Raw genomic sequence first — 107,938 nt, 5'->3', positions numbered from 1 at the left:
CTGTCCTGTTAAACTGCATGGTTTTGGCCACTGTGCTGCAGCTCAGTTTCAGAGGTTTGGCAATATTCTCATAGCCTAGGTCATCTTTATGTAGAGTAACAATCCTTTTTTCAGATCCTCAGAGAATTATTTGCCACTATGTGCCGTGTTAGACTTCACATGACACCAGAAGTGAAAATGGCTAATTGGGCACAATTAGCCATTTTCACTTAGGGGTGTACTCAGTTTTGTACAGTGTTATACAAGCTGTACACTGACTACTTTACATTGTATCAAAGTGTCATATTTTCAATGTTTTGTTATGAAAAGATATAACAAAAATGTGAGGGGTATACTTGTACTCACTTTTGTGAGATACTGTATGTACTTCACTCAGACCCATCACCACCAGGTGTCGCCCTTGTTCTCTTAACAAATGGTGTTTGTTTTTTTAAAGCTGACTATTGTTTGTACTTAGCCTTGTAGTTTATATAAAAGGGTAAGTTATGCATTCATTATTAAGTAATAGTAAAGTTATGATTATGTTTGTTTAAGAAATAATTCATTACCTAAAATTACTTTTAGACAAATTATATTTATACCTAATATCCAGGTGTTCCCACAAAATTAAGTCTGTGGCCTATTGAAGCTTCCTCATTATCAGTAAACTGTTTCTGAGATGCACTTTCATCAGTAACTCAGAGCCACTGCCTATTGTTGTTATTTCAGTATTAGCAGGAAGCAGTATCTGCTCTCTATGACTTGGCGCGGCCATTGAGCAACACTATCTTTACCACATATGTTTCTGAAATTGTCAAACTAACCTACTGTGTTGAAAGAAATGTTGAAAGAAATAGCAAACACCTAAGAAATTGTACAGTGAACATTCCAGTTGGCTGAGACTAATCCAGACAGATGGTTTACTAACTTAGAAGCATATTCTATTTTCTTGCTATGCATAATAACAGGATTGATTTGGTTTCATCAGCTGTTTATGCAACATTTTTTATTAGGTAAAAAAACATAATTTCAACCATTGCTTTCTGACAAATATAACAAAGACTTTAAAGTGTTGGCTAATAATGGTCTATTATTTTATAGCTAGCTGATGATGTGATGTTTGATTAACTTTTGCAAACATTCTTTTTTCTAGTTCAGGCACTCCTTCTGACAGTTTTAGCAAAATATTCATACACAGTTACATGTCCATTGCAAAATAAAGCAGTACGGTTAACAGTACCTTTTCACTGATGGTAGTAGTAATCATAAATGAATGTGTTCATGAGCAAGAGTACAGGTAGCAGTGGCAGTTTATTGCACAGAAACAAGAAAAAAAAAGAACAGTGAGAAAATTAATGCCAAATGATAATGTATATATTGATGACTTTTTTTCTACAATATTACATTCATTGCACATTCAGAGGAGAAACTGAATGTATGTTTAAATTGACAAACACCTGCAAATTACAAACGGCCACGTGTCACCTTTGTCCTCTGAATAATAACTTTTATTTGTGTTTAGCCTATTTATTCTGTATGCTATTGGTACATTTATTGTTTTGTAAAACAAGCTATCATTAGAATACCAGATGCCCATGCATTTTTAGAAGGCGGCTTTGGCCTGAAAGATCCATTTAGGGACTAGAGAGGAATTCACTGAGCTAGAGAAAAAGCACTGAGGTAGATGTGATATTGGGGTGATCGTGGCTCAAGAGTTGGGAGTTCGCCTTGTAATTGGAAGGTTGCCGGTTCGAGCCCCAGCTTGGACAGTCTCGGTCGTTGTGTCCTTGGGCAAGACACTTCACCCGTTGCCTACTGGTTGGTTGTCAGTGGGCTCGGTGGCGCCAGTGTCCGGCAGCCTCGCCTCTGTCAGTGCGCCCCAGGGTGGCTGTGGCTACAATGTAGCTTGCCATCACCAGTGTGTGAATGTGTGTGTGGATGACTGGATATGTAAAGTGCTTTGGGGTCCTTAGGGACTAGAAAAGCGCTATATAAATACACGCCATATGGAAGGGATAACAGTCAGATCTAATGAAATTTGAATTATCAGGCTCCAAACATAAAAAGCTGCAACTTTTCATATGATGATACAGTGGAAAGTAGAAGTTTGAAGCTTCTATTTTTTCAGTTTGTTTTCACTTCCCCAATGCGCATTTCAGCAAAAACTCGAGAACACACTAATGAGCCAGTAATGGAATAAGTAGAATATATTATAGCTTTAACATGTGTTAAGGCTATGTGAGTGTGTTGTATAATTTATTTTTCACTGCATTTCCTGTTTGAAGTCTTTTGTGTTGTCCAAACATCAGTCACAGAAAAAAATAGGTAAATAAAATCAAAAATGTATTCAATTTATTCATAAACATTTAATCTGTATGTTGCTTAGGAACCACTTTAATTTCACAGCAAGCTCTCCTCAGCATGTTTCTAAGTCTTTTAAAGTTAGTCTTTATAACTGACTGCACTATTTCATATGCATACATAAGAGCTAGAGGTTGTATCACCAACTTTGGCAGTCTGATGAAAAATTATAAATTGTTTACTAATGTCCTTTCAGTTTGGCTAAATATTCAAGATGAAACAAAATGGCAAATCATGATATCTAGGTTTAATGTAAAATTAGTTCACATGCCAGCAGAAAATTGCACTTCACACCCCTGAATCAGCAGTAGCTAGAATAAAGGGCACTGTGAATGTGGTTTTGAGTTTAAAAAGCTTTCTTCACGAAATTTATCAAAGAGCTCCCTGACTTGTTTAGTATCCTTGGAGTTGTTATTGAATACATGGTAACGATTGTTACAAGATTTCACAATGTGCTTGAGACAACTCCTGTTGCCGATAAACTGATCCACTGTGCCTTTCAAATCATCTCCATGTGTAAATAGGACAATTGTGTTTTTCCTGATTTTCCAGCCAAGCTTGTCTTCCAGTTTCTCTAATATTCCTATTTCACCATCTGTGAACCTGCCCAACTGTATCACAAGTAACACTACACACTGCCCTTCCTGACAGTACCTCTTACACTCTTCTACTTGTGCCTCCTCTATAGGTTTATCTTCATAAAAGAAGTCTGGGGTGTCGACCAGTCTAACTTTTGTTCCACATATCTCGATTATTTTGTCCTTACACTTGGTGGTGATTGGTATGGAGCTTGGCTTGGCTTCAAAACCCTGGCCTTTGTCCTTGTGGTGCTTCCCAGCAGCCAGGATGGTGTTTGCAGTCGCACTCTTCCCAGTCCCAGTTTGTCCCAGCAGAATGATGTTAAATATGATGTCTTCCTTTGCATCACTGCCCCTCTCAACTGAAAGTAAATGCTAGATTATTTCATCAATAGTTTCCAATAGTGTTGGTTTTCAACCTCTGGGTGCCAATATGTCAGCTTTAAATAAAATGCAGAAAATTTAGATCTCCAAGCTTTGTTATGTTTAAGTTGTCTTACTTATGACCACTTTAAAATTTGATTTTTTTAACTGTATTTTCTAAAACAATATACATCAAATATCAGTTTATATGATCTCACTTTCAGAATTAGATGTAGTTTTCTGAAGCACACCCTTGTTTCTTCCAGGTCCTTTTCCTCTTGGCCGGTCAGTCTGCTCTGAGATGGATGTACTGTGATTCCTGGCTCCTGATTGATTGGTATTTTATCATGAAAGCAAGTTTATCTTGTCTAAACATATCACATATGATGAAAAAATTGCACTTATTTACACAGGGTGATCACAAGTTCTCAAAAAGACATAAAATGTCTTATAAAAGTATTAAATTACTCAATTTATTATTATTCAATTTAAATGTAATTAAAATGTTTTTAGTCATGTTGTGCAAATATTATTTAAATGGTCTCTTGTTTCTTTCATTTTGAGATGATATGTTTCGTGGATTTCTGAGGCATACCCTTTTCTTGTACAGCTGCTTCTTCTGCAGGTAGGACAGTCTGTTCTGAGCTGGATGTACTTTGATTACTGACTCCTGAAGAAAAGAAGATACTTTTATCTTATTGCAACATTATGTTCAGAAACCTCAACATACTCGTTATTCACAAACAGACATGTTTGGTAATGTAAGTTATTTAAAAAGTATGAGAACATCATGAACTATAGATAATAAAATAAAGACGACTAGCTGGACTTAAATGGCTTAACATAGGTTGGCTGTAGGATCTTCAAAACTTAAAACATCTCAACTACACATTTACTAACAAACATCAATATGAGATTTTTTTGTCACTGAGAATGATAGATAACACAACAGATACAGTTTATGGTGAAAAAATAGTAGTGTTATACAAAATAAAGAGCAAACTACTTCCTATTATTTTGAGATTAAATATATTGTTTTTGTTTTAAGCATACCCTTTTCTTGCACAAGTGCCTTTTCTGCTGGTTTGGTAGTCTGCTCTGAGCTGGGTGTATTTTCATTATTTGCTCCTGAGGAAAAAGTGGATAATACATACTTCTATCACAGTACAATATGTTCAGAATCTCAGCACATTTGTTATTTCTAAGCAGGTTTGGTAACATTAGCTACACATGCACATAAGGTTTTCACACAGTCATTTTATAAATAAAATAAAGAGATATTTTATACATATAATTAAAAACATTTAAATGGCTTACACAGTAAGTGTTAAAAATGTAACAAAAGCATTAAATTGTCTGGAATTTGTTTACATTGGTCATAAACGTGTTAGTCATGTACAGATATTTAAATTGACTCATTTTCTGTCATTTTGAGATAAAATGTTTTGTGGATTTCTGAAGCATACCCTTCTCTTGTACAGTTGCTTCTTCTGCAGTTGGGACAGTCTGTTCTGAACTGGATGTACTTTGAGTACTGACTCCTGAAGAACAGTGGATAATGCATACTTTTGTCTTATTACAACAATATGTTCAGAAACCTCCGCGTACCTGTTATTCATAAACAGATATGTTTGTTCATGTAAGTTAATTATAAATATCAGAAGGTTTCTACATCATAAAAAATAGAGATGAGTAGCTGTCCTTAAGTGGCTTATATAGGATAATTGTACGTTCCTCAATACTTACAAATCTGGACTACACATTTACTAAAAAACACAAGTATGAAAAGGTTTTGTCATTGGGAATTGTATATAACACAACAGATATGCAACCCAAATTCCAGAACCTCTTTAAATTTGAACAAAATGAAAACTAAGATTCTTTCAAATTACACGAACCAGTATGATGAAAAAAGTCTCTTTTTCAAACTTGTTTTATTAGTTTTAATCTTTTAACTTTATGCATCAAGAAAAATTGAAATTATAGGCAACAGTCTTTGACTTGAAGAATTTGTTTAACATTTAAACCTATATTTGCTGCATATTCCAGCATATAAAATAAAAACAGTGTTTTGTGTTTATACTCACTCTTTCAAATAGATGCAAGTAAAACACAGCAGTAAATAAATAAAATCAAAGATTCGTTAAATCTATTTTCACCTGTTTAGCAGGAGTGGGGCGGGTGGAGGTTTGCCTGGGGTTGCAGTGGTTATGTCAGTGGGGGATCCGGAGTTTCTCTGTGAATTTCACATTCCCGTGGCAGCGTGCCCGGTACTTGCTCAGATTTGAAGTTTCATTTTTTGCTGCAGAAAGAAGTTTTCTTCCCACGCAGAGTGTACAGCGGATGTTAATGTCCCTTTTTACGAAATTAAACTCAAAGTAATGTCAGTACTTCCAAGCTTAAACGCTGCATGGTCGTACTCCGTATCATCCATTGTTGATCTACACATGTCTATTGCTGCCACGGACGTTGCACGTTCGTACATCATTGTCATGAAACACTCTCACAAACAAAATCACGGTTTAGTAACGCAGCATGCTTACGGAAAAGTAAGAGTATTTTAACCTCCTAGGACCTGACGTTCACGTACAGTGGGGCAAAAAAGTATTTAGTCAGCCACCGATTGTGCAAGTTCCCCCACTTAAAATGATGACAGAGGTCAGTAATTTGCACCAGAGGTACACTTCAACTGTGAGAGACAGAATGTGAAAAAAAAATCCATGAATTCACATGCTAGGATTTGTAAAGAATTTATTCGTAAATTAGGGTGGAAAATAAGTATTTGGTCACCTCAAACAAGGAAAATCTCTGGCTCTCACAGACCTGTAACGTCTTCTGTAAGAAGCTTTTCTGTCCCCCACTCGTTACCTGTATGAATGGCACCTGTTTGAACTCATCATCTGTATAAAAGACACCTGTCCACAGCCTCAAACAGTCAGACTCCAAACTCCGCCATGGCCAAGACCAAAGAGCTTTCGAAGGACACCAGGAAAAGTATTGTAGACCTGCACCAGACTGGGAAGAGTGAATCTACAATAGGCAAGCAGCTTGGTGTGAAAAAATCAACTGTGGGAGCAATCATCAGAAAATGGAAGACATACAAGACCACTGATAATCTCCCTCGATCTGGGGCTCCACGCAAGATCTCATCCCGTGGGGTCAAAATGATCATGAGAACGGTGAGCAAAGATCCCAGAACCACACGGGGGGACCTGGTGAATGACCTGCAGAGAGCCGGGACCAAAGTAACAAAGGTCACCATCAGTAACACACTACAACGGCAGGGAATCAAATCCCGCAGTGCCAGACGTGTTCCGCTGCTGAAGCCAGTGCATGTCCAGGCCCGTCTGAAGTTTGCCAGAGAGCACATGGATGATACAGCAGAGGATTGGGAGAATGTCATGTGGTCAGATGAAACCAAAGTAGAACTTTTTGGTGTAGACTCAACTCGTCGTGTTTGGAGGAAGAAGAATACTGAGTTGCATCCCAAGAACACCATACCTACTGTGAAGCATGGGGGTGGAAACATCATGCTATGGGGCTGTTTTTCTGCCAAGGGGACAGGACGACTGATCCGTGTTAAGGACAGAATGAATGGGGCCATGTATCGTGAGATTTTGAGCCAAAACCTCCTTCCATCAGTGAGAACTTTGAAGATGAAACGAGGCTGGGTCTTCCAACATGACAATGATCCAAAACACACCGCCCGGGCAACAAAGGAGTGGCTCCGTAAGAAGCATTTGAAAGTCCTGGAGTGGCCTAGCCAGTCTCCAGACCTCAACCCCATAGAAAATCTGTGGCGGGAGTTGAAAGTCCGTGTTGCTCGGCGACAGCCCCAAAACATCACTGCTCTCGAGAAGATCTGCATGGAGGAATGGGCCAAAATACCAGCTACTGTGTGTGCAAACCTGGTAAAGACCTATAGTAAACGTTTGACCTCTGTTATTGCCAACAAAGGTTATGTTACAAAGTATTGAGTTGTATTTTTGTTATTGACCAAATACTTATTTTCCACCCTGATTTACGAATAAATTCTTTACAAATCCTACCATGTGGATTCATGGATTTTTTTTTCACATTCTGTCTCTCACAGTTGAAGTGTACCTCTGGTGCAAATTACTGACCTCTGTCATCATTTTAGGTGGGGGAACTTGCACAATCGGTGGCTGACTAAATACTTTTTTGCCCCACTGTATGTGGACATCACATTTTGGGTTATTTAGACCAAAATACTCAATTTTGCTCTACAAGGACCTGATATCCACTTACGAGGACATTATACAGCTACTGTTATATCGACATTTTAAATGAATATCCTGATATGTGGATCTCATTTTTCTTAGAAACAAAAATCAGGTAAAAAAAAATTCTGGTAATTCTTTGTTTTTACATTCATCGGGCCCCAATATGGCCAAATATCAAAAAGAAATTAAAAATGCATGCTGTGGAAGAGTTCAGGTCTTAATTTCTTTTTTGAAATAGTAATCCTTTAGTATACTCATTAAAAAAGTAATCGTATTACAGTAATGTGTTACTTTTAATGCATTACGGCCCATCTCTGTTCACAACAGAACATAAATAACATAAAGGTTTAAACTGAGAAATTGTACAACTTTATCCAACAAATGAGGTCATTTCAGAAGCCTGCTACATCTCCCAAAAATGTTGGCATGGGGCAAAAAATGGCTGACAAGTCAAGGAAGTTCAAAAAGGTCTAAGGAGCTTGGACAGAAAAGCGTCTGGATTTCAAGTTTCTTGAGGACGTTTCACCTCTCATCCTTCTTCAGTTCTGAAGTTCAAATAGATTAAACTGGGAGAATACCTAGCAAGTAATTAACTTAACTGATATCAGGTAACATGTAATATGATTAGTTATAAGGGATGTCTTAGGGCAGAGGCTCCAGTCTGTCAAATAGTGCTTGTAAAGATTGTGGATACTTCAAAAACAATGCTCCTCAACATCAAATTGGAAAGGCTTTGCAAGTCTCACTCTCATGCAGTACATAATATAATCAAAAGATTTAGAGAAACTGGATTTCTCTAAGGGACAAGGCCAGAGACTATTGAATGCCTGTGGTCTTCGGGCCCTAAAACAACACTACATCACATCATTTCTTTGCAAGCTCCTTTGACTACATCACTCATCGGCATGTGTGTCACTGACATTACTAAATGGGCCCAGGAATGCTTCCAGAAACCACTGTCAGTTAACAAAATCCGCCGTGCCATCTACACATGCCAACTTAAGCTCTATCACGCAAAAAGGAAGCCATATTCAAACATAGTCCGGAAGCATTGCATGTCCTGTGGGTCCAGAGTCATTTGAAATGGACTGTTTCAAAGTTTGCTTTGGTTAGACGAGTCCATTTGACATGCTTGTTGGTAATCACCAGCATGTCCTCTGGGCTAAAGAGGAGGGAGACCTTCCAGTATGTTATTAGCACTGAGTTCAAAAGTCAGCAACTCTGATGTTGTGGGGGTGCATAAGTTCATATGATATGAGCAGGTTGGATGTATTGGAAGGAACTAGGAATGCAAAAAGATACATAGGTTTTAGAGCAACATATGCTCCCCTCGAGATGACATCTATTTCAGAGAAAGCCTTGTGTATTTTAGCAGGACAAATGCAATGCAATGCAAAAGTGCATTTGTTGTCCTGTGAGCTGCCTATCTCACAAGCTGTTAACTCTCAGAAACTTGTCTTCTAATTGAGTTGTGGCTTTGGGTCTGCCAGACCTCTTCCTGTCAGAGTTTGCCCTACTTTCTGAGAGCCTTTTGATGGTGAAGAGGAAACTGTACTCACTGACACCTTGACTGTATTTGCAATTTTTCTGTAGGAAAGACCTACATTTTCAAATGTTATGATGGTCTGTCTCTCTTCCACTGTTATTGCCATTTTGTGCTCACTGAAAAAGGCCTTTTTGTATAATTCTGAAATGTACATTATTTTTCAGTTTTGGGTAACCTTGAACGACTTGAATTGCAATAAATTAATAACTGCAATAACTGGAAAAATTGGGGTGTTCTAAAACGTTTGACCAGTAGTGTATATCAGACAAAAATGGGACCCAACACCAAAACTCATAACCTCGATGCCCAGACGTCTTCAAACTTTTGAAAAGAAGAGAAGATGCTACACCATGGTAATAATGCCCCTGTCCCAACTGTGGCAAGTATCAAATTTGAAATTAGCAAATTTTGTGCATAAAATTGTAAAACTAAACAGTTTGAACATTTATTATGTTACTTATGTTCTGTTACACAACTTCCCAGCTTTTCTGGAATTTAGGTTATAGTTTATGGTGAAAAACTAAAACTGTTACCCAAAGTAAAGAACAAACTGTCAGTCTCACTTCCTATTACTTTGAGGTTAAATATATTGTGGTTTTCTGAAGCATACCTTTGTCTTGTACATGTGCTTTTTCTGCCGGTGTGGTAGGCTGCTCTGAGCTGGGTGTATTCTGATTAGTTGCTCCTGAGGAAAAATGAATAATGCTTACTTTTGTCATAGTACAACAATATGTTCAGAAACCTCAGTGTACCCTCAGTGTATTCTTTTGCAGAATGTTTGATAGTTAATTATAAATATGAGAAGGTTTTGTCGTCATGAACAGTAGATAATAAACTAGAGATCACTAGCTGGACTTAAATGGTTCACATAGGACAATTTGTAGGATCTTCAATGCTTTAAAAATCTAAACTACACAGCCATCCATCATCCATGCACCCATTCTCTTCCGCTTATCCTTGTCAGGGTTGTGGAGGAGCTGGGGCCTATCCTGGATACCATAGGGTGAGAGGCGGGGACACCCTGGACAGGTCGCCAGCCTGACTCTGGGCTAACATAGAGAGACAACCATTTGCACTCACATTCACTAAAAATATAAATATGAAAAGGTTTTGTCATTGGGAGTTGTAGATGACGCAACAGATATAGCTTATGCTGAAAAAATGCGGCAGGTGAGGCAGTCTGCTCTGAGCTGGTGTATTTTGATGAGTTGCTCCAGAGGAAAAGTGGGTAATATGTGGAAAAGTGGATAAAATTATATCACAGTACAACAATATGTTGAGGGCCTCAGCTGACTTGGTATTAATAAGCAGACATATTTGGCAATGTTAGCTAAACATACACATAATGTTTGTAATAAAAATAAATATGAAAAAAATGAAACTTTGATATTGTGGTCTACAATACAATAGAAGTGTCGTACAAGAACGCATATAATTAAAACGGCTCTGAAAATGTCTTATGCAGAGTGAGCACTGGTTCTTAAAAAGCCACAAAAATAGCACTAAACTGTCTTTAACTCAGTTCCCGATCTCACATCTTGCCTTTCATACCTTTGTCCTGTCCAGGTGCCTCTGCTGGTGGGGCAGTCTGCTCTGAGATGGATGTGCTTTGATTCCTGGCTTCTGAGGAAAAATTCATAATGCATAATTTTTAAAGCATCACATTATGAAACATATTTAAATAATGTTTTGAAATCTAACCAAATACTTTTTTTTCTAATTCACTCTGAAAAAAATCTATTTTATTTAACTTTCATTATACCGGTATACCTGTTGCAAAAATAAGAAAATTAGTACTATGACTGTTTTCAATAGTCAGTAATAGAATGGATTGATTACTTTGTGAGTGTACTTTCACTTTATAATTTAATAAAAACAAGTCAGTTTTATAACATATATTGAATTTACAAACTCACCTTTGCTCCCAGGATTATAAGGTAGAACCTTTGTGTTTCTGGAAGAGTAATTGTGACCATTGTATTTACAAAGCAAATGACAAAACATAAAAAATATATTTGCGTATAATCACACTTCACCATGTCATTTCAGAGCATGTAGTGTGGACTAATAAAACACCTAATCCTTGACCAGAACCATTTTAATGTTAAATGAAAAGAACAAAATTTAAATGCAATGCAGAAAATCTGCCTGAAGTGTCATAGTATTGTGTCATTATATTATGTAAGCTGGAAACACCACCAAACCTCAGCAGTGCAAGAAATGGATGAGACTTGTTTAACATAACCTAAAGTATGTTTTATATTTTATTATTTTAACATTATGGCATTTCAACTAAATAAAAATGATTTCGTGACTTCTTCCACCTTTGATGGATACCCTCATTAGAGGAAACAGAAGCTAACTGTTAATACAATTAGACTTGTTATTCAAATGCAGTATATTACAGATAGGAAGAAAATGAAGTTTTTACCTTGTGTGTTTCAGATCATTTTTCCGCTGTTCCACAACATCCTTACTGCAGCTTTTGTAGTCAAACCGGAATGACTTGCGGCATAAACACCATTTTTCATCTACAATTTCCATCTGGATATAGAACATTTGTTTCACATTCTCCAGTAAACCACGGCTCTTTTGGTTTTCTAAGATTATAACTAAACTTTGTGTGACATTGGCTCCAAAGATATCTTGAAGTTTAAGTATTTGAGCCCGAACATTATCTTCCTGGTCGTTTTCTGCATCGATTGCCAGTATGAACAGATCAGGCCCAGGATCAGAAAGTGCCATGAAATCAATAATCAGCTTGTCGTGTTGATGACATTTTTCAAAAAAATCAGGAGTGCTGATGATTCTGTACAAGTCATTCTCTCTCTCAACAAAGTTGTTCACATTTGTCATTGCAGGGTTGGTTCCTTTGAGAATTATATTATCAATCTTTCTCACAAAATCAGCTTTCTCTCCAAACAGAGCGATGGTAAATTTGTCAGGACATTCTGTAGGAAAACAGAACAAATAAGTTACTCTTAAAACACTGCAAAAATGCAGGAACGGTTAAATCTGTTTGTGTTTTATGTTATTTTCAAATAAACACGTGATACTTGGTCCCAATACGGGTATCTCAAGGTCAGAAATTCATTATCACATTATTACACCAGCAAATGATTCATAAATGTGATGAACTTTGACAAGAAGTAATAAACTAAATAACTGTCACTTACGAGAAGGCTCAGGAGAATTCATCTTGGCAAATATTTAATGAAGAGTGCTGTGGGTTTCAGCAGCGTCTCTCAACTTGCTTTGAAATAGGTCAGACTCATGCTGATATAGGCTGAGAATTAGCTCCACCCTCTGGGCGGAGTGCACACTAAAACTGTGGAGTGCTGCTTCAATTTCATTCTCCAAACACACTAGAGATGGGCAACAGCGACTCAATCCCTAAAGGTGTAAAAGATGCTTTAAATGAGATTTTCAACTAAATTTGGGTTTCTAACTAAACATTTTTTTCTTTCTGCAGGTGATCCTCTGAGGATAGTGATCATTGGGAAAACGGGTGTTGGGAAAAGTGCTGCTGCCAACACGATTGTGGGAAAAGAGCTTTTTGAGTCTGAAGTGAGTTCAGAGTCGGTGACGGCGACCTGTGCAAGAGAACGAGTTAAACACTGCAAGAGAGTGATCCATGTGGTCGATACCCCTGGCTTTCTGGATACATCTAAACGTGCAGATGACATAAAGAAAGAAATTGCAAAATCCATTCAGATGAGCTCTCCAGGCCCTCATGTTTTCCTGCTGGTCCTTCAGATTGGCCGGTTTACCAAAGAAGAAAACAACTGTGTGCAAGCCCTGGAGGAACTCTTTGGACCTGAGGCATCAAACTACATGATGATTCTGTTTACTCATGGTGATGACCTGACTCACGAGAAAACAACCATACATCAGTATTTGACAAGAAACAGCCATCCTAAACTCAAAGAGTTGCTGAATCGATGTGGTAATAGATACCATGTTTTCAACAACATGAATAAGAAGAGAACTCAGGTGGTTGAGCTGATCAAGAAGATTGATGACATGGTGGCAGCAAATGGAGGATCACACTACACTGATGAAATGTTTGAGAAGGCACAGACGATTCTGCAGCAAGAAGATAAAGACACACCTGAAAAGCTTTTAAAGAACGCTCCCTTCATGTTGGAACTGCAGCGAAAAGTCCTCCTGTTTCAGAAAGTGTTGGCTAATGCAAAGGGCTGGGCTGATGACTAGGACCATGCTAGCTATTCTTGTGAGTTGATAATATGTCTGTAAGGTGAACAAACAGCTCTTAATTCCCATCTTTAGTAATCACAGTGGCTTTTTTTGCACAGCAAAATTGAATAAGCTGTGAGATTTAAGGTGACATGCTGTCTTATGCCTTTTATTCTCTGTATAATAGTGTTTGCACATCTGGCATATTTTCTTTCCTCTTGATGTCATTGTTGTTCCACATCATTGCATTTTGTTTTTTTCTTAAATTTTACACACTGTCCCAAAATTTATTTTGAATTAGGGTTGAAAGTAAAATGTCAGTTAAATTGCAAAAGGCCTCCTGTCTTACTTTTTTACCTACACACACAAACAAATGTGGCCAATAAACAAGAGATGAAACTATGAAATCAGTATGCTTTAAGAATGGGGAGTTTTGTTTCTGAAATTGTACAAGCCGGTATAGGAAAATCTCAATTTAATTTTATTTCCAAAACAAAAGCCTCCAGTTATTTTAAAGAAACTAACAGGATGCTCTGAAATATCTCAGATACCTGCCATTTATGCCAGGTCTGGTGAGGCACATGGCATGGCAGGAGGAGATTGAGGGCCCAAATGCAGGCACACGGAGATGAGGGTGGATGATAACAAAAAACAAGCTTTTATTGCCAGCTGTACAAAACCTACAAACAGGAGGAACTGAGGAAACTAACTAAAACCTGGGCAGGGAAAATAAGCATAAACACATAACCTGAGGATAGAGACCCGAAGCAAGGGACAAGGTACCAGGAAACGCAGGGAAAGCTGATGGAGGAAACACAGGGGCAACACGGAGGAAGGCACACAAACGGTCCGATGAGGAACAGGGAGAAGCACACATTATAAATACACACAGAGGGACACGAGGACGGAGCAAACAGGAGCAATACTCAAAACACTGAACACAGGACACGAGACTATCAAAGTCAAACATCAAATACATGAACATAGAGACAAGGATGACAAGAGCCACAGAAACACCTAAACACTAGAAATCATAACCAATAACCAGAACTTACCTAATGCGATGAATATTAAATAATCAGTATCAAAAACTTTTTTTTTTTTAGCCAAGGTCTTTAAATGTAACTTTTTAGCATCAAGCAATAAACAGTTTCCTATTCTCCAGAAATGTAATTGGATTGATCACAACATGATTACTAACTAGAATAAACTATTGCTATTAAGAGAACTGTGCTACCTTTGGAGTTCCACAGAGTTTTGTGGGACTGGATATGTTCCTCGGTAAACATAATTTCCATGGGACTATTTTAGGAAACTCTGTATACACTTCAGTAGCTATTCAGATGAAAGCAAATTATATTTATCTACATAGAAAAATCACAAATGAGCAGAGTTTTGCATTTGGACCCCAAAACTATATTTTTAGCCATTTAGCCATCCAGATTAAAGCAATATTTTAGTCTGGATGGCATTAGCTTGGATTCCAGTAAAACGGAGAGGAATCTCAGCCGTCATAGGGTCAATAGCACAGGAAGTGCTGACTATGTTTTATGAAATAAACCCTTTACGTCCTGGGTTATTTCATTTTTCTTTCAGGAGGAATTTCCCCAAATCCGATCAGTAACAACTATTATTCAATCCGGTAAACGAGCAAACCTTACATCTCCCTTTGCTTTCTAGTGTGTGATTTCTGAGTGGGATTTTAAAAACAGATTTTAAAGGATTTGAAAATTGTGATTCTGTTTAATTGTTTATGTAAATAACAGAGTAAATAACATAATAATAATAATAATAATAATAACAACAACAACAACAACAACAACAACAAAAGTTATAAAGTTTTTATTTGTGACTTTACCAAATTCAATGCAACAAAACTGAAGTAGCATAAATCTATGTCCATTTTAGTCCTCGTAATGGAGGTTTCCAGTAGTAGTAGTTGTACATGAATTTTCAATTTACCTCTATCTGGGAATCTCAAAAAACCCCCAAAACAATTCACTCTCTCAACACACCCTCTCACTATTACAACAAAGTAAGGTCCAAGAGAAAAACATGATGGTTAGTATACGGTGGTTTTATATGTACCGATCTGTTATCTGGAACTTAGTTTGCTACATGTTTGTAGTAACCTAGTAAGAACTGAATCTCACTTCTAACCCTCAGAAAAACTCAGGATTACCTCACTAATCCCCAATATTGCTTCATCATGCAGACTTGATGAGGCTAAGTGTGGCTGTGTTTTTTTTCTAACAACTTCTGAAGTAACAAACTCATTATTCAGAATGTTCAGTCTTTCATCTTTCTTTTCAAACTTCTGAAAACTGCAAGAAGAAGCTAAAACAGGACGAGACATGAAGTGACCGTTTAAAATCAGTTAATTTACACGAGGACAGCAAGTCCAGGCAACTCACAGGCCTGTTCCCTGTGGTAGATTAAGTTGTCTCATTGGAAGGTTGGAGCTCCAATCCCTGGCTGCTACAGTCTGCATGCTCAATATCCTTGGGCAAGATATTGAACCCCAAGTGGCTCTCTGATGCTTCCATGGGTGTGTGAATGTTAGATAGAAAACACTTAGAAAAAGCACGTAGAAAAAGCATAAAAATGGGCTTGTATGAAATGATGTGAATGAGGCAAGTTGTATAAAGTGCCTTGAGTGCTCAGGTAGAGCAGAAAAACGTTATATAAGAACCAGTCCAATTAGATAAAAGTAGATCCAAAAGTAGATCCAAAATAGTGTTTCAGCTGCAGAAGTCTGTTGTTACAGTTTAACTTTTTTTACAGTTAGATGGAAACCACTAAGACTTTGATCTCTGAATAAAAAAACAAAACTGTTCTCAGTTGATTGATTGTTCACCAGGGTGCTTAGTCTTACTGCAATAAATTAAATATGGCACTATGATAAAATTACCTGACTACCACTTTTTTATGAGACTTTATGAGACTTCTTGCTTATCTTTATTACTGTCAAAGAGAGAAGTAAAGGTAATCAGTACAAGAGTATGACAACAACAGAGCGTGTCATGTTTTTATATTCAAGTCAGAGTCTCTTTGGCATCTATCCACATGGAGGTAAAAGTTAACGGGAAATATTACCAGAACTCATTGCAAAAATGTTTTTTACTAATACTTTTTAGAAGAAACATGCCTTATGAAAACAAACTCAAAACCAAATGTAAAATATGTACCAATGGGCTTTTTAAAGAAAAAAAAAAATTGTAAGACAAATTAATATCTACTTCATTTCCATTTCTAGTCCTTTAACATCTAATGACTTTTAATGTTTAATGTTTCCTTATCACCATTTTGCTTTTTGGAACCCACTGCCTGTTGTCTCAGTACTTATCGTATAGAGACACTGGCCAACGTTTCACTTTGGCTTAAAAATCTGATCCAGTTGTTTAAAAATCTGATCTCTTGCCAGATGATGGCATGTGTAATAATGACGAAAGTCTGAAAGAAGGAGGAAACTCTTGTAACATACATAAGCATACTATTCATAAGGCACTATGGTGCAAACCATAAGCATATGACTTAGTTTTTTACTGATTCATAAATATCAAAACCCATCTTTTTTCCTTTAAATCCTGCTCTTATGCTCTTCTCTAACTCCTTTCTGACTCTTTCAGGATTGTTAAGAGTTTTGAACAATGAACGATGTCTGGAATGGACTAAAACTCAGGCCTCATGGCAGACAGTTGATGGCAGACAGTTGATGGCAGACAGTTGGTGTTGCAGCAAGTACTCTAGTCTGAGCTCTGTGGACCAACAGCTGATGTCGTTCCATCATGATGTCTGTTATGGTTTTATGGTTTTATTCCTTAGTCTCATGAATGCAAAAAAGCAGCCATAAGATGGTGGTATGAGAAGATTGGTCAGAATTTAAGTTGCTATCAGCTATAAAATGCTTCCAATTTATTGAATAACAATTAACAGGTAAAAATCAGAAGAAGACTGAAAATTCCAAAGGAAAATAAACTGAAAAACAAGTAAGTGGATAATTTTGATTTAAAAAAATGGATGCTTTAACCATAATATTAATAAAAAGCCTAAAACCGATGAGCTTGCATGTAGCTGGACGTCTCTATATGGAGTATGTAATAAAGGTTTATCACTTTTATTCCTGTAAAATCAAAAGTCTCTTTGGTTTCCATCCAGCTACAGATAAAAACCAGGAAACAGAACTTACAGTAAAGCATTTTGATAAAGTCAACTTCCTTCTGAAAAAACATTTCATTGGAAGAGAAACTCAGAAGCAACTAAGTTTAGCTCAAAAAGAGCTTATTTTATATTATATGTGTGATTGTCACTTAACTGTGGAATGAGATTGGAACGGAACCTGTTACATCTGTACCAGCATAAAAGGCAGATATGAGTAAGATACGGCAAACAATTAGCTGATGAAAAATATCCTTGATAATTGGTATTACTATTGAAGTTGCACTGATGTTCATTTGAAAACATTTTTTGTTTTTGACATGCTACTGATGATCTGAATCTTGTGTTCAGTTGCTTGTACAGTGTGACAGTCTTATTTTTTGTGATTGTTACAATGCTATAATCTAAATACCAGTGGCAAATTTAAACTCAATATGAGCTATACAAACATTTCCCTCACAAAAATTGCCACTGTACATACACTTTTCCTGCATTTTCCAGTTGTTTGCTTAAAGCAAATCTAAAGGAGGGATTTGGAAATGCCCCTATTTTTACTATTGCCCCCAGCAGCCATATTAGACAAAGTGTGCTTCTTCCACGATGCTGTGATGTTTTCCTTCAAATATTCCTACAAACAAATAAGTCTGAATCTTTAGTCTTTAAATATAAAGTTTTAAATGAGCTGGACTAGATATGTTACGTATTTTTAAATATGTGGTGAACTGCTGTAAAACAGCCTGTTTCAGTTTAAGAGTTGTTTTCAACAGATTGCATGCTCAAAAAGAATATGTTTTGTCTCACTCCCATTTCTTCCCAACCTTGTTTTGATTTTTTTGATTGATTTTGATTTTGATTTTTTGTTGATTTTTTGTTGTTGCCATTTTTCAAGTGATCTTAAACTTTTGATTGGGACTGTATGCTGGCTTATATTTTGATCAGATTTAGGTGATTGTCCAACTGTATTACCATCAGTAACCCCATATAAATCATGGTTCTGTGTTTAACAAGTACAACAATATTGTTGTTGTAATCATCATACACATATTTAACATTATGTGTATGATGAATTGACAACACAGTTTTTATCTTTCTGCATTCCTTCAGACACACACAAAACTGGGTTGAAGGTTGAAGCTAGCTCATGTGCACAAACACACCACCACAAAACTTAGACATTAGAACAATCATTTCTACTGCTCAAAATACATTTCTCATTCATATATTGATCAAACTTATATTTTGATTAGTCTTTGATTAAGAATTAAAATGCTTTATTATTAGGAACTAGAGAAAAGCTCTGTTTTAGCACTTTGATCATATTTAGTCACATAAGGCTGGATATCAAGACCTTTTAACCTCTCTTAGCTGTGCAGAGATAGCGAGGGGGGACTTCAATCTCTTTCTACCCCAGGTCTCAAGACAGTTATTATAATTGTCGTTGTCCCAGATTTTAATGATATTTCCTCTTGTGGTATTAATAAAGGTATCTTATCTTATCTTTAAGGCCTATTAGGAGTGTCCATAAGAGGGTCTTGGCTTTGGAGTTGATGTCACACCGCAGTGCATTGTGGGATCGCGCCGCCATGTTAGAAGGCCACGAATCAAAACAAACACACTTGGAAGCTGGACTGCCAGAACCATGCTTAAAATCAGCACAAAAGACAAAGGGCTGTATCGCGACCGATTGCGCCCAGATGCCAAGAGATGGTACTTGGAAAAAATAGCGTGCATCGGTAATGTGGACTCGTATGAAAAAAGGCAGTGGAGTGGAAACCCAGACGACCTACCGCCATTGTCCTATCCCGATATCTTCGCGTACCTTGTCTGTGGAGTCAGCGCATACACGGCGAATCTTGTTTTGAAAAACCAAAAGTTGTATCCAAGATGGCCGACTTCTAAATGGCCACCATGGTCACCACCCATCTTGAGGAGTTTGCCCCCTCACATACTAATGTGCCACAAACAGGACTTTAATATCACCAACCATTCCCATGTTATTATGGTGTATCCATATAAATGGCCCACCCTGTAGATTTATAGATATGTAAATGTGCGTATATGTAAAACTTTCATGGATTAAATATGATGAACTTTGCCAAGTAGTAATAAAATTATATAACAGTCACGTGAAGGCTCAGCAGAACTGTTTAATGATGAACCCTACAGGCTTCCCCCTCTGAACTAGCTTTCAAATAGCTCATGCTGATAAAGGCCGAGAGATTGGATCCACCCTGTGGGCAGACTGCTATAATCTTCTTCACACTAAGAGGAATCCTGCTTCCTTTCATTCTCCAAACAGAGAAGAGATGGGCAACAGCGAGTCATTCTCTGAAGGTGAAGCTGAAACTTTAATTTAGACCTCCAGCTAAAATTTAGATTGCTAACCAAATGAAATGACGCAGAATGTATGAAATGATACAACTATTGTAATTTGCTGTTAAAATATTTTCAACCTATCATGAGTATAACAGAGTTTTTATTTCTACAGGTGATCCTCTGAGGATTGTGATGATTGGGAAAACTGGTGTTGGGAAGAGTGCTGTTGGTAACACCATTATTGGCAAAGAGGTTTTTCAGTCTTTAGTGAGTTCAGAGTCAGTGACCGAGACTTGTGAAATAGAACGAGTTAGAGATTGCAAAAGAAAGATCCAAGTGGTCGATACCCCCGGCATTCTGGATACGTCTAAAAATACAGACATCATAAATAAAGAGATTGCAAAATGCATTCACATGACCACTCCTGGGCCTCACGTCTTCCTGCTGGTTCTTCAGATTGGCAGGTTTACCCAAGAAGAAAACAACTCTGTGCGAGCTCTGGAGAAACTCTTTGGACCTGAGGCAACAAACTACACGATCATCCTGTTCACTCACGGTGACAAGCTAACTAAAGAGAAGATAACCATACAAGAGTATTTGAGAACTGGCCAACCTAAACTCAGACAGTTGTTGGCTAGGTGTGGTGAAAGATATCATGTCTTCGATAACAAAGATAAAAACAGAATTCAGGTGGCTCATCTGATCAAGAAGATCGATCACATGGTGGGAACAAATGGAGGATGTCACTACACAGATAAAATGTTTGAGAAAGCGCAGGAGCAATTAAAAACATCAGGACAGCTTTTAAATGAGGCCTTCATGGCAGAGCTGCGGCAAAAAGTCATCCTGTTTCAGCAAATATTGGCTAATCCAGAGGGCTGGACTAGCTAGGACTACACTTGCTAGTCTTCTGAGTCAATAATGGATCCTTAATCTGATGTAAACGGCCATTGGTTTCCAATTTTGTAATCACAGTAGCTTAAAAAACTGCTTAATGTTTTTAGTTGATATGCTGTCTTATGTCTATTATTATGTGTATAATAGTGTTGTCTGAGAACAAATGTATAAATAATTTAAGTCTGTATGTCTGGTATGTAACCTACATTACATTTATTTTTATGTTCACTAGTAAATATTTTGAGCAGTATATACAAATTCAAGATCTGCTGTAATTAAATAAAACATGAATTGAAAAAAAAGTTTTTTTTCACCTTTTTTGTTTCACTATCAACCATAAAAGTTGATACATCAATCGCGATTTGGTCAAAATTCAGTGACTAATTGAAAACGATCTATTTACTATTTTGGTATCATATCATAATTTGAGGAAGAGGTCAGAGCATCGATCTGAGTTTTACTTATATTGTACCAAATTGCGGCACTACTTGCCTCAGAATACTTCATACTGTTAGGTAAAGAGTTTACATTGTTAGAGACATCAACAAATAGTCCCGTAGGAGTAAGAACTAAGTGAATGTGGGCAGGGAAAGCTTCTTTTTAACAAAATCTCTGGAATCTCCAGAGAAAGAGAAAATTTAGGGAGAAGGAAAACAAGGACAAAGTATAGATGATGGGAGAGAGGAGACAAAATTACATGAGGCAGTAGTTATAAACCCCCGGGGAATGAAAAGAGGTAATAGGGAATCAATGCTCAGTGTATAGAAGTTTTATATAAAAGTTTTAGATTTATATTTTTACAGTAACTTGATAACAGCAAAACTACAGACAGACCACAGGACTCATTTTCAAAATACAATGACAGTAACTTTATATTTGCACTAGTTTTATGTGTCAGATTGAAATATACAAATTAGTATTTCACCTGTTGTTACATTTTAACCTTTACCTAAAGCTGTTTGGAAACTACTAAGATTTCTGAACATAATAAAAACCTGTTATCAAATGTTTTATACTCCCATAGAGCACATTAGTGATCATGATTACTGCTGTTAAAAAATTATCAAGGCATAATCATGTCACGAAATACCTGAATGCCATTTTATTACTTTATGAGATTGGAAATGACTGGAAATGAAGACGAGGAGTTGCCCTGTTTTTTCACATATCTTTATTACTGTGAAAAAGAAAGGCCAGCATTGACCAGGACATGAACAACAGGCTATCGTCACTTTTTTGTATTCACAAATTAAAAAGTGTTTTTGCCCTGGAGATGGAAACCAAACCAAACTAGATCAAACCAATAACCGCAACACAAGCAAAGCAGCATGTCGTCCTTGTAAAAAGAAGTAAAAAACGAACAAGCCAAGAGGCAAGTTTCTATTTTACATGTTTTATTCATTATCAGCACAACAATGAAAACAACACAAAAACAAAAAACAAACAGAATCACATATATTTAAAATCATTACATGCATTTACAAATACATATATAGGGAAAAGAGGAGATAAAGAAAAGAAGAAAAGAAAAAAAAACTACAAAAAAACAATTATTTACGATCTACCATCTTCACTCCAGCAGTGGACCTTGGATTCATTGGGTGTTTCGGCCACGTCTATCACTAGACACCCTTATCCAAGGAGGCCCTGCCAGGGTTGATCAGGCCCCGGAGTGTGTCACTGGTTTATGTTAAAATTGTTATTTCTCTTCTACTTCTCTTCTACTTTCTTCTGTTTAGTTTTCTACAATTTACTTTCTTGTACCTCTTTAATATTTATGGAGCCTCACTTTTTCAAAGGAATAGAAAAGGTGATAGAGAGAAGTAAGACAACAGAGAAAAGATCAGAGAGGAGAGCTGGAAGGGGGGCGCCTGATCTGGCATCCTAAACTCCCCCACTGGATCGGACTACATCCTACACCGCCCCCCCCCCCCCCCCCCCCCCCCCCCCCCTCACCGTATCTAAAAGCATACCTAAAAGAGAGGCAGTGGAAACCTCCTTTAGGTTTCATTACCATGATGTTAACTGCACGGCCCCCAGGAGGCCCTGAGACAGCTGTATCAGTCAACCAGCAGAATTTCTAGTGTTAAGTTTTCTACCCTTTTGATGCCCCCTGCTGAGGCAGGCCCACCACGGGTTGATCAATCCTGGGGGTGTGTCTCGTGCTTAGCTAACTGCCTTAGCTGCCCAAGTGTCAGCCCTCTTTAGCCACAGTGACTGCTCCTCTCAGCAGTGTTAGCCAATTCTCTTATAGACTACTGTTGTGCCTGTCCTCCGATCCCAATCTCTCTAAGCAGTTTTGCTGTCGTACTGGCTACAAAGCCCCTGCACCCCACTTCCACACCTTGATCTTCCAGCCTCTGTCCTCTGCCCCAGCTGCCAAGTTGGCATACCGCAGCCTCTTAAGCTCAAATGCTTCCTCAGTTGCTTCCTCCCATGGTACTGTCAGCTTAATGACGTACGCAGGTTTTTGGGATTTAGACCAGAGGACAAGGTCTGATCGCAGAGTAGTTGTTATGATCTCTGTGGGAAAAATTAGCCTCTGATCCAAGTCTACTTGCATCTGCCAATCCCTGGCACAGGCCCAGATCCAGGGTTAAAGGGCTAGTCCTCAGCTTGTCCCCCTCAAATGATGAATACTGATGCTCCTCTTGGTTCGTAAAAGGTTGAGCTGGACCCTACCCCATACCACTAAGCCAAGATTCTTAAACATTTAATGCAGTATTTTATATAAAACCCTTAAGTTAACAATGAAACTCTGGCTGTTCAGTGTTAAATTACCACATATTCCATACAGACCAGTCAGTATAACAGACCAGTAATAGAATAAACTGAAGCATAATTAAATAAATGGAATCAACATAAATGCTGGATTTATTATTATTTATTGATTATTATTAATTTTTACATCCTTGTACATTTCTCTATCAATCTTGCCTCATAGACGTGAAATTCAGAAAAAGGTATCTGTCAAATAGCCACATTTAGCTTGCCCATTAACATTATTGCTGTATGCAATCTAAATTTCACAACAACATAGACAACGTGATATCCAGCAGGACAGAAAGTTGGATCAAAGATTTTTTTATTAGTGGAGACAAGTCTTGTATATTTTGACCATGATGCTAAGAAGTATAAGAAAACTAGAGGTTAGAGTTAATATCACAAAATAATGATCAGTATGCAAGAGCAGTAAGTTCACACAGCTTCAAAAAATGATATTCATACTTGCCATCTTGCACAAAGTGGTAGATAGTTTCAAATTACTTTATTCGGACATTCAATATGAATCAGCCAAAGAAAACACAATTTTCACTGTGCATATGATATTTTTTTCTATAAAGACTTGAAACGTTTTCTCTGTATAAAAGACTTGTTTTTTGGACTTGCAGTGTAAAGCAGCTACAGCTAACGTAAACAAGACATCGTAGATGTTCTTATTGTTGGGAAATTTGGAAACATATCTGGAAATTTCTTGACAAGTGCTTTGAATTGTTTTGAGTCTTTGGAGCTGTTCCTGAATACATGGTAACGATTACTGCAAGCCTTCACAAGGTGGTTCAGGTGACTTCTTTCACCGATAAATTTATCTACACTGCCCTTCAAATCTTCTCCGTGTGTAAACAGGATGATTGTGCTGTCCCTGATTCTCCAGCCAAGGCTTTTCTCTAGCTTCTCTAATATGTTTCTCTCACCATCTGTGAACCTGCCCAGCTGCATCACAAGTAACGTCACACAATGCCCTTCCTGACAGTACCTCTTACACTCTTCTACCTGTGCCTGGTTTACATGTTCCTCTTCATAAAAAAAGTCTGGGGTGTCAACTACTCTAACTGGTATCCCAAATATCTCCACTATTTTCACCTCACACCTGGTGGTGACTGGTGTGGAGCTGGGATAAGACTGAAAATGTTGGTTTGAACCACCAATGAGCTTCCCAGCAGTCAGGATGGTGTTTGCAGATGCACTCTTTCCAGTTCCGCTTTTCCCGAGAAGAACCATGTTATAGAGACCTTCCCTTGAACCATAGACACCTGGAAGATGTGGTCAGACAAAACATTTAGTTATTTTAGCAGCAGGTCCTTGCAGTTGCTAGAGTCCGACATTAAGACTGCCTGTTTTGGGGTTTTTTTAACCTCGAAATTTATAAAGGAGTACTTCAAATATTATTTAAATACTTTAATTTACTTTCCTGTCAAAGTTACATGTGTTGTGTTTTTTTGAAGCATACCATCATGTTGTCCGGGTGCTCTTTTTGCAGGCAGGGAAATCTGCTGTGAGCTGGCACCTAAAAAGGGCATATCATATACTCATATACTGTGATTTTGTAATTTTGTAACAACACAGTCAGAAAAAAGCAAATGCTGTACTGAGCAACTATGTTAGTGATAGCTTTTGAGAGCATCTGTTTAATTTATAAATGCTGAGTCTGCTATGAGTGCAGTGTGTGTGATGAATCTCTTTTCAGTAGGTAACTTGACTGTCGTTATATTACTTTCTAACAGCATGGTCGTCAAGCATCAGTGTTACTTTGCAGTTTTTTGTCCTACAACAAGTTACACTTCGGCATGAAATCTGTATTTTTCTGTGATTTTCACTTATAGTTAATTTCCATACCATCAGAAACTGATACCAGAATCTCTGTCTTATTTTATCAACATCATGACACCCCAAAGTCACTTTAAAGATGTTCTCATAATGCGAGTGGTTGCAGTTCTGCTTCCCATCTATCAAGCAACTGTTCAAAAGGCAGCGAGAATGCAAGTTCATTGTAGTCTGTATGGCTGCAATAATGTTGGTCACATCATGATTTTCAGTCAGAGTTCCCACTATTCATAATCAGATCATTATGCATTTGGTTAATATTCTCAAATTTAAACAAATACTTTCATTTTAACTTAGTGTTTGAACTGATATGCGTGTGTTTATCAGAAAATTATTTTTCATTTTAAACTCTGGTCTGAAATTTAATTTAAGATGCTGATGAAAATATTTCATTTATTGCCATAATTTATTACATAATTTAATACATGACATAAAGCCAAAAGATCAGTTTCCTAACACAGGTGGATTTAAGAAACTCACCTGTACTCCGAGGATATTGCTGAGCATGCCATGAGTGTCTGAAACATTAATGTGGTCATTAAATATCAACACAGAAGGAAATGATAAAATATCACAACAATAGCTGTGGCAGGAGTTTTCTGCACTCTCTTGGTCCCAGCTTGTTTTTTTTTCTTTAATAAATCTTCTGAAATGGATGCTTATGCTTGTAATTGAGATTTATCTTTTTTTGAAAGACAAAACATAATTCACTTTAGTTTTGTTTTGAAAAATCCATTTGAATATATCACAAAGGACTGAATTCTGTCATTACCTGTGTTTCACTTTGGTTTGCATTCCTGTCTCTGTAGAAGCAGACCTGCCAGTGTTTCTCTGATAAGTCTCACCTGTATAATCACACTTTCTCCTGATAAAAAATATTTGGAAAAAAATGAACTGCATTCTTCAATGAGTTAATTAAGTAATTAATTAATTAGGCTTCATGTTCATTTTATTTTACAGGATGAAGTTTGGACTTGTTAAATTATGAAGGAGAGATTAAACATGTGCTAAATGTCAGAAATACTACTGTAACTTGTGAGGATTGAACACATTTAGTTAATTATTGTGATCTATGTATTATTCAGAATATAGAACTTTTTGTAGTATTTGAACAATGTGGAATTTCACCATTGATAGAGACAATAGAGAAATACAAACTAGTTGTTAATAAAATATGTCTCAGAGGGAGACAATTCTTACCTCGTGCGTATCAGGTGATCTTTCCTTCGTTTCACAGTGTGTTGGGGGTAGTTTTTGTAGTCAAACTGAAATGGCCGTTGGTGTGAACACCACTCCTTACATTGGAAAGCAAGATTTTCATTCATAGTTGCCATCTGGATATTGTACATTTCCTTAATGCGACCTTGTAAATTCTCTCGACTCTCTTCCAACACGATGACTATGTTTTCTGTGACATTTTCTCCAAACACACGTTGAAGGTGAGAGATTTGAGTCACAACTTTTTCAACTTGTGTGTTTTTTGAATCTATTACCAATATGAACAGACGAGGTCCAGGATCAGAAAGAGCCATGAAATCAATGATTAGCTGATCTGGGAAATCATATTGCTCATCAAAGAAATCACAAGTACTGATGATTCTGTAGAGGTTGTTGTTATGCTCAACAAAATTGCCCAGTTTTGTGACAGAAGCATTGGGATCTCTAATGATTGTACTTCCAGTCCTGTTCACTGAGTCAGCACTCTTTCCGAGCAGAGCGATGGTAAACTTCCCAGGATAATCTTTAGGAAAGACAAACAAACTTAATTTTCCATAAAAATGTTGTACAAAACTTAAATCTGTCAATGTTCCTCCTTTATTCTACCTATGGGGTGTGATTCTTCTATAGTAGATTTATTTACACTTATTTTGATTATTTATATTTATTTAAACATTTATTTTTAACCTCTTACTTAAAAAAACTAACAAAATGTCAGTAAACAGACAATATAATCACTTATCTGCATCTATGAATGACAAATATACTTCAAATTTTAAAAAAGGGGAAATTTGTGTCTCAGTCACTCACTAAAAGCTCTAACACTGTGCTGACACACACACACACACACACACACACACACACACGCACGCACGCACGCACGCAAGCACGCACACAGCTCAAACTATCTATCTATCTATCTGTTGTCAGTATATAATATTGTAATAAAGCTGTACAGCAGTAACTTACATGGAGGCTGTGCAGAGCTCATCTTGTTAAGGGCTTAATCATGAAGACTGCAGGTTTCGCTGGAGTCTCTGAACTACCTTTGAAACAGATCAGACTCTTGCTGATATAGGCTGAGAGATTAGATCCGCCCTGTGGGTGGAGTGCGGTCTTTGATCTCACACTAAAACAGTGGAGTTGCATTTCAGTTCATTCTCTATGAAGTCGCGAACAGACAGGAGATGGGCAACAGTGGGTCGATACCAGAAGGTGAAGTTGGAGCTTTAATTTGCTTCAGACTAAATTTAGGCTTTCAGCAGAACCGAATAACACAAAGAATTGATAGGGAGAGATCATTTTTGCATAATTTAACTTCATTTATTGTGTGATTAACTCCTTGGGGACTAAACTGATGTAGCTACAGTACATAGCAACATTAGAAGTAGGACAGAAGCCCCCCAAATTTACTCACTGGTGGTTGTGGAGATGAAGCAGGTGGAGGCTTAGTAGGCTCCGAGCAACCAGGATGACTTGGAGATGGAAAGGAGGTGGGTCATATGACAGTCTGAAAGGCAGAATGACAGAAGTGCACTGAGGTTTGTAGCACGGGGAACGAAGACTGATTTTCTCACACAGGTGAGCAAGAATCAGTGCGGGAAAGTGGAGGTGATGTAAAGAATAGACTAGATTTCAAGTCTCTATGAACACAGTCAGATTAGATACCAATGCTTCATCAGTTAACTTATGAATAGGCTCCATTTAAAATCTATTCATCCATGCAATAAGTATAACAAAAACGTTCTTTCTCCAGGTGACCCACTGAGGATTGTGATGATTGGGAAAACTGGTGTTGGGAAGAGTGCTGTTGGGAACACCATTATTGGAAAAGAGTTGTTTAAATCTGAAGTGAGTTCAGAGTCAGTGACAGAGACCTGTGCAAGAGAACGAGTTAAATACTGCAAAAGAGATATCCATGTGGTCGATACCCCCGGCATTCTGGATACATTTAAAAAGGCAGATGACATAAAGAAGGAGATTGCGAAATGCATCCACATGGCCAGTCCTGGACCTCACGTCTTTCTGCTGGTCCTTCAGATTGGCAGGTTTACCCCAGAAGAAGAAAACTGTGTGGAAGCCCTGGAGAAACTCTTTGGACCTGAGGCATCGAACTACATGATTGTAGTCTTCACTCATGGTGACAAGCTGGCTGAGCAGAAGTCCATACAAGAGTATTTGACAGAAGGCCACCCTAAACTCAAAGAGGTAGTGAGCAGGTGTGGTAACAGGTATTATGTCTTCAACAACAAAGATAAGAACAGAGTTCAAGTGGTTCAGCTGATCAAGAAGATCGATGAGATGGTAGCAGCAAATGAAGGATCACACTACACCGATGAAATGTTTGAGAAGGCACGGGAGATTCTGCAACACGAGCGTGAAAAGACACCAGAAAAGCTGTTCAGCCACCGTGAGTTCATGGAAGAGCTGCGGCAAAAAACTCTCCAGTTTCAGCAAAAGTTGGCTTTTTTAGAGGACTAGCTCGGTGATTCAGGACCATTTTGACCATCATTTAAAGTTGATTATCTGCCATATGATGAACTAATTAATGGTAATAATTTTTAGTTAATGACAGTTTAGAATCCATTGTTATAGTTTCTAGATTTAGTGAAATGATTCTGGTGCTGATCATTTAAAATATGGTATGAAATTGGTTTCCATGTCAGCTGTATCACTGTAAATTCATCCATTTGTTCACATATTAGTCAAGTCTGGGTTCCAACTTTAAGTTTAAAATCAATTAAAATATGCAAACTCCAACTACATGTGTATAAGGGTAAACATTATCAAGCAAAGGGTGACAACTGATGTAAGGCTGTTAGACACCAAATGCACAGTGAAAAAAATGGCATCAACATGAAAGGATGCTGAGCTGTTGCTGATGTTTCTAAGCAGTAATAGAAGGAGAAGTTCATCCAGTTCTCATGAGGAAATTCACAAAGTTGGTGCTACATAAAGAATAGGTCCAAAAAATATTTTTAACACTCAAAATATTCCCACAGATTTTAGGCATCTGGTGTGTAAAGGCCTTTATTGTTTATGATGATTATAAATATAGAAAACACCACTTGTTATTATTCTGGAGATATACATAAAATCCTGACACAATTTAATTTAATATAGAACGTTTTCTAAAACTTTTTGTCTTTTCCTCACCACATCAGAATGTGATAATCTGGAGTTTACATTTTAGGGAGCAAACCTTTGAAAACTGAAATCTTAGTAGATGATTAGAGCTCCTGGAGGTTGTGCTGGACCTCAAAATAATGCAGTGAATTTCAACACACGCTTTAATTTGGGATGCAATGGTTACAATTTACGATTCAATGACTTTTAAAAAATATATATTGTGAATTATTTAAGGATACCGTTATTACACATAAAAACATTTGATTATTTTAATATTTTTCTGTGCTTTAACTGATTTTTTTTTACCTGTTTTTCTATCATGATCTTGACTGCTGTGGATACTAATGGACACCCTGTCATGGGTCGCACCGCTAATACACACCATGCCCAGTGTGCTTGACCTGAAAGCCCGGTTCAGTAGTCTAGTGTGCTAATTGCTGTGTTTGGGCACAGTTAAGTGATTAGTGCCCTGACCTGTTTAAAGATGTGGGTCTGGGTGTGGTTCAATTGGACTTGGAAATGATACATAGTGTCATCATCAATTGCTTTGCTTAAGTAAATAAATCTGTAAGGCCTATGACAGGACAGTGTTTCACAACTGTTGTCTCAGAATTAAGCAACAAAAAATAGAAAATGATTAACCCAACTCAATCATTAAAGTCATGTGTTTGTCAAACTCCAAATGGAGCTGCCAGATTTTTAACTGGTTCAGAGAACAGCTGACACATCAGATCATTGCTGCTCTGGCTCAGTTACATGCATTAAAATACAGCAGATATGAGTAAGGAAAGTAGGACAGAAACAAAGAGATGTTAAAGTGATGAGACATCGTGATGCAAATTCAATTGTGTAGCTAAAGGCAACTGAAAAGTAAGCAGCAGGATTTCCTATGGATTGCTAAGGCCATAGACATATAAGTTTATATAACTGTAAATAACTCAGCCATACCAAAACCAGTGTCTGTGTTATTTTTGTAATTGTGATGAGAGCTAAAAAAAAGTGAATTTAACTCACTAGCTTTTAATTGTGACTGAGTTATTGTTTTGTTCTTTGTATGTGTTTGTTCCACTTTTTACTTTTTTACTATGTGCAGCACTTTGGTCAACCTGAGTTGCTTTTAAATGTGCTTATTAACAAATTGATTGATTGATTAAAAAAAAAAACCCTCTGAAAACTTCCAAAAATGTCATCTTGAGGCAACTGTTGTGATTTGGCACCACATAAATAAAACTGAATTGAACTGAATTAAACTAAAGTGTGGTTCTTTTCCCCAGGAGTCGTAGTGCAGCTCTTTTAATGAAAAACTTGTGGCTGATGTCATTTCCCTGCTTTGGAAATTAACAGAATTCAAAATATTCACTCTTTGTTTGTTTTTTTAATCTGTTTACTTTTTCTTCTTAATATAATGTAAACTGCCAGAAACACTGAAACAGGAAAATATGAGGAAGAAAGTTACAAAACTGCAGGCGACACACAGGCCTCATTCAAGAGAAATAATAATGAAATATTACTGTTAAATGAGTTTTGTGTCTCTGCTTCTGTCTGCTTTTACATTTGAGCTTTTATTGATAGCTGGATGGAAGCCAGACTTTGGTAGGAGATTTAGACTTTTTGGGTATAAAAACCTGTTATGTACAGAGCACGTTAGCATTTTTCTTTCCCACTATAAAAAAATCAATTAACATGATGCTATGACTTGATAATGATAACCTCAGATAATGTCATGTTATCTAATACGGCACTATTATATTAGATAACATATTATCTGACTGCAGTTTTACCTCATGAGACTGCAAATTGCTAACTGTATTTCTTTTTATGAAAGCTTATGGGAAAAGAAGCCTTTTTCCCGCTTATCTTTATTACAACGAAAAAGAAAGGAAAACACTGACGAGGATAACAACAGATTGTCATAACTTTTTATATTCAAAAGTCAAAGTCTCTTTGGTGTCCATTCAAATGGACATAAAGGTTCACAGGAAATATAGTAACACAAACCGAACTTACTGTACAGAAGTACGGCGGAAGTAGTCTTTAAAAACTCTGTACGGTAAGTACGGTTTGCGTTTCCCGGCAGGTTTATCTCCACCTGGAAGCAAACCAAAGCACACTAATAAAATACTGATCTGTTGCTTTTATCCACGTGTTTCATTGTGATTTTTATACTTCTGATGTACTTTGGTTTTAAAACTGAAAAAATATTTTTATACTTTTACACCTCGTTACTGCATGTAAAGGCCCAATTACGTGCTATCAGCCCAAACTGTTACCATTACTTGTTATAATTTTGCTTTGTTAGGAAAACTCTTTACATTTAATTAAGATGTTACTTTATTTGCAGCTGGACAGAAACTGTAGAGACTTTGAAATTCCATCATATAGACTTGCTGTTAGTGTGATTTGATGCTAATAAATAAAAGAGCAGTATTTCATTAGCCCAACACACAGGGTGATCCGCGTCAACTCGCTAACGGAGTTTTGCTGCATTAATGCGGTTGTGGCGTTACTGTCATTTTAACGAGATTAACGCTGACAGCACTAAAAACATTTAATCTAACAGCTTAACCTCTTTTTAAATGCTTAAAAAGAAACATGGGGAAGTCCAACTACAAATCTGAAGTCAAGTAATAATAATAAATAAATAAGTTTGGATTAATTTGTTACTGATTTCATAAACTTTGATTCATACTTTCATACTATGAAGTGTAGTTTAACTTGTAGAAGTAATTGTACTCAAATTTCAAACTCAGAATAAATTCAAATGGATCCTTTTTGTAAGCCAAATAATGAGATATTTTCAAATGGTGTAAGTTTTTTTTCCCATTGCATGTTGACTAAACATCCAAACAACCCACTGTCAAATAAATCAAATCAATTTACGCTGCAGCTGATACCTGTTAACAGCTGAAACAACGGTGACACTTAGTGGAAAATATCCAACACTGCGAGTTACAGTGAAGACACATAATGCTCTGACAGGAACACTGAATTATTACAGCTGTGCTCATGTGTTAAATACTAACATATGTGCATACTTTGGTGTATGTACGCAGATTTATAAACACTACTTGATAAATAGCACTGCTAAAGTCAATGTGTTTTTGTGTTACTTCTTTGTGATAAAGAAAAATGAAAAAGTTAATTTTTTGTGCATTATTAGGTAGTGCCAAGAGCCATGGTTTCACCATCATTACCAACAATTTTCTTATCCATTTATAATAACACAATTTTAATACCCACTTATTTACTGGAGGCATGTATGCATATCTCCTTGCTTTTAAAGTATATGAAAATATATAACCATTTAATTTATGAATATTATATATGGTTGATAGATGTGACATGTAAATTTTAAAGTTCAGGTGAATAATTTCTGCTTAAAATAATGCATTCACTTCATGAATTCATGTGATTAAGTATTTTCCAAGGAATAGGTTGGGGCAGTACAAGGTGGCTCTATAGTATAGCGATTTACACATCAGATCAGTTGTACCTGTGATATGTCCTGGCAATCTGTCATGGCCCAACAATAATTATACACACTTCAGAAGATATCCCATCCTGTCCACAGTTACTGGTCTTATGAATGCAGCTTCTTGTGTCCAATTGTCCAGTCCCATAGTACGCGCTGACCATTAAGCATGTACAGTGAAGTATGTATATGTATTTAGCTGTGTCACAGCATTTCCTAATTGTACAGCAGTATTCGTTTTTGCCATTAGATGGCAGTAGAGGCCTTGGTATGTCATTTTATCCACAACAAATTTACATCCAGCGCATGGATCCAGAAAAATCCATGTTCCTCTCAGAGATGGTGGCTGTTGGATGTTCCAAGTGATTGATGTTATTAGATTGAAAAGCTGCTCACTAAGAAATGTATCGAGTTCCTTATTATGTCCCTAATTAATTACATAATGAGTTCCTTAATAAGTGTAATATCTTTAAGTAAAAGAATTTTTAGGCTGGATAGGACAGCATATAATACCCAGTGGGGCATGATCTGCTTGGTTAAGAATGGGTGGTGTCTGTTTTGGTCAGACTTTTGAAATGTTTGGTCGCCTATAAAATTTGCCAACATGTATCCTCCTCTGTGGCATTGTGAAGAACACAACAAGCTTATGTTGGATCAGAATATATTAACTCATTGGTGGCAGGCCCTAATTCTCATTGAGGTCTTCCCTGATCTGGCCTAGCTTGTTGTTTCTCTGTTTCATCCTTTATCTTCATTGTCAGTACAGTTTCATGTATTTATTTCCATTTGGAGTTTTCATGCTTGTTTCCTCATCATTAACTGGGGACCCCTGCCTAATGTTGTCAATTCACTGTTAGCAGGCACCACCATCAGGGCACCATGAACAACACTTCATATCGGTTTGCTTTTTCATCTGTAAAATCAAATTGTTGTAAACTACACAACCAACTTTTTGTTGGCAAATTTGGAGCAAAAACAAATGTAATTTGTGCAGACTTACCAATTTGCAGGTGCTAATAAATTAGCATAGCATGTTAATAGCATTAACATCAACTGGCTGTGTTACCTGGGAAGCTAATTAGCCACGCATTTAATGTCAGAGAATTGAGGTGAAGTCTGAGTAAAATGACAGTGTTGTGTTGCAGTTTTAAAGTATGGGGACACAAGTTTGTAGCTTTAACCATTGCAGTTCATATGAGAAACAGCAGGAAAATGACTGATTTACTGATATTTATTCTATTTATGCTGTGATGAAATCAGAATAAGGAAGAGCGAACATGAAGATAAGAGGGCAGAGAGAGCAGGTAAAATAAAATGATTAAACCCTGAAAACAAGCACAAGGTTAAAAAAAATAGAAGAATAGCCCAGACTAATATTTGGTCCAATCAAAATAGATTAATTTACTTACCCTTCTATAAGTCAAGTGAAATACAAGCCATCTTTTCATCTGACATGCAATTTTCAAGTGTTTCTTAAATTTGTCCAGGATTTTAGATTACACATAAGGCAAAAGTATGATTTCAGTGGAAGGTTAGCAGTAGTAGAATTTAATTATAATTATTATACAGTCACAGTAAATTACACACCGCTTCAAAAAATTATATTTGTACTTGCCACCCTTTACAAACTTGTAGATAGTTTTTAAATAAGATTATTCAGACTGAATCAGCCAAAGCTAACACAAAGTTCACAGACAACATGATGTTTATTGATGGTTATAGTGTGAAAGCTGGAAACATTTTCTGACTATAAACAACTAACATTTGGGCATTCAGTGTGTGTTAGCAAAAGTTAACCGCAACAGAACAGTGGGAATGATTTTTTTGTTCTGAAACCTGGAAACATGTGTTCAGATGTCTCGATGAGTTCCTTGACCTGTCTGGAGTTCTTGGAGGTGTTCTTGAATACATGGTAACGATCGCCACAAGCTTCCACAATGCGCTTGAGATGAATCCGTTCACCAATAAACTGCTTCACATCACAATGCAGATTTTCTCCGTGTGTAAACAGGATGATTGTACGGTCGCTGATCCTGCCAAACTTGTTCTCCAGCTTCTCTAATATTCCTGCCTCACCATCTGTGAACCGGCCCAGCTGTATCACAAGTAATATCACATGCTGCCTTGACTTGCAGTACTGCTTACACACCTTGATTTCTTCCTCATCTACGGGTTGGTCTTCGTAAAAGAAGTCTGGGGTGTCGACCACACTAACCCATCTCCCAAACATCTTTACCGTTATCTCCTGACACTTTGTGGTCACCGGTGTAGAGCTTGGGTAAGAAAAAAAATGCTGAGCTGGTCTACTCTGATGCTTTCCAGCATTCAGGAGGGTGTTTCCTGAGGCACTCTTTCCAGTCCCAGAGTTTCCCAACAGAATGATATTAAATACGTTACCCCTGCCACCTGGAAGAAATAGTAATAGCAAACAGTCAGTTATTTGGCAACAGATATAACCTGAGACGTAACAGAAAGGATCAAAACCTTATTTATCTAACCTCTTTCTGCAGATGAAGCAAACCACCATCAGCTGGACTGTCTTGGCACATTGTATTTTTAAGCAGGCAATGTCAGTTAAATTAACCCGACTGAGGTATTGTCTTCATGTATTAAGGACAATGCAGTGACTTTATAAAGCTGATGAAGCAAAGTGGGCACTGTCATGACAGATCACATTAGCTCACAGTATAAGTCTCACATAAAGTCTCACTGATTACTCAGAAAAGGAAGGTTGTTGCAGTGAAGCTGATCACGTGTGGAGAAGAGTGAAGCCCTGCTTAAAAAGTCTCCATCCTACTTTTTCTTATTATTAAGAACAATCCACCATTACAAACTGAAACCACATATTGCAAAAGAAATAAACCAGTTTTTGTCATATTACATCACCCAAACAGTTATATCTTATTAACACATATTAAATTAAGGGCACTATGTTGTTGGGAAAATTTGACAAATGTAGTATTCTGATTCTACTGGGTCATTATTTAACCACCAGGTCTAAACTATCCTTAGAATTATTATTATATAAAAGTATTCTCATTAACTTAGCTCATATGAAACACAGTTTGGATGTGTAAGAAAACAAATTGCTGCTGAGATTAATAATTGATAAACATGTATTAAATTGAGTGCCAAATCTTAAATACTTTTTATTTCTATTTAAATAGCTACAGAAATACTGTAATTCAGTCCTGAATGTATATTTGAAGTTTTTAAACTCCTGATGCTATGATATTAAACACAATACTTTTAATGTGATAGAACCATTGATGCCATGAAGTAATTAAATTAACAAGACGTCACTTACCTGAACACGTAGCTGAGCTCATCTTGGCAGCTTTCTTAATGATGTGCTGACAGTGTGCAGGTTTCAGTGGAGTATTTGAAACACCTTTGAGGCTCCTGCTGTGTATACTGAGAAAATAGATCCACCCACTAGATGGGCGGAGCGCTATCATCTACTTCACACTCAAAGAGTGGAATGCTGCTTCATTTCATTCCAACAAAAAAGTCACAGACTAAACATCAGCAAAAGAAAATCAGATTTATATTGCTGTAAAAAGTTAGATAAAACTTGTCAAATTTAATGCAATATAAAACGTATATTTTTCTGCAGGTCCTCCAAAGAAGGATTGTTACAGTATTACTGGCCAAAGAGGTGTTGGTCAATAATACAGGCAGGGTAATTAGTTAGATAAAATGAATTCATGATTGGCCAGTTAAATCTCTCTGGTCAATGCTGTTGGCATTCTGGTTGACTCTAAAAGTACAGAAATTGCAAACTGCATCTATTTGTCCTCTCCTGTGGCTCACGTCTTCCTGTTGGTCCTTCAGATAGACAGGCTCTCTGAAGAGGGAAAAGTCAGATTTAATATTTTGTGTGTCTTTCTGTGCCATTTTCAGTGAAATATAGGGATTAGGATATTTGCATCATTACATTCTGTGAAACAACAGCAATGTGAAACAACTAGCTGTACTGTTGCTGTGGTTTCGTGTATTCATTGTTTGTACATAGGTGAAGGAAGCAGACCAACCAGTATTCCCTCCTAACTTTTCACAAAATGATGCTTTGATAAGACTGGTAGATGTTTCATTTCTACAAAAACAAAGAACAGCGTGAAAAGTGTGTCCAAAGCAGAATTCCTTCAAAGTCTGAGGTAGACCCCATGAGAGTGCAGGTAAACCAGGTAAACCAGGTACTTTTGTTGCCTCAAAACACAAAGGAGGTGGTGGAACTTCCCTGCACAATGCCGAAATTATTTAAATCATATACTCTATATAATAGTTTATATCAAATAGTGATGATAAATCAGTGCAAACAAAGATCACATGGAGATCCCTGTGGGTTAATCATCCTGCCTCTTCCACTGAGTATTCCCATGATCTTTGTGCACATCTTAAATAACTGTGAATCTCTTCACCTGGCAAGTCATTGGTTTCATCCAGCCCCATCCCCATGCTTCATGGTTTCAGGAATTTTACAGCATTTTTTAAGCAGTCTTTTGCAATGTCAGTTTAACCTGATATCACAGTAAAGCGTGTTATAGCCACGCCAGGTCCACCGTGTCCATTTCATGCTTTGGCTTGACATTAATAACACATTTGCATGTATGTACATGTTAGCCGCCTAGCCTAATTGTGTTTGGCAATTAACGACTCTGGAATGTACTTCATATGTTTTTTTTTCTCACTACAGAGGCTTGGCTTTAAATCTCTCCCCCTGCTGGTAATGCAACTTCTACATCCGTGTCCATTTTCTCATTTTGGAGAGGCAAAGCAAAAAATAGACATGGTGCAACAGTGTGTCTATTACACAATTTGCCATGATACTGGTTTGTACAGTTTGTGCATATCTTTACAAATACTTATCACTTTAAATTAAGAAAGACAAGAAAGACATTAGGTTTAAAAATGAAAATCATGAAATATGTCCTTGTCATGTCCAAAACAAAAAGGCCTTTTATGATAGGACTTGATTAAAAAAAACAGATAGTAGCAATGGCTGAAAGACATATCCATCTTTTCTGGTAAAAAAACAAAACAACAACAACAACAACAACAACAACAACAACAAAATAGATCTGCTCTGTCCTGCTTATCTCAACAAAGGGTTCTTTTTATAACTTTTTAAAAACAAATATATAATTACTATTTTTTCTATTTTTATGTATTTATTTCACAAACTTGTTTAAAAAAATGTTTATATAAAAAAACTTGATCACATCATTCTCACAGTACTGAATAGTACTAGATGTACAGTCACGTACAGCTGCAAGTTTCAGCGCACAGGTTTGCTCCATTTGTTTCACCCCTTACAGCACCTGTTTTACCAGGATGCTGTTGGTGACTGATGGGGATCAAATTGACATCTTGGAAGGACTAAAAATAAATAAATAAACCAGCAACTTGCACATTGCCTTAATTCTTTAAACGTCACCTATCTGATCTAAAAACTCTCCAAGGGACCATCACTTTTTTCTCCTGCAGCGTTGATGATGGTGAAATCCTTGATAAAAGGCATGCTTTTCAGTATGACTCAGGAACTGCACAGATATGTACTGCAAGAGATTAAGTTGACTGGTTGCATGATTTAACACTGCACATGTTTTTGTTAGTGTAAATGACAGTAGGCCAAAAAATATCCTGCTGAACTTGTCAATCAAAAAAATCAATCAGTCAAACTCTGTTTGTGTAGCACATTTCATGTAGGTTAGAACAATTTTTTCAGATGACTCACAAGCCAATGATAACACAGACTATGTTTAGCTTAAAGTACAAACAGGCATTCATTGTTAGAAGCGACATGAAGGCTGCAGAAAGACCTGTTTCTATCACCAATCATCACAGTGGTGTATTGTCAGGACCCCTTAGTGTTAAACTGTAACAAACCAAAAAGCCATTTGGTGTAATCTTTCAACACATATGTGACAGGCTGGGTTAACACCATGAGGCCCCAAGCAGATGTGTTTCACTGGAAAAGTTTGCTTTATAATGTGAAAGTCTTAAAATTGATTTTTCACTTGGTTAGACTACAGAACTAAGTGGAGGCACAGGAGGAGCCTGTCGCAGGTCTAAGTATCAACTGTCTCCAATACCTATTCACTCATACTTTAGGATCAGCATGTGACAACCCACACAGTACTAAACCACCTAAAGCACAGAGGGTGCTATCTGATAACACTCTTAAGTGACTGTAACTGTGCATTCAGTGTTATCATCCAGGGCATCCTAATCAGCAAATTACAAGACTTACAAATCTCCAAATCTCCCCACCTTCACCTGCATCAAAGACTTCCTCACGAACTGCCCACAGAAAGTCCAAATAGGACCCACCTCTCCTTCTCCTTCACTGGAGCACAACAAGGCTGTGTGCAGTCCTTTACCACTATTGAATGGTACTAGGAGTACACTGACTTGCTCCTATTCTCTAAAGGACCTTGTATTGTGCTCAGAGATTTGAATCTATCACCGTGTTTAGAGTAGATGTACATTTAGCTGTATACCCTGAAGAAATTTTACAGAAGTAAAAAAAAGCGGGAATCCTTATGAGACTGATGATCAGTGCACAGGGGAATAGGTCCTTTGGCAGCCATTCAGATGTACAGCGGTCCCTCGTTTATCGCAGGAGTTACGTTCTAAAAATAACCTGTGATAGGTGAAATCGGCGAAGTAACCAGTGTTTACAATTATTATAGATGTTTTAAGGGCGTAAAACCCCTCACTACACACTTTATACACTTTTCTCTGACAGGCACGAACATTTTCACATTTTTCTCTCATGTTTAAACACTCTCAAAGTTCCAAGATTCGTAGAAAAATAAGTTCGGTATTATAGAATGAAACCAAAGATCAAACCCTGTTTTCAGGTCCAGAACATGGGAATAGAGCAGCTGCGAGAGAATTCAACATTAATGAATCAATGGTACGGAAGTAGAGGAAGCAAGGAGAATGAGTTGAGGAAAGTTTGACTTATCTGACTGTTTTGTTTTGTTTAATGCGCCTCATAATCCGGTGTGCCTTATGGTCCGAAAAATACAGTAACTTCTACCTTCCTTTAGCTTTAACTTTTTGTGCTGTGGTTAACATGTTCCTCTGCCTTTTGGGTGTTACTGCAGGTGCCTTTGATGATGCAAAACGTTTCGTCGACATTGTTGTGCTTGTTGGGGAGAAAACTTACAGGCATACAGTGCAGCACTTCAGAGTCACACTGCCAACGATCGAAGATTTATGTAAATTTAACAAGCTGAACACATTCTGTACTGTACAGGAGCCAGGGTATGGAGGAGATTTATTGACAATGGTCTACAGCTGATACAATGTGCTGTGAAAAAAAGAAAGAAAGAAAGAAAAGCATGCAAAATTGCACAAAAAAAATCCACGAAACAGCGAGGCTGCGAAAGATGAACCGTGTTATAGCGAGGGACCACTGTACTTCCAAAGTGACCGGTCATTTATTGTATGATCAATGACCACCAGGTGTCACTATTGTGTTACCTAGACAACCAAATGTTCCTGACAACCAGGAATTTCTGTCAATGAGATCCTCAGTATGTACTCCTGTTGAAATGTGCTTGGCAGAGGATTCTGGGTGTTGGACTTCACTCTGCGGTTAGTTTTTAAAAAAATAATAATTATTATTATTTTTAGCTCAGATGTAGAACACACACAGGCATATCTTTTGAAATGACATAAAGTTAAAAGAGACAGAATAGGGGTTTTACGTTTCCCTTACTCTGACACTTTGATTTTGATTTGACTCACTGTTTTTTTTCTCATCAGTTAAGCAATGAACAATGTGCCAGTACACATTTTTCATTGCCAAACTTAGATAGCAGATGCCCCTGCTGAACTGCTGTGGATGCTGTGAGGTGGGATTATGGGAGTTGTTGGCTTTGTATTGGTAGGAGAATAACACATAACACATTTATAACAGCTACATTTAGAGAGCACTACAGGACTCACTGTCACTGGACTGGGATGTTATGTCTGGGCTCTCTTTGATCACAACAGGAACCCTGAACGATGGTGAAGACCTTCCCCTATGTTTGAGGCTCAACATGCTAGTGCATGCATGCTTTGTCAGGACCCCTGGTTGTTACATTTTTACAGAACCCCAGAATCCTTTTAACTTTAGGTTTTTAAAGAGTAGGATATCAAACAGGCTCTAATACAGTTCCCTCAATGTCTGAAAAAGACACCATGAGGGACATGAGTCCTGCTTTAGGACAGGACTCATTAGGTCATCCAACAAAAGGTCTAATAAGTATATGCCATAGTGAGGCATCCCTCTGTCAAAATTCACAAGAGTCACTATTCCTCCTGCAGTTTTCTTGTGCTCAGGGTTAAGGACACATCTGTTGTTTTATGGGCAATAATCTGTGAGTCATGGTGTTCAGAGCATATCTTCTATTTAAAAACTAGGGTAAATAATGTGTTGGCTGCTAACTTCAAGTTCTTTGTTCAAGCATTCCAGTATGAGTACTAGCAAGAAGTATGTAGCTTTTCAGTCCAACAATTACAACTACCCTTTCATTCAACACCAGATCTTGACAAGCTGTACTTTCCATGTTCTGCCTGTCAATGAGATTTGGAAAAAAACCCAAACATTGCATGACTTTTATTAGGTGGCACCACATGAAGAACAAAAGGACATGTTTCTACAGCAGTCAAAGGGAAAATGATTGCAAAAACTGCCACAGACTCAACAATAGAACCTGGAAATTCACTCCATACCATGCACCTCTTGACCCAGATCTTTTTTTTTTCACAGTGTCAAAAGATGCTTTCAGTTTTTTATTTGTGAAGCTGTGATATGAAGTGTATAATTAAAAAACAACAACAACAACAACAACGAAAAAAGTTTAAAAAGTACCTTTCAAAAGTGATATCTGCTTTTTCCTACTTTAAGGTTTTTGTATTGCTTTCTTTCTTAGATACACAATCACTAAACCTGGTGAAGCTGTGGCTCTTTCAAAATGAGAAGTATCATTTTGGTAGCAGTCCATTGTTTGGCAACCGGCACTAAAGTAAATGACAGCAAAATATATTTTGGTTTGGTTACAGGACTCTCAGGTAAGAGCCTTTCAGCCAGGAAACTCACTGCAGCAGCTACTTATATTTTTTTTAAGAATGTCAAACTCAAGATGATGTATATATTTACAATGATATAATGAAAAATGTCCAGTATTATAAAGACAGCTCCAAACAATTTCCCACACTCGGTTCAAACTCAAGTTTAGCATTTGATCACCAGGGTGGTCTGAGGGCTCAACGTCCTCTATAAAGGGCTTTGAGGCAACTGTTGTTGTGATTTGGCACTATATAAATAAAACTCTTTAGCTGCTTTTTAAAAGTTTCCACAGAGTCCAAACTCTGTAGAAATAGAGGCAGTGCATTCCACAGTCTGAGTGCAACAGTTTGGAAGAATTGGTCTGCTCAAGTTCTGAAATCTCAAAAAATGGTATGCTTAATGGTGACTCTCCCCTATCACTTAAAGACTTTTTCAACATTCTTCCTTCTTTAATTTCCACCATTTAATCCTCACCTCTGTCTTGACTCACTTCCTTTTCTTGATTGTCAAAGTCATCCTACGATGCTGCCCTGCGACATTCTGTCTAGGTCGTCTTACAGTCTCTTTCAGATTGCACCTTCTGCATAAGATAGTCTACCTTTGTGCACATTCATCCATTCTTTTAAGTTACCCTGTGTTCCTCCCTCTTCTTTAGTATGGGTTCACCACAGCCATTTCCATCTTTTTTGCAAAAAGAATATATAATTCTGTATTTCTCTTGTCAACACAATACCTTAGTGGTCAAAAATCAACAAAAGTTAAAAATGAAAATTAGATTCATTGTGGAACTGTGTCATTTGAGTGTGATATTAAACCACATAGGCAGAATGTGCAACATTCTCCAGTCTTTATATCTATAGTAAAGGCTAGAGATTTGTAAATGCAGTGGAACAATGCAAGTAAGAGTTACTTACATGGCGCTTTTGAAAAATTATTCTTAAGCTGTGAAATGTAACAGATGCACTCCTGGTGATATAGGCTGAGGTCCACCCAATAGGCGGAGTGCAGGGAGCTGCACCACATTAAAACAGTGAAGAGCTGAGTTTATGTTCATTTGCCAAATAGTAAAGAACAAAAATGGTTAACAGTGCTGCAATCCCTGATGGCAAAGTTGGCTCATTTATATAGACTTCTTCTTTATACTACAGTCAGTGTTTATTAGGTGCCTCTTTTTTTAAATTTCTATTGCAGTTGAAAATATGTTCATTCAAACAGTAATTATAACACTGGGTCTTTCTTTCTTTCTGCAGGTCCTCCAATGAGGATTCTGATGATTGGGAAACCTGGTGTTGGGAAGAGTGCCACTGGCAACACCATCCTGGCTAAAACATATTTTAAGTCTAGTGTTAGCTTGGAGTCAGCAACAAAGACCTGTGAGTTTGGAAATGTTCCAGACTGTGAAAGAAGGATCACTGTGGTCTATACACCTGGCTTTCTAGACAGATCTAAAACTGCAGACAGTATAAAGAAAGACATCGCAAAATCCATGCAGATTACCACTCCTGGCCCTCATGTCTTCTTGCTGGTCCTGCAGATTGGTAGGTTTACCAAAGAAGAACAAAATTGTGTGGACACTGTAACAACCCTTTTGGGTTATAGCACCACTAGGGGGGGTTGCCCAACTATTGTAGTAGCTATGGGGGTCTCCTAGTGGGTGTGTGTTGTTAGCGGCAGCCATTCCATGCTGCTCATATTCCATTCTCCAAGAAAACACCTTACTGTTGTGACAAGCTGGCGCTGGCGATACCAATCCCTGCGCATGTAGGCTCGGACGAGTACAGCCGAGGAGACCTGGCTTATAAAGTGTAATGTTGCTGACAGCGAATAAAGGTCTGTTATTGGATTTAACCGACTGGCTTCGAGTTATCCGGCTAACCTCCACACCACATGCCCGCTGGACCTGCTAGCCGCTCCTTACTCGCCAGACAGCTGTTACAACACCCTGGAAAAACTGTTTGCACCAATCACCATGATTGGAAAATTAGTTAACAAATGTGGTAACAGGTTTCATGTGTCTGACAACACTAACTCCATGAACAGAGAACAGATTGCTGAGCTTGTCAATTCGTCAGCGCGGTTAGCGCCGCGCAGCTGCTCGCACAGGGTGAGCCTAACTCGCTAACGGAGATTTGCCGCGTTAATGCGGTTATGGCGTTAATGACATTTTAGCAAGATTAACGCTGACAGCACTGGGGTAACCATCAAAGCATAAATAAAGTGCCATCAGTGAGAGGCTGCAATATTACCCACCCCCGAGAGCCAGAGACCACATGTCTGCATACCTGCTCCAATAGAAGGAAGAGCAACACCTGAGATGGACAGAACAAAGGGCATGAGCTGATATGTGAACTACCAGTAATAAAGATGTTGTAATAAACATTTATAGTTAATACTAGTTAGAACAAGACTTTAAATAACTGACACAACATAATTGCTGGATTAAGTTGAGTTTATTATTATCATTATTTTCCATTTTGTTTTGAATAGATATCAAATAAACTGGATGTATAGAAATTGTTCTATTTTACTCATCAACATTTTGTCTTATGCACGTTATGCTATACCAAAACTTATAAACTAGCTTTCCCAAACATACCCCAATTTTCTGATATACAAAAAAAAAAAAGAAAAACTGGAGATATTGCCCACCTACTTCCAACCTGTTTTGATCTTTCAATACTGAACATACTGAACAATGACTATCTATAAACGATACTGAAGTCTTTAATTATCTTTTCATCATATTTGATTATTCATACTTATTTCCCTAAGTTGCAAAAAAAATGTAAATATATTTAAAGGCAAATTAAGTATAAGTAATAAGTAATCTTCTAAACTTGAAGATTGGAGTTACAATGACAGAACAGCTATCAAGATAAATACACACAATAATAAATTCATACTGCATCAAAGTATTACACTTGTACCTTCTCCACAAACTGATACATGGAGTTATCAACACGTTCTCACTTCCAAAGCATAACATTTTACACCAGGTGGCAAATCATCAGTATATTGCACTTTCGGCCACCCAACACGTCCCTATATTATGAGTTTGGAAAAATGAGGAAACGTGAGAACTGTTTTGAATGAATCTACGCATGTACATTTATTTTACGTAAATCGCTTTGGAAAACACTAACACGCTTAAGGTGGTAGTTAACGTTAGGGATAAGGTTATGGTCAGGGCTGTAGTACACGGCTGGAATGCGTGTTACCGTGGGAGCGTTATTCTATTCAATTTCATCCACAATTTGGTGCGTAGCATAGGAACGCGGAAGGCCACCTTTCCATGGAACACCTCGGGATGTGACAAATCTTTGGTATATTACGCGTCATGAGTGAGAACGGGCTTGGAGTTGATCACTTTTTTTGGGACATTCAGTGCACATCAACCAAAGTTAAAGCTAACACAAACAACACTGTGGAGATGGGTCTTTTTCTGTCAAATTTGGAAACAACTGTTCAACTTTCTTGATGAGTTCCTTGACCTGTTTAGAGTCTTTGGAGGTGTTCTTGAATACATGGTAACGATTGCCACAAGCTTCCAATATTTCCTTGAGGTGACTTTGTGGAACAATGAACTCGTTGAGGTTACATTTAATATTTTCCCCATGTGTAAACTGGACGATTGTTTTTTCTCTGATTCTCCAGCCAAGAAGTTTCTCCAGGTTCTCTAATATTCCTCTTTCGCCCTCTGTGAACCTGCCGAGCTGTATCACAAGTAACACCACACACTGCCCTGGCTGACAGTACAACTTACACTCATTCAGCTGTGCCTCTTGCATGGATTTGTTTTCATGACAGAAGTCCGGGGTGTCAACCAGTCTAATCTGTTTTCCACTCCCAACCTTCATCATTCTGGTCTCACACTTGGTGGTTACTGGTGTTGAGCTTGGATAGGATTTAAATGGGGTTGAATCCTGCTGGCTATTCCCAATTGTCAGGGATGGAAGCATTGGCTGCAGGGAGTTCTCTGCAGCCAGGATTGTGTTTGCTGAAGCGCTCTTTCCAGTCCCACCTTTTCCCAGCAGAACTATGTTAAACACAGCATCTAACGAACTGTGGGCACTGCCACCTGGAAGATGTAAAACAGGAATTGAGTTAATTTCTCAGTTCCCAACTGTTCCTCTATGTGGCATCAGGCATTATGTACACTTTGAAGGTAAGACATCTAATCATTGTTTTACCTTTGTTTTTTTTTTAACTGGATGCATTTATTGTTTCATAACTTCTAAGGTATACTAATATTATGCTCAGGTGCAAAAAAGATTCTTTGTGAGTTGAAGGAGCATAGCGAATAGACACCTGAGGAAACATGTGCAATGAATGCTGTTCATTTAGACATGTTCAGGGATTTTTCAACCGCATGGATAGTCTGTATGTATTTTTATAACCTTTCATAATATTTACACTGAGATGTTTGGAGAGTCTGGGATATGGGGTATGTAATAGATAATCTATTTTCATAATTACTTCTCTTCTGAAACCTGTTAAGATTACTATGAAAACACCTGGTTCTACGAAAAACATACAAAAAATAAATATATAAATAAATATATAAATGAATAAATTAAAATTTTTACCTGACCTGTCTGGCAGTGCAGCAATCAGAATGGATTTACTTTGAGAAGTGAACCATGGCTTTTGCTATAATGGTCCACTAGATAGTCATATTTTATTAGGATTTTTTATTTGGAGTTATTACAGTAACAGTTGACAAGACCAGGGAATGGAAAAGGAACATAAGAAAGACAGCAAAGTTGGGGAGAAAGTTAACAGAAGGAGAGGGATTCTTATATGGAGTGGCATTAATACAACCAGGGAGTGGTGCTGGGGTCATGGTAGAGCTGTTCATCAACGTAGAGCCGGTCCATTGTGATGACAGGAGGGGAGCACGTTTGGATGAACCTGCGTCTGAATGAACAAGAAACTGTTCTTGATGTTGTGATGACCTTCTGTCAAGATTAGTAGGAAAAAAGGGAAAACGAAGCAGTGGATGATAACTGATCAAATGTAAAACTCAGTTGACCAGATAGGGATGAAGCTGAAGAGGGCAGACTGAGCCAGGCAGAAGAGTGAAGAGAGAAAAAACTGATATGATATGATAATATTTAAGGAGTATGATTTGGATAGCTAGCTACTGACACTGTGGATACAACATAGAATTAGTATACCTGCAAGGCTTTTAACACACAAAGAGCCCTGATCGTCAATTCTCTCCCTGATACACAGGATATCATTGTAGATCAAATAGAGAAAATGAAAATAGCTGATGGAGGAGACTAAACACTTGATGTCTACAGTGTAGCTTTGCCTGAAAAGGTTTGGCCAGCCAAAAACCAGAAATTTTACCTGAAATTAATAATAATAAAAAAAAAAATCAACTATAATGGCGTAATTATAGCGGTAATCATTTAGCATTTTCTAAGATTATTCTAATATTTAATAAATAAATAAATAAATAAATAAATAAATAAATAACAGAAGAATCTGCATTCTAATATATACTTACCTGTTCTCTGAAGGTCATTGTAAGAATGGAAGTCATTTCTGAAAAGATAACAGTAATCACTATGACTGTACACAAAAATATAAATACCAGCTTATCTCAAAATTAGAGTATGGAAATTTTTTTTACCTTTTGCGTTCCAACTCATGTTTCCTTCTTTGCACAATTTTGTGGCTGTAGTTTTTGTAGTCAAACTGAAATGACTGATGGTTTGAAGACCAGTTCATAAATACTGAAACCATTTTTTTCAGAATAACCGACTTGACGTTGAACACTTCGTCTACATAACTGAGTAAATCATGGTTTTCTTGTTTTTCTAAGATGACAACTAAATTTTCTGTGACATTTTCTTCAAAGATATCTTTAAATGCAATGATTTGATTCCCCACTTTTTCTTTAGATGTGCTTTCTGACTCTATTGCCAGTATGAATAAATGAGGGCCAGGATATGAAAGTGCCATGAAGTCAATAATCTTCTGGTCTGGATTCATACATTCATCATCAAAGAATTTAGGAGCACTGATGATCCTGAATGAATTATCTTCTTTCAATTCACAGTAAGGTGAAGGCTTCCCAAAAGTACAGTGACCTTGGAGGAATGTACTTTCGATCTTGCTCATGAAATCAGGCTTTTCTCCAAACAAAGCGATAGTAAACTTGCCAGAATTTTCTGTGGAAGCAAAAGCAATAATAACTTTCAGAAACAATCTGCTTTATTTTATAATAATTTATAATATAAAATCATTCACATATATCTGTGGCATTAAACATAACTAAAAACAAAAAAGCAGTTTCACAGAACAAAAGGGTTGGGCAACTGCTGTGCTAAGACTCTGTTTTTGATTGCACTATTATTCTCCAACAGGCTGGCTGCTTTGCAGCATGTCTCTCTATCTCAGTGGTTCCCAAACTGTTTTTGCTAGGCCCTCCTTTGTTTTACAAAAAAAATGTTTGCACCCCCCTACTGACCGCGCGTGCACGCACACGCACAAACACATGGGGCAGGGATAGCTCAGTAGGTGGAGTGGTGGCCCCATGATCGGAAGGTCGGGGGTTCAACTCCACTGAATGGCTACCCTGAGGTACCCCTGAGCAAGGTACCGTCCCTACACACTGCTCCCCGGGCGCTGCATTGGTGGCTGCCCACTGCTTCACTGGGTGAATGGGTTAAATGCAGAAGAACTATTTCCCTATGGGGACTAACACATACACATTATTATTATCCTCCAACCAAACACAATCATATTTTGCTCCACTGCGGTTTATTTCACACCTCAAACATTTAGTAAGCAATTAAGCAAATACAAGTAATCTGCAATAAATTACAGGTAATAAGAAAATAAACTACTAACTCTTTTACGCTACGTCCACACCTACATGGGTAATTTTGAAAACGCAGCTGTTTCGTCCACACGTAAACAGCATTTCGAATCACCGAAAACGGAGATTTTTTAAAACTCCTTTTTTGCATTTATGTGTGGACGAGGAATACAGAGTTCATCACACAACGTCAAAGGTATGTGCCTTTTTTCACGTCACGTGCGCCACGTTATTGTTTACATGAGATGAATTGCAGAATGGCAGATAGACACAAAATACTGTTAATCTGACTATCTTCTAGGGATGGGTACCGGTATCTGGTATTCTGACATAAACGGTAGTAACCAGACCGAAAAGCAGCACACATTTCGGTGCTTTTTTTCCCCCCCTGACATGTCATACACTTTGGATTCTAGCCAATCATTTTACTTTTCCGAGGATAGTAGGTGGGTCCAGGTACGTACGTTCTTTTAGAGCAGAGCTACAGATTAAAAATGCCCAAGGGGAAGCGGTCAAAAGTCTGGCTGTACTTCACAGCACAAGATGCAAACTCAGCAGCCTGCAACAAGTGCTTTAAGGTGATACTGTGCAAAGGAGGTAACTCCTCGAATCTGATGAAACACCTGGCGACACATAGCATTTTGTTAAAAGCTGAGAAATGCGCCGTATTTGATAACTTGTTGTGAGACCTCACACCGTGCACATCTACTGCGGGTGGGTTGCCTGTTATTGGACCCGGAGTTAGCAACATTCCCCAAAAACCCAAAGAGTAGAGTCCTGGCCCCTAGCCCTGCCAGTGTAGCAGAAATGATGACAGATGATGATGGCAGCAGCAGCCGTTCTTCTCTGCGTGAGTAGCTTAATGTTGTTCGTGTATAATTTACGTTGAGTAGGCTAACCACGTTATTAAATTAATGCATGTGAGGTGAACTAGCAAACATCATCATAGCTACATGCGGCTGTCTTCTTGTTTGATGGCAGATACTCCCTTCACCCTGGCCAAAAAGGCTAAAATGACCAAAGAAAAAGTGGAAAACAGCTAAACATGAGAGGCTTTTGGACAAATCTTGTATTTTTTCCATTGATTAAGCACTGCTTCCAGCTAAGAGTGATACCAAAAATCCCCTATAGTCTAACATTGTTATCTTTTTACAAAAAAACCAGTTGAACATGAGAGGTTTTTGGACCAATTTTGTGTTCTCCGTTCTTTAAGCACCGTTTAAGCACCGTTTAAGCACCGGCACCGTTTCAAAAGTACACAGCAAATTCAAAAGTGTTAACTGTTTTGGTGTTAATAGTCTTCTTGCAAAAGTAGAATTAATTTTACTCTAAGCAGAGTCACATTCTTTTAATGTAACTCTGAGGTGTAAAATGATAGTAGTTAAAATCAAGTGTTAAAAATGAGTGTTTCTATTTCAAATCTGGAGGTGTTACAATGGAAACATTAACTCTTGACCTCTTAACTCTGAACTAGAGGGGCTATGACACCAACAGAGTAAATTCACAGACTCCGCCCCCAGCACCATAGGCTCCAATCGAAGCCGACGTGAAGCCGTTTCAGAACATTTTGCTCTACATATTTGAGTCAGTGTTGCCAACTTAACGACTTTGTCGCTATATTCAGTGAGTTTTCAGACCCCCTTAGCGACTTTTTTTCTGAAAAGCGACTAGCGACAAACCTGGCGACTTTTTCTGGTGTTATTGGAGACTTATTTATGACGACTTTTTGACTTGAAAGCGCGTATCGCTTTTACTCTCAACAAGCAGCGGTGCTGCCGTGGCCACCTCACCCGTGCCAAAGCACTCACAGGCGCTATCAGCTGCTATCAGGGCAGAAAATGTTCACACCTATGCGTCCAAACTGCAAATGAATCTCGCATGAGCGAAGCCGCTGCTCCCGCACTGACTGTAACGCAGTCAGTTCTTCTTTTACCTTTATGCTGTTTTGTGGATCACAAGGTTTAAAACTACTTATAAACACACACACAGTAACTCCACCAGAGTGCCAATCTTGGGTCACTTTTGCCAGTCCAGGCCCGGATAAAGGAGCAAGGTTGGAATTGTGACATTAAAAAACAATAATTGCTAAAAGAAATTGAATTTCCCTCGGGATGAATAAAGTATTCTGATTCTGATTTGTAGTTCTAAATAAATTCTAAATTCATTTAAGACGTTTTTTACTCAGTCTATGTCTCTTCCACGATGCTATTTCTCTCTCCAACAGCGTAGGTTACAATTAGATTAGCATGACCAATTATGCAAATTAGGTGATGACGTCATTTAGCGACTTCTAGCGACTTTTAGGACAGCCAATAGCGATTTTCCTTACTGAGGAGCTGGCAACACTGATTTGAGTTGTTTGCCATGCTTGGTAAGTCATTTTTTCAAAGATTGTTTCAATTATTATTATTATCTTTTACTTCTGTGGCTCTTTGGAGTCGAGACAAAGCTGTGTGAAAGGCATTAGCCATGTTGCTCGGTGATAGCATAATATTATGTTTTAGCTAGCTGAAAGGTATTGTTTGCGGGCAAATACGACAGCCTTGAAAAAAAGCTTGCATGTGAATTTTCAGTCAAACCTTTGGTCAAATACACCTAAAACATTTAGTTCAGTATTACCTGTTGCCTGTGTCTTTGTCTTTTGGGAAAATACTTTACACAAATAATGGCTCAAAGAGGATTCCTTTTTTTTTTTTTTTTTTTTTTTTTACTGTGCAGCAATTGTTTACTGGATTATTTGTGCCATTAATTAGTGTCAACTAATTTTTATTCAATCTCCACATAGGATATGCTTGTGAATATGGAATATGGGGGAGAGCAGAAGTGCGTTGAAGTTCCACAAAGTGATGAATGAAGGACATGCATATTGTATTGAAGAAATAAGTGATGTTATTTGCATTTACCAGCTCACCTATGTAATTCAAATTCAAATTCAAATTTTTATTTGTCACGTACACAGTCATACACAGTACGATATGTAGTGAAATGCTTGGACAACTGCTCGTGACCTAAAGAAAACAAAAAAGGAAAAGGCTATGAATAAGATAGGAAATAAATATGAAAAATTAAAAAGGGTAAATTTAACTAGGAAGGAATAAAATATAAATTAAGGTTAAAAATGAAATAACTGTACAACACAAATTAGAATGAAGGGTAAATTTAACTGGGAAGAATAAGATAAAATATATAAATTAAAGTTGAAAATAAAATAACTGTACAACAAAATACACAATATAGAACTATATAAGAATGTATGAAGAAATCTAAATCTAAATAAATATATACACAATAACAGCAGCTGTACAAGTATTAACCGGAAATGAAGAATATAGTGACCAGTGTTGTGCAAAACCAAAGTCCAGAAAGTCCAGTGTGTCTGTAAGAACTGTATGTGTGGGTCAGTACTGTGTGGTGGTGTGATTGAGAGACCGTATCGCCTGCGGGAAGAAGCTCCTCCTCAGTCTCTCTGTGTTGGTCTTCAGGGAGCGGAATCGCTTTCCTGACCTCAACAGAGAGAACAGTCTGTTGTTGGGATGGCTGAGGTCCTTCACGATCTTCCTGGCCTTGGTCCAGCACCGCCTGCTGTAGATTGAGTGCAGGTCAGGGAGCTCGGAGCGGATGGTGCGCTCAGCTGACCGCACAACCCTCTCTAGAGCTCGTCTGTCCTGCATGGTGCTGTTCCCGAACCAGGTTAAGATGTTTCCCGCCAGGATGCTCTCTATGGTGCACGAGTAAAAGTTCCTGAGCACCTTGGAGGGCAGTTGGAAGTCTCTCAAGCGTCTGAGGTGGTAGAGACGCTGTCGGGCCTTTTTCACCACAGTGTTGATGTGACAGGACCATGACAGGTCCTGCGTGATGTGAACTCCGAGGTATTTGAAGCTGTCCACTCTCTCCACTGGGCACTCGTTGATGACGGGGGTCTGGTAGTTCCTCTCCTGCTTAGTGCTGAAGTCCACTATCAGCTCCTTTGTCTTACTGACGTTTAGAAGGAGGTTGTTCCTCTGGCACCAGTTCTCCAGATTCCTAATCTCCTTCAGGTAGGCCGTCTCGTTGTTATCAGAGATCAGGCCCACCACGACGGTGTCGTCAGCAAACTTGATGATGGTGGTGGAGCTGGTAGTGGCCACACAGTCATATGTGTACAAAGAGTACAGCAGGGGGCTCAGAACACACCCCTGGGGGGCTCCAGTGCTGAGAGTGGTGGAGGCTGAGACATGTCCGCCCATCCTTACTGCCTGTGGTCTGCCAGTTAGGAAGTTGGAGATCCACTGACACATAGATGAGCTGAGTCCCAGATGCTCCAGCTTGGTGGTGAGTGTGGAGGGAATTATGGTGTTAAATGCAGAGCTGTAGTCTATGAAGAGCATTTTAACATAATTCCCCCTTCTAGTGTCCAAGTGAGTGAGTGATGTGTGGAGGAGATGAGAGATGGCATCGTCTGTGGAACGATTTGGACGGTAAGCGAACTGTAGTGGGTCCAGTGTGTCTGGTAGTGAAGAAATGATGAAGTCTCTGACCAGGCGTTCAAAGCACTTCATCACTACTGAGGTGAGGGCTACAGGGCGATAGTCATTGAGAGAAGCAGGGTGGGGTTTCTTCGGGACAGGAACAATGATGGACTCTTTGAAGCATGTGGGGATCACCGACTGAGATAAAGAGATGTTGAATATCTCAGTGAACACAGGAGCTAGCTGGTATGCGCAGTCTCTGAGGATACGACCTGGGATGCCGTCTGGTCCTGCTGCTTTCCTGGTGTTCACTCTCTTGAAGGCTCTCCTTACTTCATGCTCGGAGATGACGAGCACGTTTCCGGTGCTGGCAGTATCTTCCTGTCTGCAGCCGTTAGCGCCGCTAACACTAGCATTGTTGGAGACCTTAGCTGCAGCCTCGAAGCGAGCATAGAAAGTGTTCAGCTCGTCTGCCAGAGTCACGGCCGCGTTCGTCATACCGGTTGTTGGTGCTTTATAGTCCGTTATTGTCTTTAGTCCCCGCCACAGGCTCCTAGAGTCACTCTGTTGGAGTTGTGACTCTAGTTTCCTCCCGTAGCGCTGCTTCGCCTCTTTCACCGCCCTCCGCACGTTATATGACGCGGCTTTGTACGGGTCCATGTCCCCCGTCATGAGTCCCGTGTTGTAGGCAGCGGTGCGGGATCTCAGAGCGTCACGGATGGTTTTATCCACCCACGGCTTCTGGTTGGGAAACGTTGTGATAGTCTTTGTCTCCACGGTATCATCCGCTAGTTTCCCGATGAATCCCACAACCGCTTCCGTAAACACGTTGACGTCATCGTCGGAGCTGTTTCTGAACATGCCCCAGTCTGCGTCATCGAGTGCGTCCTGTAACGCGGCCACCGATTGATCCGTCCAGCGCGCGACCTTCCTCTGAACCGGAACTTCCTGTTTCAGCCTTTGTTTGTATTTTGGCATGAGGAAGATGGCGGCGTGATCAGATTTGCCAAACGGGGGGCGGGATTGTGCCTTGTAGCCGTCCTTGACCGTAGTGTAGCAGTGGTCCAGTGTCCTTTCACCCCTGGTGGGGCAGGTGATGTGTTGATAAAAGTTCGGCGCTGCGCGTTTGAGGTTGGCGCTATTAAAGTCCCCCGTCACAATAAGCGCAGCGTCCCGGTGTTGTGTCTGGTGCTGTGTGAGTGCCTCATGCAGCTCGCATAAGGCGGTGACCGTGTCCGCTTGTGGTGGAATATAAACGGCACTTACAATGACCGATGTAAATTCCCGAGGTAGATAAAAAGGACGACACATGATGGACAGTAGTTCCAGATTTGGTGTGCAGGAGCGTGTGAGAGGAACAACGTTCGCACTGTTGCACCAGTTGTTGTTCACCATTAAACACACGCCGCCTCCCCTTGACTTCCCCGAGTCCCGTGTCCTGTCCATGCGGTGAACCGAGAAGAACTCGGCCGGCTGGATGGCGTGGTCCGGCACCGCTGGGTTCAGCCATGTCTCGGTGAAGCAGAGGAGATTGCAGTCCCGAATGTCTCTCTGGAACTTTATCCTGGCCCTGAGGTCGTCAAGCTTGTTCTCCAGTGACTGGACGTTGGCGAGCAGGATGCTAGGCAGAGGTGTGCGGTGTGCACGAGCTCTCAGCCTGTTCCTGACGCCGGCTCACTTCCCTCTAGGCCGCCGCCGCTTCCCTTTGTTCTCCCTCGAGATCTCACTCGGCCAGCTCGGATCCGGAGTTAAAAACTTCGAATTGTGAGTACATTGTATACCAATAGAAACAAGAGTGTCACTGTCATACCCAATGTACCCAATGGTGATGATTTTGCCGATTTAGAAACGCTGAAAACTAACTTAAAAAGCAAAGACAAAGAAAAAGTGGTCGGAGCAGTCGTGACGGCAGCCGACCTCACCGGCGCCATCTTATATTCCATGTCAGACCTTTTGATAAACAAAATTCTAATGAAAGTGAGAACATGTATACTGTTACATCTTTCAGAAAATGTTTTGAAATTGTGGTGCACAGTTCAGAATAAATGTTTTTCAAAAACCATTGCATCTTTTTAGTAAATGTTTATTTCCAACATAAATTTCTAGAAGTTCAGAACAGTAAAATTCCTGCTTTTTAGAATGAATTAGAAGATAACTCTTACGTAGTTAAACTAAAATACTCTTTGAGAGTTAATATATAAACTCTTAACACCAAGTGTTAAATTATCAACTCCAGACAGATTTGGTGTTTAACACTAAATCAGAGTTAACGTACCAACTCTCCAAAAAGAGTTAAACACTCTCTGGTGTGGACCCATATATACACTTTAAAGGATGATCGGGCAGAGAGAAATGAGTGGCCCATGGGCATCATCACGAAAGCCTTTCCAGGGAAGGACGGTCTGGTCCGGAGAGTCGAAGTGGAGGTCGTTAAAGATGGAAATAGAAGAGGATTCTCTCGTCCCATTACAGAAGTAGTTCTGCTTCTTTCTCCAAAGTCTGACTCTGCCAATTGATGTGGGCTCTTAAAGACCCCAAGCGGGGAGTGTTATGCCCCCAGAAATGTGTTCTTTGTGTTCTCTTTATCTCGCTATCGTAGCTTAGAGCGGTGTGTGTATTTTCGTAACCATGACAACACGAGAGCAGTTTACGCTGAGAGTCAGGAAGTGAATCTACTGTGTGACTCGGGATATTAGCGTGTGGGCTCATTCAACCGCCAGCTCCGCCGTTACAGGATTAATCCTTTTCTCTTCGCTAAGGCATAGTCTGTGAGTATAATTCATTTTGTACAATTAAGCGGTGAAGCGTTTTGAACCGTTGTCTGTTATTCGGTTAGCTTTATTGTGTCTCATATAAGCTATGCGGCTAGGCTGTCAAGCTGTGATAATTAGCCAGATGCTTTGAGCTTATTGCATCTATAATACATTTCATATATTTCATTGTATTGTGTTTACAGTATATTTCATTGTATTGTGTTTACAGTTTCACAAAAGTGCCCAGTAAAAACTTCTGGAATCCAATCGTCTGAGTCCTGGAGATTTTCTTGGGAGTGTTTAAGCTGAATGGAAACTTAGCCCATTACATGTATTGTCATGACTTTTACCACATATAGACCTGTCGTGGTTTAAACAGCTATAATAAACTTTTCTATTTTCTTGTTTATGTTTAGGGGAGCAGCTGTTTTACTGGCGCTACAAAGGCACAGACAAAACCATAAAGACAACGGTAGTCTGTGGGGCTGATGAGGCAAACACAATTTTTTCAGATTTTCATGCCAGTCCTACTGGGGCCCATTGCGGGTAAACAAAAACAAGAGAAGCCATTTCAAAGCGGTTCTACTGGCCAGGGATGTCAGTCGACATCAATAATTGGGTGGGTACTCCAAAACAAACTCTATGTAATTCGACTACAGCTAAATTATTTTAAGAGGAACACAGCAATGTTTCTGTATCTCTCAAAATAAGTTATGTAAACCTTGATCATCAACTATTGGGTTTGTTATTGAATTGCTTTTATTTTTGATTAGGTTTCACAGTGCGCACTTTGCCAGGCAAGTGCTGCAACAATTAAAAAACCAGCAGAATACATTCCGATAAAGGTTAGTCATCGACCATAGCAAATAATCACATTTAATCACACAATGTTTTCATTGCTTAGAAACCTACTGATTATATACTTAAAAAAATTATAACAGTAGACTAGCATTCTGTGTAATTTCAGTATTATTAACTTAACTATGATTTTCTTTTTAAGGTCTCTCAGCCATTTGAACTGGTTGGGATGGACCTCATTGGAATACTTACTGAAACCAACAATGGACATCAATACATATGTGTTTTTATTGATTATTTTACAAAATGGCCACAAGCATACCCTTTAAAGTCAAAATCAGCCGGGGAAGTGACAAACTGTCTCATAAAATTCGTCCACCAGTTCGAAGCCCCGAAAAGGATTCTTACTGACCAAGGCAAAGAATTTGTCAATTCTGTAAGTACTTTAGTCTTTGGCAAAAATATGTGAACTCATATTTGAATAATTTTTTGAAAATGGTTAATTTTCTGGTCTTTATAAATCTGTTGTTGAGATATTAGTATGACAGCTGTTTATTTAAATTCTTATTGTAATGTGCTTATAGCCAGTGTATATAACTTTCTTTTGCAGCTCAACAAAAGGGTTTGTGGACTGTTAAAAATTAAAAGAAGCCTCTGCTCCCCCTATCACCCTCAAACGAATGGGCTGGTGGAGAAAATGAATGGCACCATCCAGAGGTAAATTCTTGGAGTACATGTTATACATTTATGGGGGTTCCCTTCAAACAAAACATTAATGCATGACATTAAACTATTAAAAAATGTAAATGATCTTTCATATGAATGTCTTCTATGTGCTTTCATTGTCAGAGCCCTGTGTAAAGTTGTTGGCAACCAACCACAAATGTGGGATGAGTACCTGGATGCTGTAATGTTTGGACTCAGAACTAAAAAACAAGTGACCACCAAATACTCGCCTTACTACCTAATGTTCGGCAGAGAGGCTCGCTATCCTTCCGAAATCCCAGAAGAGTTCATGGTATGTCTTTTTGTCTGTGACAAACTACACGGAAATCCCACACAACGAAACTTTTTTAGTTTTTGAGGCGCAGGCAGATCAGTTTCAATGGATGCTATGTCACCGCCATAAAAGGACAACAACACTGAATATTTCTATGGATTGTTCCACCCCTCAATAACAGTTTTCTTCACGTCCAATCAATCCCAGGATACACTGAAGCTTTGCCAGAAATACATTGTGTCTTAAAACCTTACCAAAGACACTTAATGTAAATTTTCACTGTATTTCTCAGTTCTTTTATGTATTATCTGTGTATCTTACACAAATTATAGTAATAATAGACATGTCTTTTGATTTAAAGGTTGATGAGACTGTAGAAGACATTGTGGGGCAGGAGGAGGTGTCGGAAGACATTCAAAAGCATCAAAAACTGTTGGAACTGGTGAAGGACAACGTGGTCAAAGCTCAGGAAAAAACAAAGGGCAAAATAAAAATGATGAAGAGAGATGTCGTCTTCAAAGTTGGTGACAAAGTTTTAAGAGCTAACATAAGAAGCCAGCAGAGGAAATGGGGGAAACTTGAAGCAAACTTTTTAGGCCCTTACATTATTACAGCAATCCAAGGTAAAAGTGCAGATCTTCAGGATTCCAATGGGACAATCATTCCAAAAGTAAATATTGACCAACTAAAGTTAAGCAAAGACAGCATGCCAAGAGTGCCACACCGGGGTTTAAAGAAAACAGCAGCCACATTACTAACAGCACAACCAGGTCCAGCAGCACCAGCATCTGCTCTAGCTTCACAGGCTACAGCAGCACCAGTGGCGGTAGCACCAGCACCTCCTCCTAGAGCTACACAGGCTACAGCACCAATGGCATCACTTACATCACTACCAGTTCAAACTAAACATCCATTTCCAGTTCCACAAGGTATACCAATAACGGTATCAGAACCAGAGTCAGGAGCAACAGCACAGAAAGACAACGAACCACCAGAACCAGCCACAAGTGCTACAGCACCAGAACACGCTACAGCTCTACAAACCGAATCCAAAACAGCAGCCGACCCAGCCTCAAAGACCATAACAGCAGACCAGGCCTCACAGACCACAACGGCAGCAGACCCAGCCTCACAAACCACAACAGCAGACCCAGCCTCACAAACCACAACAGCAGACCAGGCCTCACAGACCACAACGGCAGACCCGACCACAACAGCAGACCCAGCCTCACAGACCACAACAGCAGCAGACCCAGCCTCACAAACCACAACAGCAGACCCGACCACAACTGCAGACCCAGCCTCACAAACCACAACAGCAGACCCAGCCTCACAGACCACAGCTCCAAATGCTACAACCACACAAGCCTCAGCTCCACAGATTACAGCCCAGCAATCTACAGCACAAACCATAGAACCAACAGTTGCAGAGAAATGTAAATAAATATAATATTTTTTTATTTTTTTAAAAAGGACTTTTGTTCCTATGACAGTGTTTGTTTCAGTACTCTGTAGATCATGGCATAGGAAATTTTACACCTTTAAAAAGATTTTGTTAGGTATATTTCCTAACAGAATATTTAAATTTAACAATATGTTAATGCTTTAAAAAAACATTCATGGGGCAAAACATTATAGAAAACTTGTAAAAGGATGTAAGCCACATGTGTAAAATTACACAAATGAAAAAGTGAGTCCTTCAAAACTGTGAATCTTTCTTTTGTTGTTGTGTAACCCAGAATGTTCATGATTGATATTGTACATCTGATGTACACTAAGAGTGAAAAGTTTGGACACACCTTCATTTTAATGTTGCTTCTTAATTTCCTTGTCTATTTTGTAGATTCATTGTTGATTAGAACTCGAGGCATCAAAACTATGAATGGACACATATGGAGCACTAACCCTAACACAAATGATGTAGTAAACCAAAAAGTATGAAAGAACCAAAAATATATTTTATATATTAGATTCTTCAAATTAGCCACCCTTTGCTTTGATCACTGCTTTGCACACTCTAGGCCTTCTGTCAGTGAGCTTCATGGGGTAGTCACCTAAGATGATTGTCACTGCATGAAAAGCATGAACACACAGAAAAACACTGAATGGGAAGGTGTGTCCCAAATTTTGACTAGTAGTGTATGTTCTTCATTTTCTTCTTTTCCAAAATTGCTGTCATATATGCTGCTAGTGACATAGAATGCCCACTACAAGAAGTATATTAATGTTGTGATGATGACTGCCTGCCAGCAACAGTTCGAAAGATCAAATACTCTTTAAGACGCTGCTTTTAACAGCCCAAAAATTGACACTCTATTTTACAGATAATAAAACTAGTTTTGGAGGAGAAAAATAACATTTTTCCAGAAAAGATTATGTAATAGTAAAGGCCACAGGTGCAAGCCTTGAGCCTGAGTATTTTAAAATATAGTCATGTAGCTGCAACTAAACATAATTTTTAAAAATTGTTGTAATAGGTGTTTCTGCTGGAAAAAAGATATGATAGGGGGCAAGAGCATTTCTATTGTTATGTATTTAAATTTATTTTCTTTTATTAATATGAATTTATTTAAATTTCTTTGTAGAACATTGTAAGTGTAACTTTACCCCCAAATAAAAGCAAATTTAAGTTCTCCTTTTTTTTTACAAAATACAATGTTAAACCATGTGCCCATTTTATCAGCGTCTTAAAAGTATTTACCCTGAAACACGTCTTTTGTCAGACAACTACATAAGAAATTATGCATTTGAAATTTTGATTTACATTTAGTCCTGCTGACTTATTTCTTTTTCTCATTACTTTTTGTAGATATAATGGATGCCTGGGCTGGAAAGAGTCCTCACATTCTACTCTCCAGAATTGGTGCTTACAAATTATTCTACTGGGATATCCAACAAATTGGTCCAGACATGGAGTTGGAAAGTGAGGTACAGTGATCTTTACTGACAACAATGCAACTATCAGTGTTTTATTCATTGACAACAGTTAACAAATGTTTACATTTTGTATTCGCAGTCTATTAATGCATATCTTGAGATCATGGTGAGACAATGCAAACGTCATAATTCAGCAAAAGCAGCATTCATTGATTCATTTTCAATGACTGCCATTTGGAAGAGAAAAGCTCCAAGACTCAAGGTAGGTATCTCTAGAAAGAATCTTGTGTGTATTGTTTAAGTACCTCTGATCATATCCACATCCAGATTTAGATTGGATAACAGCTTATGCAGAAAGAATAAATTGAGACTGGGGTTAGTAGATGTGGATAGTTTATTAGACTTGACAGTTCTCTTTTGTTCTCTGCTTGTCTGGTTTCCTCCTCTTTTTGTACACACTCCAATCAATGCTTGATTTGAGATTTTCAAACATTTGGGCTAATATCTCTTTTGAAATCATCAACACTGCTTCATCTCTTTAATAGGTACCTTTTTATTATCAAGTGATTCTTACGTCACTGTTAAAGAGGCTTAAGAAAGCATTAAACATTATTCTGCAGATGGTAAAAGGATTGCATTGAAAATGATTGAAAATGAACTCCATGTCCAAAACAAATCCTTAGAAAGACCTTTATTAGTCTTGGAGGAAGTAATGTGCAAAACCACTTATAAAAAATATAAGATAGTCCAGCTTCTTGCACAGGTTAAAGAAATGAGGGGTGAATCATGGCTGTCGCACAGTACTTTATAAGTGGATGATATATAATATATCATAAATTGCTTTAATAAAAAAGGACTCTAAACAACATGTTATTGCATTTCTTTCTGAAGTGAATATTTTTATTGTTTTGTTTCAATTTAAGATCAAACCCATGGAGCATGAAGTCATTCTGGGAATTGTAAATGAACATCATCACTGGACATTAGTGGTAAAAAAATAATTGCATTTACAATATTCATCAAATCAGTTTTATAAGACAAATGCATGGCATGCAGATAATCTTAACTCTTGAATTATTACATGTAATTCTCCACATAATTTTACTGTAGGTCATTTACTAACAAGAAAAGAAGTCACTGTATCTTGATCCACTCGGAGAAACTAAACAAGGTATCCAAAATTGTTTGGAATCAACAAGGTAAGGATAAATGTTGAAATTTATTTTGACCCTTTATTAAACGCTTTGTTGCTGTTGTTATTTATGTGTTTATTATGACAATTATAAGTATGATATCAATCAAAAAAAATTTAAAAAAAAAATTGGCACTCAAAATTAAAAAAATAGCAGCAACAGGTTTGAATTTTTGTGTTGGCCTTCTGATATTGTGGTGTTATGGGTTAATTTTGCCTTTAAAGAGAAGTCTCCCCATGTTTCAATGTTTATTTGAGGACATGATGTCTGTATGAGATGATGTTTTTACATTAGAAAATATAGCATGGGGAGAATAATGTTTAGTAGTTGCATAAAGTGTTGCGGAGGTTTAGCACTAAAACATCAGACAAATGTCTTAAATAATTTCACATAGGTTATACATGTGTGAATTTCATCTTTGCTCCTCCTCCACATCTCTTCAAAGTGTACTGTGTAAGTGATTGATTTCTATATCATGGGCGGAAACGGGAAAAAAAGCAGAAGTAATTGTCCACGGAAATGCGTTGTAGACTTTTAAAAAGTAATGATTTTAACAAAACAGTGTGGTCAGTTCTTAACTTGATGTTCAACAGACACTTAAGCTCTCCATACTGTTCACCTTCTTGTGTCACCAAAATTTTAAAACATGTTATTTGTTTTTATTTTACTTGTCTTTCATTCATGCGAAAAAAAGGATGCAACGTCTCAAGATGGACTTGTGACACAGTCAAACACCCAAAACAAGTGGACGCTACCTCATGTGGAGTCTTTGCATTGAAAGTACGAGTCTTAACCGTAATACATACATATATACGAGAATATTGGAAATGTTGTGTTGTAATAAATGTTAATGACAGGAAAAGGAATATAAGATAATTACACAATAAAAGAAAGAACTTGATTCACAGGAAACAAATTACTATAAAATAACATTTACAATATTAGCCTATTTAGTCATCTTCGAATCTCTTTTTCAGTTTGCTGAAAAGATCTTGCGAAAAGAGTCAATAGACTTTCTGTCTACAAAAAAGGCCATAAACACACACAGGCTGCAAATTGCCACCACTCTTCTCCTAGAGACAGGTAACTCATTTTCCACCATTCAATGTTCTCACATCATGAATATTTTCATCATGATGGCTGTAGAAACAAACCATATAGTTGTTTGAATGAAGTAATAAGTGCAGTAGGTAGTATACTCTATGTGCTATTTTTTCACTTTTTAAAACAGATGACTTGACAAACATCTGTCATTTCTGCGGGGAAGAAGAGCATGAAACTGACAACAAATGGGTAATGACATCAAGAAAGACTGCTAAATGTTATGATCAATTCCCATAAATGAAATTTTAACATTGGGATTTGTAATTATTTATTTTTTTACAGATTCAGTGTGAGATGTGTTTGCGGTGGTTCCACCAGCTCTGCGTGAAAAGCCCACCACCAGAAGATGTGTTTATTTGTCTTGCTTGTACATAGTTGACACTAAAGGTCCACAGCTAGTGTTCTTATGGCACACATTGTCGAGAACACATATCTACATATATAGATGTAGATGTTAAATTAAAAAGTCTAAAAAACCAAATGGTCTCCAAAGTTACTGTAGTTATTAGTTATACTGTTATTTATTTTGCAAATAAACTCTTTCGTGATAGCAACGCCAAGGTGCATTATTGATGGGGGGGGGCACACATTTTGGCAGCCGATGCCACACAGCCTGATAAAATCTGTATCCCTCCATAACTTTTGCTGTGAATAAGACATGGTCTCCAAAGTTACTGTACTTATTGGTTATACTGTGACTTATTTGGCAAATATACCCTTTGTGATGGCAAAGGCAATATGGATTACAGATGGGGGGGCACACATTTTGGCAGCCGATGCCACACAGCCTGATAAAATCTGTATCCCTCCATAACTTTTGCTGTGAATGAAACATGGTCTCCAAAGTTACTGTACTTATTGGTTATACTGTGACTTATTTGGCAAATATACCCTTTGTGATGGCAAAGGCAATATGGATTACAGATGGGGGGGGCACACATTTTGGCAGCCGATTCCACACAGCCTGATAAAATCTGTATCCCTCCATAACTTTTGCTGTGAATGAGACATCTTCTCCAAAGTTACTGTACTTATTGGTTATACTGTGACCTATTTGGCAAATATACCCTTTGTGATGGCAAAGGCAATATGGATTACAGATGGGGGGGCACACATTTTGGCAGCCGATGCCACACAGCCTGATAAAATCTGTATCCCTCCATAACTTTTGCTGTGAATAAGACATCTTCTCCAAAGTTACTGTACTTATTGGTTATACTGAGATTGATTTTGCAAATAAACTCATTCGTGATAGCGTCGCTACAAAGTGTAAACTGAGTGTAAATTCACTGGAGAGCGACGTGTTTCCATGATCGCATCTGGTTTTACAGTATTATAGTATCAAAGTCTTTTTCTAGACAAAGTATTCCCAGCAGGTTATTTCAGTGTACATTATAAGGTAAACTGTCTTCCACACGGCACATTACAATATCCATCCATTCGCTTCCGCTTATCCTTTTCAGGGTCGCGGGGGGCGCTGGAGCCTATCCCAGCTGTCATAGGGCGAAAGGCGGGGTACACCCTGGACAGGTCGCCAGTCTGTCGCAGGGCCAACACACAGGGACAGACAACCATTCACACTCGCATTCACACCTAGTGACAATTTGTATTATCCAATTAACCTATCCCCACAAGGTGCATGTCTTTGGACTGTGGGAGGAAGCCAGAGTACCCGGAGGGAACCCACGCAAACACGGGGAGAACATGCAAACTCCACACAGAAAGACCCCGGCCTGATGGTGGAATTGAACTCAGGACCTTCTTGCTGTGCGGCAACAGTGCTAACCACCGTGCCACCGTGCTACACGAAACTAATATTAAATTCATCGAGTCTGCTGTTTTCCAGCTTTTACTCTTTATCGCGTCGACTGCAGATCAGTGACAAGTAGCGTACAGAACGGAGCTGGGCAAGTGGCTCCTCCTACTTTGCGCGCTCCCGTGAATGGGGAAACAATTTTTGACGGGGGTAACTACCGGCTTCTTCCCGTCAGATGCGTGGAGGCAAGCCAGGTGACAGAGCTGTTGCAGGTGTGTATTGGCAAACATTTGCTTTTCCCGTTTTAATGCATTTTTTAACACCAACTAACTTATGCAACTTAGATGCTGATTACTGTGAGCCAGAGCCATAGTGTTGTTGTGCACTGAACAGAACGGAATTGGTGAGTTTGAACTTTTAATTTACTGTTTGTATTGCTACCAGCTGACGCTAATTGGCTGCTGCCGGTGTTGTGCCAAAAAGTGATTGTCTGCCAAAAACTGATTTCCAGTGTTTCTGTGTATTTTTTATGTGTAATATTTTTACGTATGTTCGTAAATAGACTTCGGTGAACAGGGGATACAAAGGGGTTACATAAAGAATTAAAAAAATTATGTTTTTTAAGTATCTTTACAACTTGTACTTACATTATAACCAATCCGGTCCTTTATCCCCACTTAAAATATTTTTACAGAACTATTGTAATATTTGCTGCCATTTCTGCTGTCCTGTTGGGCAACTTACTCTTACAAAATACATTTTTAATGTTAATGAGATTTTTTTTACTGCATAAATAAAGGTTATATAAAAGTCGCTGCCAAAAACTGATTGCGGCTTGTATCTTGTTACACGAATGTTGTTTGTGGCTCAAGATGACTTTATGTCATCCATAAGGGATGCATTTGACATATGTTTAACATATTATAGCCCAACAAGTTACTTATAGCACTTTAAATATGAGCAATCGCTTTTTGGCAAATACCGGAAATCAGTTTTTGGCACAACACCTGTCCAAACAATTTGGTTTTGATTTTGATTTGACCAATATTTGTTGAATAAAAAATGTTGTGACGCTACATATCATGTATGTATGTATATAGCAGTTGAAATGTTTCAGTTAAATTATTGGTTAAATATATTATATTTAACCAATATATTGTTTATTTATTTATAAATTGTGTAAACAGGAACAAGAATAACTTAATGTATTTAGCTTAATTGGCTGACATTTTTGTATTATTCTTGTGATTTCTTATTGGCCTTGTTTATTTAATGCAGGCCAGGTGAACCTTTTTTGGGGTATGAAAAAGGGTGGCGAGCCAATGAACGGCTAGGAGCAGGACTCATTCTGCAATTGAAGCTTCCACTGGTTGGGTAGGAAGCTATCAAAGACGACGCTCTGTCCCCATTTTCCAAATACACTGATTTCCGCAATCATACACACCATTCCCCTCATTTATGGACAATAGCGCTTGGACATCTCTCATGGACATTCAGATAGAACTCATGGACTTCAGTTTGGATCAGTGGATTTGATGTTAATATGTGTTATTTATGGGGAACTGTTGTTTTTTTTTTTTGTTTTTTTTTGAGAATCTGTATTGCTTGGTATAAGCCAGAAGAATTTGCTTAGTTGTCTTTGTGCACCCCCACTGGGTTTTTGATTAATTGAATAGCTGCAGCAGGAGTGATTATTTAAGTTTTCCTTTTCTTTTCTTATTTTTCTTTGGGGTTTGGTTAAATACATGGTACCTGCAAAAGCATTTTTGTGTTGTGTGTATTTATTAATTACTGCCCATCAGCTCCAGTAGCATTCCTAAATGTTCTGATTAATAATAACCATAATATTTCACTCAATACCTAGCCTGTATTAATTCATTAGCGCTTGATCAGTGTTACATAAAGTTTTGGTATGTTTGTCTGTAAAGTGGGCTACAGTACTAGTAGGTGAAACAGAAGACTTAGTTTGTGTTGCCTGAACTCCACACACTGACCTGTTACTTTTGCTTTTGGTATATGCTTGATAGTCCTTAAGATGAGACAACTGTTTGACTTTTACATGTTCTTGTCACAAAACCCTCTTTCAGTGATGTTACTTTCATTTTGCATTGACGGGACTTGCAGCATGCTTTCTCACAATAGCAGTGTCTTGTTTGCATGGTGGTACATTTACATTTTCATGCTCAGTTTTATACTGGTACTTAACACAACTGATTTGTCTGTGCCAGTCGATTGGGGAACACACATTTAAAGTTATTTAAGTGAACGAGAGAGATGTTGTGTGCAGTGTTGGGCAAGTTACTTTGAAAAAGTAATTATAGTTACTAGTTACTTTTTTTGAAGAAGTAACTGAGTTACAAGATTCTAAAAGTAGTTAATTACTTGAAGTAGCTATTGCATTACTTTAAAAAAATATATAATTTTTTTTTATCCCTGTGGGCTCCAGGTTATAATTGGCCATTTTTGACTACTTTAGATGTTTTCTTTGCCTTGTTTGGCATCATTCTTTTCAGCACAACCTCAGGTGTCTGAATTTACAGTTATGTTTTCATTTTGACATACTGTATTAACACAATTGATCTAAAATCAGTCAAAAAACAAAATCAGAGTAGAAAAAGTTACATTTTTTTTATTGTAACAACCACAAACATGTTTATGGAATCATATTTCATACCTTTAAATGCAAATATAAATTGTCAGTTTTAAAATCCTATGCACAAGTTTTGTAAACAACAATGTTATTTGCATCCATTTACCTTTTACCCTTTTTAATAAGCATTTCAAACTGTTTACATAACAATCAGCTGCATTCAATAAGATGCCACACAAATTATTTGTGCCACTCCAAAAAAAAAATTATTTCTGTCCACTATAAAGGAGAACATCACAGCCTGATACCTGCAGGTCTGACAGCAGCAGGTGTATCACTCCTGTTCTCTACCTGGAGACAGCAGTCGCTTCATTGTTCTGACACACAACACAAAACTATCCGATTGTTAAGTGATGACGTGACGAATCCTACTTGCGGGCCTAAAGTAGTCTGCATTTAATATGGCTTTTGTGTTGTTAACATGTTTAAAGCTTTGTATTTTCTTCTATTTAATCTCAAAAAGCTCCTAAAAAAGTCGGTGATCACCGTTGACCTCCCTCGGCTTTTATTACCGCTAATCATTTATTTAAGCTCAGTTTTTAAAACCTTACGATGTAACTACAGCACAGCCCATGCAGCAGTATATGAATGACTAGCCTCGTATTGTGGATGGATTATCTCAGTTGTTCTCCTGGCTGAAGTTTGGTCCTTTTACAGCATCCTGCCATGCGATTACATTTGTTCCTGACCACCCAGAACACTCACGTTAACTTTTATCGAGTGGAAAAAGGTTAGCTTGTTTATATTATGCTAACATAGTTGTGTCGCTAGCGGTCACGTAGCACATCATTATCATAACACCTCCCACCCACTCCATGACATGCTGGTCAGTCACAGGAGCACGTTCAGTGAGAGACTGAGATTACCGAAAAGCACCACTGAACGACACAGGAAATCATTCCTGCCTGTGGCCATCTCCCTGTACAACGCATCCACTTAACACACTGTTTGCTGCTACAGCTACACATGTTTCTTTTCCAACTATTTATTTATGAGTGACTTATGTATGTATGTATGTATATATATGTATATATTGTACTATTCTTAGTTAGTGTATTGTCTGTCTTGTCTTAATGTTGGTTTAAAATGGAGCACTGTAACAAAAAATAATTTCCCCCAGGGATCAATAAAGTATTCTGATTCTGATTCTGATTATATACCAGCTAGCCAAACTTCCGTAACCCTACAAATGTCACTGCTGTTTAGTTTTCTGTCTTCATTTATGCTGGAAGTGATAGCAGGGAGTTAGCTCGCTAACTTCTATCTAAATACAATATAGCATGTCCTGACTGCGGGGTTTTGGAAACAAATTAAAACGTACGGCTCTTCTAACTCCGTTAAATGTCATAAATTCCATTTTCATGGATGCCTGGATGTTAAACTCAATTGTTACACCTGGTAGAGCAGAACGCTGATAATTTTATTAAAGATGAAAGACTTAAGATAGTGTTTTAACTCTCAGTAATGCCACAGTGATCATTTGATATATGGACCTGCAGCGGAGTTTTAAGTGACGTCAGACTGAACGATTGGATGCACAACACTACACACCAACTACACAACACAACACATTAACTACACACTCCAAACACGGTAAACGCCACAAATCTATGGGCTCAAAATGTGGTCATAAATATTTTGTACTTGTAAATCGGTTTTGCACTTGTAAATGAGGATTTGTATGTGTAAAAAAGATTTGTGTGTGGATTTAGCCAAAAAAAACCCTGCAAGTTACAAGCAATGACTGTATAAAAGATGGACGACGCGACACCGCCTCCTACCATTGTGCAAAAATGAAGCCAAAATATCCTGCTTGTGGAGGCTGCCATCTTGCAAATTTGGAGCCAGAGTCTGAGCAGTAGTGACTTGAGGTGGAGCGACTGTGTAACACTCCCGCCCACACACCCCCCTACACTTTTTACGTAGCACCTGTGGTTCGAGTTTTTTGCTGGTTTACTGCGACTGACGACTCGTTTAATTAAGGTAAATACAACCATGTCACTGTTATAAAAAAAATAAAAATAAAAAGACACACAGCTTATCTTATAGTTCTAAAATTGCTCTGTTGTTAATTCGTTTGCTACATTAGCCGCTAGCATATGCACTGTGTTGGAGGCTTGTTGCTAGCTAGTTAGCGATGCTACACACCTGCTACTCTTAATAGTCTGTGTTATTTAAGGATTCAACACACAACACACACATATATATATACACACACACACACACACACACACACACACACACACACACACACAGAGAGAGAGAGAGGGAAGGTAGTCAGAACTGAGGGGATTGAACTACCAGAAGGCAACATTGCAGACATAGAGGACAGTTACAAGTACCTGGGGATCCCGCAGGCGAATGGGAACCATGAAGAGGCTGCTAGAAAAGCTGCAACCACCAAGTACCTGCAGAGGGTCAGGCAAGTCCTGAGGAGTCAGCTGAATGGTAAGAACAAGATCCGGGCCATCAACACGTACGCCCTGCCCGTGATCAGGTACCCTGCTGGGGTAATAGGCTGGCCAAAGGAGGAGATAGAAGCCACTGACATAAAGACAAGAAAGCTCCTTACCATGCATGGAGGGTTTCACCCCAAGTCCAGCACCCTGAGGCTATACGCTAAGCGGAAGGAAGGGGGCCGGGGACTGGTGAGTGTCAGCACCACAGTCCAGGATGAGACAACGAACATCCAAGAATACATTGGGAAGATGGCCCCAACTGACCGAGTGCTCAGTGAATACCTCAGGCAGCAGAAACCCAAGAAAGAGGGGGGAGACGAGGAACCATCATGGAAGGACAGGGCCCTGCACGGTATGTACCACCGGCAGATAGAGGAGGTGGCTGATATCCAGAAATCCTACCAGTGGCTGGACAAAACTGGACTGAAAGACAGCACAGAGGCACTAATCATGGCAGCACAAGAACAAGCTCTGAGTACAAGATCCATAGAGGCTGGGGTCTATCACACCAGGCAAGACCCCAGGTGCAGGCTGTGTAAAGATGCCCCAGAGACAATCCAGCACATAACAGCAGGGTGCAAGATGCTAGCAGGCAAGGCATACATGGAACGCCATAACCAAGTGGCCGGCATAGTGTACAGAAACATCTGTGCCGAGTATAACCTGGAAGTCCCGAGGTCAAAATGGGAGATGCCCCCAAGGGTGGTGGAGAATGACCGAGCTAAGATCCTGTGGGACTTCCAGATACAGACGGACAAAATGGTGGTGGCTAACCAACCGGACATAGTGGTGGTAGACAAACAGAAGAAGACGGCCGTAGTGATCGATGTAGCAGTTCCGAATGACAGCAATATCAGGAAGAAGGAACACGAGAAGCTGGAGAAATACCAAGGGCTCAGAGAAGAGCTCGAGAGGATGTGGAGGGTGAAGGTAATGGTGGTCCCCGTGGTAATCGGAGCACTAGGTGCGGTGACTCCCAAGCTAGGCGAGTGGCTCCAGCAGATCCTGGGAATAACATCGGAGATCTCTGTCCAGAAGAGCGCAGTCCTGGGAACAGCTAAGATACTGCGCAGGACCCTCAAGCTCCCAGGCCTCTGGTAGAGGACCCGAGCTTGAAGGATAAACCGCCCGCAGGGGCGTGCTGGGTGTTTTTTTTATATATATATATATATATATATATACACATACATACATACATTAGCCGCACCTGACCAAAAGCCGCAGGTGTTTCAATGTTGACTTATCATATGTAAGAGAATATGCACAAAGGGAATTGTCAGGAAAGAGATGGCTGTTTGGAGACATCACTTTTATTAATATTTTGAAAAACAAGTTATGGGTACATATTTGCATAACTTTTTAGGTGTATGTACAAGTAGCGGTAATTACAAGTACGAAACATGTACTGTGCTTCATAAATGAGTAACAAATGTAGTACATAAAAATAACCTACAGCACACCAGAAAATAGATTCAGACTACCTTTTAGGCTCAGGTGCAGTGACACGGCTTTAACAAGAAGAAAAGTCAGTCATTCACCACCATCTTCCTGCGCACTAAAACCACCAAAGTCCTCTCCTCCAGTGTCTGATTCGAACAGGCTCAGGATGGCTACGTTATCCACTCTCAGCTTCTTTCATTCGTTGTCGCTTACAAAACCAAAGAAATCCTCGTTGTCAGTGTCAGAGTCGAACACCCTCTGAAGGGCCGTGGCGGTGTCCTCCTCTCCATAATGCAGCAGTCCAGCCCTTCAAAATCCGTTGGTGATCGTGGATGTTTTCACACTTTTCCACGCTGTCAGAATCCAATGGTGGAGTTGGGCATAACTTGCTTTTCGCAAGTTTATTGCCGCTCGTCATCCACGACTCCCGCTGAACGTGTAGCGTTAATTTGAAGTTTGTTTTTCGCACTACTTGTACGGCACTATGTTGCCTGGCGGATGGACACGTGACCAACATACCACTCTTGAACCCCGATACTGTGTGTCTGATCACATGCCCTTCCGCCAGGCAACGTAGTGCCGTACAACAGCGGAACAAACAAAACAAATCGTCTTACTATATGACAAAAATCATGGACAATCCATAGAAAAGCCGCACCTGACTAAAAGCCGCATGGTTCAAAGCTTGTGCAAAAAGTAGCTGCTTGTAGCCCGACAATTACGATACTTGGATACTCCCCAGAGGCTCCGGACTTTCACATAAAGATATTATATTCAGTCCTGTAGAAAGTTATATATTTAAAAATATGTGATCCTCTTTGGTTACTCTGGTATGAATAACTCTGCATCACTTTATGGTAAATAACCCACTATGTGCAAAAAAACTGTGAAAGAATTCCAGATGACAAGTTTGTAGTTCAACATACAAGTAACGACCTTTGACTTTCATCAGGTTTTATTTAATTGTGTTAGAGAAACTCAAACGTGCTCTTCATGCAGCTGAGTACATCAAGTGTTTAAAACGGAAGCTGTGCAGGTCTGAGATACAAACTGAGGTCCAGTTAATGCTGATATATAGTGACACTGTTACAGGGATGATTAATCCTTTTGTTTTTTTGTGTTTAACTTTATCAATAAAACAGCTGCAGCTTTCACTGCAGCACATGTGGTACGTTAACCTTTGTACTGTTTTCATCAGTTCATTTTGCAGTTAACATGTGAACATGTTGATCTGTCTGCTGTCACTGGGTGGTGCTGAGGTCTGAATCTGAGGGCAGCTCCTGTAATCACAGAACAGAACCATCAAACTCATAAATTTTATCCCTCAAAATTGAAATAAAGCTGATTCTTCTGTCCTCACACACTCAGGATCTGAAGTTGTTCTCTTACATTTTTTTTTCAGTATTACAGTAGACTACAGTACTTTAATCCATAGTTCCTGATTAATGAGGAGCTACAAGGTACAAGCTTTTTTTTAAAAAAAAAGTTACTGTCTTTATAGATGTGGCAAGAGACTGAAAACATGCTGTTGTTTGCACATATTTAATAATCAGCTCTGCACAGGAGCTAAAGCAGAGTGCAGCCTGTTGCTTTTACAGTATAATACTTGTAATAAAAGTACAGTAACAGTAATTAGTGAGTAGCCCGGAGCGTTTCTCTTGATTTCTTTAGTCAGGGTAAATTCATTCACCTGCACGGGTTAGTTAAACTAACCCTGACAGCAGAGTCCTCGTCTTAGCTAGCTAGATCTCAGGACCGAGCTAAGGACGGTAGTTACGGAGTAGCTTACAAACACGTCTAACTTACCGAAAAAGTGCAGCGGGGCCTCGGGTCCTTCTGTCGGGTAGTCCAGTTTACTGAAGAACACCTCAGGCTGTCAGGTTAAAACACTCGTCGTGTTTGCGAAGCGTAAATGCTGGCCCTCCTCTCAGAGCCTACGCTCTACCTGCTATTCCCGAATAGAGATATGCAAGTTTCTCTGTGACTGCAGCTGCCAGTCAAAGCTGTTATGATGACGATCACAGACTTTAGAGGGAAAACCAGCACACCGCAGACCACGGCCTCTCTGTGTGAGGATCTAAACGTATTCTACGCTAGATTCGACACAGCGAACACCATGAGACCGGACAGTGTGCGCACCGCGGATGACGTCAGTGCGCACACTGTGTCTGAGGAGGATGTGCGGAAGTGCTTCAGGAAGGTGAACGCACGCAAAGCTACTGGTCCGGACGGGATTCCCGGCCGCGTCCTCAGGTCATGCGCGGCTCAGCTGGCTGGAGTGTTCACGCACATCTTCAACCTTTCCCTCTCTCTGTCTGTAGTCCCAGCCTGCTTCAAAATGGCCACCATCGTCCCTGTACCCAAATCCTCCACCATCTCCTCATTGAACGACTGGCGACCTGTAGCCCTGACCCCCATCGTAAGCAAATGCTTCGAGAAGCTGGTCAGGGACTTCATCTGCTCTGCACTACCCGACTCACTGGACCCTCTACAGTTTGCATACCGCCACAACAGGTCCACTGATGATGCCATAGCCCTGACACTACACACTGCCCTGTCACACCTGGAGAAGAGAGACACGTATGTGAGGATGCTGTTTGTAGATTACAGCTCAGCATTCAATACCATCGTTCCCTCGAAGCTGGACAGGAAACTGCAGGATCTAGGACTGAGCAGCTCCCTCTGCAGCTGGATCCTTAGCTTCCTGTCTGACAGACGCCAGGTGGTCAGACTGGGCAGCATCACCTCATCCCCCATCACACTGAACACTGGTGCTCCACAGGGGTGTGTACTGAGCCCTCTCCTGTACTCACTCTACACCTACGACTGCACAGCCACTAACAGCTCCAACATCATTGTGAAGTTTGCGGACGACACTACAGTGGTGGGTCTTATCACCAACGGTGATGAGACGGCTTACAGGGAGGAGGTCAGCGCCCTGACCCACTGGTGTCAAGACAACCATCTCACCCTCAACGTCGCAAAGACAAAGGAGTTGATAGTGGACTTCCGGAGGTGCAGAGAAGTACACACCCCCATCACCATCAACGGCGCTGCTGTGGAGAGAGTGAGCAGCTTCCGGTTCCTTGGTGTACATCTGGCTGAGGATCTTACATGGTCAGTACACACAAACAAAACAGTGAAGAAGGCGCAGCAGCGCCTCTTCTTTCTCAGGAGACTGAAAAGATTCGGCATGAGCCCCCGCATCCTCAGGACCTTCTATCACTGTGCCATTGAGAGCATCCTCACTGGATGCATCACCACCTGGTATGGCAACAGCACCGCCTACAACTGCAAAGCTCTCCAGCGAGTAGTGCGGTGCTCTGAACGGATAATTGGAGGTGAGCTTCCCTCCCTCCAAGACATCTACAGGAAGCGCTGCCTGAGGAAAGCGGGGAGGATCATCAAGGACTCCAGTCACCCCAGCCATAAACTGTTCAGACTGCTTCCATCAGGAAGGAGGTTCTGCAGCATCCGGTCCCGTACCAGCAGACTGAGAGACAGCTTTTTCCATCAGGCCATCAGACTGCTGAACACGTCATAGACACCTCAGCTTCACTACTGGAACTTCAACATTATGCACTCCACACTGTATATAAATGCCACTTGTTTTGCACATATTCAACTCTGTATATTTTATATATTTTATTATTATTATTATTATTATTATTATTATTATTTATTTTATTTTTTTTTACTATTTAATTTGTAAAAATGTGTATACACACACACACACACACACACACACACACACACACACACACACACACACACACACACACGTAGGAAAATATTTAGTATACACATCCAGAAATGCATACACTATTATATATTGTACATATATTTATTAGTTTCAGGTTGGCCATTCTTGTATTTTGCTCGTTTGTGTTGTTGTGTTTGCACATCTCTGTTGCTTGTGGGGCTCGCACACAAGAATTTCACTCGCATGTGCTGTGCCAGTGTGCCTGCACATGTGATGTGACAATAAAAGTGATTTGATTTGATTTGATTTGATTTGACGTTTCACCCCAATTTAACGTCACCGTGGTAGGAATTAGAATCAAACTTATGGGAGAGGAGTCCCCTTGGACATTAATCAGCGTGATGAGAACTATTGATAACAAAAGAAAGAATCTTTGGAAAAAAAATTATCTGAGGAGAATAAATTTATTTTAGTCTGACCCCAGTCCCATCCGCTAACATGGAGGAGGTGGGGTTTATGACCTATACTGCAGCCAGACACCAGGGGGCGAGTTAATAATACAGACTTTATAATATGTCACGCGAAGATTCAGCAGCCAGATGAAGCGTTTACTGGCAATTGACAGTGATAGCGGACATTATCATCACTTTTCCAACAATCCTCTCCACACAGACAAGCATAAACACACTCGATTATCACTAAATCAAATTTAACACACGTTTGTAATGACGCTAATTCAGTTTACAATAGGGTTCATTCGCTCAGTCAGCAGGTGGTGGTATCCTCGTACACTGGGGAGTAAACTGCCATTAAACGAACAGAAGAAGAAGAAGAAAGCCCCTGCACATGCGCGGTACGGATCGGGTAGACCCAATTTGTATGGTCCGACTTTGCACATGCGCAGTAAGGATCGGGAGTTCCGATCTGTCACTATCTTTTTATTTTTTTGTTTTTGTCTACATTATATTAAATGTTTCATTATTGGAAACATTTTAAGAGATACTTGTTATTCTTAACATCTTAACAGGTACTCTGACCTGTAACTATCGTAAAATGCTTCGACCGGAAGTAGACACCTTTCGCGCATGCAGGGTACCGATCGGGTTTCCGGTACGGATCGGGTAGTGACATGGGTCGTGTCCAAATTCATGGGCTGCATACTCCTGAGGCCGCATTTGTAGACCGATTACGTCACAGCGACGCGCCGAAGGCTGTCCAAATTCGTAGACTCCTCCAAATGTAGCCGACAAATGCGTCCTCCTTTTCCCCGAATTTTAAGGATGGGTCGGGTGTGTCCTTCGTGGCCTACCATATCCCAGAATTCATAGCGCGGCCCAGCCAAACTCCAGTTTCCAACAATGGCGGCCGCTACTAAGTTTTAAAATTACTCATACTAATCTTTCTGGGTCACAAAATAAACTTTTAACATATTTTCAGGCGAGGAAGTAGTTGTGTAAACATCAAATATCTGCTCTGTTTATCAAGATATCGCGTATTTGCAAAAGTGCTTCGACGTTTTCGGAGGCGTCTGCTACCCACCAGCTCGATAGCTAGCCGGGAGCTCGAGGGTTACTGATGCGGCCGAGAACGGCACAACTCCCGGCACATCATTTTCAGATCACCGCGGACTTTCGCTGCTCGGGTTAAACGTAATATATTAGACAATTAGACAACAATTAGACAACCTAAAAATGTTATTGTGGGGCTTTTTTCAGTGTTTTGTTTGTTCGTGAGTAAATCGGTTTGGCTGAGATTAAAGTTATTAGATAAGATTAGATAAAATAAAACTTTATTAATCCCCCGGGTGGGTTTCTCCTTGGTTTTTACACAGCTGACTAAACGTCAAACAGAAAACTGATTAAACAGAAGTATGAGACAGTCGAGAATTTACGCCAGTGTCCCGTTATATTTTAGATAGCAAGGAGCAGACGGCTGAGTTTATTAAACTCCACCGAGACAGCGGTGACGCTAATCAGAAGGCTAGACTGTCCAATTTCATGGCCGTTTACTTCTGGCCTACCCGACCTTCTGAGGACCCGGCCCACGTAGCCCGCGAAGGCCGGGTCCTCAGGAGGATGCAGCCCATGAATTTGGACACGACCAACAAGTATGAATTTTGACCCTATTTTTCTTCCTTTCATCTGATTGGTCAATGTCATGTCAATCACAAATGTAACAATCCAATCAGAGAACAGATGGGTTTGGCAGTCGGAGGGGCGCTTTTTTTGAACTGCAGGTCTTTGAAGGGAATAAATGCCCGTTTACATGCCAACCCAGCGTTTTCCTTCATCACCATGAAGGAAAACAGTCTGTGGTCGTCCGAGTTTGGTGATTTTTGTGTCACAGGTCTACATGTTTAATATAGGGACTTCCACAGCCTTTTCAACAGCGCTGCGGACCGTGGGGGGGGGGGGGGCAGTGTTTTGGAAATGACAGTCTTCATTACAAAGCTTTCTCCGTTATCAATTAGCATACATGTTTTTATTGAACATTTGAAGAAGTAGCAAAAAAACCCCCAGAAACTCTTGTAGAGGACATAAAATCAGAGATAGAAAAGACAAGGAGCAGGTGCATCTAGTACAGGTAGAGCTGCTGCAAAAACCCACAGAGCCCAGCAGCCAGCGCAACAAATTCTGGATCCTTTGCTTTTAGTTAGCAGTTAGCATTAGCAGCACATCCCGCGTCTGATGTGAAAGGACTTTTATGCTGCGCACTGTGACTCACAGCCATGGTCCCGGGTCAGCCCTGACTTTGTGTTAAACTAATCCTAAAGTAATAATGGTATTTCTAACCATTGACCACAACTTTATCCTTTCAACAGCTACTGAAAGTTAGGGGACCTAGCTGCTACCCTTCAAGGACCTGCAGTTCAAAAAAGCGCCCCTCCGACAGCCAAACCCATCTGTTCTCTGATTGGATTGTTACATTTGTGATTGACATGACATTGACCAATCAGATGAAAGGAAGAAAAATAGGGTCAAAATTCATACTTGTAACTTGCAGGGTTTTTTTTGGCTAAGTCCACACACAAATCTTTTTTACGCACGCACAGATCTTTTTTACACATACAAATCTTTTTTACGCACGCACAAACTTTTTTTTACACATACAAATCCTGATTTACAAGTACAAAACCGATTTATAAGTACCGGTACAAAATATTTATGACCACATTTTGAGCCCATACAAATCTCTCACATCTCAAAACTTGCTCTCTCTCTTTTTCAGCTGTCTCTCTCTCTCTCTCTCTCTCTCTCTCTCTCTCTCATCGTCACTCCTAAAACTTCCCCCTCTTCCTAAACAACCAAATGTCATGTTGCCATATCATTTTTTTGATTGGTCGACATGGTGCATTTACCCACCAACAGGAAAGAGCTGTTTTTGTTTAGTTTTTTATTTTTGGTCATAAGCAGAGAGTGCTTGCTAGCGCTGTCCTTAGTTTCGCCATGTTTAATGTCTATTGAGAAAAAAAAAAAAAACCAAAACAAAACAAAACACCGAGTATATATTGTTTATCATGACTCTGGTTTTACGTGGCCTATCAGCACAATTTAAAAACTATATCACCTTGTTGCTTTGTCTTTAAGTGGTCATGTGATTGACTTACCACGACTACTTTATTCTTCCTCAGTCAAACAGCAGCACTCGTGCCATTGTTTTGCCCCCTTAGCTCCAGGTGTATGGGCAGAAATCCGTGCCATCAGAAACTGAATTTGAATAAGTTAAATTTGAATTTGAATTGCTCAGATTGAATCTGAATTGTAACTTGAATAAATGCTTTTAAAAACTGAATATGAATTAGCCTAATTTGAAATTCAATTTATTGATTTGAAAATGATCATCACTAAATTGAAATTGAATTTTATATTTTGAAAATGAATCCATTTGCTTTGAAACCATACAGTGGGGCAAAAAAGTATTTAGTCAGCCACCGATTGTGCAAGTTCCCCCACTTAAAATGATGACAGAGGTCAGTAATTTGCACCAGAGGTACACTTCAACTGTGAGAGACAGAACGTGAAAAAAAAAATCCATGAATCCACATGGTAGGATTTGTAAAGAATTTATTCGTAAATTGGGGTGGAAAATAAGTATTTGGTCACCTCAAACAAGGAAAATCTCTGGCTCTCACAGACCTGTAACGTCTTCTGTAAGAAGCTTTTCTGTCCCCCACTCGTTACCTGTATGAATGGCACCTGTTTGAACTCATCATCTGTATAAAAGACACCTGTCCACAGCCTCAAACAGTCAGACTCCAAACTCCGCCATGGCCAAGACCAAAGAGCTTTCGAAGGACACCAGGAAAAGTATTGTAGACCTGCACCAGACTGGGAAGAGTGAATCTACAATAGGCAAGCAGCTTGGTGTGAAAAAATCAACTGTGGGAGCAATCATCAGAAAATGGAAGACATACAAGACCACTGATAATCTCCCTCGATCTGGGGCTCCACGCAAGATCTCATCCCGTGGGGTCAAAATGATCATGAGAACGGTGAGCAAAGATCCCAGAACCACACAGGGGGACCTGGTGAATGACCTGCAGAGAGCTGGGACCAAAGTAACAAAGGTCACCATCAGTAACACACTACAACGGCAGGGAATCAAATCCCGCAGTGCCAGACGTGTTCCGCTGCTGAAGCCAGTGCATGTCCAGGCCCGTCTGAAGTTTGCCAGAGAGCACATGGATGATACAGCAGAGGATTGGGAGAATGTCATGTGGTCAGATGAAACCAAAGTAGAACTTTTTGGTATAAACTCAACTCGTCGTGTTTGGAGGAAGAAGAATACTGAGTTGCATCCCAAGAACACCATACCTACTGTGAAGCATGGGGGTGGAAACATCATGCTATGGGGCTGTTTTTCTGCCAAGGGGACAGGACGACTGAGCCGTGTTAAGGACAGAATGAATGGGGCCATGTATCGTGAGATTTTGAGCCAAAACCTCCTTCCATCAGTGAGAACTTTGAAGAACTTTGAACTTAATAACTTTAGCTAAAGTGAATAGTTAGTGTAATTCATTAGTGCAGCATTACTGGATCACCTCTGTTTGAAGTGATATGATATGTGACTGTCACTGTGTTTAACTACCATAATAATTCTTAGGGTACTGAGTGCATGCTTAATTAATTGGGTTTTTTTTTTTAACATACTGCTCCATTGCTATGTTTGACAGGCTGAAGTTGTTGGGTGATTTGACAACCTGTTACATAAGGAATTCAACTAACACAGAAGGATGTGTTAGCCTGTTGTAAGAACATAATAAAAGGTTAGACAGGAACTGTCATAATTAGATTACAAGTTTACGCTTTGTCTATATCACAAAAAGTGCTGGAAATAGCATCAACCTGTCACAAGACCTCATGATAAATGTGAAATGGACTGGTAATTTTTTAAAGAGAGCACTTAAAGTGCTTGTGTAAATGAGTGCATGACCATATATAAGATAAAACATAACTGAAAGTGGCTTATAATATCTTGAACATGTGGGCGTTAAACTGGAATGTGGGGCCACCTGATATCACTACCCAAAGTTTTGCAATCTTTGTATTTGATGGTAAGAGTCTCACCAGATTTAACACCAGTCTGAGAGGCTTCACAGAGTTAAGGAAAGTGGCTTTAGCAGACATCATACACGTTTACAGAACTGGTACAGATACAGAAACATGAAAAATACCAAAGAGAAAAAAGAGAATCGTAAGAAGCACATTTAACCACAACGGATTCGGATACAAATCCAAAATCTGGATTAATCATTAATTCCCATTTAGAGTGAATGATTCACCCAGGATCCCTTTCTCTATCTGCTTTTTACGACAGCTTTTCTCTTGACACATCATCTAGAATTATCTGATGTTTTTTCTGTATGAAAGAAGATATCAGTCCTCCATGTCTACACAAACTATTCAAGCAGACATGTGATATGTATGTGGCACTATAAAGGCATCAGCTGCCAGTGCATGTATACTTAGATAACTTATATGACAGATCAGATCACTGTCTGATCTATTTTCTGTCAATCAATACAGTGCTGTTTTTCAGTATGATTCCATTCTAGTTGTATAATGTCATACCCAGACACTAAATGGCTTTCATTTAATTTAGGAGCTCCATTTTATTTTAGGACAGTGAATTCCCAGAATACCAGACTGCATTCCAAAGCTGTGGTGTGGAGGGTCACGAGACAAAATCTAAGCTGTAGGTTGGAGGTGAGGGAAGAAAGGTTATAGGTTAAAGAACCCCTATTAGGGGGCCTCCCAGAAAGAATGCCAAAGATCTGTCAACAAGAGAAAAAATAATTTTGTTGTAATAAAAAAAGGAGTTATGTTGGTTTAAAATAATGTCTGCAGTAAATGTTTCTGGTTGTTGTAAGATAAGCCTGTTATTGGACTGTTTCAGCATGTTCCAGGATGTCTGACATTTCCAACTGTACATTTATGGCACGAGGTGTGAGCTTGATAGATGCCCCATAAAACTCAAACCTGAAATAACACATGACAGTGGTGATCAGATTCAGGCTTTGGGACCAGCAGGAGACCACTGCAGGCAGCCAAAGGTCTCAGACCTATTTCTGAACTCATGCAGTGCTTCAGGCCTGCTCAGTCGATGAATACTTAGAATAAAGACTTCTGTCAATGCGAGTGCCGTTAGAACTCAGTGTGGGTGTAATGTAGTGTATTCTTGACCAATATAAGTGTTTCAGCTGTTTGACACAGGTAACTGGATTCACTTCTATTTCTTCTAACCCAACCATGTGATGGATGAAAAATGGTCACAGTGAGGAGTGCCACAAACAGTCTTTCCCGCCCAAGCAACATAGTACCAGCACTGGTCCATATCTGTTGCTCTTCGCAAGTTCTAGCAATGGTAAACATGACTGCAGCATTGATGTTTTTTTTTTTTTTTTTTTTTTTTAAATTGTGTTCAGCAAAAATTGAGAAGTTTAGAAAATCAGTTAACTACTGACTGCAACAGGGCCAGTTTATGGAGCTACAGCGGCAAGCCAAGTTGATCTACAAGAAGCAATCTAATTGTAACGGTGGACCCAAGGAATACCAGCCGGAGCGACTTTGACAGTGCAGAACTTTTTATTAAGCTCGGGGTTGTACGTGGACACATATACTCCGCGCTCTCTTTCTCTGCTGTCACCTCCGTCTCCGTCTGTCACTGCCAACACATAAAGAGACACAATCACTGTCAGATCCCAGCACACCTGTTCACCCCGCCCCTGCGCCGCCCCGGGAGCTCACTGCGTCACGCCTCCTCTGCAGCTGGCCAAGGACCACACCCACGCCACACATCCCCACCGCCCGACTGAGGCCGGGGCCCATCCGGCCGAACCTACTCCCCCCCCCGCGAGCGAGAGAGGAAATCGGCCACGACCATCTGCGCGCCCGGCCTATGGATCACCTTGAACTTAAAGGGCTGCATGGCCAGATACCACCGAGTGATCCGGGCGTTGGCATCCTTCATGCGGTGGAGCCACTGCAGCGGGGCGTGGTCCGAGCAGAGGGTGAACGGGCGGCCCAGGAGGTAGTAGCGAAGGGAGTCGACCGCCCACCGGATCGCCAGGCACTCCTTCTCTACGGTGCTGTACCGTGACTCGCGGTCCGTGAGCTTCCGGCTGATGTAAGCGACCGGCCGGTCAACTCCCCCCACCTGCTGGGACAAAACGGCCCCCAGCCCTCTGCTCGAGGCGTCAGTCTGCAGACAGAAAGGGAGGGAGAAGTTAGGTGTGAACAGCAGCGGCTCTCCACAGAGAGCCCGTTTCACCTGCACAAACGCCGCCTGGCACCGCTCCGTCCACTGGACCAGATCTGGGGCACCCTTGCGGGTGAGATCAGTCAGGGGGCTGGTCAGGTCCGCGAACCCTGGGACGAACCGCCGGTAATAGCCGGCCAGCCCCAGAAACCGTCTCACCTCTTTTTTCGTCTTGGGACGCGGGCAGGATGCAATCGCCGCCGTCTTCTCCACTTGAGGTCGCACCTGCCCGCTCCCCAAGTGGTACCCCAAATACTGTACCTCCCTCCGTCCAACCGCACACTTCTTCGGGTTGGCCGTGAGCCCCGCCTGCCTCAGGGACTCCAGCACCGCGGCCACACACCGCACATGCCCCGCCCACGTGTCACTGTAAATGATGACGTCGTCTAGGTAGGCGGCAGCATAGGCAGCGTGGGGCCGCAGCACCCGGTCCATGAGGCGCTGAAAAGTGGCAGGGGCGCCGAACAAGCCGAACGGAAGCGTCACGAATTGGTACAACCCATACGGAGTGGAGAAGGCCGTCTTTTCCCGGGACTCTGTAGACAAGGGAATCTGCCAGTAGCCCTTGGTTAAATCCAGAGTCGTAAAAAAGCGAGCGGTGCCCAACCGGTCCAGGAGCTCGTCGACCCGGGGCATGGGATAAGCATCAAAACGTGACACCTCATTCACTCTGCGATAATCGACACAGAACCGTATAGACCCATCCTTCTTTACTACAAGGACGATGGGGCTACACCAAGCACTGTGTGATTCTTCTATTACTCCCAGCCTCAGCATTTCCTTCAATTCCCGGAAAACAATTTGCCTTCTATGTTCCGGCAGCCTGTAGGGCCGTGAACGCACCGTCACGCCAGGCCGCGTCTCAAAATGGTGCTCTATGAGAGAAGTACGGCCGGGCAAGGGGGAGAACACGTCGGCAAAGCGCTGTTGCAATGCAGCAACATCCGCCCTCTGGGCCTGTGTGAGATGGTCACTGCAATGGAGGGAGGCGGGGATGCTAGACTTTGGCGCCTCCGGCCCCAACTCATCTCTCCCTCTTACCAAGCTCACTAGAGAAGCGGTCTCCGCCTCCCTCCAGGCTTTGAGGAGGTTGAGGTGGTAAATCTGCGTGGCCCCGCCCCTGTCCGACCGTACCACTTCATAATCAACGTCCCCCACTCGCTGTGTGACCACGAAGGGTCCTTGCCACTTGGCGAGTAATTTAGAGCTGGAAGAAGGAAGTAACACAAGCACCTTATCTCCCGGTGAAAATTGCCTGAGTCTAGCCCCTCTGTCATACAGGCGTCGCTGCCGCTGCTGGGCCTGGAGCAAATTCTCCCGCGAGAGCCTCCCCAGTGTGTGCAGCTTTGCTCGCAGGTCCAGCACGTACTGAATTTCACTTTTCGCAGGGCTCGGACCTTCCTCCCAGTTTTCCTTAATCAGGTCGAGCACCCCCCGCGGCTTCCTGCCGTATAACAGCTCGAAGGGAGAAAATCCCGTGGAGGCCTGGGGCACCTCCCGCACTGCAAACAACAGAGGGTCTAACCAGCGATCCCAATTGCGTTCATCCTCGTGAAGGAACTTACGAATCATGGATTTTAAAGTCTTATTCAGCCTCTCCACCAACCCATCAGTCTGAGGGTGGTAGACGCTGGTCCGAATAGATTTAATACCCAGTAATTCGTACAGTTCCCGCAATGTGCGCGACATGAACGACGTGCCCTGGTCAGTCAGTATTTCTTTCGGAATACCGACTCGGGAGATGACCTGAAACAGTGCCTGCGCCACGCTCTTCGCTGAAATGGTGCGTAGCGGCACTGCTTCCGGGTACCGCGTTGCGTAGTCCACCAGGACCAGCACAAAGCGATAGCCGCGTGCACTCCGGTGCAATGGCCCGATGAGATCCATGCCAATACGCTCAAACGGGATCTCCATCAGCGGTAATGGGCGCAACGGCGCCTTTGGCACGGCCGGCTGGTTAACCAGCTGGCATTCGGGGCACGACGCACACCAGCGGCGCACGTCGGCCCAAATGCCCGGCCAATAGAATCGGGCCATTATGCGCTCCAGAGTTTTCTCGCCACCCAAGTGCCCTGCCATGGGGTTCGAATGAGCCGCCTGGAAAATCATTTCCCGGCGGCTTTGCGGCACCAATAACTGTGTGCGGATTTCATTAGTGTGAGTGTCACGGCTCACTCTATAAAGCCGATCGTTCCGCAATTGGAAATGAGGGTACGTTCGCGCAGCGTCGGGGCGCACCGAGCGACCATCAATATCCATCACTTGGTCATAGGCTGAGCGTAGGGTGTCGTCCCGAGACTGCTCTAGTGGAAAATCTTCCGTGGGGTACACAACGGGAGGCGGCGGGGCTTCCGTGGAAGTCCCCGCCTCCTCCTCCCCCCCAGAGTCAGCGTCGGTCGACCCCGCGTCACCGCCGAGCGCCGCGCAAACGTCACACGAATTTACAGACCGCGATCGCATCCCCGCGTACTGCCCCAGTAAGCTGTGGAACCCCGGCCAATTCGTACCCAAAATAAGGGGATGCGACAGGCGCGGGCTAACCGCCGCCTTCACTCTATGCGTTTTGCCCCTGAATTTCAGCAACAGTGACACTACTGGGTACTTGTGAATATCCCCGTGCACACATTTAACCTCCACCCAGTCAGCCTCCAACAATGCCCCGGGGCGAACCAAACTTTGGTGGACCAGAGTCTGCGTGCAGCCCGTGTCCACCAAAGCATGGCGAATACCCCCTTGACACCTTACCGGCACGCGGTACGTCACTCCTGGACCGGGGGCGGGCGCTGGAGCGCCGGCAACGCGGAACACCTGCCCCACCTCCATGAGCGGACAGTCTCGGCGCAGGTGCCCCGGCCGCCCACACTTCCAACAGTCCGGCCCCGGCGTCTGTGCGGCTCCCCGTGGCTCCGGGGCAACCTCGGCGGCCGCCGGGGTTCCGGCGGGAAGCAGCGGCCGGAACGGGTTCCTGGGGCTCCACCCTGCTGCCTGCTCCGTTCCCGCAGGGCCGCCGCCTCTCCTCTGCGACGCCGCCGCCGGTGGCCTGGGCGGCGGAACACGGGCGCCCCGCCGCGGCTCCTCACGGCCCGGTACCGGGTCGGCCGCCAGATGGTCCTCTGCCAGCGTCACCGCCGCCGTCAAATCCGCCGGGCGGTGGCAGCGAACCCAACGAGCCGTCGCCTCGGGCAGGCCTCCCACGAACTGCTCGAGGACGACCATGGTCAGCATCCGCGTCTCCCCAGCCGAGGGGCCCGGTCGCAGCCACCTCGCTGCCGCATCCTCCAGCTGCCGAGCCCAGGCAAACGGCCGCCTGACGAGCCGCCATCGCCGCCATGTCCACCATCATCTGGCCCAAGATCTGCAGCGGCTGGGCGGGCGGTGGGGCGGGCGGCGGCGCCGCCGGGGGAGCAGGGGGAGCCGGCAGGGGACCGGACATCACGCGTGGGTTTCGGCACCAGTGTAACGGTGGACCCAAGGAATACCAGCCGGAGCGACTTTGACAGTGCAGAACTTTTTATTAAGCTCGGGGTTGTACGTGGACACATATACTCCGCGCTCTCTTTCTCTGCTGTCACCTCCGTCTCCGTCTGTCACTGCCAACACATAAAGAGACACAATCACTGTCAGATCCCAGCACACCTGTTCACCCCGCCCCTGCGCCGCCCCGGGAGCTCACTGCGTCACGCCTCCTCTGCAGCTGGCCAAGGACCACACCCACGCCACACTAATAAAAAAAAAAGTGGAAATAAGACACATTTCCAAAAAATAAGGGTGCAGAATCTGTCTGTCTAACAGCGCTAACAATGTATACCTATAACTTATCTAGTATGAGCTCTGGGATGGCTTTAGCTCAGAAATTTGATGGACAAAAAAAATTAATACTTACACAAAATACATTATACAGAATCTCTGTAGGTATCTGTCCAACTCTCAGTTCTTATTCAACACAACAGAAAGTAAAGAGGCACCACCTTCAGCCTTTCTGCTTTACAAGGTTATTATTATTTATCTCAAGGTGAATTTTCTAATAAATAGACAAGTATATTAGCACAACAAAATACACAAATCACAAAAAATAATCAGCAAGGTTAAAAAGAGCCTTTGCCCAGCCCTACTTAAGATACCTTGCCTAATTCCACTGCAGTACAGCAGGTGCTACTACAACAGTAATATTGCAGGCGTATGTGTGTTAGAGGCTGTTATATTTTTAGATAGGGCTGTGCCTATCTAAATGTCTAACAGCAGGTTAATGACACCCAGACTGACAGTATATATAGCAGCAGAGCTGTTGGCAGTGTCACCACCCTGGTCACTCAGATTATCACCACTCAAGGTACAGCTCCTTGATCTCTGCAGGATGTGAGAGATATTAATGGCATTCAAAACTGAGTCAAAATACAAATCTAATACTTTTTCAAATGGTTTGTGTCTCTCTGTGTGCAGGGAGTTTGAAACAGCTTAAAGATGTCCAGTGAGAGGAACCCAGAGGTGGTTGGCTGCGGCGCCTCCATCATGAAGAACGTCTGGGAGATCAGAATGCGAGAGTATGAACTGAAGATAAAGCTGGAGGAGGAACGGATACTGAAGAGCGCTCTGCCCTCGTAAGGGAATGCATGTGTATACGTGTTTTGTTTGTTTGTTTATTTTATTTATAAAGGTTTTACTAAGACCATTTTTGTTAGTTATTTGAGTCTAGAGCACAGTAAACTCTACCTTCTAACAGCCCTAAAGTATAAGAGTGTTACAGAACTTACTGTCTTAATCTCTCAGAATATTAGTTACTTCTGATAAAGCAGAACAAGTCATTTTGATGTGTAAGTCTTACAGAGGTAAGTTGGTTTCTATATGACTTTTTGTTGCACTTATTTGCACTTCCATTTTTTCATTTGGCTTATGTCCAATTCAGTAAAATGAGCCCAAGTCTTAAAATGTCTTAAAATAGTTTAAACTAGATTTTTACTAACTTCTAACATTTTTTATTGCTCTAAATATGAGCTTTGCTGCCACAGTGTACATGTTTTTGCACTAGCACTTTCTTTCAGTGACACCTAGATTCTCTTCATCTCTAATACCCAAGAAAATCCAGAGTTCTGGTGAAAGTAATGGGGAGAGAAGAAAAGTTTAATAGATGATAATGTTGAAAGACTGACAAATTATTGAAATTAAAAGTGTTTCTTATGCCTAAAATTTGCTTTCATAAAAGGAACATAAAATATCAGGGATGATAATAATAAAAATAATAAAAAGGTAGAAATTATGGTGTCCTACAAGTAGAATTTGATCCATCATGAGACTAAAAGGTCAACAGTTAACCCTGATATCAGAGCTAAGAGAGGAGGTACATGCGCTAGAATGCCTTGGATGTCATGACACTTTAGGTAGCTCAGGCAGCTGAACTGATTTATTGGGACATGTAATGAATACCTGAAAAAAGTGACACGAATTACAGTTGGCCCTCAAAACTGAAAGAGAGAAGGTCAGAGTGAAGTTACCGTACGTACATTAAACATAAAAATTAAGACACTTTGGACGTTTGGAGTCTTCTCTCACCCCCATTCTCTGCGACCTGCTGGAGCAGGGGGGCTAGGACTAGGAGGAGGAGTTGGCCGTCCGACTGCGGTCTGGAGTGTGGAGCCTTCCTGCTGCTGCGGAGTCGGGGCGGTCTGCCTCTCCCCACCGCAGGGAAAAGGGAAACACCACCTGGGTCTGGGTGCAGTTCCCTCCTCCAGGGGCGGGGGCACCTAGACCCGGTTTGTAGAGTACGCTTGGGGAGTGTGATCATGTGTACAGCGTCTCTTTATGTCTGTCTCCACGTTGGTTGAGTGTGGAGTAAGTGCATATGAGAGCATGAGGGTGGGAATGGATGTTTGTATCTGTGTGTGCCTGTATGTCTGTGTCTATATGTCAGGTTGGGTGTCAGGCGCCACCTCTCTGGGGACATCTCAGGCCCTCCAAGGTTTGGAGGCCTATCTCCCCCTACCACCACTTCCCCTGCCAGTGGCGGACCCCCTCAGACATCGGTGCGTTGGTGGTTCTTTGTGTCCGGGGATGGGCGTCCAGGTACACACCGGCTCACTCCTTGGCGGCCGCTTATCGGGGCCTGGAGCCTGGGGCTCGCTCGGGCCACTTCGGAGGTGGGGTGCCCCCGGCCTCTCAGCCTGGGGCTCGGTCACTCAGGCGCAGCTGGCTGCCGGCGGAGCTCACGGGCGCGTCACTGCAACTCCCCCTGGCTTCTGCTCCGCGGCTGCTGAGTGAGCCCTCATCTGGGACTCTCCTCAGCTCTTTCTGGGACAGTGGCGCAGCTGCCCCTCTGTTGGTCTTCCTTGGTCTCTTGTGTTCTGGGGGCCTCTGGATGTCTGGAGTTTTGATCTCCTCCACACCTGCTTCACGCCCTGGAGGACGGGGCTGTGGCCCCCCCACACCCTCTAGCAGATTATTACATGAAGGAACCTTTTAAAAAACAAAAAACAAGCGCGTCCATGCTCACAGGTGTACACACGGGTGATCACACCCACAAACTACACCCTTTTTGGCTCCTACCTCAAAGCACACTGTGTTCTGTTGATCTTATGTGCTGCACAATAATGTTTAACATTTAGTATTTACTGTCATATTCCCATATATCATTGTGATGTTGTTTATTCTATTACTCTTGTTCTCTTCTGCTTGCTTTCTTTTTTCTTTCTCAGCAGGTGATCCAGGTGATTGATATATGCATTTTTTTTTCTCTGCCCGTTCTGTTGGTTTTTGTCTTTTGCCCTTCTCCCCTGTCCCTCTTCTCAGCTGTTTCTCTTTCCCTCTTTCTTTCTCCCCTTCTTTCCCCCAGTCAAGTCTGTCCCGTATTCAGTAAGTGAAAATAAAATAAACAATAAAAGGTGAATCAAATGGACCATTACGGCAAGGCTGGGATGGTCAGTTTGGTAAAGTAAATCCGTTGGGCATCTTTCTTTGCCTTTAGACAACAATTCTGATGGCAAAAGAGCCAAACGGGACAGGCCAAAAAAGAAAAAAAAAAAAAAAAAAAAAAAAAAAAAAGACACTTTAAACCACAAACAAATACAGAGGTTTCTTAATTTCCTGAACCAGGAAAATCAGATTCTGTTCTATTTCTGTCTAGGAATTTCCCTCTCTCGCTATATTCATTAAAGTGCATTTGAATTCAGTGTTTAGCAGTAGTTAGTAGAGACGGCACGATTCCACTTTTTTATGTTCGATAGCGATATCATAAATTTGGATATCGGCCGATACAGATATGAATTTTTTAATCAACAAAACTGTTTTTAATATCTTGCTGCTTTTTGTATAAGTTCATACTCAAGTTAAAAAACAAAACAAAACACTAAACCTATTCTGTCATACCTGTATGCAAAAACTACCCTGCACCCAAAATATTTCATAGTTCAGCAACACTGATCAATGTAATAAACTTAAACCTACTCCATCCTCCCTATTCTGGTATTTTAAAGAGTAAGCAACCTAACTAATAGGGTTGCAAACTCCCAGCAAAAAAATAAAAAATAGGGAACCACCCCCCACCTCATGATGCTTAATTGACGTAATCAACTTTAATTTGATGCAGTGTGGGGAAAAAAAATGCACCGAAATCAATTATTTTTCAAGAATAATTAAATAGATTCAACATCTTTCTTCAACAGAATTGCAGACTGCACAGATGGTATCTTCCCAAAGGAAAAAGTACTATAGCTTACTAGGGTATATTAGACTTAATAGTTACTATAATGGACTTCTATACATTTTACATCAGATTAAAACTTTGGGTGTAAGATTCAGATAATTATTTATTAAAAGCTAGACATTTGAAATGAGAATAAGAAAGACAAATATGTCTTTGTGCCCCCTTTTCCCTGTTAATGCCCTATCGACCCCCCTGGCTAAACTTTGCTAGATCCGCCCCTGCACAGGGATCCTGGTGTAGAAAGTAATAATAAATAAATTCTAACAACAGCTTAAGCTTAAACGTGCTGCTGTTGTTCAGCCACTGGTTTCCTCTTTCTGGCGCGAAGTGGGCGATAAACAAACAAGAGAGACGGACTCGCGACAGAAAAGCCGATCAGCTGATCATTGACAGGGCTGGACTGGGACAAAAAAAATCGGCCCGGGCATTTTAACTAGAGACCGGCCCACCAGGTATTATAGGAAAAGCCATAAAGCCTTTGAATGAAAACGAACACTGTTGTCACAGTGATGTACACTGTCTTGTTGGTATATATGTATCAATCTAATAAACTTAAACCTACACCATCCTCCCTGTTCTGGTATTCTAAACAGTACCCGAAAGTCGACTGCTTGGTCGAGTTAACCTCCTGTACTATCTACAACACATGGTGTAAACCTGAAATTAAGACAGAGGAGACTAGAGGTGAGACATGATCATTACTGATTATTGATGACAGATTTAAATATATTTTCATAAACCATTCATTTGCCACATCAATAAACAGCATGGCAGGGCAAAATATTTTTTCTAACATGGCAACCTTTAAAAAGTGAAAGGAGACAGAAAGACAGGTGAGAAAGAATAAAACTTAATTGACTTGAAAATGTGGGAAAATACTGGCATCATATACAGTACTTAGTTACTTCTGAAGAAATTATGATGGGACCCTAAAAAAGTACTATGTACAATAATGGATTTCTATACATTTTACATCAGATGAAAACGTTTGTTGTAAGATTCAGATAATTATTTATTAAAAGCGAGACATCTTAAATGAGAATAAGAAAGAAAAGTATGTCTTTGTGCCCCCCTTTCCCTGTTAATGCCCTACCTGGCCCCCCTGGCAAAACTTTGCTAGACCCGCCCCTGCACAGTTACCAGCTGTCAGCTACTTAGAAAAGGATCCTGGTGTTATTTGTCTCTCAGAAACAGTTCATAGCTTCCCTTCCACTCATTCATGTGACCTAAAAGGTAAACCTGTTTCTCCATCACCTGTTCAGCTCTGATGATTCAGTAAGGACATCTCCTGGTTTCATCTTCATGTTTCCCTCTCACCAGATAACCAAACCGATATCATGACCAGCAGGTTTACAGCTGTGGCTCCAGCAAACATCAGCTGATACTAGAAATTAATATTAAATAAATTCTAACAACAGCTGATCAAGCTTAAACGTGCTGCTGTTGTTTAGTGCGACATCCGCTGGTTTCTTCTTTCTGGCGCAAAGTGAGCGATAAACAAACAAGAGAGAAAAGCCGATCAGCTGATCATTGATCAGTTTTCATGATTGAAGTAAGAAACAGGAGAGGGAGGGGGAGAGAATGAGAGAAGAAGAGGCAGCTGTGCAGCAAAGACACAGAATAACTCCAGCTTCTGGTTCTCTTATTTGTGTGAAGAGTTTTGCAAAATTAGCCAATAGTTACAAAAAATGTGCTTGGGCAATCAGAAAAAACTGTTAAAAAAAAAAAAAAAAAAAAAAAAAAAAAAAAAAAAGAATAACTCCAGCTTTGTGTCTTTTTCATTGTAGCTGAAGTCCGAGACAAACTGTTCCTTTTCACCTCAATAAGAAACGCATAATATTTTCTCTGAATATGAGATGATTCCGTTTTTTACAGGATGGTTGGAAACTCTAATAACTAACCTCACAAATAAAATAAGATAAAACAAGTTCAACATCAGTAACATCATAGCACCCACCCAGTAGTATATAAACCAGGGGCGATTCTAGAATCAGAGCTTTGGGGGGTGCTGAGCACCCAGAGAGCTGCCCAGCCAGGCAAGATAAACCTGTCTCTGTCAGTCCCTGCATCCTTAAATGTTGTCCTGAGTTCTCTCTGACTGTCACTTTGGTGCATTTAAACCCCTGTTCCTCCCTGTCCTCATTGTCTGTTGTCTTCATCTCCGTTATCAGTCATCATAATTGTACCATCTCTGTGCAAGTCTGCAAATTTCTTTATTAAATCATAAGATTCTTAAATTCATCAAGTCTCTCTGTGCCTGGGTCCTCGTCACAAAACATGACATCACTGTTTTGTACATTTTAACACAATTTAATTCCCACATTTGTGAAAGAAAAGCAAAACACTTTTTTGAGAAGTCTGTAACAAAATCATCAAATCTCATAAAGGTTATTTAAATGCTGCAAAAGAAGAATGGATTGGAATAAAAAAAATACACATCCTAACCTTAATTACTGCGGGAGAATAATGAATGATGCTCATAGTGAGTAAAAAGTAAACTGAGTGCATTTTTTGGACAGAGATTTACTTTTAATGTGTATGTATAATATAATACAGATACATAAAAAACACTCCCAAAACAGAATAAATTATTACAAATAAATTATTACAAAATATTAATAAAAAACTATAAAAATGGAGGCAACTTTGCCTGTGGTAGAATGTATACAATGTATGAAAAAATCTTTACTGCAGACACTAATTTTACTAATTTAATAATACTAATTTTGTGTTGTAAGATTTATGAGTTTCATTCTTTCATAGTGGTACTTGGGAGAGCTTGACATTTTATCAGGTGGTACACACTGTAAGAAGTTTGAGAAACACTAATAAGTGTATGTGTGCTTTTGGAAAACATTTAAAGCTGCTGTACAGAATCTTTGAAACAAGCTTAAAATTTTTTAGAATATAAACAGAGCACTCTGCTTCTCTTTACAGCTCCTCACTCCACCAGGGCTGTTTGGCTTTTTCTGATAGTGTGCAAATGTGATGTATGTACTGCAGCAGTCATACAGACAACTGGACGGTCCAAAAGTTGGCCTACCTATTACTGGCTGAGGTTTTAGTAGAGTTGTGGCTGAACCACATAAAAATATATCATTAATTTTAATCTCCCCAATCAATGATAATGTTATGTTGGAATGTTTTTAAAGAGGGTCAAAAATGTTTCAACCCAGTTTGTTTTGCAGATTCTGTACAGCAGCTTTAATATAGGGAGGACACAACTTCCAGATTGTTTGAGTAAAATCAGGTTTTTTCTCTTTGTCAGTTTAACAGTTTCTGTTGTGCCTGTCACTGTTCCCTGTCTGTTTTCTTACCTGGTTCTTCCTGACGTTGTACTTTCTCCTCACGTTCCCTCTTTCCTCTCTCCCTCTTTGGACTGACAATCATACACAAATAGATTGTATTAGCTTAGATGAAAAAATACTATTAAGATCACTAACAAAAAGTCCTCTCTCGGTGTACTTTCAACCATAAGGCAAATAACCACATGAACATCTAATAAAAGACATAAATATTGAAACACTGATCCAACATTATTCTTGATTGATGGATCATTTGATTTTACACTTTTACCTGAATGTGGCTCCTTTTTTTGAAAAAACTTCCTCATATCCATTATGAACCTGGCTGTCTCTGTACACACACACCAGGAGTTATAAGGTTGATGGGCATTCAGTTAGTTAGCTAGTATCCATTTCAAACAGGACAGTGGTAACAACAGCAGGCTACGGAGAATTTAAAGTTTTAGATTTTAAATAGTCTGCATACATTTCAATGTTAGCAACAGGACGGTGAAATGTCGCTGAATTTACTACAGAGCAGGACGGATTGTAGGGTAGCAAACATCGTCGGAAAACACGTTGATTCATTTTGAAAATGTGCTAAAATCGCCCCTGATATAAACTCCGTCATGCTAGCTAGTACGCAGTACGAGTTATTGTAACTGACTGTAAAAAGTCAGCATAACGAAAATAAACTCCACCTAAACTTGATTTACATCTGACCCAGATAGACTGCAGGTCATAACTTCTTACCTGAAGTTCAGTTCACCGCCTCGGGTCTCTGCTCCTCCTGCCTTTCCGTCATCCACCTGCTGGCCTCCACCACTTGCTAATGTTACTGAATCTGTGGAAGCTCGCAATAGCCACCACCAAACAACTGAGTTATTTTTATACATCTCCCAGCATCTGGCCAATCCACCACCTTTCAGTGTTTATACCGTTACGGAAAAAAACAAAGCAAAAACATCGGCCCATAAAAACAAAAAATCACCAGTCCAGCTATGATCATTGATCAGTTTCATGATTGAAGTAGCAGCAGGAGAGGGAGGGAGAGCGAAGAGGCAGTCGCTCCATATATCGGTTGTTAAGCTTAATGTGGGAATGCTTTACAAACATTCAGAGATGAACTTACACACTTGCTTTACTTCTCTCTGGGATAACTTCAAGGCTACAAATACACACAGCACGTGATGCATACTGCTACAACGTGCTACAGTTATTAGCCGAGTTACACCATGTTGCAAGTTTTGTGAGGTGCTTTTATGATATTTAATGGATCGGATTTCATTTTTTATTTCCCTCCGATATCCAATCCAGTAATTTACGTCAGTGTCGGACTGATACCGATACGTAATATCGGATTGGTCCATCTCTAGTAGTTAGATCTAATATTCTTATAAAACTAATACCTTAAATTCAAAAGCCAAGTTGTGACTGTAATTTCAACACTCTTTGAGAAGCATAGGGCTTCAGCAGTTTCATGTCATGTTGGGGCATTCTCTTTTTCACTTTTTCTTATGAATTGCAATTAAACAATTTTTCGAGTGACATTTGACTGGTTGCACTGACAGGTTCAGATTAGAGTTGAATATCAGGAGCTTGGTTTTAATGTCGCTCTTGATCTCCAGACAGGTCCCAGGATTGTGAAGTCTTGCTGAGCTTTCTTGATGCTGGCTGTGCCCTTCTCTGTATCTGTCACGGCTGCGCAACAGTCGTGTGGTGAATTGAGAAAAGGATCCAAAATGCAGGCACTGGCTGGGGTGCGAGTGAATGTTTATTTACAGAGGTGATAAGGTGACAAAAACAGGAGGAGCAGAGCGAGGAGAAAACAAACCTAAACTGGGGAAAACTAAAGAACTCAACTTAAACCAAACATGCACAGGAGGAGGAACAAAATGCACAAAGAAAGCTGGCGGCGAGACGCAGCCTGAACACCGGGTTACACAGAATTATGCAAACGGACATGGAGTTAAACAGACGACACGACAGAGAGCTCAGGAAAACACAGGGCTTAAATACACAGGGAGTAATCAGGGAATAGGCCACAGGAGGGAGACACAGCTGGGAGCAATTAGGCTAACGAGACAGGGGAGAGGTAAAACTGAACACACTGACATGAGACATGAACTTTCAGAATAAAACAGGAAACTAACAGACACAGAGAACCAGACAGGACACTGAACTTGACAGGCAGACTCATGAGCAGACACAATAACACCATGGACAGACAGAGAGAACACGGGCAGGCATGAAACAAAAACACTAACACATAGCAAACCTAAACAAAAGACAAAACAGAATAACCGAGAACAAAGAATAATATAAAGAAACACAATACACCGAGTCCTCAGACTCAGGACCATGACAGTATCTCTTGAAATGCTTATTTTTCTCTTCATATAAAGTGAATTCATTCGTATTTTCCATTGCCTGTCCATCAACCCAATAGCTCCTCTTGTTTGCTGTAGATCTCCAGGACTTTATTGTTCTAATGGATGATTTTAAGGTGCAAGCACAGTAAAATCTCTCGGAACCCATCAACTTTAAGACGTTGTTAAGGGTTCAATATTGAGGATGGGTACAAGAGGTGATCGAAGAATAACCACACTGATCCGGCCGGGTGAAGTCAAACAATGATTTAATGCACGCGTGGGAAGATCACTGCGTACGCAGACAGCAATTGATGATCTTTGACAAATCAAAGCATAAGCATATATTTTATACCATCATGGCTTAAATTTAATGACGCCCCCTCAATGTTAGATCCATTTCATACATAGGTCAGATCAAAACCACAATAACTTTTAACACAGTTTAAAAAGAACATTGTCTTCGTCTTCACGGCAGGTACTTCCTGTCACTGCCGGATGCTCGTTTATCATCTTGACACATCAGCAGCAGTTCTGCGACAAACTGCTCTTTTTGCAACCCCGAGCAAAACATGATTAAACTTTCACCTATAAATGATTCTCTCTGAGTGTGTGTGTGTGTCTACGTGTGTGTGTGTGTGTGTGTGTGTGTGTGTGTGTGTGTGTGTGTGTGTGTGTGTGCTAACCACAATTGCACCCTATTTCACCTCGTCGACTAGCTCCTGACCTCTCACCAGACAGAGAGACAGAAGCCACTCTCATATACAGTGGGGCAAAAAAGTATTTAGTCAGCCACCGATTGTGCAAGTTCCCCCACTTAAAATGATGACAGAGGTCAGTAATTTGCACCAGAGGTACACTTCAACTGTGAGTGACAGAATGTGAAAAAAAAATCCATGAATTCACATGGTAGGATTTGTAAAGAATTTAGTCGTAAATTAGGGTGGAAAATAAGTATTTGGTCACCTCAAACAAGGAAAATCTCTGGCTCTCACAGACCTGTAACGTCTTCTGTAAGAAGCTTTTCTGTCCCCCACTCGTTACCTGTATGAATGGCACCTGTTTGAACTCATCATCTGTATAAAAGACACCTGTCCACAGCCTCAAACAGTCAGACTCCAAACTCCGCCATGGCCAAGACCAAAGAGCTTTCGAAGGACACCAGGAAAAGTATTGTAGACCTGCACCAGACTGGGAAGAGTGAATCTACAATAGGCAAGCAGCTTGGTGTGAAAAAATCAACTGTGGGAGCAATCATCAGAAAATGGAAGACATACAAGACCACTGATAATCTCCCACGATGTGGGGCTCCACGCAAGATCTCATCCCGTGGGGTCAAAATGATCATGAGAACGGTGAGCAAAGATCCCAGAACCACACGGGGGGACCTGGTGAATGACCTGCAGAGAGCTGGGACCAAAGTAACAAAGGTCACCATCAGTAACACACTACAACGGCAGGGAATCAAATCCCGCAGTGGCAGACGTGTTCCGCTGCTGAAGCCAGTGCATGTCCAGGCCCGTCTGAAGTTTGCCAGAGAGCACATGGATGATACAGCAGAGGATTGGGAGAATGTCATGTGGTCAGATGAAACCAAAGTAGAACTTTTTGGTATAAACTCAACTCGTCGTGTTTGGAGGAAGAAGAATACTGAGTTGCATCCCAAGAACACCATACCTACTGTGAAGCATGGGGGTGGAAACATCATGCTATGGGGCTGTTTTTCTGCCAAGGGGACAGGACGACTGATCCGTGTTAAGGACAGAATGAATGGGGCCATGTATCGTGAGATTTTGAGCCAAAACCTCCTTCCATCAGTGAGAACCTTGAAGATGAAATGAGGCTGGGTCTTCCAACATGACAATGATCCAAAACACACCGCCCGGGCAACAAAGGAGTGGCTCCGTAAGAAGCATTTGAAAGTCCTGGAGTGGCCTAGCCAGTCTCCAGACCTCAACCCCATAGGAAATCTGTGGCGGGAGTTGAAAGTCCGTGTTGCTCGGCGACAGCCCCAAAACATCACTGCTCTCGAGAAGATCTGCATGGAGGAATGGACCAAAATACCAGCTACTGTGTGTGCAAACCTGGTAAAGACCTATAGTAAACGTTTGACCTCTGTTATTGCCAACAAAGGTTATGTTACAAAGTATTGAGTTGTATTTTTGTTATTGACCAAATACTTATTTTCCACCCTGATTTACGAATAAATTCTTTACAAATCCTACCATGTGAATTCATGGATTTTTTTTTCACATTCTGTCTCTCACAGTTGAAGTGTACCTCTGGTGCAAATTACTGACCTCTGTCATCATTTTAAGTGGGGGAACTTGCACAATCGGTGGCTGACTAAATACTTTTTTGCCCCACTGTATGTAATAACCGAACTGAAATTATGTATATGTCATCTACTGAATAAATGTTTTAATCAAGAACCTCTACTAAAAGCTTAATACAAGAATATGAACTTATAAACGATAATTAAAAATAACCTGATATAAGTGTTTTGTAAGCCTGTATTGCAATTCCTTCTATGTTCTAGTTTCCCTCAGCATGTATCACCTGGACCATCACGCCAGTGAAGCTTAAGACCCTTAATGAACCGAACATCAACTCAAAATAAGCACAGATATGCAATATGTATAAAATAGTTATAACTGCATCTGGAATACAAGGTTAATATGATAACAGTATGCATAAGCCTCTTAAGGCCATCTTAAAACTATCGGTTACATTGTTAAAGCAATGATTATACTGCAGATTATATTGTACTGGTAAAATACTTTTGTTCATTCCCACAACGTGCAAGGTCATCTGTAAAGTCATGGTCCTCCTGCCTGCTAGGCAGCATGATGATATCATAGAATCAGTGTAGGTAAAATGATATAGATGGAAATATAGACAAAAATCTTCAGGACCCTAAGATAATCCTGTGTGTTAATTTTAGTTTCTTGTCTCCTGATTATGTAAGATTTTCCAATAAGTTTCCAAATAAAGACAGGCTTTGTATATTACAGTAAGACTCCATAAGCAGGACAATGTAAAAGAACATAAACATGAAATAAATTTTCGCGAACTAATTCATAATGTGTTTTTGTAAAAACCACTGCAGAAGTTTTTAAACTGGATTTCACTAGCTGGGTCCATGTTCTGAAATTCTGATACTTAATCTCCAATTAAAGGTGGTTAAAATTATCTGGTTGTCAACATGAGCATTACATGAAGTTCCAGCCTTCAGTCTTCTGTAAAAAAAAAAAAAAAAAGGTCAATTATTCCTGCATTTATGGCCATGTTTATGTAGTTGGAAAAAGTTGAGTGAGGCTAATAACATTCTGTCCTGAACAAATTAGTGCTTGATCAAAACAATTTGTCAGAAAAGTCCTAATTTTAATACTGTAAAAATCACAAACATGAAGTGCTCTTTATTCTAATTTCAAAATCAGCTTTCTTTTACTGATTTAGACTTTTACCTGAAAGTTGAAATATGTACTTTATGAATAACGTTAGTTGTATCACATGATAATCACTTTAGGCTGTAAAAATGCAAGTGCAAGAACAACATAATCATCATGGGCTTATTGTTTACATTAAAGTGTGATGATTGTTATAGGTTATGCATTTTTTCTTCTATGTGTGTTTCTACAGAATTAACCAGGACTGGGCAAATCGTATGGTTTCTAAAGTGGTAGGATACAAAGGGGTGCAAAGGAAAATCAAGTCACCTGAGGCTCAGATAGACAACAATATCTGGAAGAGCAAACAGCCCCAGCTTCCTCGTATTCTTCCTCAGGTCACATGCTCAGGTCCACTCAGCAGACCAAGAAGCCACAGCAAAGGCCTCTCTACTGCAGTTCCCAACCTTAAAGACAAAAGAGGTCAGGACAAAAAAATAAATGGGATGCAATTACTCATGTTCATAACTCAAACTCAACCTTCCACTTTGGTGTGGGGGAAATCATGGAAGTACAACAAATCCTTGCGATCACCAACAGAGAGTGCCATAGACTGGGGCCAGTGCTGGATGTTTGCAACCCAGCAACCTTGCTCTGAAACTGGGAAACCTTGGTCAAATGAGCCAAATGTGATAAATCCACAGAACCTTAATGTCTGGATAAAACCTGACAATAGGAAGATGGATTCACAGCAGCTAAATTTGAATCTTCCCATTGAAGATTGGCAGATGTCCTGGAAAAAATCTGATCCATGCAGCAAAGAAGATACAAATGGAGAGAATATCCCCAAATCTGGATTTTTTACATTGCTGCTTGAGACTGAGCACCACGATGAAGTCTTGCACTCATCAGAATGGAGTGAGTCATGGAGATCAACCAAATCAGCAATTCAGCAGGATCCAATCAGTGTTCCAGGTGATGGTATATTGAATGAGTGTGTTGCTAGGAAGCAAGACAAAAATCAAGAGATAAGCTCTGAGTGGGAAGAATGTTGGAGGCTTGTAAACCACCATTGCTACAACAAATCGGAGGTGCCTCAACACAAAAAATCTCAGAGTTCAGAGTGGGCAAACTCATGGCAAGTAGCTATGGTGGTTGTTAACAAGTCTCAGAATTCAAATCCTACTTTGAAAAAAGATGATGACTTTAATGACCACAACCAACAGAAAGAGCCCTGTTTCCACAAAATCATGCCTATGTCACATGAGCATAAAGACAACCATCTATACTTGCAGCATTGCAAAGAATTTAATGGAGTCTCTGAGTGGAGCAAGTCATGGCAGGTGACCAAAAACAACTCAGAACCATGTGAGGAAATAGAGAAAGTCCTTAAGACTTTGCCACCAAGGGCAGAAACTGCTTTGGAGTTTCAGTTGTTGGACAACAACTCTAAGGTGTATTTTTCAACTTCAGAAGAAGCAGATTTACAGTATGAGCAACTGAAACACAACATAATATATCAGCCAAAGAGCGAATTCAGCCAGTCTAGGTTATTTCTTCTGAAATATTTAGAAAAAAATTTGCCTTGCTCAGAACTGAGGGACTCTTGGAGGACAATAAAGCATAGAATGAGGTTGGAGAGAAGAAGACTGAGGATAAACCTACCCAGCTCTTTCAAAGATTCACAAAAGGGGGGTTATATGAAGCCAGCTGCTGCAGAGTGGAATGACTCATGGAAGTTTACATGCCAGCCCTTGTACCAAGTGCTTGACCTGTGGCAGCAGGGTTGGTCCACCCCAGCTCAAAACCGTGTAGCTCGAGCAAAGTACCAGAGCCACATTGTACTTGTAGAATTCCCTAGTAGTGAGGGAACTGGGGAGTGGAGCTTGAAGGAATCGTGGAAGTTCTCAAGACACCAGAATCGATCAGAACCTGGACAGGAAAAGGTGCAAATCCACCAAGGAAATTGTACTTCTCACAATCCTGACAACTCATGGACACAAGGGAGACATGTCACTGCAATTTCAGACTGGGAAACATCCTGGATGGTCTCAGAGACTCAGTTGCATCATGATAAACCCTCCTTAACTCAGTGGAGAGAAGCCTGGAAGTGGTCGATGTACCACACACACTGGACTGAATCAATGCGTAGAGAGAACTGGGTGAATGAATCATTTGAAATCGAACCCCTAAAGGGGAAGACTTCCATGCAGAGAATCAAAGCAAAAATGAGCTGGTCTTTTGACAGCCAGATTTTCAGGGAAAGATACCATGAGAAAGATTGGAGCCCTTCATGGAAAGCTGCATCTCTTTTCAGTCATCAGCCAAGTCATTTTGAATCTTCAGAAATAAGTAGGCAAAGCATAAGCAACACTATTCAACAGCAACATGCCAGTGCAAGTGAGCATGGATGCAAGTGGGGAAAGTCATTCAGACTTGCCAACCCAATGCCACAAGTGGAAAAATCCTGGTGGGAGTCCCCTTCTAACCATTGTCAGTATACAGTCGAATGGTCAAGAGAAAAGAAAATACAAAATGACATCAGAAACATGTGTGACAACAATACACCAAACTACAGCCTTTGGAGAAACTCCCATGAGTTCCTGCAGAGTGCCAAGGTGCATAACAAAGAGAAAAGAAAGCTAAAGGGAACCAATGACCCAAGGGTCATCATAACAAAAACAGCCAAAACAAGAAGGCATTTGTACTCCAACAATGACAAGGACAAACAATTAGAAAAGAAGTGGGCAGGATGCCACCTCTTGCGCAAAACCCAACCATGTTCAAGGAAAGTTAGCTCAGGAAAAAAGCTAAATCCTGAGGATAAAACCAATGAACAGATCCCTGAAGAGTGGGAAGAATCTTGGAGATTCTTGGTTAGGCCTGATAGTTTGAAAAAGCAAATGTCCTTCAAGTTGCTGTCAGGTTGGAATGATTCCTGGAAGTTCCTAGTTCCACCATACAAACCTCTCAATGGCCCAAAAGCAAAATAGGTAGAACATGACTATGTAGTTCATCTGATTTGTGAATCTCTGTCTTTCAGATTATATGCAAACCCTTTACTAACAAGCTAATGGCTAGCTAATCTTTGGTAAACGAATTTTTTAAATTGGCCTCTAGAAAGAAATGTTCACATTTTTCCCTTTTTGTATAAAGAGCTTCACAACAAAAATACTTACAATAAATTATGAGTTATAGTATTGTCAGTTTCACAAGGAGAGGAAGGGACTCTGGGTCTTTTTCACAAGCAGCTTAAAAGGGCTGGACAAAATGTTTGATTGGCATAGCACACTTTTTCCAATCATTAGGACACAAAGACAAAGGTTAATTTTAGCACTTGCAAGGATGTGTCTATTTTTTTTAATTTTTTTTAATTAAGTCAACGGCGAAAAGTCTTGTTAAAGTGTGCTAAAGCATTCCCCTAACATATTCTGGCTACTGTAAGAGCTGAACCAATTAATTTCTGGTATGCACAATCAAAACTAATATTTATGATTGAGGAAAAACAGAGTAAGTGAAGTTGTACGTGAAGTTTGAATTGTTGAGGAAAGAATTGTAGTGGCTGGACAAAGTTACATGAAAGTGCTTGGTAGTGTTTATGAAAGTGAATATTATGTCAAACAATGTATTTCAACTGAAGGAGTAAAAAATTTGTCTCATGAATTTCTGCACAGTGGTACAAAAACTACTATAAATATGAATATCATGTTCACTTGTACGTTAGTAGCTAAAAGGAACTTCAAATCTGGTTTCAGACATTAAATGTTTGTGCATCACAGTTTCATATTTCCTTCACTAAATTCCCTGCATTCATTGTTGTTATAGGACATAACATTTACATTTAATACTGATATTGGCGCACATTAAATAAAAGAATGTTTGTTTTGATTACAATCCTCTATCTTGGCTGGAAGGGCAGTGCTAAATATATGGTCAGTTTTAAAATGCATAATTTTCACACTTTGGTCCAAGTTGGAACAATCAGAAAAAGCCATACCATAAAATTGGACCCTTAAGTCACTCTTGTATCTGTATTTCAGCTCATTTGGTTCAAACCAAGGGGGGAAATTATTTACTGTTTCTTTATGCATTTTGCTGATTGTTTTCTTAATCGCAATTGATATTTGAGAAGTTAAGCTTCGTAGTTAAAATTAAGAGCGACACTGTTGCTATTTTAAAAATAACCTGCTTTAAATAATAGGTCAGATGCATAAGTTACTCATGTGAGACCTCTTGAGTGCCAAGGAGACAGGAAATCTGGATGTTTACAAAATACATGTTTTGGAAATATATAAGCTGATAATAGCATCTGCTGAGGCAGGTCACTTATAGACTGCCATGCTTATAAAAGAAATAGGCTCACTGAGAACACCTAGTGGACAGGATCAACATGACAGAAGTTTAGAGTTTTAATGCTGTCAGACATATTTATTGTTTCCCCTGATTAAAAATATATAAGCATGAAAATATAAATTTGTTGCTATTATTACGTTGAGGGTATTATGTTCTTTGTTTTGAGGGTTTTTGTGTTGTTTTTGAATCATGTACCTATACTACAATAAAGATGATACAGCAATAAATAAAGTTATGATTGTTCTTGTTAGTGGTTGTCTTGATATATTTCTTGAGACTACTTTGCTGTAACACACTCTATCATTCGAGACTGTTATAATAATTTAATGAGATTATAGTCAGAATTAGTAATTTCATAATAATATCTCAGTGCCAACATGAAAATGGTTAAACTAGATAAAAATATCTGCAGCACAATCAATACTTGCAGCTAATTTTCTTGCTCTCTCGCCAACAAACAGTTCACTGTCACAGATTATATTTTAATCTTTTTTGTTATTGGTAAAAACAGGTAGCTGTTTGCAGAGAGTACATTTCTAAAAACCCCTTTTATTACCTGCTAAAAACTTGGGTATGTACTTCACAAGTTGGTAAAATCACAGAGAGACAGAAAAGAGAGATAATGGGACTAAACTGTGATGGTGTCACTGTCAGTATGTGAGACGGACAGTGACATTGTACCTTTTTTGAAGTGACTGAAATGATGTCATTAAGTGATGACTTGATTGAACTGGTCTGTTGAACATGTTAATCTTTTCTAGTCCAAACACAACCAGTTACTGATGGGGTGAGTGTTTTTCCAATACAGAACCATGACAGATTCGGCCTGCATTCTGTATATGCATGAAAGGTGCAATCATTAAATGATTGAAATGGTTACACTTCTGAATGCGCCACAGAAATAACAGCTGACCCAGAAAACTGAGACACAAGACTGGATTATATGCCTAAACAGGTCAGGTGGAAGAGGTACCGTTTGGACCCTCGTTATAACAAATGTGCCTGTTTCAGCAGGAAGAAGGTTTAGAAATAATTTGGCTCAGGATTGGTTCACACTTGCACACAGCTGTCATGTTTGTGTACGTATCTGACCTGTTTAGGTGTCTCAAGCTGAAGAACAGCAGGGTGATTCTTAGAAATCCCCTGTCACAGGTGTACAGATTTATTTTCTGCTTTACAGTTTGTGGAAACATTACTGTTCTCTGTATGCTGCTGGTAAGTATTTCTATGTCTTCAGACTTTCTTATTGGTTGGCTTATATATATACTACACTGGCAATCCACTCATCTGCCTTGACAAACATATGAACTTAAGTGACATCTCATTTTCAATCCATAGGCTTTAATATGATGTTGGTCGAAGGCTCCACAAGGTTTAGTGTTTATGGGAATTTGGGATTATTTTTCCAGATGTGATCTGAGGTCTGACACTGATATTGAATGTAAAGACCTGGAATGGCTTGCGGTCTCTGCTCTGTCTACCTCTGTCTCTGCCCCCCCTCCACCAAACATTTACATTTGGCACAAAAGCCATAAAGAGCCCATTCCATGAAGCTCTCTACACACCATTATTGTGATAATCTGAAGGCCACATGGGGTTTGGATCTGTAGTGATTGACTGCAGAAAGTAGTGACCTCTGTGCTATCCCCATCAGCATCGACTCACCCCACTCTGTGGTATTACATGGCCTCATTCTTACACAGATGTTTGTCTGCATACCTAGCTGCTTAATTCTATACACCTGTACTGAAGTGATTGGAACATCTCAATTCAATAATTTGAACAGGTGAGTGAATACTTTTGACAATATAGAGTAAAACACGTTTAAAGAATTTGTTGCATTTGTTGCCAGGTCAGACTTGAAAGGATATTTTTAGTAACAAGGACTTTTAGTACACTGATACAAAGATGAAATTAATAAAATTAGTTAACGTCGTATTAATTAAATGACACCACAGAGTGTTGTTTCTCTTTTGATGATCTCTTCAAAACCTGGAAAAAACTTATGAGTGGGAAAAAATACACGTGTAACCACCCACATGTTCTGCCATTTTGTTATTTGATAAACTAACACAATAAAACAGCAGTAATCTTAGCAAACAACTTCATTAAAGAAACATTTGATTTGAATCAAGAAATACTGTACATACACAGCAGTTATAACTTAGTGAAGACTCCTTCACATTAAATCAGTTTTTATTGTAGAAATCGTGATAAAGCCTGTTTGTCTGGTCATCAGTTTGTGTTGCCCTTCTGTAGTTTTCTGTCATCAGCAGCAGGATGATCTGAGGATCCCATTACAGGTGGAGCGGACTCCTGCTGCTGTCTGACCTCACTGAAACCTGACCCGAGAGCAGCACCAATACCTGGTCTGTAACTTCAGTATGTATAGAGAGTTCAGTAAGATGTGTAGGAAGTACATGGTCACATGAGCAGCCCAGCAAACAAGTCATTGGACAGTTCTGGTGATGCCATCAGTCTTTAGTCAAAGTCAAAGTCAAAGTCAACTTTATTGTCAATTCTGCCACATGTACAGGACATACAGAGAATAGAAACTTCGTTACTCTCAATCCCTAGATAAAATAGAAAATATGTCAACAGTGTATTTTGTTGAGTCACACTACACGGCACTGAGCCTTGCAGCCTTATTTCGGTCATCTCAGGTGGCCTTGAAGTATAAATAGTTGTTTACAAACCTTTATTAGTCTAAACAGCAGGAAGTTTCCCATAAATAATGAAGAAATGAGATGTTGTGGACTCTATAATGCTTTCAACAAGTTAATAACTAGAAACGTGGTAACATCACTAGAAATAAATCACACAGGGCTGTAAACAAACAGACAGTTTATCCAGATCATATAAACCACTAAATCTAGAGGTGACACAAAAGGTGAGGTGGGTGGACAACGTCAACAAATAAAGCCCCATCAGAGTATATGTTAAATATTGAAACCTCCCAAATATTTCACAGGAATTGACCTCATAGACCATAAAAGGTGAATGTAGACACTATTAAGTCACCCATCCACCTTGGAAAGCCCAGGTTTTCATGGCCAAATGTCATGAAGGAAAACTGTTTATTCTCAAACTGGTTGGTGAGGCAGGGTGGAGGGAGAGGTCATTGCTAGGTGACCTTGCTAGGTGACTGCAGTTGGTTTGGCTGCTAACAAACTTGTCTTTAAACATTTGGCAGCTACTGTACAGGCAGTACTGAAAACACTGGAAGTAAAACACTGGATCTTTTGAAATGTGTTGACTGAGTGCTGACAGTAGCAAGGCACATCTTTTATTTTGAAGATCATGTTCTGTTTCTGGTTTGCTACAGGTGACTGTAGCAATTTAATACCGATCACAAGGATGTTTTTGGTGACATATCCTCTTTATGATTTATTCTGCCTGGCAAGGGCCAGGAACTACTCACCAACCAGCTAGGAAGAGTACATTTTTCTCAGTTGACTGGTGGTTTCCAGATGGTTACCTACCAGTCTGTGGCATTTGCATAGATATGACAATCATTTAAAGCAGTCACACCCTTACCTTTAGGCCTGACCAAGTTAACTCAAGCATGAGTTGTGAAAAGATATGTCACTTCACTGTTGTTATGAAGCAGGAACACTCCACAGAAACCTTTTTTTATCAGGTTGTAAACTTTTGTTAGTCTGTTTATTTCCACCATTTGACCTTAGAACTGAAGAAGCTTCTCGGATGAGAGGTGAAACGTATCCAAGTAACTTAAAGAAGTCCAGACGCTTTTCTTTGCAAGCTCCTTTGACTACGATGACCTGGATGACTGAGAACCTTCACAGACATATCTGTTTATTTCTGTTGTAAAGCTGAACATTTTAATGTGGGAACCTTGGTGAAACTCCTGTATTGCCTTTATTTTTTAGTTGCAGCCAACAAACTGCTATTATGGAGGAAACTGGAATCTTTTCCCACTTAGCAG

At 40.1% G+C, this 107,938-nt stretch overlaps 9 protein-coding genes and 1 pseudogene across 10 annotated transcripts; 6 read left to right on the top strand and 4 right to left on the bottom strand.

Moving 5' to 3' along the window:
- Nucleotides 1-1,075: 1,075 nt before the first annotated feature.
- LOC147325513 (uncharacterized) lies at nucleotides 1,076-12,269 on the bottom strand. The gene is made up of 10 exons (XM_086300051.1): nucleotides 12,248-12,269; nucleotides 11,503-12,022; nucleotides 10,988-11,025; nucleotides 10,623-10,694; nucleotides 9,682-9,756; nucleotides 4,748-4,822; nucleotides 4,335-4,409; nucleotides 3,877-3,951; nucleotides 3,500-3,607; nucleotides 1,076-3,280 (listed from the first exon to the last, which is right to left on the bottom strand). The coding sequence occupies exons 1-10, from the start codon at nucleotides 12,267-12,269 to the stop codon at nucleotides 2,652-2,654; spliced, it is 1,689 nt and encodes a 562-aa protein (XP_086156177.1). The 3' UTR covers nucleotides 1,076-2,651.
- Nucleotides 12,270-12,442: 173 nt separating this feature from the next.
- LOC147325512 (GTPase IMAP family member 7-like) lies at nucleotides 12,443-13,534 on the top strand. Its single transcript, XM_086297747.1, has 2 exons — nucleotides 12,443-12,470; nucleotides 12,544-13,534. The coding sequence occupies exons 1-2, from the start codon at nucleotides 12,443-12,445 to the stop codon at nucleotides 13,284-13,286; spliced, it is 771 nt and encodes a 256-aa protein (XP_086153873.1). The 3' UTR covers nucleotides 13,287-13,534.
- Nucleotides 13,535-19,730: 6,196 nt separating this feature from the next.
- On the top strand, nucleotides 19,731-20,789 carry LOC147325511 (GTPase IMAP family member 7-like). The gene is made up of 2 exons (XM_086302468.1): nucleotides 19,731-19,760; nucleotides 19,915-20,789. The coding sequence occupies exons 1-2, from the start codon at nucleotides 19,733-19,735 to the stop codon at nucleotides 20,631-20,633; spliced, it is 747 nt and encodes a 248-aa protein (XP_086158594.1). The 5' UTR covers nucleotides 19,731-19,732; the 3' UTR covers nucleotides 20,634-20,789.
- A 2,763-nt stretch (nucleotides 20,790-23,552) lies between these two features.
- On the bottom strand, nucleotides 23,553-27,500 carry LOC147325510 (uncharacterized). Its single transcript, XM_086302465.1, has 6 exons — nucleotides 27,432-27,500; nucleotides 26,445-26,985; nucleotides 26,017-26,109; nucleotides 25,725-25,762; nucleotides 24,871-24,927; nucleotides 23,553-24,673 (listed from the first exon to the last, which is right to left on the bottom strand). The coding sequence occupies exons 1-6, from the start codon at nucleotides 27,451-27,453 to the stop codon at nucleotides 24,048-24,050; spliced, it is 1,377 nt and encodes a 458-aa protein (XP_086158591.1). The 5' UTR covers nucleotides 27,454-27,500; the 3' UTR covers nucleotides 23,553-24,047.
- A 149-nt stretch (nucleotides 27,501-27,649) lies between these two features.
- On the top strand, nucleotides 27,650-28,943 carry LOC147325509 (GTPase IMAP family member 7-like). Its single transcript, XM_086302466.1, has 2 exons — nucleotides 27,650-27,677; nucleotides 28,219-28,943. The coding sequence occupies exons 1-2, from the start codon at nucleotides 27,650-27,652 to the stop codon at nucleotides 28,941-28,943; spliced, it is 753 nt and encodes a 250-aa protein (XP_086158592.1).
- Nucleotides 28,944-34,590: 5,647 nt separating this feature from the next.
- On the bottom strand, nucleotides 34,591-36,403 carry LOC147325508 (GTPase IMAP family member 7-like). Its single transcript, XM_086302463.1, has 2 exons — nucleotides 36,371-36,403; nucleotides 34,591-35,469 (listed from the first exon to the last, which is right to left on the bottom strand). The coding sequence occupies exons 1-2, from the start codon at nucleotides 36,390-36,392 to the stop codon at nucleotides 34,856-34,858; spliced, it is 636 nt and encodes a 211-aa protein (XP_086158589.1). The 5' UTR covers nucleotides 36,393-36,403; the 3' UTR covers nucleotides 34,591-34,855.
- Nucleotides 36,404-43,210: 6,807 nt separating this feature from the next.
- On the top strand, nucleotides 43,211-44,255 carry LOC147325507 (GTPase IMAP family member 7-like). The gene is made up of 3 exons (XM_086302464.1): nucleotides 43,211-43,238; nucleotides 43,384-43,725; nucleotides 44,041-44,255. Exons 1-3 carry the CDS (start codon nucleotides 43,211-43,213, stop codon nucleotides 44,253-44,255), a joined length of 585 nt encoding a protein of 194 aa, XP_086158590.1.
- A 1,285-nt stretch (nucleotides 44,256-45,540) lies between these two features.
- LOC147325506 (uncharacterized) lies at nucleotides 45,541-51,331 on the bottom strand. The gene is made up of 5 exons (XM_086297746.1): nucleotides 51,295-51,331; nucleotides 47,775-48,339; nucleotides 47,649-47,686; nucleotides 46,955-47,050; nucleotides 45,541-46,211 (listed from the first exon to the last, which is right to left on the bottom strand). Exons 1-5 carry the CDS (start codon nucleotides 51,329-51,331, stop codon nucleotides 45,541-45,543), a joined length of 1,407 nt encoding a protein of 468 aa, XP_086153872.1.
- A 5,609-nt stretch (nucleotides 51,332-56,940) lies between these two features.
- Nucleotides 56,941-63,517, top strand: LOC147325505 (uncharacterized; annotated as a pseudogene). Its single transcript, XR_015130573.1, has 14 exons — nucleotides 56,941-57,011; nucleotides 57,167-57,400; nucleotides 57,575-57,681; nucleotides 57,814-57,982; nucleotides 58,326-59,207; nucleotides 59,301-59,400; nucleotides 60,774-60,892; nucleotides 60,981-61,103; nucleotides 61,765-61,830; nucleotides 61,952-62,041; nucleotides 62,710-62,814; nucleotides 63,012-63,117; nucleotides 63,266-63,327; nucleotides 63,421-63,517. The product of XR_015130573.1 is annotated as an uncharacterized LOC147325505 (transcript).
- Nucleotides 63,518-87,188: 23,671 nt separating this feature from the next.
- LOC147325504 (uncharacterized) lies at nucleotides 87,189-104,213 on the top strand. The gene is made up of 3 exons (XM_086300050.1): nucleotides 87,189-87,234; nucleotides 87,345-87,502; nucleotides 99,893-104,213. The coding sequence occupies exons 2-3, from the start codon at nucleotides 87,366-87,368 to the stop codon at nucleotides 102,630-102,632; spliced, it is 2,877 nt and encodes a 958-aa protein (XP_086156176.1). The 5' UTR covers nucleotides 87,189-87,234; nucleotides 87,345-87,365; the 3' UTR covers nucleotides 102,633-104,213.
- The last annotated feature ends 3,725 nt before the right edge of the window (nucleotides 104,214-107,938 follow it).

The sequence above is a fragment of the Aulonocara sp. 'chitande type north' Nkhata Bay genome, linkage group LG7 (assembly GCF_057382095.1).
Source record: "Aulonocara sp. 'chitande type north' Nkhata Bay isolate Kocher_YH1m ecotype deep benthic linkage group LG7, A_spYH_male_GT1.1, whole genome shotgun sequence".
In the NCBI taxonomy this organism is placed as follows: domain Eukaryota; kingdom Metazoa; phylum Chordata; class Actinopteri; order Cichliformes; family Cichlidae; genus Aulonocara; species Aulonocara sp. 'chitande type north' Nkhata Bay.
This window is presented reverse-complemented; position numbering and strand designations above follow the sequence as displayed.

What these genes read in the sequence shown, in the direction of transcription:
- LOC147325513 (XM_086300051.1), bottom strand. Translation starts at nt 12,269, where the DNA reads ATGAATTCTCCTGAGCCTTCTC. An exon ending in GGCACTTGTGCAAGAAAAGG is followed by an intron (nt 3,952 to 4,334) that starts GTATGCTTAAAA and finishes TCTTTTCTTCAG; the next exon opens with GAGTCAGTAATCAAAGTACA. An exon ending in AGCAGCTGTACAAGAAAAGG is followed by an intron (nt 3,608 to 3,876) that starts GTATGCCTCAGA and finishes CCAATCAATCAG; the next exon opens with GAGCCAGGAATCACAGTACA.
- LOC147325512 (XM_086297747.1), top strand. Translation starts at nt 12,443, where the DNA reads ATGGGCAACAGCGACTCAATCCCTAAAG. An exon ending in CAGCGACTCAATCCCTAAAG is followed by an intron (nt 12,471 to 12,543) that starts GTGTAAAAGATG and finishes TTCTTTCTGCAG; the next exon opens with GTGATCCTCTGAGGATAGTG.
- LOC147325511 (XM_086302468.1), top strand. Translation starts at nt 19,733, where the DNA reads ATGGGCAACAGCGAGTCATTCTCTGAAG. An exon ending in CAGCGAGTCATTCTCTGAAG is followed by an intron (nt 19,761 to 19,914) that starts GTGAAGCTGAAA and finishes TTATTTCTACAG; the next exon opens with GTGATCCTCTGAGGATTGTG.
- LOC147325510 (XM_086302465.1), bottom strand. Translation starts at nt 27,453, where the DNA reads ATGAGCTCTGCACAGCCTCCAT. An exon ending in GAGCTCTGCACAGCCTCCAT is followed by an intron (nt 26,986 to 27,431) that starts GTAAGTTACTGC and finishes TCTTTCCTAAAG; the next exon opens with ATTATCCTGGGAAGTTTACC. An exon ending in GCAATATCCTCGGAGTACAG is followed by an intron (nt 24,928 to 25,724) that starts GTGAGTTTCTTA and finishes TGCCCTTTTTAG; the next exon opens with GTGCCAGCTCACAGCAGATT.
- LOC147325509 (XM_086302466.1), top strand. Translation starts at nt 27,650, where the DNA reads ATGGGCAACAGTGGGTCGATACCAGAAG. An exon ending in CAGTGGGTCGATACCAGAAG is followed by an intron (nt 27,678 to 28,218) that starts GTGAAGTTGGAG and finishes TTCTTTCTCCAG; the next exon opens with GTGACCCACTGAGGATTGTG.
- LOC147325508 (XM_086302463.1), bottom strand. Translation starts at nt 36,392, where the DNA reads ATGAGCTCAGCTACGTGTTCAG. An exon ending in GAGCTCAGCTACGTGTTCAG is followed by an intron (nt 35,470 to 36,370) that starts GTAAGTGACGTC and finishes TATTTCTTCCAG; the next exon opens with GTGGCAGGGGTAACGTATTT.
- LOC147325507 (XM_086302464.1), top strand. Translation starts at nt 43,211, where the DNA reads ATGGTTAACAGTGCTGCAATCCCTGATG. An exon ending in CAGTGCTGCAATCCCTGATG is followed by an intron (nt 43,239 to 43,383) that starts GCAAAGTTGGCT and finishes TTCTTTCTGCAG; the next exon opens with GTCCTCCAATGAGGATTCTG. An exon ending in CACTGTAACAACCCTTTTGG is followed by an intron (nt 43,726 to 44,040) that starts GTTATAGCACCA and finishes TGGACCTGCTAG; the next exon opens with CCGCTCCTTACTCGCCAGAC.
- LOC147325506 (XM_086297746.1), bottom strand. Translation starts at nt 51,331, where the DNA reads ATGGCAAACAACTCAAATCAGTGTTGCCAGCTCCTCA. An exon ending in TCAGTGTTGCCAGCTCCTCA is followed by an intron (nt 48,340 to 51,294) that starts GTAAGGAAAATC and finishes TGTTTCTGAAAG; the next exon opens with TTATTATTGCTTTTGCTTCC. An exon ending in CATGAGTTGGAACGCAAAAG is followed by an intron (nt 47,687 to 47,774) that starts GTAAAAAAAATT and finishes TTATCTTTTCAG; the next exon opens with AAATGACTTCCATTCTTACA.
- LOC147325504 (XM_086300050.1), top strand. Translation starts at nt 87,366, where the DNA reads ATGTCCAGTGAGAGGAACCCAGAGGTGGTTGGCTGCGGCGCCTCCATC. An exon ending in CTGAAGAGCGCTCTGCCCTC is followed by an intron (nt 87,503 to 99,892) that starts GTAAGGGAATGC and finishes GTGTTTCTACAG; the next exon opens with AATTAACCAGGACTGGGCAA.